This window comes from Equus quagga, chromosome 2 (assembly GCF_021613505.1).
Source record: "Equus quagga isolate Etosha38 chromosome 2, UCLA_HA_Equagga_1.0, whole genome shotgun sequence".
In the NCBI taxonomy this organism is placed as follows: Eukaryota; Metazoa; Chordata; class Mammalia; order Perissodactyla; family Equidae; genus Equus; species Equus quagga.
In genome coordinates, this window is record NC_060268.1 from 97,142,424 (window position 1) to 97,284,681 (window position 142,258).

Sequence of the window (142,258 nt, forward strand, 5' to 3'; positions counted from 1 at the left end):
GCAGTGGTTCAGCGCCCCTGGCTGCACCAGGTGAGTGCGGAACCATATGACCTCAGGAGTGGGCCTCCGGGTCCAGCGCAGTGTGTGGTGTCTGTGGCCACAGGGCCGCAGGGCGTCCAGGTTGTCAGCCTCCAAACCGTGGTCCCCTGTCCCCAGTGGTGGGTCTTGGTGAAGTGCTCGCTGTGCTTGTCTGTCACCCAGGAGGATGCTGCGTGCCTCCCAGGACAGGCTGGCTGGCTGTACGCTGTCCTCTTTCACCGGGGCGTTCTCCAAAAATCCAGAGACCCACACAGCTTTAGGGCCTTCTCGCTCCTTGTAAAGTCAGCCCCACCTGGCTTTTCCCCCTCAAAGGCTTCAGTAAAGGTCTGTTCATTCTCTCATCGCTTTTGGGGTCTCCAGGGTGCCTCAGGAAGACCCGAAGCAGCCACTGAAGAACCAGGCTGCAGCACAACTTTGGGAGGAAGGAAGGTCATGGCCCCTTAAGGGGCTCTTGTTCTGACCGAGGCACCAGCATTAGAGACCCGGCCTTGGAGGAGGCAGTCAGCGTTCCCTACAAGGTCCGGGTGGGTGGTTCCGCTCTGAGTTTTGCCCCTGTGCTCCGCACCTGTGTTCCAGCAGGGCTTTCGGGAACACAGTTCATAACTTCCAAAATAAATTATCACCTGAGACTGTAGCTTTGCCACCTTGAATCACTTTGAAACTAGTTTTTTTTTAATGTATGAGTAAAGCAATCCAAACATGGGACAGTGTGAAACGACACTGTCTTGTCCCCGGAGGCAGCCACCAGTGAGCTCCAGTCCGGAAGGGCCTGCATATGTTCAGAGGCCTTCTTCACACAAATGAGAAGTATGTTTTACACTACAGTTGATTCTACTTAATCCGTCTCAGAAGCCTGTCTCTCTCCACCAGTGCATCACCGCCTGCGGTGCGTTCCGACGGTCATGCCCCAGTGAAGGAAATTGCTCTGCACGGGGTGTGTCTACAGGCGCAGGTAACAGAAACCCGATTTAGCTGAAACCACGAGGGGAGGGTTTTGGCTCCTGGGACTGGAAAGTCCGGAGGTGGGTGAGTTTCAGGGCTGGTTTGACTCTTGTGGCTCCATGATGCCCGCAGGATCTGGTTTCTTCACCTCCCTCTGCTCTGCCTTCCAGAGTCCCCATCCCCCGAGGTGGAGGGAGGGAAGACCCCACCCGGAAACCTCAAGCCTGGTGATGGGGACAGCACGGCAGGGAAGCCATTGAGGGAAGGGCCCCCCAGGACCTCCTGTGCTTGTCGGTCCCACTGAGACCGAGTGGTGGGAAACAGCCCCCATGGAAGGGCGTGAGCATTAGGGAGGCCGCCAACAACCCACATTCCACGTCTGTGGGTGGGCGTGTCAGTCGGTGCCGTGTTTTGCTCTTACGAGGGCTTATAAGACCCTGCGGTGTTTTGTTGTTGGAATTACTTCCTAGAAGTGTTTGTAAGGGCTAGGGCCAGCCTGTCGCTGCCAGGCTATGGCTGATGTGTGGCGAGGGTGCCCTGAGCATCCGCCATGGAAGGGCTGGTTCTGGGCCGAGGAGGGTGATTGGGAGGGAGTGATGTCTCTCCAAGGACTCCCCCCAGTAGCCTCTGGCCTATGACAGCACAGATTCCACAGGGAGGCTGTGCAAGAGGGGCAAGGTGGCCCATGCTGTCCGCCTTGGCCTTCAGAGGTAGCTGGTCCTCTGGGACTGGAGGAATTTGGGCAGTGTCTTCCAGCGGAGGTCAGGACCCGTGCTGAGATTCTGTGCCACCCCCGAGGTTGCACCGGGAGGGAGCCCAGGACTGGGCAGACACCAGCCTGGCATCTGCCAGGTGTCTGGAGCTCCAGGATGTGGTGTTGTGATGTCACGTCGCAGCCTCATCTCTGCGAACGCCCTGGTGCCCTGCGATGGGGCCTGGGGGTTTGGACAGCTCACCGCCCATTGCTGCCCCGACGGCCGGGTGGGTCCTGCTCCCGGAGGAAGGCAGCCCCCTCCCAGAGAGGCAGGTGCGCACACAGGCACAGCTGGACGTGGAGCCAGGGCAGTGGGGAGGGGAGGAGAGGCGTTGACACTGGGAGGCTCTCATGGGATTGTCTGTTTCCTCGAGTGCCAGCAGGCCCCTTTGGATGGGAACAGTGCTGAGCCTGCGTCTGAGCTCGGGCTCAAAAAAAACCCCCCAAAACCCAAAATGCCTTAGTGCCCAGCTTCTTCACCTGTAAAGTGGAGATCACTGGTTTTATTTCACAAGATTTCAGAGTCTCAAGTGAGTGAGTGCGTGTTGATGTGAGAGCTTGGGATAATTGAGAGGTGCTGAGTCCTCAGTCACCTGCTTCTCACCAGCCCTGTGGCCTCTGGCAAGTTGCTTAACTTCTCTGAGCCTTTTTTATAAAATGAGGATAACCCCCCGATGTGGGGTGGTTCCAAGGACTGAATGAGGGGAGGCGGGTGAAGTAGCGGGCCCCCAAGTTACGGCTGCTTCGGTCACTGAGAGGTTCCAGGGGTGGCATCCCCACCTGTGAGCTTCCACCTGGACTGACATGGAAGGATCCACGCCTGTCCTTGTGGGATGGGCTTCAAGTCTTGGAGCCTCAGCAGAGCTCCTTGAGGTCTTTGCTTCCTGCATCACAGGGCCGGGGTGTGGGGAGGGGTTGCCTCGGACCTGGAGTGTGGGTCCTGCCAGAAACCAATACAACCAGAGACTTCGCCCCTGGAGCAAGCAGGTTGGCCCTCGCCTGCCAAGGGGTCCGGGCTGTCTGCAGAGGGGGCCCATCCACCTCTCGCCTGCCCCGGGGAGGACTCCATGTCTGTGGTGGGCAGGCTCAGCAGGACTGGAGCCCCTGGGGCGTGGCGTGTGTAAGACAGTGCCCGGACCCCACTGTGCTGGCCCGGCCCCCTCCCAGGAGAAAACCTTTGTGTCTAAAAACCTGTGAGTCCCCAGGGCTGGGAAAGGCAGCAGGTCAGGTGCCTCCATCACAGTTCTGTCCTCAGGCAGTGGGAGCCCGTCATGCACCCTGTGCTTCGCCTCCTGGTGGCACTGCCACCTGTGTCCTCCGGCATTTCAGCCCCACGCGCCTCTGAGGAGCCCAGGGCTGAGGCCGTGCACTGATGATTTGATTCCTTGGGCCCGAACCGTCATCCATCTGTCAGCAGGGGGCGCCGTTGTGTTTCCTTTTGGCTTTAGATCTGCTGTTTTGTTTTGTTCTGTTTTTTAAAATCAGCACAGCTGTGGTCCTATACGGAAAGAACTGGAGAGGCCTCTAGGATGGACTGAGCACCCCGTCCCTGGAGGTGTGCAAACCCAGACTAGACGCCTCCCTCCTGTTGGGGGTGACATGGAGGGGTTGGAGCCGGTTTCTGTGCTGCATGGACCCTGGCGAGTCTTCCCATTTCTGAGAGGCAGTGATCCTTCCTGTGCCCTTTGTTAGAAAGTAAAATAAAGCATCGCTCAGATAAATATTACATATGCACGTGTCCAAGATTTTATTCACTTACTGATCAAACGAGGGAGCTGGTAAAACTAACAACTGGTTCCAAGGAGAAGTCACAAGGTGCCATCGATCCACAGGGAGCACAGGAACGCTGAGACTTTCTTCCGGCGAGTGGGGTCAGGTGAGCCTCATTTGGGCATGCTGTTTGTGCGTCTGCAGATGGAGTATTTTGCGTTAACTCTGCGATGTACAGAGTTGTAAAGCAGCTGACAGGCCCGGCAAACCCGGAGCCAGGATCAGATGACTGGAAAGATATGCGCTGCACAGTGCACTTTTCCAGTGGAGACAACCAACATCTTTCTGCTTGTTCCACATTTCCTTCCACTCGGTCTCCCTTTGACAGAGCTCGCTTTTTAAAGTAGAGCCCAGGCAGGGAATCCGAGGAGCCAGTCTCACTGTGGGAAGGGTAGCCTGAGGGTTAGGGTACCCCCCGGGTGCCCTGGGGAAGGGTCAGCCACCTGGGAGGCGTCTGGGGGCACGGGCTGCTCTCTCAGTAGTAAATGGATGGCTTGGGCCGCGTCTGCGACCAGAGAGCCTGGTGTTGGCCAAGCTGCTTTAGGCCCAGCTCCCTGTCCACTCCTGCAGACACGTCAACTGCCACACTCAAAACCGAATTTGTCGTCTCTTCCCCCAGCCCCACGTCCCTCCCACACCCCACTCTGCTGCTCCTATTTCCTGCGTCTCAGCTGAGGGCACCAGCACGCCCACGGCCAAGTCCAGGAGTGTGGGTCTCACCTGAGCTCTGAGCATGAATCCGGCTCCGCCGCGGTCAACAAGATGTCAGTCACCTGGTCTGAAAGGGACTAAAAGTTCATCTTAGTGCCTCACTGCCTGGGAAACAGGATGGGTTTCAGTGTCGTTCCCTTCTTTTCTTCTGAACGATGCCTGGGACTCTTGTTGGCAATGCGTGCGTTTGAATCTCTTTCCCAATGTGGGGGATCAGAATTGGCCACCCCAACATGTGTCTCTTTGCCTTGCCTTCATTATTTTTAGGAACAAAAGACTCTGAAAGAAACTTTAAGATTCTCCCTATTGCCTGAAAGAAATTGAAGATAAAGGCCATCCTAGGACAGGCCATCACCATAGATAACTCTGGGTATCTGGTAGACTCAGAGGGTCCCTGCTGAGCCCATCTTACCTAAGTTCTTTTTACCAAACATTTGCTTTTCCATTTCCATGTGAATTGTCTTCCTCCCCTATGAAGCCCCAAATCACCAGCCCCAACATCCTCCTTTGTAACTGAAGATGGTATTTAAGATGGGAGCCTCTGCCATTTGGGCTACTTACTCAGTTTTCCTGAGTGTCTCCCATGCATACATGTTATAAAGCTTTGTTTGGTTTTCTCCTGTTATTCTGTCTCATGTCAATTTAATCTGCAGCCCAGCCAGAAGGGCCCAGAGGGTGTAGGATGTGCCTTCCTCCCCTACACCAGCACAGCTCCATTTTGAAGTGAGTTTATATCTCCTCTCGGTGGAGTCAAAGCAGCTCCTGGAGCTGCGGGCAGTGGGGTTCCCATGAAAAAGAGAATCTGTAATGGATGCACTGAGAAACCGGGGCGTGGGAGTCCCCACCCTGGCTGGCGAGCTCTTCCCTCCTTTCTGTCAGGGCTCAGAAGGCCTGGGTTTCAATGCTGTGTGCATTAGCAGCTGTGGGACGTGATAACAGAACCGCCCTGGATGGTAAATTGCCCGCCTCACGTCTGGTAGGAGTAAGTGAGATGGAGGAGAGCCCTGGGCCCAGTGCCTGCCACCACACCTGGGCATGTCGGATGCGTGAGCCTTGTCCTCTAGGAGGCGTGGGCACAGCTGGGGTTCCCCTGTAGCCTGGGGCTGCCCAGGGCGGCCTGCAGGGAAGGGCGCTCCTCTCGCCCGGTCAGGATGCTCCCGGGCCTGCTGGGGCCGGGCCTGTGTCTTGGATGCAACTTGTCTGCCGCTGGGAGGGGCAGCAGGCAGGGCTGGTGGACCGTGTGGTCCTTGGTAGGAGCCTGGAGGCCTGGGGGGCTCGGTGGGTGGCTGCCGCCTGGCGGAGCCTCAGCCTGTGTGCCGTCAGGGGCCTCAGAGTTGCCTCCTGCCCGTGGAGTTCGTAAGCGGCCCTCCTGGGCTGAGACTTGGTCACTCTGTTACACCTGTGCTGAGGGCCTCGGTCCAAGGGGCTGGGGGGAGTCGAGTGCTTTCGGATTAGCAGGACTGGGGCTCTGGTAGAGGTCGGGGCGGGGGCAGGCAAGTGCAGGCTGGTCCTGTGGGGAAGGGCAGCTGGCTCAGCATGCCCTCCGCCCCCAGGAGCTTCCTGCCCCACCAGCCATGTGCAGGCAGGAAGGACTGCACCTCCTGGGAGCCTGGACTCGCCTCCTCCAGAAACCGCCTCTTTTTCTGCTGTGTCACTGGCTTCCCGGAGGGAGGGAGAGGGGCTGGGCAGCAAGCGGGTGGAGTGGCTGCAGGCAGAGAGGACTTCCCGTGGGAACCGGGCCTTCAGGAAGGGCCTGAGGGATGCTCCGCCCAGGTCCCTCAGCTTCCTGGTGCCCCATCCTGGCCCCCTCTGCAGCAGCCTTGGCAAGACCAATGGAGAGCAAGCCAAGCCATGGGGGTGGTCAGGGCACACTGGCTGCAGTGACCTTAACTCACACAAGGTTCAGCAAAAGGGGCTGACGGGCTCCTGTGGCAGGGAGGGCCGGGGGACCTTCACAGACAGACAGAGGGACCGGGCCTGGCGCGCTAGGACAGACTGCACGCTGCACAAGGCGTCTCTCTCCATTGCAGCCTCCCCTTCACTGCATGTTGGCCTCGTTCCTCCTACGGCAGGCAGATCCTCTCCCAGTGGGAAACAGGGCCGCCAGCCACCAAGTTAGCAACCAAAGCAGAAAATTAGCCCACTTCACCCAGTGTGTGTTTATCAATCCTGGGCCTGAGTCACATGCCGGTCCAGGACTCAGTACTTTACTTTGAACCATGGGAGTCTGGGGGAGCTTGCTGCGTAGACAGAATTAGCTACAACAGCTCACCACCCCCAGCTAATATTTTGATTCACCAAGTGAGGAACCAGGTCCCAGATTAAGCAGCAGGGAAACAGACTCACATGGTCACCTACTATGTGCCTGGCTGACTCTCACGTAACTTCCCGCATCCATTTAATGCTGACAGAAGCCCTGTGCAGCTCAATGGTATACAGAAGAGGATGCTCACCTGTGTACAGAAGAGGATGCTCTCCCGTGTGCAGAAGAGGATGACCGCCCGTGTGCAGAAGAGGATGCTTGCCTGTGTACAGAAGAGGATGCTCACCCGTGTGCAGAAGAGGATGATCGCCCGTGTACAGAAGAGGATGCTTGCCCGTGTACAGAAAAGAATGATCGCCCATGTGCAGAAGAGGATGCTCACCCAGATACAGAAGAGGACAGCTCACCCATATACAGAAGAGAATGCTCGCCCATGTACAGAAGAGAGTGATCACCCGTGTGCAGAAGAGGATGCTCACCCAGATACAGAAGAGGATGGCTCACCCATATACAGAAGAGGATGCTTGCCCAGATACAGAAGAGGACGGCTTGCCTGGATACAGAAGAGGATGCTTGCCTGGATGCAGAAGAAGACGGCTCGTCCGTATGCAGAAGAGGATGCTCACCCAAATACAGAAGAGGATGTTCGCCCGGATACAGGAGTAAATGAGTCATGGAAACGAGGAGCACTGCCCATGGGTCTGGCCTGGCTGGCTGCAGCCCTGGGCACTGCGGCTGCGATCATAAATGATACTGTTGGGTTTTTGTGTACAAATGTCAGTGTGGGTATCCTTGCCCTTCAGAGGTACTAGGATCCCACAAGTTCCATGGTGGGGAAAGCCCCAAGTCCTCCCTGTGAATTCTGCTAATTCTGGGGACTCCTGTTCCTGTGGTCTAGTGGTTAAGATCCGGCACTGTCACCACCAAGGCCCAGGTTCGTTTCCGGGTCCGGGAACCACCCCCTGTCTGTAGGTCATCCTTTCACGGCCGCGTGTTGCTGTGATGCTGAAAGCTCTGCCACCGGGATTTCAAATACCAGCAGGGTGACCCATGGTCAACAGCCTTCAGCAGAGCTTCCAGACTAAGACAGACTAGGAAGAAGGAATTGGCTACACGTTTCTGAAAAAATTGGCCATGAAAACCTTGTGAGTAGCAGGGGCATTGTCTGATAGAGCGCCGGAAGGGGAGAGGACGGCACAAAAGACCAGGCAGGGTTCGCTCTGCTGGCCACAGGGCTCCAGGAGTCCAGCTGTGAGCACGGACAACAACGCGCTCCCAGCAGCCCATGCCTCTGACTCCTATGCCCCCCTGGCTGTCTCTGTTTTGTCCCTCCTCTGTCCTGGCAGAATTGGATGAACTTCACTTCTTTTTTTCTAAATAAAAAATCTACTCACAGCAAACATTTTGCGAGTTAAATCGTTTTGATGAAGATTTGGGGCAGGGTGGTCCACAGCCTCGTCTGCCTCTCTCCTTCCCCTGCCAGCTCTGCTGCTCAGGAACCCCGATTTCCAGCCCTGTGTATGTGGAGCACCCCAGCTCACCCCCGCTTGGCCTCCCAAATGTGCACCTGCAAACCTAGCAAGGTTTCCAGACACGGCCCTTCCTTCCAATAGCACCTGCTGACTCTCCTTAGAAGGCAGCGGGGGTTAAAATATTCTTTTTCCTGATACGTAAAACTGGGACCGTCCTACACATAAGATTTTACAACCTGCTTCCCCCTTAGCAATACGTCATGAGGACCCTTTCATGCCAGCAAATACCCTTCTCAATGTCAATTCTAACAGTCATATAGCATTTTATCCTAGTGATGTGCCACGATTTATTCCGCTAAACCCCATTACTGAATCCATCAGGTGTTTCGAAATTCGCACTATGATGACTAATGCTGCACTAGTTATTCTTGGCTGTGCCACAGAAGCCCCAGAGGTCAAGACCACCGAGGGACGCCCTGGCTGGGTCACAGGTCACAGGTGAGGATCTGGCTATTTATTCCCACTCTGATTACTGGACGAATATCCATCCTTTCCCCTCTGTTATTAACTGCCGTTTTTATCATCCACTAAATAATTACATACGTATTTGGAGCTGTGTCTAGGCTTTCTCACTTCTGTCTGCTTGTTCTCGTGTCAGGACTGAAATCTTTGATTTCATAAGTGTGAACTACGGGCAATCTAGAATTCAGTATTCCTCATTATTTTCTAGGCTGGTCACATCTTTCGTTTTTTTGGCTAATCGGGAATCATCTCGTCAATCCTCTCCCCACTTCCCAGTTAATTTTCAGGTTTGGCTTGAAATTGTATTAAATGTATAAATTAATTGGAGATCGTATTAGTTACGTATCGCTGCATAACAGGTTGCCCTGACGTTTGGTAGTTTTAAACAGCACGTCTATACACACACCTCCCACCCCTTCTGCGGGTCAGGGTCTCGGATCGGCTTTGCTGGGTGCCTCCGGCTCCCTCGGGAGGCTGCAGTGGAACACTGACAGGGCTGCCGTCTCCCCTGTCCAGATCCTCTGCTGCACTCACAGCCGCTGTTAGGAAGCTCCAGTTCCTCCCGTGTGGGGCTCACGACGTGGTTTCCCCAGAGTCAGGGATGCGAAAGAGCGAGGACCGGGGAGGGAAGGTGAAATGTCTCTCTAGTGATCTCTAAAGTGACAGGCCATCCCTTCTGGCTCAACCCTGACACGTGTGCGGGGCCACACAAGTGATGAACACCAGGAGGTGGGGACGGTCGGGAGCCATCTGAGGGCCGACTGACACAGACGAGAACTGAACACTTCACGGTACCGGGTCCTTCTCAGTGTGAACGTGCCGTGTTCCTGCACCGGCTTAAAGCCTGGGTGTGTCTCAGTGAGGGTTCTTGCTTTTCTTCATACAGAACCCCATGTTGTTCAAGTCGTTCCCGGGATTTCCTATCTGGTTCCTCTTGTGAACAGGATCTTCTTCACGTTGTGTTTTCTGAGTCGCGGTTGCATTCCTAAGGGACACATTGATTGTTATGGCCGTGATTTTTCAGCGGAGCTTAGCTGCTGACAAGGCAGAAATGACGCTAGACTTTCACTGAGCCCTTGGATTGCAAAGCTGAGCCCCGGGGAGCCCCTGAAGGTGCTGTGGGAGCTGCTGCCCCAGGTGACTGTGCCAGTGGAGGTGGGAGAGCCCTCCTGTGGCCCATCCTTGTGTGGTGGCCGCGCCCATGGTGCTCACGGCCGAGATGCGGGGTTCCCTGGCCACCGCTTGGCCTTGCCTTTGAGGGAGCCCTGCAGTCGGGGCCTGGGGGGCCAGCAGGGCCGGCATTCTGTGGCAGGGCCCTCAGTCACCTGATGCCCCCAGACTGAGTCCACCTGCCCACGCCTCTCAGGTTCCAGCGTCCAGCAGCCTCTCTCCAGAGTCCTGTTCTGGACGCCTCCCCAGCATCGCACGGCTCTGGCCAACTCCACTTGGAGAGTTCCTTCATTCTTCCTCTTCTCCAACAGCTATTGTCCAGCATCTCTGCATGCCAGGCAGTGTTCTAGGCCCCAGGGACACTAGGGAGGCACCGGCCCTCATGCTTGTTATCTTGTAGGGAGAGAGACAAAGCACAAACAAGCAAGTAAAATGATACTTTACAAAGTAAACGAGAAGGGAAAATCCAGCAGAATAAGGGAGGACCAGGAGCTCAGAGGAGTTAAAATTTGAGCAAAGACATGAAGGAGGTGATTGAGTCACATGGGTTCCAGGCGGAGGGGACAGCCTGTGAGGCCCTGGGGAGGGAGCTTGCCTGGTGTCTGCAGAACTGCAGGAAGCCAGCAGGGTGGAGCCTGGATGGAGGGAGAGCAGAGAGGGGCTTTGGGGGGGCGGGGGTGGGGCCCCTCCCCCGCCCAGGGGCCTCGGGGGATAGGGAGATAGGGACGATTCATCCTTCCCAACGTCACAACCTTCCAGGCCAGGAAGGGGTGGCCTTGCCTGCACTTCCCTCCCTGGAGGTGAGGGTGGGGGTGATGTGGACAGGGCTGTGCATGCCAGTCTCTGCCCCACCAGCACTGACCTCCATTCTCATTTTAGGACTTTTGAAATACATTTTATTTCAGTGCTATGGATTATGTAGGTATACCTTACTCGTATAAAATGATACCACGTTTTTAAAAGTGGTCTCTCTCCCCCTTCCAAGAAGGACGCAAGAAACCGCGTGTGTTCTTCCATTTTTTCCCTTTGTCTACATAAAAGTGATGAGACATATCGAGTTTAAAAAACGGATTACACTATGCACACAACTCCGCTTGCGGCCCTTTCATTTTCCCTGCCAGTGGACATCTTTGCTGCATGGCAGGCAGGTGGACCCCATTCTCTGTGACAAGTGTCGCGTCCTGTCCTGGCTGCCGCGCCCCACGGAGGCCGTCCAAGTGGTCTCCAGCCCCTTGTCCGAGGCTGCAGGCATCGCCTCTGGCCCAGGAGGAGCGCGTCAATGTGCAGTTAATGCAGAATTAAATGCATCTCGCCGGCCGGGGACAGAAAACAAGACCAAACCAGCGCAAAGGAGGCAGAAAACCGTGTCTGAATCCGGGGCTCACTCGTTTCTAGTCGGCAGCACCGCCGGGTTCTTTTGTCACGCTGGGGGCCCGGCCATTGAAGGGCTCGTGTCCCCTCCGCCTGGGTCCCATGCGTCCCTGGTCCCCACAGAGCCCAGACACTGCCAGGGGCACCCCCGGGCAGAGGGAGGGAGGTGGACCGGAGTGTGGACCCGGCGGAGGGAGGTGGACTGGCGGGTGGCTGGTAGGAGGGACACGAGTCCCTGCCCCAGCCAGGCTGCACCCCCTGGCTCAGATCCCTGACCACTCCCTGCCTGCTGCGCCGGGCTCCCGGAAGCACCCCACCCACCTCCGTGGCACAGAGTGGGGCGCTGGCCGGGTCGCTCCTGCCTGCCTCCCTACCCCCGTCGGTGTCACCACCCCGCGGGGACCCGGCCTCATGCCCGCTCCAGCCGCCCCCTCTCGCTGTTGGGTCTGGGCCCCGGGAAGTATGAGGCAGGGCAGCCCGGGTCTAAGAACCCCGGGGTGGGGGGCGCCGAGCAGGGGTCGCTACGCGGGCGGAGCAGGATGGCCCAGGCCGGGGGGCGTGCAGGTCCCAGTGCCAGCGGGGCTTCGGTGCTGAGGCCCCAAGGTCTGGGTGGCGCTGGGACAAGCCAGCTAGACTTGGGGAGGGGCAGCCTGGCCCCCACACTTCTTTTTGACCCTGCAGGCTTAGAGCTCACCTGGACCCACCCGATGGTGCTCCTGTTGTGTGAACTTGCAGAGGGAGAGTAGGGCCCGCCCACCCCTGCGGCCACCCGCCATAGGCGCCTGACCCACCTTTGGTCTCATGGCCGGGGAGGGGACTCGCGGATCACCAGTCCCGCCAGGCCACACAGCCAAACGCGTTTGTTTTCTCCCGGTCGGTAGGTTTTCCAACCGTCGCAAGATTCAGTTGCCAGGGGATGTAGTTTGGAAATGGAGTAGGGCCCCAATGCAACAGCTTGTCTAGTGGGTAGCATAGGCTGGTCACTTACCTCCTCTGGACCCCGACATCCTTGTCCGAGTACAAGGGCAGCAGTGAGTAGCTCTGAGCACACATCGACCAAGCTTTGGTCCCAGCGACAGCGGCTCCCACCCACCCTAAAAGAACACGGCTCTGTCCAGAGCACGGCAGATTCAGGGCACAGAGAAGACTCGGTTTCACTCTTTCTCATGATCTGCAGACACACGCAACAAACAAGAAAACCATCAGCAGCCAGCGCTGAGCCCCGGAGGGTTGACGTGTCAGCCCCTGCAGAGCTTTCGAACCTCCTTCCAGAAACGGGAGAGGACGCCCCCCTCCCTCGTGTCTTCGAATTCTGTGATGAAGCCCCTTCAGGGTCCCTCCTGGTTCCACTTGGTTTTCTGTTTGGCTATAACACAGTCAGAAGGAAAGGAAAGGTCTTTCCTCTCCCCAGGCAGAGTTTTAAAAGTTTTACCTGAGGGTGCCAGACGTCCTGGAAAAGAATAAGCTTGGCGAGGTGGAGCAGGGACCGAGAGGGGCTGAGAGCCGAGCCGCTCCTGGCTGGCTCCTCTGGCCTGTTCGAAATTGGCTCAAAGGATGTGGAATCAGCAGGCGAGGCTGCCCGTTCCTCCTCCTCTTACCTGCCGGGGAGAGATCGGTTCCTGGCTGGCCCGGGCACTGTCATTGATACAACTGGTGTCATCGTTACCTTCCACTGACAGATCACTCGACACCTGCCAGCCCAGGCAGGGCTGGGCCCGGGCATCGCCCTGCGAAGCTGGAGGCTCTGACCCTCCCCGTTGTCCTGGAACTGAGGGGGAGGCCAAGACGCTGGCGCTGCTGGGATGCGCAGCTTGGTGACCCAACACAAAGACTAGGTTGCTTGTGGTGCCTGCTCCCCTTGTGGGGTCTGGCTGCCTCCCGTTTCCTGCAGCCTGGCCTCCGTTGCCGTCCTGGGCAGAGGAGAGGAATTTGTTGCTGGCTGGGAGTGAGGCCGAGTGACGGAGGATGCTGCACCCAGAAGGGGCTCTGGGCGTGAGGACCTGGGGGTGAGAGTCCTACCCAGCCCGGCCCTCCCGGTGTGTGCGTCCCGGGCGGCGTCATGCTGCAGCAGATCCTGCACGACATGTACATCGACCCCGAGCTCCTCGCCGAGCTCAGCGATGTGCAGAAGCACATCCTCTTCTACAAAATGCGGGAGGAGCAGCTGAGGCGCTGGAGGGAACGCGAGGCTTGGGAGGCCCTGGCCCAGGCCGAGGGCCTCAGGCCCCCGACGGTCAAGCGAGGTAGGTGGCTGGGGTCACCGAGGGGCTGACCCCTGGCGTCCCAGGAGGTGGAAGAATTATTGATGCCGGGCTCTGTTGTCCGGTCACATGGGCACTGGTGTGATGAGGGCTGGCGGCGTTAAACCCTTGTTCTGTGGACGTCCGGTCCCGTTAGTCCTGGCCTCTGACTTTTGACCCGGTCTGTAGGGTTCCAAGGCTGCAGAGGGGACTACCCAGGGACCCCGATGGGGTTGGGGAAGGGGGACTTGCTTTGTCTTGTTGTGGGAGGTCCAAGTTCTGGGAAGATACATTTGGGGTCTCAGATTGTGCTCAGACACAGTTGGTGGTGGCCTGGGGAGGGAGTGGGCGTATTCTTGACCCTCATCCGTGGTCCTGGGACAGAGGGACGGGGTGCAACAAGATGTGCTATTCCTGCCTCCCTTGTGTGTGCGGCCCAGTGGACCTCAGCTAGCCAGCCCAGTGCCCAATGCCCTGTCCCCCCTCTCCCCGTGTACGAGGCTGTGAGAGGTTGCTTTGGGTTGTGCCTGGAGCCCCACTGGGCATGCGGAGAGAGGGTGTCAAGGGACGTCCTGCTCAATGAGTGACCAGCCCCAAATGGCAGCAGCAACTGCAGACAAGAAGCAAGGGCCCCAAGCCATGTTTCCGGTGGGTCATGTGCGGTCAGGTGCCGGTCACGCCCAGGGCCTGGTGCATCTGCGGGTAAAGGCGCAGCTGAGTGGTCAGGCTGTGGTGACCTGGTACCCGACTCAAGACCCTGCTGGTAGCGGGGGTGGGTGCTTTATGTGGATGCCACACCTTCTGGGTTGCAAAGCCCTTTCATCTCTCTCTTTCACTCCCCGCAGCAGCGCTCCTCATGGCCTCCATACCGTTCACCAGAGCAAAGTATAGACCTGGTCTGTTTGCAGTTTTCAATCCAGGACAAAGTCCTGTTTCTGGCCTGAGCATCCAGGCCCCTCGGTGACCTGGCTCGGGCTCTCCACGCCAGGCTCCCTGAGGGACAGCCCCTGCCATGTGCCACAGGCTGCGCTCACCCATCCGTGGTTGCGCCAGCCCCTGCCTTTGCGTGTATAGTTCTTCCTGCTGTGAAGGTGCGCCTGCGTCCATCCCCTGACCAGCTCCTCCACGACCAGCCCTTGCCCCCCGGAGTATTCGGGGATGTTCCCAGCACGGGGAAGTCCTTGCTTCTCTGCGGCTGCTTGGCATGTAGGACCCGCCGTGCCCTACCACACGCCATGCTGTCATTGTCGTTCGTCACCTGCTTGCCTAGCTCTCCCAGGGGACTCAAAGCCACTGGAGTGTGAGACCGTCCTCCATCTGTCTTCCATCTTTGGGTCTGGCACAGAGTTGGCACATACTGTTAAATCCCTGTTTTGAAAAAGAGACAGCAGGACCCCAAGGAGGGAGAGCTCTGCCTTGGCGGCGTGTGGCTGGTGCTGAGGCGGGGGCCTTCCGGGCGGGGCTGTGCTGGCGGCTGCAGCGCTAGCTGGTGAACATGACAGGTTGCCTCTCCAGCCCCACCCGGCCTGGGCCCCGGGGCCTCCCGTCGTCTGTCCAGTGGCTCTTCTGGGAGGAAGACAGATGCCTCGAAATTTAACTGCAAAAATATTTTTACGGCCATTTGTCACACGTTGACATCTACATTCGTGTATAAATTATGCATTAAACTCGTTTGGGTTTCTGGTGCAGAAGACTCTTTTCTGGGTAATTAGTTTTCTGATTTATAAAGAATGGAAAAGAGGAGGAAACACAGTGAGGGATGTGTGGATTCCAGGGTGGGATCCTGCCAGACCTCAGCCCTTTGCTTCAGTCCTGTCCCTGGAGCTGTCTGGGGAGACCCCGGGGAGCCTTCAGCTGCAGGTCCGGGACACACAGTGCCTGCCCCCCATCCTAGGATCATGATGCCACCGCCCTGACCTGGTCTGTGGGCTTTACGCTTACCAGGGGCCTGCCCTCACTGGATGCCCCCGTAGCCTTGTGACCCATTTCAGACGAGGAAGCCACGGCTTGCAGAAGTGACACAATCCATCCAAAGTCACCTGGATGCCCAGAAATGGAGTCGGCATGTGCGTCCCGTGACTTTGACCTTGGGTCCCGTGACTGATGTTTCTCCATTCGTTCCCTTCTGAGCTCGGACTTCATTCAACGGATGATCTGTGCACGCGTTCATTGTTCATTCATTCATTCCTTTGTCCCCTTGTTCGATGTCACTCAATGCTGCCTTTGGTGAGCTGAGCAGCTCAGGGGGACACAGCCAGGTGGAGCGCCAGGGGCCAGGCCCGGAGCAGAGCGGCTGCTTGAGGCTCGGGCAGGAGTGTGTGGGGACGGGCTCCAGTGGCTGGGCCTCTTCTCTTCCTTACTTTCGCAGGCGCCCCCTTCCCAATTTTGCACCCCCACTACCCCCTGCAGCTTGTCCAGGAGGAAGCATCTGTGTGGCCCGTTGAGCTGTGTACCAGCCCCTTGCATCCCTGAGCCCAGCTGACTCGGGCCTGGTCGGCCAGAATGCTGCTTGGCCTCCTCCTGCCCACCCCCCATCCTGCTCGTCCTCTGTGGCCTCCTGCCACCCTCTCTTTCCTGGGCACATTTCCCGGCTCCCAGTGGGCCTAGGGCTCAGGCCTGGAGGACGGGCAGGGCAGGGGGCACCCTGTCCCCAAGAGTGTCCCTTCTCTCCACTTGTGCCTGAGAGGGTAGGAGGAAACAGTGGTGACACGGATTGTTCTAGTTTACACAGCTCGGGGCTTTGTTGCTGCTGGGACACACAGCTGGGGTCCACACAGAAACAGGTGGGGGTGAGATGGTGGTCACAGCTGGCGCACGTTGCTGCCCTGAAGGTGTGGGCCTGTCTCTGTTTTCACGTTATGCTTTGGGGAGGATGCTCTGCTCTGATGGGGAAGAGGCAGACCTTCTGCTGGGGATGTTTTCTCATCTCCCGTAGCATTTGCTGTTTTGCCGCATTTCTGGCAAAATCGGACGTTTGGCGGGAATTTGCGCTCCTCCCTTGAGACCCCGGGGAGGAGCGTTACAGTGTCCTGTTCCTGCTAGACTGGAGCCGAGCCCTCCAGTGTCGTTCTGACCTTTGCAATCTCTTCCCTCTCAGCCCTTTTGCCCCCACGAGATCGCACGCCCGTGTTAGGAGTCACAGCCTTCACAGCCCCGCAGGACCCTCTGCATTTGCTCCTCTCCCAGTTTCTTGGCCCGGAGCTGGGTGTTGCCTGGGACACAGGACGCAGGTGACGTGTGTTCGCACTGCTGCTGTGAGCCGGGAGGCCTCCTCACCTGGACCTGTCCGTTCTGCCGTGACTGACAGTTTCCATCAGTGTCGAACCAGTTCCTCTGTGACCACCTCCTTATGTGCCTGGACATCCTTTGCTTGGAGACCAGACATCTTTCCCCACCCTCCTTCACGCTTTCTCCTTTCATGTGGCCGACACCAGCCACGCTGTGAACCAAGCCTGCACACTCGGGGAGGGGGGCTTCCTCTCCTCTCTGTCTCTCACCCACACAGCCAGCCCCGGGTCAGAACCCCCGCACGCCTCCAGCGCTGGCTCCCTGGTCTGCCCCCTGTTCCAGCCTGTGGGGTCCTGCTGGGCTCCAGTCCCTGCTGCCTCCGTTCCCCACAGCTAGGATCAGGAGGCGGCTGCCATCCTAGGCCTGCCTTTCCCTGCAGGCTCCGCCTGGCAGCTCCCAGCCGCAGTCCTGACTCAGAGGTGGGGGGAGACACCCTCCTTAGCATCCTCTCTGTGTCTCAGCATCAAGCCGCTGCTGCTGCCTATCGGCCCCAGGTGGGCCTGGTCCATGCCCTCATGGAAGCCATGGGATGTGGTCTTTCTCGACCATCCAGTAACCACGGCAGCCTCGCTTGCTGGTCCTGAGCCGTCAGCCTCATCATGTTCCCTTTCACAGCGTAGATGTCCTGGCCTTGAACACCAGCCCCGCTGTGGAGACACAGTGCACGGCCTGGGACTGCCCCGGTTGTGATTGTGTGGCTGGTGTGGGGCCCCTCCTGGGCAAGGCGGTGGAACAAAGAATCTAGGGTCTCTGAGAGCTCTGTGTGTGTATATGAATAGTGTGGGTTCTCCCAGTAGTTTGGGGCACGGAGAGAGGGGCTGGGGGTCATGTCCTTCTGCTCCACCCGCCTAGATTGTGAGACCCAGTGTGAGCCTTCCTCGCAGCAGGTGCTCCCCCCAGGTTTGTGGACTTGACCCTGATGGGCCCCCACTTTCTGGCTTCCCAGCCCTACGTCCTGGCTCCATGTGGTGAACAGAAAGGTGGACAGCAGTGCTGGTGGGTGGAGCCCTCTCACCTGCTTCCTGCAGCTCTGTTCCTTCATCTGTCACGGGCGGGGGGCTCCGGGGGCTGTGAGGGTGAAGGAGGCCATGTGCGACGTTCCTGCGTGGCACCTGCCTTGGGCCTCCGGTTCCTTTCAGCCCCGCATCACACTCCCTTTTCCTCCCTGCCTCCCTGAGACCAGTGGTGGGCTCCTGACTGAGGTGGCTCCAACTGGCCGAGGGTCCACGGCTCCCCTTCTCCCACTCCAGCACCTTCAGGAGCTGGAAAGGCCCTGACTTGCCCGGCAGAGGCTGCTGGGAGGGGACGTGGGGCGCCTGCCGTGATGGCTCTTGGTGCCTGGCAGCCTGGGTGTCCCCAGGGGTGACGGGCAGTTTCCTTGGCTGTGGGGAGATCAACCTTATGTGGCGCCCTTAACTGTCAGCTTTCTATATCTAGAAGGAGAGAACTGAGGCGAGGCCTTGTCCAGCTGAAGGCTTTTGTTAGGGGAGTCTGAGGGTGTCCTGGAGAGGGGGCCTGGGTGCTGGAAGCTGAGAAGGGTCAGGTGGCCAGCAGGGCAAGGCCTGAGAACCCACCCAGAGGGAGCGCCTCCTCTGTGTCTGGCCCGTCCTGGGCCCTTCACGTGCCCCTATTTATCTCACCCGCTTAGGGACCTGGGAGCCGGGCCCTTGAAAGACGCTATTATTTATATACTAGGAAGAAAGCTGTAAATTAAACATGGGAGGCTGTGGTTTGTGAGACACATCCTGATTTCAGAAATGTGAAAATATGTGTCTTCAGATCAATGAAGTAAGTTGTTGTCCCCATTGGAGCTGAGCAAACTGAATCTCAGGAAGGAGGCACCCTGCTCCAGGAGCCGCGTGGCGCTGGGGCTTGAATCTGAGTCTGGGCTGCCGGGCTCAGGTTCCCTGTTCTTCCCACAGCATGCAATGCTCCTCTGCACAGCAGCTCCCTCGGTGGAAACAAGATATTGCAGGCGGTTACAGAGCAAAACAAAATTATAAAAGCAATGAAAGAAAACATGGGACAATATGGGGAGGGTAAGGCTTTCTTAAATAAGACATGACAAAGAAGATAAAGATGAATATGACTGTCTTAAAAAAACTCTGTGATAAAAGATACCAAACTGAGTTTAAAAAAAGAACACAATGAGATAAAAGAGAGAAAAATATTTGCAACATATAACAGGCAGACGCTTAGTGTCCACGGAACATAACAACGTTCTCCAAACCAACCCGTGCAAGACAAACAGTAGAAACATGAGGCAAAGACGTGCACAAGCCATTCACAGCAGTGACATTTCAGGCCACAGTGACTGCATGGACCGGTGTTCAACCTCATGGTAAACCACAGTGATGCGAACTGAACAAGATGCCAAGAGTCAAAGAGGTTCGAGGGTGGTGGTGTGGTGAGGGCCTGGGAAGGGAGCTGTTTGCTCTCCTGCATGGCCAGCCGGCGGAGGGGAGGATGCAAAGAGAACAGAGAGCACGTCCTCTTCCATTGTTTCTGCAGGTTTTGGAAGAGCTTGGGCCCATGGGGTGGGGCATGGGATGAAGGCCGGAGCCCATGGCCTCACATCGGTCAGTGGTCGGTGGCCCAGCAGAAGACTCGAGTTCCAGTGAAGTTCACCTCCGTCTCCTGTCTGCTTCTCCCAGCGGCTGCCAGAAGCCCCAGGACTGTTTGAACAGACGGACTGACGGAGCTTTGCTGGGCTCTGGGGGGAAGCACCTCCCCTGCCTGCTGCAGGGCTGGGGGGATACTGGGCTGAGCCGCCCGCCTGCGGGGGGCTGACTTCTGTCCCCTTGCCTCGGGGGTGATCGCCTCTGTCACCTCCCAGCTCCCCCTTCCAGCCTGGGGTCAGCAGGGGCCATTTCCGCCCTCGCAAGGCCACCAGCTGGTTATCTCCTGACTCCCTGAAACACGAGCAGCCGGCTGAGCTCCAGCTCAGAGGAGCTGGGCTGAAGCACAGGTGTGGGCAGCCGCCTGGCCCTTGGCTCACTCTCGCGGTGGCTGGCTGGCGTTACTGCTTTCCAGGTTTTTCTCATGTAAACGTTAGCAGAGCTTCTGAGGGTTTTCCCGTTGGGACCCAGGTTTTGCATCAGACTTTGGGGTCTAGATTTCTTGGGCAGCTGGCCTTAGAGGCGGGGGCCTGTGGATTCCCAGGGATGACCACACCGAGGCCAACACACATGCAAGATCTGGGGTTGCTCTCTTGTTCTTCTCGTAAGGGAGCAGGGCTTCCGTGAGAGACGTGGCCTGGATCTTAGGGACCACTGTGCAGGCCCAAGGCTGGAGGGAGTGATGGATGGTTTGGTGCACCTGACCCCGTGTCTGTGCTGCCGACCCGCAGCAAAGACAGTTCTGAATGCAACATAAAGGAACCTGGCTTTACTGACGAGGGACCTTTCGCCCACACTGCTGGCCTTCACGTCGCCTGTGCCCGAGGCAGTCTGCCCAGTGGTCAGGGTGTCTGCGTTCGGGTTTCGGCTCTGCCCACTCCCTAACTAAGGGTAGCTACTTTCCACTTATAATTTGACCGCAGCAAGTTGCTCAAGCCTGCCTGAGCCTCAGTTTCCTCTTACGTAAACTGGGCATGTTGACGATAGGACCTATGTCCCAGATCTGTGGGGAGATGAAGTGGGATGGTCTCGTAAAGCCCCCTTTGTTGTAAGTACCTGGTAAACATTACCATGAGCACATTTCTCACATTCACAATGAGTTCTTTTCTGGTTTTTCTGGAAGGTTAAAGTTCACAGCTTAGAACAAAAGGCACCTATGTTCACACATCATGACACACCCGTGTCACCTGTCAGGGCAGCCGCCTCCCTGCGGGATTCACTGGAAGGGACCATGTCATCAGAAGTGCCCTTCCCTTAGGAGTATCTACCTGTCTATCATCTATCGTGTCATCTATCTATTTTATCATCTGTCATCTCTCTCTCTATCTATCATCTATCTTTCTATTATCTGTCATCTATCTAACTATCTATCTATCTATCCATTTATTTTAAGGAATTGGGTCACACGATTGTGGGGCTGGCAGGTTCGAGATCCGTAGGGCAGGCCAGAATGCTGGAAACTCAGGCAGGATTTCTATGTTACAGTCTTGAGGCAGAATTCCTTTTTCCTGGGGAAATCTCAGTTATTTGCTCCTAAGGCATTTAACTGATTCGATGAGGCCCACCCACATCATCTAGAATAGTGTTTGACCAAACAGCGGGGCACCGTAGCCTGGCCACGTTGGCACATAAAATGAACCATCACAGTCTGTGATCGATCTGCTTACCTGTAGTGAGCACCTCCTGTGTGCGGCGTGCATCTCCTGCGAGAGATGCTGAGTCTGCGCACTAGACTCCTTCCACCTGGCTGGAGTGCCCAACATTTTGGTAAAGCTGTGCTGGGGAAAGGGGCATTCTTCCAGGGTACCTCCCAGAATCCAAGAACGGCAAACACAGCCCCACTAACGCTATCCCGGATCTGAGTCCATGTGGCTTCCACCTCCAAGATCCGTTATCACCAAGTGACGCCCACACTTTCCGTGTCTCAGTCTAGATTCCGTTCAGCGGGCGTCACCTCTGTGAGCAGAGGTGGGGGTCACAGGGAAGGCGGCCATGCTGCCGTTCAGGGTGATGAGCTGTGGCCGGCAGAGCTGGGAGGGAAGCTGGGTGTGATGGGGAAGCTGATAATGTCTCCGCTTAGGGTGGACCATCTTGTTTTTCTTGACCCAGACTTTCCTCGTTTTAAAGCTGAAAGGTCTGCATCTGGGGAATGCCCTTGGTTCCAGGCAAACTGGGACTGTTGGGCACCCTCTCTCTGGCACATTAGACACACTTACATGAAAACTACCCAAAAAAGTGGGTTTAAGGAATAGGAAAATTGCTGCCATGTAAGTGCGGAGGAGTCAAAGAGAAGGGACGTCTTCCTGGGCCACTTCTGGAGGCAGTGACCACGCAGCTGGGCCCTGAAGGAAACTGGGTAAGACAATGCGGTGGATATTGATGGCTCTGGCTCCGGGCACCGGAGCACTCTTTCTCTTTGGAGGGAAAATGGAAGATGAAGGGGGATCTTGTTACCTTTCCCACTCATTGGCTGCTGGAATGTGGGCATATATGGTGCAAAGATAGGGTCAAGGTTCTTTTTAGTTTCTTTATGAATGTCTATTTTTTCCAGTACTCTTTGGTGGGATAAAACATTCTTTCTCCACTGAATTACCTTGGTACTGTTGTTGAAAAGCAATTGATGAGGCCAGCCCGGTGGCACAGTGGTTAAGTTCGCACGTTCTACTTCAGCGCCCCAGGGTTCACTGGTTCGGATCCCGGGTGCGGATGTGGAACCACTCATCAAGCCATGCTGTGGCAGGCATCCCACGTAAAATGGAGGAAGATGGGCATGGATGTTAGCTCAGGGCCAGTCTTCCTCAGCGAAAAAAAAAAAAAAAAGAGGAGGCTTGGCAGCAGATGTTAGCTCAGGGCTAATCTTCATTAAAAAAAAAGGAAAGCAATTGACTGTATGTGTGGGTCTATTTCTGGACTCCATTCTGTTTCATTGATGTATGTATCTACCCTTACACAAACACCACATATCCTGTAGCTTTATAGTAAATCTTGATACTAAATTGTATGAGTCATTCAACTTTGTTCTTTTTCAACATCGTTTTGCTATTCCAGGGTCTTTGCTTTTCCAGATATATTTTAGAATCAGCCTGTCAATTGCCATAAGAAGCCTGCTAGAAATTTGAGATTGCGTTGAATCTGTAGACCAATTTGGGGTGAGTTGACATTAATACAGTTGAGTTTTCCAATCTGTGAAAAAGGCGTATTGTTCCATTTATTTAGGTCTTTGATTTCTCTCAGCAATGTTTTGTGGATTAGAGAACACATTTTGTTAAATTGGTCTCCTTCTATGTTTTATGATGCTATTGTAAATGGTATCTTAAAATTTAATTTTCACTTTGTTGATAAACTACAGAAATACAATTGATTTTTGTATATTGATCACCTTGTCTCCTGTGACCTTGCTAAAATCACCTACTGGTGCAAATCGCCATTTTTGTAGATTCTTTGAAATTTTATAGGTAGATGATTGTGCCATATGCAAAAGAGACACTCTTATTCCTTCCTTTCCGGTATGTGTATACCTTTTATTTCTTTTTCTTTCATTATTGCACTGGTTAGGATGTTCCGTACAATGTTGAATAGATATGGTGAGGGGAGACGGCCTTGCTTTGTTCCCAATCTTAGGGGGAAGTATTTTGATCATTAATTTTAATGTTAACCAAAGATTTCTCATACCTGCATTTTATCAGGGTGAGGAACTTCCCCTCTATTCCTAGTTTGCTGAGAATTTTTATTAGGAACGACTGTTAGATGTGTCAAATGTTTCTCTGCATTGAGATAATCACAGTTGTTTCTTTTTTAGTCTGCTGATAGAACAGGTTGCTTTGATTCATTTTCAAATGTTGAATCAACCTTGAATTCCTGGGATAAACCCTATATGGTTATGATATGTTATTTAAAAAATATATTTCTGAATTCAGCTTGCTAATACTTTATAAAGAATTTTTAAAACCTGGGTTTGTGAGAGATCCTGGTCTGTAGTTTTCTTGAAATGTCTTTAGTTAAAAGTCAGGATGATGTTGACCTCATAAAAATGAGTTGGAAAATAGTCTTTCCTCTTCCATTTTCTGGAAGAGTTAGTGTAGAATTGGTATTATTTCCTCCTTAAGTATTTGGTAGAATTCACCAGTGATGTCTTCTGGGCCCAGGCTTTTGTTATGAGCAGGTTTTTTTTTAAAAGATATTTTGTTTATTTCCTTTTTCTCCCCAAAGCCCCCGGGTACGTAGTCCCACATGCCGCAACTAGAAGGACCCACAACTAAAAATACACAACTACATGCCTGTACCTATATCTATATTTTCAAATTTATTAAGACAGAATAGCACATGATATTCTCATGTAATCATTTCTTATTTTACACTGTCTTTATCACTCCTAATGCTATATATTTTTGTTTTATTTCTTTTTTTACTTAATTAGGCATTCCAGGTGGTTTCTCATTTTATTGCATTTTTCAAATAACATATGTTTTGGTTGTATTTATAACATATAAGCTTTGCATTTCACTAATATTAGCTGTTTTTCTTCATTAATTTTTTCTTACTTTTACCTTATTTTATTGTTCTTTTTAATGTCAGATTGAAAACTTAGTTTATTCATGTTCCATCTTTTTTAAATAAAGCTTTTAAAATTTCTCATTATAAAATATTTGAACATATGGGCAAAATAGGAAATAATATAATAAATACTCATGGCCCCATAATGTCTTTATTAAATGTTAACATTAGTGCTTTCTTTGTTTTTATTTAAACACTTCATACATACATTTGAGACCCACTTTAATGCCTTTCTAAAATTTCATTCCCCATCTCTAACCCTTATTATAAATTCAATGTGGATCATGCTTATATATTTCTGTACTGTAATATAGATTTTGTAAGCAATAATGCAACCCGATTTTAATGTAATTTTGTGGTTCTTTATTTTTCTTTCTTTCTTTCTTTTTATTTTTTTATTGAGGTAACTGATATATAACATGATAGAAATTTCAGGTGTACATGATTATATTTTGATTTCTGTGTCGATTACATCATGTTCACCACCCAGAGACTAATTACCATCCATCACCACACACATGACTAATCACCCCTCTCACCCTCTTCCCTTCCCCCTTCCACTCTGGTACCCACCAATCCAGTCTCTGTTGCTATGTGTGTGTTTGTTTGTTGTTTTTATCTTCTACTTATGAGTGAGATCCTATGGTATTTGACTTTCTTCCTCTGACTTATTTCACTTAGCTTAATACCCTCAAATTCCGCCCGTGTTGTCACAAATGGCCACATTTCATCATTTCTTATGGCTGAGTAGCATTCCATTGTGTATGTATACTGCATCTTCTTTATCCATTCGTCCCTTGATGGGCACCTAGGTGGCTTCCAAGTCTTGGCTATTGTGGATAATACTGCAATGAACATAGGGGTGCATGTATCTTTACAGATTTGTGTTTTCAAGTTCTTTGGATAAATACCCAGCAGTGGGATAGCTGGATCATATGGTAGATCTATCCTTAATTTTCTGAGGATACTCCATACTGCTTTCCATTGTGGCTGCACCAGTTTGCACTGCCACCAGCAGTGAACAAGTGTTCCCTTCTCTCCACACCCTCTCCAACATTTGTTGTTTCCTGTCTTGTTAATTATAGCCATTCTGACTGGAGTGAGGTGATATCTCATTGTAGTTTTGATTTGCATTTCCCTGATAGCTAATGATGTTGAGCGTCTTTTCATCTGCTTGTTGGCCATCCATATATCTTCTTTGGAGAAATCTCTGTTCAGACCTTTTGCCCATTTTCTAATTGGATTGTTGGGTTTTTTTTGTTGAGCTGTATGAGTTCTTTGTATATTTTGGATATTAACCCCTTATCTGATATATGGTTTGCAAATATCTTCTCCCAATTGTTAGGTTGTCTTTTCGTTTTGTTGACGGTTTCCTTTGCTGTCCAGAAGCTTTTTAGTTTGATGTAGTCCCATTTGTTAATTTTTCTTTGTTTCCCTTGCCTGGTCAGACACAGGACTTGAAAATATGCTGCTCAGACTGATGTCAAAGAGCGTACTGCTTATGTTTTCTTCTAGAAGTCTCATGGTTTCAGGTCTTATATTCAAGTCTTTAATCCACGTTGAGTTGATTTGTGTGTATGGTGTCAGGTAATGTTCTATTTTCATTCTTTTGCGTGTGGCTGTCCAGCTTTCCCAACACCATTTACTGAAGAGACTTTCCTTTCTCCATTGTATGTTCTTGGCTGCTTTGTCAAAGATTAGCTGTCCATAGACGTGTGGGTTTATTTCTGGGCTCTTGATTCTGTTCCATTGATCTGTGTGTCTACTTTTGCGCCAGTACCATGCTGTTTTAGTTACTATGGCTTTTTAGTACATTTTGAAATCAGGGAGTGTGACACCTCCAGCTTTATTCTTTTTTCTCAGGATACCTTTGGGTATTTGGGGTTTTTTTGTTGTTCCCTATAAATTTTTTTGATTCTTTGTTTTGTTTCTGTGAACAATGTTGGAACTTTGATAGGGATTGCTTTGAATCTATAGATTGCTTTAGGAAGTATGGACATTTTAACTATGTTAATTCTTCCAATCCAAAGAAATACGGAATATCTTTCCATTTCTTTGTGTGTTTTTCAATTTCTTTCAACAATGTCTTATAGTTTTCAGTGTACAGATTTTTCACTTCTTTGGTAAAGCTTATTTCTAGATATTTTATTCTTTTTTGTTGCAATTGTAAATGGGACTGTATTCTTAATTTCTCTCTCTGCTACTTCATTGTTATTGTGTAAAAATGCAACTGATTTTTGTTTTTGTTTTTTTTCTTGTTTTGAGGAAGATTGGCTCTGAGCTAACATCTGTTGCCAATCCTCCTCTTTTTGCTGAGGAAGATTGGCCCAGAGCTAACCTCTGTGTCCATCTTCGTCTATTTTATATGTGGGATGCCTGCCACAGCATGGCTTGAGAAGCAGTGCATAGGTCTGCATCTGGAATCCAGACTGGAGAACCCCAGGCCCCTGAAGCATAGCATGCGAACTTAACTAGTATGCCACTGGGCTGGCCTGCAACTGAGCTTTGTACGTTGATTTCTATCCTGCGACTTGACTGTATTCATTTACTATTTATAAACAGTTTTTGGTGGTTTCTTTAGGGTTTTCTATATATAAAATCATGTTGTCTGCGAAGAGTGACAGTTTAACTTCTTCTTTTCCAATATGGACCCCTCTTATTTCTTTTTCTTGCCTGATTGCTCTGGCTAGGACTTCCAACACTATGTTAAATAAGAGTGGTGACAGTGGGCATCCTTGTCTGGTGCCTGTTCTCAGAGGGATAGCTTTCAGTTTTTCTCCCTTGTGGCTTTGTCATATATGGCCTTTATTATGTTGAAGTACTTTCCTTCTGTTCCCATTTTATTCAGAGTATTTATCATAAATGGATACTGTATATTGTCAAATGCTCTCTCTGCATCTATTGAGATGATCATGTGATTTTTATTCTTCATGTTGATAATGTGGTGTATCACGTTGATTGATTTGAGGATGATGAACCATCCCTGCCTCTCTGGAATGAAGCCCACTTGATCATGGTGTATGATCTTTTTAATGTATTGTTGTGTTCAATTTGCTGGTATCTTGTTGAGGATTTTTGCATCGATGTTCATCAGTGATATTGGCCTGTAATTTTCTTTTTTTGTGTTGTCCTTGTCTGGTTTCGGTATCAGGGTAAAGTTGGCTTCATGGAATGAGTTAGGAAGCTTCCCCTCCTCTTCAGTTTTTTGGAAGAGTTTGAGAAGAATGGATATTAAGTCTTCTTTGAATGTTTGGTAGAATTCACCAGGGAAGCCGTCTGGTCCTGGACTTTTATTTTTGGGGAGGTTTTGATTACTGTTTCAATCTCCTTACTGGTGATTAGTCTGTTTAGATTCTCTACTTCTTCTTGGCCCAGTTTTGGAAGGTTGTATGTTTCTAAGAATTTATCCATTTCTTCTAGACTATCCAATTTGTTGGCATATAGATTTTCATAGTATTCTCTTATTATCTTTTGTATTTCTGAGGTGTCCGTTGTGATCTCTCCTCTTTCAATTCTGATCTTATTTATTTGAGCCATCTCTCTTTTTTTCTAGGTGAGTCTAACTAGGGGTTTGTCAAGTTTGTTTATCTTTTCAAAGAACCAGATCTTGGTTTCATTAATTTTTTGTATTGTTTTATTTTAGTGTCTGTTTCATTTACTTCTGCTCTGATTTTTTATTATTTCCTTCTTTCTTCTCATTTGGGGCTTTGTCTATTCTTCTTTTTCCAGTTCCTTTAGGTGCACTGTTAGATCGTCTATTTGGGAGTTTTTCTTGTTTGTTGAGGTAGGCCTGAATTGCTATAAACTTCCTTGTTAGAACCACTTTTGCTGTATCCTGCAGATTTTGGCATGTCATATTTTCATTTACATTTGTCTCCAGGTATTTTTTTAATTCTCCTTTTATTTATTCGTTGACCCAGTCATTGTTCAGTAGCATTTTGTTTAATCCCAACATATTTGTGGCTTTTCTGATTTTCTTCCTGTAGTAGATTTCTAGTTTCATACCTTTGTGGTCAGAAAAGATGCATGGTATTATTTCAATTTTCTTAAATGTATGGAGACTTGTTTCGTGGCCTAGTATATGATCAATCCTGGAGAATGTTCCATGGGCATTCGAAAACAATGTGTATTCTGTGGTTTTTGGATGGAATGTTCTGTATGTATCTACTAAGTCCATCTGGTCTAATGTGTTGTTTAAGGCCAGTGTTTCCTTATTGGTCTTCTGTTTGGCTGATCTATCCACTGGTGTAAGTGGAATGTTAAAGTCCCCTACTATTATTGTGTTACTGTCTGTTTCTCCTCTTATGTCTGTTAAGAATTGCTCTCTATATTTAGGTGCTCCTGTGTTGGGTGCATAGATGTTTACAAGTGTTATATCTTCTTGTTGGATTGTTCCCTTTATCATTATGTAGTGTCCTTCTTTGTCTCTGTTATAGCTTTTGTTTTAAAGTCCATTTTGTCTGATATAAGTACTGCCTCCCCAGTTTTTTTTTCATTGCCATTTTAATGGAGTATCTTTTTCCGTCCCTTCACTTTCAGTCTGTGAGTGTCTTTAGGTCTGGTGTGTCTCTTGTATGCAGCATATATATGGGTCTTGGTTTTTCATCCAAGCAGTCACCCTATGCCTTTTTTTCTTTTTTTTAAGGAAGATTAGTCCTGAGCTAACTACTGCCAATCCTCCTCTTTTTGCTGAGGAAGACTGGCCCTGAGCTAACATCCATGCCCATCTTCCTCTACTTTATATGTGGGACACCTACCCCAGCATGGCTTTTGCCAAGCAGTGCCATGTCTGCACCCAGGATCTGAACCAGTGAACCCTGGCCACCAAGAAGCAGAACATGCGAACTTAACTGCTTTGCCACCAGGCCTGCCCCTTACCCTATGCCTTTTGATTGGAGCATTTAGTCCATTGGCACTTAAAGTAGCTATTGATAAGACTGTACTTATTACCATCTTGTTCCTTTTTCTCTGGATATTTTAGTAGTTCTTCTCTATTCCTTTCTTCTTCTATTGGTCTCTTTCCTTGTGGCTTTCTTTAGTATTATGTTTGGGCTCCTTTCTCTTAATTATTTGTGTAGTTATTATAGGTTTATTGCTTGTGATTACCATGAGATTCATACATAATATTCTATATAATGATCTACATGTATAGCAGTCTATATTGAGTTGATGGTTTCTTTACTCTGACCCCTTTCTAAAAGCTCTACTTTTTTACTCCCCTCCTCCCACATTTTATGTTTTTGATATCATATCTAACCTCTTTTTGTGTGTGTGTGGATCTGTTACCCTCTTATCATTGAAATAGGTAATTTTAGTACTTTTGTCTTTTGACCTCCATCTTATCTTCATAGGTGGTTGATTGGGTACCTTTACTGTATTTTTACCTTTATCAGTGATTTCATTGCCTTTTTTGGGGGAAAATTTTCTAATTCCTATTTGTGGTCTTCTCTTTCCCACTTTCTCAGCATTTCTTGTAGGGCTGTCTTCTTGATGACAAACTCCTTTAGTTTTTGCTTGCTTGGGAAACTCTTTATCTCTCCTTCCATTCTGAATGATAACCTTGCTGGGTAGAGTATTCTTGGCTGTAGGTTTTTTCCTTTCAACACTGTAAATATATCATGCTACTCCCTTCTAGCCTGTAAGGTGTCTGCTGAGAAGTCAGCTGATAGCATTATGGGGTTTCCTTTGTATGTAAATTGTTGCCTTCCCTTGTAGCTTTTAGGATTCTGTCTTTATCTTTAATTTTGGACATTTTAATTACAATCTGCCTTGGTGTGGGCCCCTTTGGGTTTATCTTGTTTGGTGCTCTCTGTGCTTGCTGTACCTGGATGTCTGTTTCCTTCCTTAGGTTAGGAAAGTTTTCAGCTTAGCATTTTGGGTCTTCAGGTGGTGGTTGTGCTCCTTAGCATCACGTGTTTGTTCCAGCCATGAAGAACACGGGGAAGAAAGCGTGGATGGTGTCTCTATCAGGACAGAAAAATTTCTCACAACTTTCTACTTACATTCACTGGCCAGAACTTTGTCACAAAGCTGCCCTTCCCTGGAGTGGAGGCAGAAAATGAAAATATTAAGCAAGTATATTGCTGTCTTGATTGAACTCAGAGTATTAAGAGGAAGGAAGCAGTGGGAGGATGGAAGGATAATTGGTGGGTAAATAATAGCATTTGTAGTAGTCATCGTATCTTTTCACTGTCACACACTCACAGTAAAATTAATGATGGTTTCACTCCTTGATGAAAGGGTAAAGCTTATTCACTTTATTGTAGGACAAAATGGGGAGTGTGCATAAAGCATTCTGCTGTGTGTTGAAGCATGATGAATTTCCTCAGGAAAAGCACTGTGTGACTTTTTGAGTTACTTGCTGAACTAGCCTCTTTATTCATGGAATACCATTTTTCCTTGAAAGAAGACTGATGACCAAACTATATCTTTTTTCAGACTTGGGTATTTGAAAGAGAATAAAATGAATCTGTCACTTCAAGGAAAACAACTGACAGAATTTATGCCCATGATCAAAATCCAGCTTTCAAGAAAAAATTAGAAATTTTTGGAAAACTTGTGTCTGCCACAATGAGCTTATTAGATTCTCGATACATAAAGGCTTTTCTTATGAGATTCATAATGATATTAATGAAGATGATTTTCTAACATTGTAAAATAAAATGGGTCCACATTCGGAAGACCTGCTAGACTTAGTGAGCCAATATTTTCCAAAGGACCAATGAATAATGTTGCAAAATTGCACGTGAGTAAAAGATCCATTCCAAGTGCTAAATAAATCAATGGATTTTTATTTTATTTTGCTTTTCAAAATTTTAAACTTTTAGTTTTGAGGTAATTTTAGACTTATGGAAGAGTTGCAAAGTTGTTCAGAGAATTCCCATATAAGCTTCCCCTAGCTTCCCCTAATGTTAACATCTTACATCACTGTGGTGCATTGATCAAAACTAAGAAATTACCATGACCAAAGAATTTTAGTATAATAAAGTACAGTAAAATCATTGATATTGTTTCAAGTTCCACATCACGAATAACCTACTACCCCTCGTTTGAGTTTTGGTACAGTGTCAAACAAGATTATCGATACATATCTGAAAAACTATTAATTTTTCTCTTTTCTTCTCTTTTCCAACTATATATCATGTGACATCAAAACTACTTTTATATACTTCAACTAAAATTATGTACTGCAACAGAGGGAATGCAGAAGCAGGTATGAGAATCCAGCTGCTTTCTATTACCCGGACATTATAAATAGACTTGAAAAAATATGACACAAGGCCACTCTTTGAATGAAATATTTTTTGTTTTAGAATATATAACTGTTTCATAAAAACGTTATATAAGTTAGTATGTAATGGATTCACCATTATTTTAGATAAATACATATTAAAATTTTTCTCAGTTTTAATTTTGAATATGGTGATATTGACAGATATCACCCACATAAACAAAAACTCTTTGAGATACTCAATATTTTTAAAGAATGTAAAGGGGATGCTGAGAGCTAATTATCTGATTAGCTAAACGATGCATTGAATGTAGTGCATTAACTTTCCTACATTGCGTCTAGACTAATACTGTCTGTACAGTATTAGTACTCTCTCCCATCCTTGGGAGAACTGAGAAAAATCATCATTCCAATTATGTCTTGTAGAGCTTATTTGTCTCAGAGGACCCCAGTAGAGAAAGACTGTTCTAGACACTAATAAATTAATAGATGTAAAATACGTTGAACCGTGACTAGTGGATCAGCCCTCTGTGCTTGTTAGCTGATATTGCTGCTGTTATTAATTGTTGCAATCACTTGACAGTTATGCGTCTTCAAGTATCTTCTCTCAGTTGGTGGCTTGATTTTAATTGTTTTTATGGTGTGTTTCATTGTGTAGAAATTTTAAGCTTTTCTCTGTATTCAAATTTATCAACATTGTCTCTTTTATGTTATTGTCCTTTTTTCTTATGTCTCGGAGAAGAAACTCTTCCCTTCCCCAAAGTTATAACGATCTGCTTTTATATTTTCCTCTGCAAGTTTCTAACTTTCCAAGTCTTTGTTTTCACAAACTCTGAAACCACTGTTGTCAACCCCACCGGTGCCCACGTTGCGGAAGCCAGTGGTCCGTCCTCAGCCTTCATCCCATCGACTCATCGGCAGCCTTGACACAGTCGCTCTCTCCTTGACTCCCGAAGTTCTTTCTCCCGTGGGCTCTGCAACATTGCTGTCTTTTGTTTTTTCCGCCTCACAGGCTGCTTTGTCCTTGTCTCCTCTGGGGGCCGTCCTCCTCTCTGCATGTGGGGGTGTCCTGAGCCTTCCTCCTTGGACCTCTCCTCTTTTCTGTCTATTCTCACTCTGCGCCTGCTCTGACCCAGTGTTGTGCCTTTAAATAGCTACACACTGACGACTCCAAACACTTCCATCTGAGTTCCGGCCTCTCCTCTCAACTCTGTTTTTTTCAGCTGCCTGTTGGATGTCTAAGAAGCACGTCAAACTCAATTTGGCCAAAACAGAAACGTTGATTTCTCCAAGCTGTTTCTTCCATTTACCCATTTCGGTAGCGTGACCATTCATTCAGTTGCTTAAGCGGAACCCTTGGCGTTTTCTTGTTCTCTTCCTTTCACAATTCATATTTAAAAATTTAGGCAAATATTGCTTTTTCCTTCAGAATGAATCCTAGATCTTAACCACTTTGTACCTCCGCCACCAGTACCACCTGTGTCCAAGAAATGGTTGTCTTTCACCTGCACTATGACAAATGCTAACTTGCCTGCGGGTTTGCTTGTCCCCCCGTCTGCTCTCCACACGACGGGGAGAGCAAGCATTTTGAAATACACATGACATTACATCACCTGCCCCACCCTCCACTTCTAGAGGCTTCTCATCTCACTCAGAATAAAATCCGACGTCCGTACCATGGCCGAAGGTGTCCACAGAGTGGGACCACTGCCGCTTCTCCACCTTCGTTTCCAGTTCTCCTTCTTGCTTCTCTGCTGCAGCCATGATGGGCTGCTGGCTGCTTCTGGGACTTGCTGAGCTCGTTACCAGCACCTGGCTTCAGTACTGATCCTATCCAGGCCCTGTCTCACTCGGAGAACTTTCATTCCTCTTTTCCCTGCAGGAGTCACATTCCTGGTGACCACTGTTTGCTTCCAGACCCACATGGAAGCCTGGAGTTTCACACTTCTGTTTGGTATAGATTCCATACAAGATACATATTTGTATTTCTGTGCATTTTTTTCTTGTTATTTTGTATCTATTATTGTTACATCTTTGGAGAAGAGAGGTATATCTTCATGGGGACATCAAAAAGAAAAGCCATTAAGCCTTTAATTATAAATATAAAATATATTATATTTTTGTTTTAAGCTCACGGTTACCTGTGCATGTATATTTTTTGCTACATTTTCCCTCCCTACATAATGTGTCATTTCAATTTGATTTCCTCTAGATTCATGGGTTATCTAGGAGATATTTTCTTGATTATACATCAGTTAGGATTTTTTTTCTTTTTGATGAGGAAGATTGGCCCTGAGCTAACATCGTGCCAATCTTCCTCTACTTTATGTGGGACACCGCCACAGTGTGACCTGATGAGCAGTGCTAGGTCCACACCTGGGATGCGAACTCATGAACCCCAGGCCGCCAAAACAGAGCATGTGAACTTAACCACTACGCCACTGGGCTGGCCCCAATACATCAATCAGGATTTTTAAAGGGTATTATCCCCCACTGAGTTCTAATTTTTGTATTATTATTAAAGAATATGGCCTATATAATTTTTTTCCAAATTGCAAGATCAAACGTGAAATATATGTTCTCAGTGTTTAAGGAATAAAGTTCTCTAGTTGTTAAATAAAACTTATTGACTATATCGTTCAAATCCTCTATATTATTAATTTTTAAAGTCTATTTTAAAACCAACTTCTGAAAGAAATGTAGGAAAACTCCCCATCATGGGCACGTATGTATTTTCAAATCCTCCCTGCTTGTTAGGAGTTTTTGTTTTATGCAGTTGTCTGCCATGCTGTGTGTTGTATAGAGTCTCATGACTGTTATAGCCTCTTTGTGGGCTGCATCTTTTATTCTCTCGTAAGACTCTTCTTTGTCTTCTGTTGAACACGTTTGTCCTTGAATTTGCTTTGTCTGAGATTGCTGCTTCTGCTTTCTTTTTGCTTTTGGCACTGTCTGTTGTTGCCCAGCTCTTTGTTTTTAACCTTTTTCTTTTTTTAAACGTGTGTTTTATTTAGATAATACACAGTTGCATTTTATTTTTTAGTCACATCTGACAGTCTCAGATTTTTAATAGGGGGATTGATTCTGTTCACATTTTTGTGGTAACAAGTATACTTTGGGCTTCGGTGTTATTTCGTTTGTTATCTGTATCAGTTAGGGATGCGCTTGACCATACGTAACAGAATACAAGGCTAATAATTGCTTAGTTAAATAAAACCCACATTTTTATATTATCATAGGTCATTTAATAGTTACAGAGCTTTATTCCTTGAAGTTCTGTATTTTTCTCAAATGACGAGAAATCTGGAGGATACTGCGATGGGCACTGTTGGCTTAGCTGCTAGACAAAATCCTTGAGGATCCATCTCCTTCTGTCCTTCCGCTTACTCATCCTGAGCTTGTGACTTTCTTCCTCACGGTTGCAAAAGTCTCTCCACAACTCCAGCGATCACTTCATCCCAGGGAGGAAGAGGGCGGCGAGGGAAAAGAGCAAAGGCTCAAGGGGTTTCTCCTAAGGAGTTTTCACCTTTTGTTTGGAGAAGGGAAGCCCCTTGCTGGGAATTCTGCCCATGTCTGCTTTGTCAGAAACGGGGACATCCGGTCACTCCTAGGCTGGTCACTTGCCAACGAGAATAATATTACAAGACGGCTTCGACCAATTTTATGTGTCCTTCAAGGCTGGAGTGGAAACTTGCCTCTCCCGAAACTGAGGGGTTTCTGTTACTCTCTAAACAAATCAGATTTTCTGATCAGGGAGGAAGGTGGGCAGGAAGGGGTGGTGGGCAGGTGACTGCCGAGTCTGCTGTGACAGCTACGCGTTTTTGTTGTTTTTTCTCTTCCTTTTACACATTTCTCCCTGTTGGTAAGCCTTTTAGCATTTAATTCCCCCACTATTAATTTGCAAGTTTTATAATTCTAATCGCGGTTGCCTCCCTGTTTCCATCAGTAACAATTAAACCCGTTTCTCTGTAACTATATTGCTTTCAACATGCTAAAAAATAGCAATGCCCTCCTATATTAGTCGGGGGGATCAATTTTGATTTGCGATGGGTATCTGCAATTCCGATATTTGCAGTTCTGCAGTGGATAACGCCTGGCATGTCAGTGGACTGACACCAGGAGGGGCTGCTTCCTGGTTAATCACAGCGTGATGCGGGTTGGGTAGCCCTTCTGTGCCTCCCTTTCTAACATCAACTCACAGATCTGAATGATTTTCTCTTGCAATTCCACCATCTTGGAGTTGTCTGTTTCCAGCTGGGTGGACAAGACGCAGAATGTGGAGAAGGCGCACTGGCTGCAACAGCCTCAGCCTGCAGGGACGGGGGCGGAGGAGGCTGAGGAAAGGAGGCGTCTGTGGGCTCAGGAGAGGAAGCAGGCGCTGGCATGGCGTGGTCCCTGACAGATTGTCATTCTGGTCCCTCCCACATTTGGTTCTTCTCCTCCATATGAATACACCCATCATCTCCCTGAGGGGGATGCCCTCGAGTCTCCTTCTGCCCCAGCATCCAGCCTTGAGTCCACAGTCTGTGGGGGCGTTTGTCTTTGTCAGGTCTGGATGTGGCTAAAGAGACATAACATCTGGACACCCCCACGTTTAAGACACGACACGCAGTGGAGGCTCCAGGTCAGCACGCCCACCATGGGAAAGAGGGAGTGTGCGTGCTCAGGCCCTGTCTGCGATGCCCTGCAGTCCCACAGGTCGAGCTCTGTGGTGCGCCCCCCACAACAGGCAGTGAAGGGCCGGCCTTGACGGTGCCCCCGAGGGCCCCCTCCTGTTCCTTGTTCCGTGGCCTCGTCTGAACCGAACGCTGAGGATCACCCTTTCCTTGGGCCAGTACAGCCTTTGAGACCAGCCTCCTGCTTATCGAGGTCGGGGACCCAAAGGTTAAGTCTTGAGCATCCAAAGGCTTTCTTAGTCCAGAGTCAAAAACTTAGGAGGCTCCTGATCTGTTTGCGTCCGCGTCCTGAGAAACCACGGCTAAGGGTCTTTTCTGGATGTATTCCACCGACTGACTGCACCTCGTTGCCTCCTTACCCCATGACGCCTCCCTCAGCCTCTTTGAAAGTGAGTGCGAGGGGTTGCACTCTGTGTGTTTGTGGCGGCCTGGCTTCTCTGAGGAGCAGAGACGGGAGTGGGATTAGACCCCTAGAGTTTTGCTAAGGAAACCCTGTGAAAGAAAGAGGGCAGAGGGCCGGCGGAGTCTGGGAGGGCTCTCACACCGCCACGCAGCTCTGACCTTGGGGCAAGGAGGTGGGGAGCAAGTGGACAGAGGGGTTCCAGCAGCCATGACGTCCACGGAAGGCCTGCCGGGAGGAGTCCGGCATCTCCCAGGAAGGAGCCTGCCCTGCTTGGGCAAAGGCAGGAGCCACCTGTGGGAAGCGTGGCCTTGGGCAATGCCGGGAGGGCGGGAGCTGGAGAGCTCAGGTTGCTTATGTCCCTGCAGCTCCATGTCTGTGGAGCACGTTCTCACGGCCACCGCGGCGCTCTGTGCCCAAGGTCACTCTATCCACCTTGCAAGTCTCGCTGGGCTCTGCCATGCAAAACCTTTAAATAGCCCATCCCTTGCACCTGGACCCTAGAAACAGGAGGTTTTTCTGATCCTACAAAGTTGCAAGTTTCTGCATTCTCTCTATCCCCTTTCATTTCTTCTTGCAAAGCCCTCTGTTCTTTTCTTGAACTCTCTTCTCTTAACACCTTGCCTGACACAGCTGCTGGCAACCAACACACCCCACCTGCCTTCTGTTTTCCAGCCACCTCCCTCAGAGCCACAAGCTCAGAAGGCAGGAGCGGCTGCCTCTTAAGCTAGTGTCCGACAAGTTTACCAGATGTTTGCTCCTGCGTCCCACGGATCTCCAGCCATTCGTCCACCTCCACCTCACTCGCCGCCCAGCTGCCACGGCAGTGACATGCAGGGTCCGTTTCTGTCTCCACAGCACCCCGCTTTGGGGAGAGGCCTCCGTTTTAGGTGTGGGCTCACAGGATCTCTTATAACAGGCAAACTGGAAAGCTCAGTGGCTTCCTGCAATGCAGGTTTATTTCTTGCTCACGTCACAGGCTGACGTGGGTCAGGGAGACTCAGGGACCTTGCTGCTTCGTTTGCAACTCCAGTGTCTCCAGTTGTGTTTCTAGAGGTGGGCAGGAGAGAGCATCTCTGCTACGGATCTTGGAGGTGCCGGGCCTGGACACCTGCTGTGGCGGCTGACTCTGCTGCTGTGTTGCTGCCCAGAAAGAGTCGGAGGGAGAGAGCTGGGGCTGCTGTCTCTCTGGGATCCTTTCCATAGATGACAGCCTTCGGAGGGGGGTGTGACAGGCGGGTGTGCTCCATCAGCCAACTGGGTTGTCCTTACCAATGAGAATGCGGCCTGTTTCTTCTCCCTTGTTCCTCCTTCTGTCCCGATACAGAGAGCGACAAGCACATCCAGTGGCTCCTGGGGGCGGACGGCGAGGTCTGGGTCTGGATCATGGGCGACGGCCCCGGTGACAAGCCCTACGAGGAGATCTCTGAGGAGCTGATGGCTCAGCGGGCGCGGCTGCAGGCGCAGAGGGAGGCCGAGGAGCTCTGGTGAGTGGGCCGGGGGTGGGGGCCGCCCGTCTGTGTCTACGGGGTCTTTTCCCCTGGGTTCTGTAAGGTCCAAGCATCTTGGCTGTAAGCATTTTTGCCACAAGCATTTTCACCCTGTAACTAATTGGCCGTCAGGCAATTTAGATGTAAAAGACTCAATAACTGGTTGGCTGTTTCTACTTTGGTCATTTCGTTTCTCCATCGAGGAACTTCTCGCAGTTACTCCATTTTTCAAAATTTTATTTTATTTTGTTTTTTATATTTTTGGGGAAGATTAGCCCTGAGCTAACATCTGCTGCCAATCCTCCTCTTTTGCTGAGGAAGACTGGCCCTGAGCTAAGATCCGTGCCCATCTTCCTCTACTTTATATGTGGGACGCCTACCACAGCGTGGCTTGACAACCGCTGCCATGTCCACACCTGGGATCCGGGCCGGCAACCCCTGGGGTGCCAAAGCGGAATGTGCGCACTTAACCGCTGCACCACCGGGCCAGCCCCTCACAGTTACTCCGTTTTTATAGGATTTTAATCTTAGCCTCATAGCAGTCCATACAGTGAGGGGTGGACGTGCTGGTGGTGGTCTTAAAAGGATTCGCATTTCTTCCCATTGGCCACGTTATTGATGCTTCATCAAGCTGATGGATGAGGACAATGAGCCCCAAGAGTTGGCTTCTTATTTGAAACATGCTGCGTTGGAGGGGGCGGCCTAGGCCTCGCGAGGGCACAGCGTTGACCCCTGTTTCCCACACAACAGGACAAGCGCTTGGTTAGGTACCGTCCGCACACGAAACAGAGTTGTTGGCACAGCATCACCGTGCATCTGCATACTAACGTTTTAAATGTCCTCAAATATTTTGTATTTCGCCATAAAGTCTTTTTAATTTTGTTGTCCGTTTTTTCACATTTCATTACATCCTCTTTAATTCGTGTCCTTCTTTTATTTTTCGCGATTTTATTTTTCCCAACCAGTTGCCTTATGGCAACTAGCTATGAGGCAAAAATGCTTCCTGCAAAGATGCGCGAGAGGAAACTACCCAGATCCGCTGGTGGGTCCAGGCCGCAGGAGGACGGGCGGGTGGAGGGGCAGGTCCCCAGCGGCCGCTGGCTGGTCAGAGCCCGGCTGAGACCGGTGACCCGGCATCATCTGGGTCTTGCCTCAGGAGGACCTTGTGGTTCGAATCCCGCGTCCACCTGTTAGAGGTGAGCTAGCCTGGGGCCTCAGTCTTCACATCTGTGCCGTGGGCGTCACAAGGCCCTTCCACCTAGACGGAGTGCCACTTCACGACATAATACAACAGTGCCCTCGCTTTCCCCTCCTGGGGTTGACCCGGGACAGGGGAGCAGTTTGGGTTCACTTCATTGTCCACTTGTCCTCCTCGTGTTGCCCCTGTTTCTCACGCAAGATGGACGGCGGAGCCCCAGAGAGATTCGGAGTCAGACTTCTTGCATAACCACTTTCAACATTCTTTTGCCAAACTTGGAAATCCGTGTGAAGTTGACTCCAACACTTTCCACCCAATTTTTAACGACAGCGTTTTAACTGTAAAATTGTAGCAACAACCCACACTCACCACCTGAAATGACCTCAACGAGCATTGAAGGCAAGGCGTGCTTCATAATCGGCTTTATCCACACCTTGATAAGCTGATTAATATCGACCCATGACGTCATTTAAGATTCTGCCTGGTCTTCCTTTACTTGAGAAACCCAGCTTACTGGTCCTGTTAATGGACTTTCAGGTTGTTGGCAGTTTTTTGCGTTATTGAAGCCCTCTGATGAACACCTCCCACCCACACCTTTGTAAACTTGAGTGAGAAATGGGCTTTCTGAGTCTTTTTTCCTATACAGGTGAGCACCTATTTCTCCCCACCTTTGCCCACGTTGAGTTTTTCGACCTTAGACGTTTGCCATTCTGATGGACAAAGAACGGCGGCTCATAGTTTTTATGAGAAGTTCTGTCGTTCTGTGGTCCTTTGGTCTCCCACGCGAGCTCATACCGCTGGTTCTCTCGGAAGGAGACAGAAGGAGGCGGAGATCACCAAGAAGTTCCGGGATGCTCTGGCCAATGAGAAAGCCCGGATCCTGGCGGAGAAGTGGAAGGTGGAGATGGAAGACCGCAAGGCAGCTAAGGTTCTGGAGGAGGAGCGCATTCACGAAGAGTTCAAGGTGAGCCTTCTACGGGGCGTCTGTGTGCGGCCGCATCCTCCGACGCCCGGGCCACTGGGCCGATTTCTGGTTTGCACCAGCCTTTGGCCATTGGTTGGTTCTGAGCGCTTTATGAGAACAGAAATCCGGCAATGTCTGAGCAGGGAGGAATTTGACATCTGGGCTAATCCACTTCTCATTGTACGGATAAGGAAACTGAAGCTCAGACAGGGGAAGAGACTTGCCAAGGCTGTTTGTAGTTGGGCACAGATGCAGGATCAGGACTCAGGCCTTTGCCTCCCAAACCAAGCATCCTGAAAGGAGGCCTGGAAGTTCTGAGTCTGTGGTCAGACCAGCCTAGGATGCAGTTCCAACTCTATGCTTACTGCTGTGTGACCTTGGGAAGCTTGCTGAACTTCTCTGAGCCTTCACTTTTTTGTTTGTAATGTTAGTGTAATAACAACACCCACCTTGAGGTTTTTGGAGGTTTCAAGGAGATGAAAAATGCACATGGTCTCTATTTTGAGATTTTTTTTTTTTGCTACAGGAATAAATACATTTTTGGGGGGGTAGAAAATTCAGAAAATACATGTGAGCAAAAAGAAGAAAATAATCATCATGCTGAATCCCAACAATTGTATATTAATGGCATTTGCCCATTTTTGAGTTTTGAAAACCTTTTTTCCCCCAAAATGATTAGATAGTGAGGATATTGGCCCCTTAAGATCATTTCTGTTGCAAATGTTTTTCTCAGTGTTGTTGTTTTTTCCTAATTTTAGTTGTAGTGCTTTTGGGTGTGCAGAAGATTGAAATTTTTATTAGCCAACGATGTCAATCTTTATTATTTGTTTCATGCTTAGAAAGATCTGTGCCACTACAAGCTTATAGAAATACGAATCTACAGTTTTTTGTCTGTCTCTCGTGATTTTATTTCTTTGCACTTAATTTTCCTTCTCTTGGGGTTGTGGTGTGATAATCGGGCTCCGACTCTGTTTTCTTCCAGATGGTTGACTGGTGGTCCCAACACTGTTTACTATGAGGTCTGTCCTCTCCTCTCATTGGACTTGCTGGCTTCATTCTTACTTCTCACTTACTTATGAATCTCTTCGTGGATTTTTCTTCTTTGCCTGATTATTTCTGAGCCAGATTGACTTATTATTGTCTTTAAAATAAATCTTAACATGTGTTAAGGTAGGAACCTCTCATTGCTCTTCATTCCTAAAATGTCCATTTTCTTCTAATAGAGACACATATGAATTATTTTGTTGCTATCCTCCTCTCCCCAACAACAAAAAAACCACACGGTGGTTTTCATTGGAATTGCACCACATAGAGCTGTTTTTGTGGAAGTTGGACATTTTTGCGATATTCAGTCGATGAACCTTCTTGTTCAGGAATGTGTATGTTCTTCCTGTTATGCAAATCTTCTTTTTGTCTTTGATAAAGTTTGTTTTTTCAACACCTGTAAATGCACTGGTCACCCAGTCACAAACATCCACAATAACTTATACAAACCTACGTGCATCTATCTTTTGGACTTTCGTAAACTTATTGTTTTATTTAAGTGCTCCACATTTCTTTTTTAGTTAAACCTTAGGTTTAATATTTTTTGTTGCTGTTGTGAATGTATTTGTTCTCATTACTTTAAAACCTCTTGCAGTTGCTAGTTATATACTTATATATAGTGATTTTATTTATTGATCTCCTTATTTAACTTTCTCTGTTATATATTCTTTAGGAGATTCCCTTGCATTTTAAATGAAGCAATACTTACTGTCAAAACATTATGTTTAAAAAGAATTTCAAACTTGCAGAAAAGTTGAGAGAAAAATAAAATGAATGCTCATATATTCTCCACTTAAATGCACCAATTATTAATATTTTGCCACATTTGCATTCTCTCTTTCTTCCTCTCTCTCTCTCTCTCTATATGTATATACATACATATATATATGTGCACTTTTTTTGTTGCTGCTGTTTTGCTAAACAATTGGAAAGGAGGATGCAGACATCTTACACTCTAACCCAGAGGTTAGCCAACTGTTTTCTGTAGAGGGCTGGGCAGTAAATGCTTCAGGCTCTGTGGGCCCCACTGTCTCCGTCACAATTACTGTGCTGGGCCTTGGTAGCGAGTAAGCAGCTGTGACAGCATGGAAACAAATGCAAGCAGCTGTGCACCAATGAGACTCTATTTTAAATAGCAGACGGAGGCCAGCTTCGTCCAGGGAGGCTTGCTCTGCGGCCTCCTGGTCAAGTCCTTCAGGCGCATCTCGCACGAATACGGACATCTCCCTGCACAGCCACAGTAATCACCACCACACCTGCTGACATTAACAATGATTCCATGATAGTATCTAAAACCCCATCCACGGAGGAGAGAGATTTAGTTTATCTTGTTAGATTTTGCACGGGATGGATTAAGTCTGCTGGGGAAGAAAGCCAGTACCTTTTCTGTGTCTCTAACAGCGGGCCCCTGTTCCAATGTCTGGCCTCGCTCTTCCCGATGTGGGCTGAGTGCAGAGGCTGGGAAGGCAGCTCAGTGGAACCCGGGTCCTAGGGCTTAGTTCGCAGGGAGGTGATGGAGGGACTGAGCTCCCAGTGGGGGTTTCCTGGCTGGTGGTCTCGTGGAGAAGCTCGGTGATCGACTGTGGGGTGCTCTGTGTTGGGGCTCACGGAGGGTTCAGTGAGGTCATCTGGCCAGGCCTTCAGGGTCACTGAGGACCCCAAATGCGGGCTTCGGGCATCATTTCCAAAGAAGGTTATGGTTGTTTTGTGTTTGTTTCTGTTTTAAAAATTAATTTGCTCAATGTGAATGTTTAAACTTTAAAACCCATAGTAATCCTGATTTGGTATCAGAGACGCAAGCCGTGTCTGCAGGCCCGGAGGCTCGTTAGGCAGCGTCTGCAGGGGCCTCAGAGCGTGGACTCCAGCTGCAGGCCAGGTTGCAGCTGGAATGTTGTCTGTCAGAGCGTCTGTCAGTGAGCTTCTCCTCATCACAGGGAACGGTGGCGCGCAGGCTGGAACAGTCTCTGAAAAGCTCTCTGTGGTGGATTAGTGGGGCTGCCGGTGGGTCCTTCACTGCCCCCTTTGAGAGGTGGGCTCAGTTTCCCCTCCCCTGAGTCCCGCGGCCTTGCGTCCAGCTGTGATCTGTGGAGGGCAGTGGAATGACTGTGTGTGATGTTCGAGGACAGGCTGCAAGAGACGTGCAGCTTCCACGTCCACCCCTCCTGCACTGCCCCCTTCCAGAAGCTGCCCCGTGGGAAGCCCTGTTGGCCTGGATGGCGGTGCTGGGAGGAAACTGGCCGGCCCGCCAGAGAGGAGGGGCCGGTGGAGGAGCACCGGGCACCAGACAGCCCTCACTGGGCTTCTTGTTCTTCCAGCGTCGCGTCTCGACCAAGTGACGGACTTCCGCGGACACCACGTGGGGCAGAAGGGCCACCAGCCAAGCCCTGTCGGAATTAATCATCTACAGAAGCACAAGCCAATAACGGCCGTTGTTCAAGCCACTACATTTTCTGGAAGTTTGTTTTTACTCACATAACAAACGGCTTCACCGAAGGGATTTATGCATCAGATTAGAGATTGACTTAGATGATTTTTATTGCATCTTTTAACACCAAGATTCTAACATAATGTGAGTCTTGCATGCAGCAATGTGCCAAGAGCATCATCTGATTTAACCCTGTTTTTCCCTGAGAACCTATATGCAGGTTATTTGGGGGGAGGAGGGAGGTGGTAGCAATACACGCCCTGCTCTCAAAAAGCTGACTAGAATGCGAACTGGTGCGGCTACTGTGGAAACCAGCATGGAGATTCCTCAAAAAAATTAAAAATAGAAATACTGTATCACCCAGCCATCCCACTACTGGGTATTTATCCAAAGAACATAAAATCAACAATTCAAAGAGACTTATGCACCCCTATGTTCATTGCAGCATTATTCACAATAGCCAAGATGTGGAAGCAACCCAAGTGCCCATGAACTGATGAGTGGATGAAGAAGCAGTGGTATTTATATAGAGTAGAATACTACTCAGCCATAAAAAAGACAAAATCATGCCATTTGTGACAAGATGGATGGACCTTGAGGGTATGATAAGCAAAATAAGTCAGACAGAGAAAGACACACACTGTATGATTTCCGTCATATGTGGAAGATAAACAGACGGAGAAAGAGAACAGATTAGTGGTTCCCAGAGGGGAAGGGGGTGGGGGGAGGGCAAAAGGGGTAAAGGAGCACATATATATGGTGATGGATGACAACTAGACTGTTGGTGGTGAACACAATGCAGTCTATTCAGAAACAGAACTATAATAATGTACACTGGAAATTTACACAATGTTATAAGCCAATACGATCTCAAAAAAAAAAAAGGGCTTACCGGGTGCTGGGGAGAGAAGATAACTCCATGAGCGACCCTCAGCCCACCCACGCCATAGGGACTACAGTGGAGGACATAGGAGTTCCTCCAGGAATCTGGGCGCGAGCAAAGACAGGAGACGGAAGGCAGATAAGTGGACTGATGAATGGTCTGCTGGGGGAGAGCAAAAAGCATGTGATGGGTGGAGCCAGACGTAAGCCTGGAGGGGCAGGCTGTGGACCCTGGAGCGAAGCTGCCTGAAGGAGGTGGGCTGGTCTCTGTGGGCAGAGCAGAGCTGTGAGGATCCAAATGCAGAGGGACGTGGTTGGATCAAGTTTCGTGAGGAGAACTGGTGGTGATGGTGCAGGTCCAGTGGCGGAAGTTTGGGGAGGGAGAGGCCAGTTAGGAGATTTTTCACTGGTCTCCATGGGAAATGATGTCTGTGGCTATGGAGAGAGAGAGACGGGGATGGACACAGAGAAAGGGCAGTGGTCAGGGCAGCAAGGCGTAGCATCAATTTGATGTTGGGACGAGGGAAAGCAAAGAGCGGGGGCATCTGAGCCCCAGGCGGAGGGATGAGTGGACGGCACCACCCTTCTGGCTGTGGAGAGCTGGAAGGAGGTGTGGTCTTGGAGGAGAGAATGAGCTTGGCCTGGCTGTGCGGAGGTTTTTTTTTCCCCTTGCCCAGAACTGGGAGAAGGGCTAGGGGCTGGGGTGGAGGAGGGAACCTGAGTGGAGGCTGGTGGTGGAGGGAGGTTGGCTGGGCTGGCTTTGGGCAGCCTCTGGTGAGCATGTAGGCAGCTTCTGCAGATTCTCCCGGTCATCGGAATGATGACAGTCAAAGTTCCTTTTAGAAAATGGGGGGGAAATCCCAGAATCTTATGTGGTGTTAAAGAGGGAACTTGAAAATAGAAGATACAGCTGGAAACTGGTTTGTAAAAACGGCTTTGTTGTGGCTGGCGCCGTTTGAAGGCAATTCACATGCACATTAAAGGTTTCCTTTAGCAAAAAGGACATCACGAGGCCGGATAAAACTTGTATTTTTTTCTGCTTTCCTTACTCATAAGCCTGCTTTGGGTGCTTCGTCCTCTGCTTAAGACCAAAGAACAGGGACAGTAAGGACCCTGCTGTCTCCCTCTGCCTCAGGTCCCGGGACCCTCCTTCTTGCTCTCCTGCTCCGACCTCCTCCCAGTTTCCCCATAAGGCACAGACACAGCTGACACAGTGAAGGTGTCCTTTGATTTTTCTCCATTTTCTATTCAAGGCTGCTCTCCTTTAGGTTTTTCTCTTTTAAGGTTGGAGTTCATTTTGGCCTCATAGTGACATCCTCTTCACCAATAGAAACTATCGTTACCTTATTCCCAATAAAGTTATAAGTCGGGGGAAAACCTTCCACTTTTCAATTTTCTCTTGAAAATTGTAGACTTTTCCTGTGTCTCTTGGACAAGGCTGGCGTCAACAAGACGACATGGTGTCCTTTACCCTTTTCCTGTCATGGGTCGTCACAAACCCTGTCTTGTCTTCATCCATTCAATAATTCACCCACTCCTACCATCAGCGTTTATGGAATACCTACTGTATGCTGGGCCTTTGCTGGGAACCGGTGATGGAGGAAGGAGAGACAGGGGCCTGACCCTTTTGGAGGGCATCATCCCACAAAGGCAGCGGTGTTATTGGGGCCAGGCTAACAACAGTAACGACCAGAAAAGAGTGTCTGTCCCAGTGACATTTTCCCTCAGAGTGAGGTGGACCCCACGGGCCTTGGAGACTCCTCCGGTGCTGGTACTGATGGGTTTTCAGGAGAAAGAGACTGAGTCAGCAGGACAGCTCAGAGCTGGGCTTGTCGGAAAAAGGCAGTCGATCCCAGAGGGGGAAGGGAGTGTCTGCCTTTTGGCTGTGCTGGCTCTTGGGTGCCAAACACAAGAAAAGTGGACTTTTCTTCAATGATCACAGACGGGCCAAAGGATGCGGGTAGTAGCAACGACAATGAGTTTCCGCCAAGGGTGGAGCATTTTAGCAAAACCGAAGAGAGAAAGATCCAATACTCTTTATTTGCAGTCACAAAATGCTTTCTTTTGTCATCCCCATCCCTGTGGAGAGCTTCCTTTGTCACAGGAAGTGGCCGGTTATTTTCCTTTGCGACGGAGGAAACATCAGGCTCCCTGGGCATTGTCCTCCACTCTCTCAGACGAAGAGGATCTAGTGAGCAGAGGGGCTGCCATTTATTTATTTATTTGGGGGTGGTAATTTTTTTCCCCACTTCATTGAGATGTGATTGACAAATAAAAATCGTATCTATTTAAGGTGCACCATGTGATATTTTGATACATGTACACGTCATGAAATGATCACCACAATCAAGCTAATTAACATATCCATTGCTTTACCTAATTACCTCTTTTTTGTGGTGTGAATGCTGATGATTTACCCTTAGCAAATTTCAAGTATCCGATACAGTATTAACTACAGTCATCGCGCTGTACGTTAGATCTCCAGAGTTTATTCATCTCGCATAACTGAAACTTCACGCCTTCTCACCAAACACGAGCTAAGTGTGTATCAGCAGATAAATGGATAAAGAAAATGCAGTGTATATATATATACAGTGGAATATAATTCAGTCTTAAAAAGGAAGGCCAAATCCTGCCATTTGGGCCAGCATGGATGAACCTGGAGGACGTTATGCTACAGTGAAATAAGCCAGACACAGAAAGACAAGCACTGCGTGATGCCACTTATATGTGGAATGGAAACAGTTGTAGAGAAGAGAGAGTGGTGGTTGCTAGAGGTTCGGGGGGTGGGGGTGTGGGCGCTGCCATTCCATTTGCTGCTTCCTGCACCCACAGCTGGTTGGAGTAGGAACACCGCATGGTTCTTTGAGGCGGGCCGTCAGATGCCCCTTGTCCCCTGTACGCCTGTCATGACCCTTGTCTGGGGTTGCAGTCTCCTTGTTATGAGCTGAATTGTGTCCCCCTACAATACGTGTGTCGAAATCCTAACCCCTAGCATCTCAGGATGTAACTGTGTTTGGAGATAAGGCTTTTAAAGAGGAAATTAAGTTAAAATGAGGTGTTTAGGGTGGGCCCTAATTCAATATGGCAGGTGTCCTTATAGTTAGAGGAAATCTGGACACAGACATGTGTGAACATGGAGGAAAGACCACGTGAAGACACAGGGAGAAGATGGCCGTTTACAAGCCAAGGAGAGAGGCCTCAGAGGAGACCAACCCTGCCGACTCCTTGAGCTTAGACTTCTGGGTTCTAGAGTGTGGGACAACACATGTCTGCTGTTGAAGTGCCCTGGTCTGTGGTGCTTTGTCATGGCAGCCTGAGCAAGCTAGTACACTCCTTATCGGGACCAGGAGCAGGAGCAGGGGATGGAGCCCTGTGGCTCTGGCAGCCTTGTCTGTATCTTTATTGATACCTTCTCACGCCTGGAAGGCTCCCGTGGGCGGTGGGTAGGTCCGAAGCACCTGGGTGGCAGCTGTCTTGGTTGGTGCCCTGTGTACCGAGCGATGTGGTGACCACAGTCAGATTAGGGAGGCCTGGAGGAGGAATGGGAAACCTACAGTGTAAACTGTGAAGTGCTGTGCCAGTGGGAGAAGTGACTTTTTTGTGCTGCTGAGACGCTAGTGACCGATGAAAGTAAGATCCGACTTTGAAGTGAAACTCGACTTATTCTGCTTTACAGTCAGACAGACTTCGGTTCCAATTTTGCATCCATCACTAACTCTCTGTTCTAGTATTTCCCATCTTAAAACTCACTCACCCTCCCCATTTCCCTCTTAACCCCACCTTCCCCTCCAGCTGCTGCTCCCTGGAAGGGTTGTCTGCAGTCACTTCCACCTCCTCCCCATGTAGCCTGGACCCTCCACTCCCCCAGGGCTGCTGGTGACAAGATCTCCCATCATGCCTCGTGGCTTCTCTGTCCTTATCTTTTGCGATGCCTCAGCCACCTGCAGCTCAGCTGACCACTCCCTTTCACTTGAAATGCTTCCTTCTCTTGGCTTCCCCAATGCACATCGCCCCTTCTGGGTTTTCCTCTCACCCCTTGGCCTCCTTCTCAGTCTCTTTTTCTACTTCCAACTCTTTCTCTCAACCTTTAAATGGTGGTGTGTCCCAAGGCCCTGTGGTTGTTTCCTCTTGATCTACATTCTTTCTCTCAGTGACAGCATTAAGTCCCACGGCTGAGAAACATCCTCCCAACTCAGACGATCTCTCGGTCAAGATCTTCAGCCTCACCTCGGCTGTAAGCCCCAGGCTCACGCGCCCCACTGCTAACGGCCTCTCGGATGTTGGACGGCATCTCAAACTCATCAAAAATAGAATTTTGATTTTTTTTTTCCCTCTGGCCACAGTGGATAATTCTGTTCTCAAACACACCCAACCCAGTCACAATGCTGGGGACATTGCATTGTGGCTCCTTCCGCCTGGAAATTTCTTCTCTCTGATGCTCACTTATCAGCCTCCTTCTTATTGTTTGGGTCTCAGATCGTACATCACCCCTTCAGAGAGGACTTCTGGTCATGAGGACTCAAGGAGCCTCCGAGATTCTCTCTACCACTTACCCTGTCTTAATTCTTTGCACACTGTTTATTATTTTCTGATACTTCTTGATTTTTATTTGTTGAGTGTTTTTTGCCCATTGGAAGGCGAGCTCCAAGAGATGGGGACGGTGTCTGCCTTGCTCTGTGCTGTATCCCCAAGCCTAGAACAGGCTGAGCCTCCTAGAGTCTGAAGAAGTATTTGGTGAATGACTAGATGAAGCCACTTACCTTCTTCAGTCCTTAATTCCCAACTCTTAGAGAGTGGATCATTAGGAAGTTGGAATTTTGTCTACTTTTTAGAATTAAAAAATCGATCGTTGAGGTGGAGAAAAGTCCTCAATCTATGCCATTTCAGAGGCAACAAAACCTTGTGTCTTTTAAAACAAGGGATGAAAAACTCACAGTTGTCTGCCTTTTTTTCTTGTTGATCCATTAAAATAGAAGCAAAGGATGGGAAAAGTTATAAAACACCAGGAGAGAGATGAGAGGAGAGAATGGCTGAGAAGATGTCCACACAAGTCTGGGAGCTGCAGGAGAGAGACAGTGCTGGGGGCTCAGTGGGGTGACTGTCAGAAGGGGACCCAGCCCAGAACCCCCACAGGCCAGGGCCTGCAGGCACGAGAGACAGTGAGGGGTGGGGCTGAGAATGTGGGACTGGCGACCAGTCAATGTGTGGCTGGCTGGACCCTCGTGTCCCCGTTTTCGCCTGTTTCTGCCAGGCTGCTGTGTCCCCCCGCTGACCAGAAGGAGATGGGGAGCTGGAAGGGACCGAGCAGGTGAGGGGCAGGTGGGAAACAGGAGGACTGAGCAAAGGTCTGAACCCTGAACAGTGGGACCTACAGCCAGGGTTGCCCCTAGCGGGTATGGGGCTGATAAAAACATTTTTGTGGGGTCTTTGTCTATATTAACAATTTGAGCCACATAAAATCAGCCGGTTAGGTCTATTCTGGTGACTTGATCTCATGTGATCTTGTGATCAAATTCTGTGCTGGCCATAAGGATCCATCTTCTGGCCAGGCCACCTTCCTGGAACTGTGGTGTGGCCACCAGGCCCCAGGATGACTCCAGAAGTACGAATCCTGGGACTCCTTGGGGCATGTGATCAACCGCTCGCCTGGAGGAGAGGGTCAGAGAGCCCCTGGAGGGGAGAAACAGGGACGAGGGCTCCTCGGGGACCTGCTGTGGGCTTGGGACACCTCAGATGCACTGCACTTCTGCCCCAGCCCGTCCTGGGGGGACCTGAGGGGGAAATTCACAAAGAAGGCATTCAAAGCGTGGGGTTCCCATGAAGTGTGGGGCCCTGCTTGCTTGGGTGTAAGGGCCGTCCTGCCTCCCCCATTGACCTCTGGAACGCTGGGGGTCAGACAACACCCAGGTAGGACAGAGAAGACATGGAATCGTCTCAGAGAAAGGACCCGTAGAGCCTTACACTTGAGGGCTCCCCCGTGAAATGGCTGATGCAGTCATCCCAGAGTGAAGGCTGGCTCTCGAGGACGCCCTGTCCACACACGCCGAGTGTCCGTCCAGATCCTTCCTTCTTCTCTCCTGTATGTGAACAGTCAGGGAACATCAGCCGTCTGAGGAGAGCCTCAACACGAACCACAGGCACCAGATAAAGCAAACTTTAAAGAAAACAAAAAGCAAAAAAAATGGAGGAAATAGACCTAAATCAGAATGTGGGGGAGAAAGAGCTCGGAGCTCCTCAGCGATGAGCTATCGCACCCGTGAAACGAGTGGAGCGGGCAATGAAGCGAAAAGGGACACCCACAGAACGGGAACCAGGGCCTGGGAACGGCACAGGCAGCAGCCGAAATGAAAAAGTCAGCAGAAGGTTTGGAAGATAAAGTCAGTGGAATCAACCAGGAAGCAGAGCAAAAAAGACAAGAGACAGAAAATGAGAGAGAAGCTAGGGCACTTGCAGGATCTGCTCAGGAAGTCCCGCAGTTGACAAACGGGAGTTCAAGAAAGAGAAGGAGAACGGAGAGGAGAGGGATGGTCAGAGGAATCCTAAGCATGGATGTGTTGGGCTGGAGAGGTCGAGACTCCGGATTGAAAGCACCCAGGGCTGAGGACAATCAGTGAGAGGAAATCTACACCAAGGTGCGGCGCGTAAAAAGTTCATGAAATCAGTGACAAAGAGAGAAATTAACCTCCTCCAGAAGAAGGAGGATCCCAGGGGCAGCAGCGGATGCCAGAAGACGGGGAGGTAAGGTCTTCCGTATTGGGCAGGAAAATGATTTTGAATCAAATGTTATGCTCAGCTCAATCAGCAGTTACATCTGAGGGTGGCGTGTAGATGTCTTCAGCCAAGACTCGGGAAGTGACTCTCTGTGCGTCTTTCCCTGAAAAGCACTGTAAGGCGTGTCTCTGCAGAATGAGGACACGGCCGAGAAAGAAAACGTGGAAGAAACTGGGGCTTCAGCTCGGGGAAGCTGAGATGTGAGTTCTGGGCGGGTGGAGGGACGGGAGGCCTGGATAGCAACCAGCTGAGACTGGAGAAGGAGGAAAGACGGCACCTGGGGGTGGGGATGTCCTGTGGAAAAAGGTAATTTCTGTGTTATTTCTTATAATAAAAAGCACTTGGTTAAACACAGAGAAAGATTTGCTACAGATCTTAGAGCAGTTTGGGAAAATTCAATACTCAACTTCAAGATAAAACAATAAGTAACTCAGGAAAAAAAATTATTTGAAAGGAAAAGCCATCATCCAGCCAACTTTTACTGAATGTAAGACACCCTCAACTGTAAAACTTATCATTCTTTTAAGAAGAAAGAAAAAGCTGTTGCCTATTAAAAAGGCAACTTGTAAGTTGTGGGACCCGTCCATGTTTCAGAGGTTGTGTTAGAAAGTTAAAAAATGTGCTCCTTAGAATTGGTGGAATTAGCGCCCTAGTTGGCTTAGCAGTGAACTGTATTTATGTAAGTACTGATTTAGCCACAAATCATGATATAAATTTATTGTGAGGACGAGGAGAGGAGAAGTGTGATGTGTACCTGTGTGGGACATCTAAGGGTTAAATACTTATGGACCAAAAAAGAAAGGCGGTCAATGTCTAGACTCGATGTCAAGAATCAGCAGCGTTACTGAGACACAGAGGTAACCACATGAAAGAAGGGCTGCCGTAGCTGACAATGGTGGGCTCGGCCCTGGGCGGGGTGGGGTAGGGTGGGGAGCAGTGGTTTGGGGAATTGCTGTTTTTTCTAACAAGCCTGTGCGTATCTGATGCGTGATTGACAGGTGCATGTTACTTTGATGTGAACAAAGTTAGAATAAAACACACACACACACACACACTTGATCTTTTGGGAGCTTAAAAATGGGACAAAAATTGGAGATTTGGGGCACCCAAACCTACTTTCTCTTTGAAGTACCTTATCTGGACGTAAGGTCAGGCCATGACCATATCCTGCTTGATTGGCCTCCAGAAAGACTGGGTACCCTCCCCGTACCTCCCCTCCGTTGTCCCCCAGAATGGAAGGGTGGTCACAGATGGCCCGGAGTCCTCTTATCCTTGCAGAAGGCTGCACAGTTTACAAACTGTTCCAGGCATTTCACCCGTTTGGTCCTTGCCAAAGCCTTGACGAGCTGCAACCACCTGCATTTCATGTGCGTAGAGGCCTGGACGGGAGCGGCCGCAGGGGCCGACCCCACCGGAGATGGCTCAGCCCTGCCCGCCGCAGACTCACAGTGTGGCTGTCGCCTGACCCCATTCTGTCCCTGTGATGTTTTAGAGGAAAGAGGAAGAGGAGAGGAAGCGAGGAGAAGAGCAGATTCGCCTCCAGGAGGAGCAGAGGGCAAAGGAGCTCTACTGGAGCCTGAAGCGGGCGCAGCTGCAGAGCCCGGCCAGCGAGAGTGAGGAGCGCGCGTGGAAGGAGCAGCGTGAGTACAGCCCGGCCTGCCTGCCCCCTGCTCCCCCAACTCACTGAGTTGCTGAGTCTTCGTTCCAGCTTACTCACTCAGCCCGGGGCCAGCCACGTGCGTGGTCCTGCTGAGGAGTCAGAGGGTAAAGGCTGTAGGGCATATTCCTAACACCAAAAACAAAACCCCACTGAGTAACCAGTAATTTCCTGGCTCTGCGCTAAGCCCTGGGGATCTAGAGATGAGGGACCATGGGGCTCGTCTAGGAGGGCCTCTCCGGCCGGGCAGGAGATGGACACACAGGCTAAGGGCTGTGAGGGAGAGTGAACCACCTACCGATGGAGCACAGTGCCTGTTGTGGGGGGTTCCAGATGAGGTGCTGTCACATGAGGCTTGAGGGTGGCCCGGGAGCCACTGAGACCGAGAGGCTGGAGAGGATGCTCTGGAGGGAGCACTCGACGTGTGTAAGTCACGGCCACAGAGCGTGTGCTGTGCTTAGGAAGCTGGAGAGGGGTGGGCAGCCGTAAAGCTCGGAGAGTGTCCTGGGTGGTGGGAAGTTGGGTGGGAAGTTAGGTGGGATGGGGTTGGAGGGTGGTGTTTGAATACATCCCCGGGATTTGCTTTCATCAGGATGGTAAGACATGCAGACACAGAAACGACTGTGGCTCAGGAAGAGGGTTTTCCTCGCAGGGTCCCAGAAGCAGGAGGCAGGGCACGCCACACAGGGCCCCACAGGGAAGCACCAGGGTCGGTCAGGAGCAGGGAGCCAGCGTGAGATGTGGGCAGGAGCCTTTATCGTGGTTTCTTTGGGAAGGGGAAGGCGAGGAGGGGAGAGCAGGTTAGGACGGGCTGGTGTGAGTGACTTCAGCAGGCTCCGGGGTAGACGGCTGCTCTGGCTGTCTGATCCTGGCCCTCGGGTGATGAGGCAGGTGGCCAGCGACCCCGAGTGTGAGGGCTCCACAAAGGAGGTGGCTGGGATACGGGGTTTGGACTGGGTGGTTTGTGTGTGACGGGCTCGCTTGCAGGTGAGTCCTGTACTGTCTTTAGGGATCGGCCAGCCCTCTTTAGGGTCACCAAGGCCCCAGATGTGAAAACGTCAAAAAATACAGAAAATAGAAAGGTGTGATTAACATGAGTGGACAGTGGGAATCTCTGAAGGTGAGAGCATGATTCAGGCTGGGTTTGGGTGTGAGCGAGAGGAGGCTGTTGCCATGGTGCACGTTAGGGACGACTGGACCTAGGGCCACAGCGGGGAGAGCAGGGGGGCGAGGTGCCTCCTCCTGGCCAGTCCCCTGTCCTCAGCACTTCTTAACCACATGCCAGCTTCCTTAAACAGACTTTAAAAGAAACTAAGATATAATTCACATACCATAAAATTCATCCTTTTAAAGTGTACAGTTCAGTGGTTTCTGGTGTACTCACAAAGTTGTGCAACCATCGCCACTAGACAATTCCAGAACATTTTCCTCTGCATGAAAAGGAGCTTGGTGCCCATCGGCAGTTACTCCTCCCCCCACCGCACCCCTGGAAAGGGCAAATCTAATTTCTGTCTCTCTGGATTTGTCCGTTATGGACATTTCATATAAATAGAATCAAACAGTATGTGGCCCTTTGTGTCTGGCTTCTTGCACTGAGCATCATGTTTTCAAGGTCCATCCACGCTGCAGCCTGTGTCATGACTTCATTCCTTTTTATGGCTGAATAAAATTTTAATGTGTGCATATTCCACGTTTTTGTTTATCCATTCGTCAGTTGATGGACGTTTGGGTTGTTTCCACTTTTTGGCTGTTATGGATAATGTTGCTCTGAACCTTCATGTATGTTTTTGTGGGAACATGTGTTTTCAGTTCTCTTGGGTATGTATCTAGGAGTAGCATTTCTGGGTCATGGGAACTTTATGTTTGCTGTGTTGAGGAACTGCCCGTACCATTTTGCAGAGCAGCGGCATCATTTTACGTTCCCACAGCAGTGGGTGAGGGCTCCCGTTTCTCCACATCCCTGTCAGCGCTTGTTTTGAGTCTCGCCACCCCAGCAGATGTGAAGTGATAACTCATGGTTCTGATTTGAATTTCCTTAATGACTAATGGTATTGAGCATGCTTTTATGTGTGATTTGGCCATTTGTATAACTTCTTTGGAGAATTATGCATTCAAGTTCCCTGCTCAGTTTTGAAAATTATGTCTTTCGTGGACCTGAAGGAGTTCTTTATACATTCTGGATGGCATTCGTTATAGATATATGATTTGCAAATATTTTCTCCCATTCTGTGGGTTGTCTTTTCAGTTTCTTGGTAGTGTCCTTTGAAGCACAAATTTTCCATTTCGATGAAGTTGAATTTATCTATTTTTTCTCTCTTTGCTTGTGCTTTGTGCTGTGGCTAAGAAACCACTGCCGACCCCAAGGTCACAAGATTTACACCCATGTTGCTTGTAAGAGTTTTATAGTTTCAGCTCTTACACTTAGGTGTCCAATGCACTTTGAGTTAAGGTTTGTGGGAGGAGGGTTCCCACTTAATTCACTTGCATGTGGCTACCAGTTGTCCGAGCGCCATTTTATTGAAAACATTCTTTGGATGGCCTTGGTACCCTGAGTTGAAAATCAGTTGACCCAAGATGTGTTCGTTTGTGGACTCTTGTTCTAGTTCATTGATCTCTATACCTATTCTTATGCCAGTACCACACAATCTTGATTACTGTAGCCTTGTGGCAAGTTTTGAAATTGGGTAGTATGAGACCTCCGAGGTTGCTCTTCTTTTCCTGGGTTGTTTTGGCTGTTCTGGGTCCCTGGCATTTCCATATGAATTTTAGGATTACCTTGTCGATGTCTGCAATAAAGCCAGCTTGGATTTTGATAGTCATTGCATTGATTCTATAGATTAATTTGGGGAGTATTGCTCTTTTTTTTTTTAGGTGATGAATTGTTAACTAACTTTATTGCGTTAATAATTTCACAATATATACATATAGCAAATCATTGCATTGTACATCTTAAATTTACACAGTGTTATATGTCAGTTATATCTCAATAAGGCTGGGAAAAAAAGTTACAGGAAAAGTTCCAGACTGTGGGTAGGGATGATGTGTTTGGTTTTATTGTTGTGGTTGTTTTATTTGAGGGGACATATTTTTAAGTTGAAAAATAAACAAAGTCAAAGTGAAAAAAAAGAAATGTAACGTGCAGGGACTGGGGTGTGTTAGAGGACGAGCGAGGAGGCCAGTGTGGCTGGAGCGGAGTGTGGTTGAGAAGGAGGTAGGAAGTGAGTCAGAGGAGCAGCCAGGGGTATGTCAGGACTTCGAGTCTTATTCCAAGTGTGACAGCAAGCTGCAGAGCCCGGAGTGTCCTGATCTGAGTTATATTTTCAAGGGGCACTTGCCTGCTGTGTGGGGCAAGGGGGAAAGCGAGCAGACAGTTAGGAGGATGTTGCATAATCCAGGCGAGAGAGGATGGTTGGGCAAGAAGGTTAGCAGTGGGGGTGGAGAGAACTGTTCAGAATCAGGATCTATTACACAGGCAGAGCAACCAGAAATTTATTTTTTTTTTCAATTATCTTATTGAGGTCATAATGGTTTATAACACTGTGTAATTTCAGGTGCACATTATTGTTTGTTAGTTTGTGTATAGACTGCATTGTGCTCACCACTAATAGTCTCATTTTTGTCCATCACCATATATATGTGCCCCTTTACCCATTTCGTCCACCCCTAGCCCCTTTCCCCTCTGGTAACCACTAATCTGTTATCCTTATCTATGTGTTTGTTTATCTTCCACATGTGAGTGAAATCATGTAGTATTGATCTTTCTCTGTCTGGCTTATTTTACTTAACATCTTACCCTCAAGCTCCATCCATGTTGTTGCAAATGGGATGATTTTGTCTTTTTCATGACTCAGTAGTATTCCATTGTGTATATACCACATCTTCTTTATCCATTCATCTGTAGAAGGGCACATGGGTTGCATCCATGGCTTGGCTATTGTGAATAATGCTGCCATGAACATAGGGATGCAGAAATCTCTTTGAATAGTTGATTTCAAGTTCTTTGGATAAATGCCCAGTAGTGGAATAGCTGGGTCATGTGCTATTTCTATTTTCAACTTTTTGAGGAATCTCCATACTGATTTCCATAGTGGTTGCACCAGTTTGCACTCCCACCAGCCGTGGATGAGGGTTCCCTTCTTTCTACACCCTCTCTAACATTTGTTATTTTTTGATTTGGTGATTATAGCCATTCTGACAGGTGTGAGGTGATATCTCATTGTAGTTTTTAAAAATAAATTTTATTGGGGTCATCATAGTTTATAACATTGTGAAATTTCAGGTGTACCTTACTATTTGTCAGTGACCATATAAATGGGCCCCTTTACCCCTTATGCCCACCCCCCCAACCCCCTTCCCCCCTGGTAACCACTAAAGTGTTCTCTTTGTCCATGTGTTTGTTTATCTTCCACATATGAGTGAAATCATACGGTGCTTGTCTTTCTCTGTGTGTCTTATTTCACTTAACGTAATACCCTCAAGGTCCATCCATGTTGTTGCAAATGGGGTGATTTTGTCTTTTTTATGGCTGAGTAGTATTCCATTGTATTTATATATGTTACATCTTTATCCATTCATCAGTTGATGGGAAGTTGGTTTACATCCATGTCTTGGCTATTGTGAATAATGCTGCAATGAACATAGGGGTGCATAAGTCTCTTTGAATTGTTGCTTTCAAGTTCTTTGGATAAATGCCCAGTAGTGGGATAGCTGGGTCATATGGTATTTCTATTTTTAGTTTTTTGAAAAATCTCCATACTGTTTTCCGTAGTCACTACACCATTTTGCATTCCCACCAGCAGTGTTTGAGGGATCCCTTTTCTCCACATCCTCTCCAACATTTGCCATTTTTAGTCTTAGTGATTATAGCCATTCTAATGGGTGTAAGATGATATCTAAGTGGAGTTTTGATTTACATGTCCCTGATGATTAGTGATGTTGAACATCTTTTCATGTGCCTATCGGCCGTCTGTATATCTTCTTTGGAAAAATGTCTGTTCATATCCTCTCCCCATTTTTTTCTTCTTTTTGCTTGAGGAAGATTGGTCCTGAGCTAACATCTCTGCCAATCTTCCTCCATTTTGTACGTGGGATGCTGCCACAGCACGACTTGATGAGTGATGTGTAGGTCTGTGCCCGGGGTCTGAAACTGCGAACCCCAGGCCACCCAAGCAGAGTGTGCAAACTTAACTACTACACCACCGGGCTGGCCCCACTTCTGCCCAGTTTTTGATAGGGTTGTTTGCTTTGTTGTTGTTGAGTGTGTGAGTTCTTTATATATTTTGGAGATTAGTCCCTTGTCAGATATACAGTTTGCAAATATTTTCTCCTGGTTGGTAGGTTGTTTTATTGTTTTGTTCCTGGTTTTCTTTGCCTTCACAGAAGATTTTTAGTCTGATTTAGTCCTATTTGTTTATTTTTTCTTCTGTTTCCCTTGTCCAAGTAGACGTGGTATTTAAAAAGACCCTTCTAAGACTGATGTCAAAGAGTGTGCTGCCTATATTTTCTTCCAGAAGTTGTATGGTTTCAGGTCTTACCTTCAAGTCTTTAATCCATTTTGAGTTAATTTTTGTGCATGGTATAAGACAATGGTCTACTTTCCTTCTTTTGCATGTGGCTGTCCAGTTTTCCCAGCACCATTTATTGAAGAGACTTTCTTTTCTCCATTGTATGTTCTTGGCTCGTTTGTCGAAGATTAGCTGTCCATAGATGTGTGGTTTTATTTCTAGGCTTTCAGTTCTGTTCCATTGAACTGTGTGACTATTTTTGTAACAGTTCCATGCTGTTTTGATTAATAAAGGTTTGTAGTATATTTCGAAGTCAGGGATTGTAATGCCTCCAGCTGTGTTCTTCTTTCTCAGGATTGGTTTAGCAATTCGGGGTCTTTTGTTGCCCCACATGAATTTTAAGATTCTTTGTTCTATTTCTATGAAGAATGTCATTGGGATTCTGATTAGGATAGTGTTGAATCTGTAATTGCTTTAGGTAGAATGGACATTTAAACTGTGTTTATTCTTCCAATCCATGTGCATGGAATATCTTTCCATTTCTTTATATCACCAGTGATTTCTTTCAATAATGTCTTAGAGTTTTCATTGTGTAGGTCCTACAGCTTCTTTGTTAAATTTATTCCCAGACAGTTGATTCTTTTTTTGTGATTGTAAATTGGATTGCATTCTTGCGTCCTCTTTCTGCTAGTCATTATTAGAATATAGAAATGCAACTGATTTTTGTAAGTTGATTTTGTACCCTCCACCTTTGCTGTATTTGTTGATTATTTCTAATAGTTACTCTGATGGATTCTTTAGGGTTTTCTATGCATAGAACCATGTCGGCTACAAACTGTCAGAGTTTTCCTTCTTCTTTTCCAATTTGGACTCCTTTTCTTTCTTTTCCTGCCTAATTTCTCTGGCCGAACCCTCCAGTCGAATAAGAGTGCTGAGAGTGGGCATCCTTGTCTTGTTCCTGTTCTCAGTGGGATGGCTTTCAGTTTTTCCTCATTGTTTTCTCATGTTGGCTGTGGGTTTCTCATATATGGCCTTTGTTATGTTGAGGTACTTTCCCTCTATCCCCATTTTATCGTAAGTGGGTGTTAGATCTTGTCAAATGTTTCTCTGCATCTATTGGGATGATCATGTGGTTTTTATTTCTCATTTTGTTGATGTGGTGTATCACATTGATTGATTTGTGGATGTTGAACCCTCCCTGTGTCCCTGGTATGAATCCCACTTTATCATGGTGCATGATCCTTTTAATGTATTGCTGTATTCGGTTTGCCAATATTTTGTTGAGGATTTTTGCATCTATGATCATGGCGATATTGGCCTGTAATTTTCCTTCTTTGTGTTGTCATTATCTGGTTTTGGTAGCAGGATACTGTTGGTCTCATAAAATGTGTTAGGAAGTGTTCTGTCACCTTCAATTTTTTGGAATAGTTTGAGAAGGATAGGTACTAAATCTTCTTTGAATGTTTGGTAGAATTCTCCAGAGAAGCCATCTGGTCCTGGACTTTTATTTTTTGGGAGGTTTTTGATTACTGTTTCAATCTCTTTACTTGTGATTGGCCTATTCAGATTCTCTATTTCTTCTTGATTCAGTTTTGGGAAGTTGTAAGAGTCTAGGAATTTATCTATTTCTTCTAGGTTGTCCAATTTGTTGATATATGGTTTTTCATAGTATTCTCTTATAATCCTTTGTCTTTCTATAGCATCCATTGTAATTTCTCCTCTTTTGTTTCTAATTTTATTTATTTGAGCCTTCTTTCTTTTTTCTTTGTGAGTCTGGCTGGTGGTTTGTCAATTTTGTTTATCTACTCAAAGAACCGGCTCTTATCTTCGTTGATCTTTTCTACTGTGATTTTGGTTTCAATTTCATTTATTTTTGCTCGTGTTTTTCTTATTTCCCTCCTTCTGTTGACTTTGGGCTTTATTTGTTCTTCTTTTTCTACTTTTGTTATGTGTAGTTGAAGATTACTTATTTGAGATTTTTCTTGTTGAGGATGGCTGGTGTTGCTATGAATTTCCCTCTAAGGACCACTTTTGCTGCATGCCATAAAAGTTGGTATGCTGTATTTTCGTTTTCACTTGTCTCTAGGTATTTCGTGATTTCTACTTTGATTTCTTCATTGATCCAATGGTTGTCCAGTAGCATGTTGCTTAGTCTCAACAAATTTGTGACTTTCCCAGATTTGTTCTTGTAGTTGATTTCTAGTTTCATAGCGTTGTGGTTGGAGAAGATATGTGATATGATTTCCATCTTCTTAAATGTATTGAGGCTTGCCTTGTTTCCCAATATATTGTTTATCTTGTCTTGATAATATTCCATGTGCACTTGAGAAGAATGTGTATTCTGCTCTTTTGGATGTAATGTTCTATATATATCGATTAAGTCCATCTGATCTAGTGTTTTGTTTAAATCCACTGTTTCCTTGTTGACTTTCTGTCTGGATGATCTATCCATTGATATAAGTGGGGTGTTGAGGTCCCCTACTATTATTCTGTTGTGGTTAATTTCTCCCTTTAGAACTGTTAGCAGTTGCTTTTTATACTTTGCTGCTCCCATGTTAGGTGCATCTGTATTTATAAGTATTATGTCCTCTTGGTGGAGTGTCCTTTTTATCATTATATACTGACCCTCTTTGTCTCTCACTGTCTTTTTTTATATTGAAGTCCAGTTTGTCTGACATAAGCATGGCTACACCTGCTTTCTTTTGCTTGGAGTATCATCTTCCATCCCTTTACTCTGAGCCTGTGTTTGTCTCTAGAGCTGAGATGTGTTTCCTAGAGGCAGCATATTGTTGGTCTTGTTTTATAATCCATCCTGCTATTCTGTATCTTTTGATTGGAGAATTCAATCCATTTGCATTTAGAGTGGTTATCAATATATGAGGGCTTAATACTGCCATTTTATTTCTTGTTTTCCAGTTGTTCTATATTTCCATTGTTTCTCTTCCCTTGTATTTCTGACTGCCCTCTCAGTTTGGTGGTTTTCTGTGATAGTTTTCTCATTATTTATTAATTGTGGCTCTGCTCTGATTTTTTGTTTAGTATTTACCATGAGGTTTGTATAAAAGATCTCATAGATGAGATAGTCCATTTTCTGACAGCCTTTTATCTCCATTAGCCTAAGCAGGTTCCATCCTTTTCCTCTTCCCCTTCTGAGTTAATGTTGTCAACAAAATCTTCTGTTTTGTGTTGTGAGTTTGTGACTAAATGGAGTTATTTTTGATGCTTTCTTTCCCTTTATCTTTTGTTTTAATTTAAAGTTTGGCACCTGAGCTAACATCTGTTGCCAATCTTCTTTTTTTCTTCTTCTTATTCTCCCCAAAGCCCCCCAGTACATAGCTGTATATTCTAGTTGTGGGTCCTTCTGGTTGTGGCATGTGGGATGCTGCCTCAGCATGGCTTGATGACAGTGCTATGTCCAGGCCCAGGATCTGAACCAGCGAAACACTGGGCTGACAAAGCGGAGCACTTAAACTTAATCACTCAGCCATGGGGCCAGGTGTAACTTTTATTTTATAATTAAGCATTTGCTAACTTGTTTTGATAGAGAACTGGAACTTTCTGATTTTGTCTGACTATTTATCTCCTTGCTCAAAGTTTTGTAAATCTTTGCCTTTTTCTTTAAGGTTGGAGGGCTTCCTTCATCATTTCTTGTAAGGGAAGTCTAGTGGCGATGAACTCCCTCAACTTTTGTTTATCTGGGAAAGCTTGTATTTCTCCATCATATCTGAAGGATAGTTTTGTTGGATAGAGTGTTTGTGGCTCAAAGTTTTGGTCTTTCAGTATTTTGAATATATCATTCCAATCTCTCTTAGACTGTAACATTTCCTTTTTTGTTTTTAAAGATTTTTTTTGGTGAGGAAGATTGGCCTTGAGCTAACATCTGTTGCCAATTTTCCTCTTTTTTTTCTTCCCAAAGCCCCAGTACATAGTTGTATATCCTAGTTGTAAGTCCTTCTAGTTCTTCTATGTGGGATGCTGCCACAGCATGGCCTGATGAGTGGTGTGTAGGTCCACACCCAGGATCTGAACCAGCAAACCCCAAGCTGCTGAAGTGGAGCCCATGAACTTAAACACTGTGCCACTGGGCCAGCCCCACCTGTAATGTTTCTGCTGAGAAATCCACTGAAAACCTGGTAGGGGTTCCTTTGTAAGTTACTTTCTTCTGCCTTGCTGCCCTTAGTATTCTTTGTCATTGACTTTTGCCAGTTTTACTATTGTATGCCTTGGAGAAGGTCTTTTTGCATTGATGTAAATAGGAGTTGTATTGGCTTCATGTACTTGTAAATCCAGTTCTTTCCCCACATTTGGGAAGTTCTCAGCTATTATTTCTTTGAAGAAACTTTGTGCTCCTTTCTCCTTCTCTCCTCCCTCTGGAATACCTATAATTCTTATGTTGCTTTTCCTAATTGAGTCAGATATTTCTTGAAGAATTTCTTCATTTTTAAAAAATGTTACTTTTCTCTCCTCCTCTACCTGAAACATTTCTATATTTCTGTCCTCTAAATCACTAATTCTGTCTTCCATAACATCAGCTTTATTATTTAAGGATTCTAGATTATTTTTTATCTCATTAATTGTGTTCTTCATCTCTAGAATTTCTGCTTGATTTTCTTGTTAGAGCTTCGATCTCTTTGGTGAAGTACTCCTTCTATTCATTAATTTTATTCCTGAGCTCATTGAACTGTCTTTCTGAGTTTTCTTATAACTCATTGAGTTTCTTTATGACAACTATTTTGAAATCTCTGTCATTTAGATTGTACATTTCTGTGAGTTCAGCATTGGTTTCTGAAGACTCATCATTTTCCTTCTGCTCTGAAGGGTTATTGTAGTTTTCATCGTGTCTGATGAACTGATCCTTTGCTGAGGCATTTGTAGTAGTTTCAGGTGGCAGATTCCACCTGCCACCTCTGGGTATGGGGGGTGGGGACAGGAGCTGTGTTTTCTGAACCCACTGTGTCTGCTGAAAGTTGTGCCGATAGGGCTCCTCTGCATTTTCCCACTGGCTGCAGGCTCTTAGTGGGTCACACACTCATGTGCAGGTGCTCTGGTGAGGGACCCCTGCCTTGGTAGAGGACGAGCTGAAATGGTGTGCTAGGTAGGAGTGGAGGGGCACTTCATTTTGTGTGCATGGCCGGCTCTGCACTCACAGCTGCTTTTCCTGAGCTGCTGCACTTGTTGGAGGCTCCCTCTTGGGAGCTGAGCCACACCACCTGGTGGGGAGCATTCCCATGGATGGGGCCATCATGGCATGGTGGGTGCTTCCGCGGCTGGGCTGCAACTCTGAAAGTGAAAGCTTTCTGGTGTGGTCCTGGCTGCCCCCCGCTTCCTCTTACAGTCATGCACCAGCTGCTGTGTGAGGACCCACCACCTAGATCGCTGCCACCATGGAGGGGGAGAGATCCACTCACCTCCTTCTACTGCTTCCTGGGGATCTGTCCCCCTAACCTTCAGATGTATGGCTGTGTGGATCTCTCAGATGTCCTATTGTGCTTTGTATGCAATCCTCTGCTGGTTAATGACTGTCTGTTCAGTTGTAACTTGGGGGGAGAGACTAAGGGAACAGCTCACTACACCATGATGCTGATGTTACTTGGGAGTATTGCTATCTTAACAATATTTTTTCTTCTAATCCATGAGCATGGGATGTCTTTCCATTCATTTGTCTTATTTAATTTCTTTCAGTAATGTTTTCTGGTTTGCAGTGTAGAAAGTCCTGTACTTGCTTTGATGAATTTATTACTAATTATTTATTCTTTTTAATGCTACTGTAAATGGAATTGTTTTCTTAATTTCATTTTTGGATCATTCATTGCTAGAATATAGAAATACAATTGACTTGTATATTGATCTTGTATCCTATAACCTTACTAAACTTGTTTATTAGCTCTAATAGATTTTTTGTGTATTTCTTATGATTTTTTTTTATCTACAAGATAATTTCATGTGCAAGCAGAGACAGTTTTACGTCTTCCTTTCCAATCTAGATTTTTAAAATTTCTTTTTCTTGCCCTAACTGCACTGGCTAGATCATCCAATACTTTGTTGAATAGAAATGGTGAAAGCAGGCATCCTTGTTTTGTTCCTGATCTTAGGGGGAAAGCTTTCAGTTTTTCATACTTAAGTACCAATTAACCACTCAAGTGTGATCTTAGCTGTGGGTTTTCTGTAGATAACCTTTGTAGGTTGAGCAAGTTCTGTTCTTTCATAGACTGTTGAATATTTTTAACTTGAAAAGGTGTTAGATTTAGTCAAATGCTTTTCCTGCATCTATTAAGATGATCATGTGCTTTTTGTTCTTTATTCTATTAATATGGTATAATATTTCATTGAATTTCATACATTGAACCAATCTTGCATTCCTGGCATAAATCCTACTTGTTCATAATGTATAACCCTTTTTATATGTTGCTAAATTCAGTTTTCTAATATTTTGTTGAAGACTTGCATCTGTATTCATAAGAGATATTGGTCTTCAGTTTTCTTTTCTTGTGATTTTTTTCTGGTTGCGGTGGCAGGGTAATATTGGCCTCAAAGAATGGGTTGGGAAGTGTTGCTTCCTCTTGTATTTTTTGGGGAAGTGTTTGTGAAGGATTGGAATTAATTCACCTTTAAACACACGGTAGAATTCACTAGTGAAGCCATCTAGTCCTGGAATTTCTTTGTGGGAAGTTTATTTTTAATTAATAATTTAAGCTCTTCACTCATTTTGAGACATTTTTCTCGAATAAATGTTCCCCATATTGCTTCAAGCCTTTGGTTAATTTCTAGCATTCTGAGAAAGTTGATTCTGACAATTTTTGCCAGTGTTGTCATTGCTTTTATGGAGGAGAGCATTTTCAGAGATCTTTAATTCACCTTTTCCACCAATACCCTCTTAAATCTATACTTAATTAATTCAAGGCCCATCCTAAAACACCCAGAACTTCTCAGAGCAGATTCAGAGACATCACTGGTCTGCTGGTGAAGGGGATGAGTGGGAAGTATTTGTTTTTGTGTTAGATTTTTAAAAATTCCATGTGACCTAATATATAATCAAGTTCTTGAAAAGAAACAAGCAAAATAGAAATTGAAAAAGTGAGAAATTTATTAAAAATTTTTATTTAATTTTAATTTCATGTTTTACATTTTTTTGCACCATGAGGCCATTGCAATTATTTTTTAAAGATTGGCCCTGAGCCAACATCTGTTGCCAATCTTTTTTTGTCTTCTCTCCAAAGCCTCCCAGTACATAGTTGTAGGTCCTTCTAGTTGTGCTATGTGGGATGCTGCCTCAGCATGGCCTGATGAGTGGTGCTAGGTCCATGCCCAAGATCCGGACCAGTGAAACCCTGGGCCACTGAAGTGGAGCATGTGAATTTCACCACTTGGCCATGGGGCCAGCCCCGAGGCCATTGCAATTTTTAAGATCCTAGTGTCCTCCCTACTTCTCAGCAATGAGGTAGGATGACCAGATGATCGCAGGCCCTTGAGCCATGGCAGCCTGAGGGGTATGTGCCTGGGCCCTGAGTGGACATCATCCTGAAGGCAGAAGCCTTAGAGCACCAAGGCTAGCATGGTTCACGCCTCATCTCTCAACCAGGCCTTCTGTCTTCCTTTCCCAGGGACTTGATGTCATAGTCATAAGAAAGTTTGAAAACCAGGCTCTCCAAAGGCCCCTTAGGGCTGTTGTTCTCATACTTGTTTCTGCTGAAGCCCACAGGTAAAGCGGGTGTGAACAAATGGCCTGGTGAAGAGGATGTGGGGGCCCTTGGTCCCTTAGCCCCGTGTATTCTCCCATCGCCTGTGGCTTCAGGAGCACTTCCATGAAACTCTTTGTTTCTCTGTGATACATTCTGAACACTACTGGCTTGACTGAGTGGCTTCCCTTAAGTTAAAGTCTTCTTTTCTTAGGGAAAATTCCTTTCTTCCCTAGTGATCTCTGTACTAGGCACTTTGAATCACTGAGAGCACAAGAGATTGTATCATACAGATAGAACTGAATCTTGGGCCCACCCAGCAGTGTAAGCAGGGGCAAACTCTCCTGGTCCACCTGCTGGAGCACCAGAGAAGTGAGTCCATCCAGCTCTTCAGCTCGTCCTTACCAGGGCATGAAGGGAGGGGCCCCTGTCAGGATTTGTTGGAGACAGCAAAATGACTGGTTCAGAAGGATCCTCGATTTGGAATAGGAATGGAATTACTCTCTGGAATGCGTGTGTATGTCATTGAAATTACAATGGGATTTTGCTTTTAAGTCTCCACTTCTTGTTGCTTGGGTGCTGGTGTGCCCTTAGTGCTGGGGAGGAAAATACAGGTGGAGTCCCTGACCAGAACCATGTCCTCTTTCCCCTGTTGACCACTTCTGGCTGTGGCATCTGTGTCTCTCTGTAACAGCCACTTCCTCCTTTCAGACCTAACATTACAAATGCAAACTTTGGGTTCAAAGCTCATGTTTCTTCAAGGGCAAATGCATGGGAGGGAGAATGTTCCACCTACTCGTTGATAACTGCTCTTTAAGTGTTTCATGCCCATTCTCATAAGGGTTAGAATTGTTTCAAGAATTGCCAAATATTACCGATAACTATGTCCTCATTAAATTCAACTGAGTGCCCCAAACTCTGAGTGTTCACAAGCCTTAGGACGTCATTACTCATCTGCTTAGAACAGCTGTGGAGCAGAGTGGAGTCATTTCTGCTTTACTGATAAGGAAACTGAAGCTCAGACTCAGGAGGCAGGTTGGGGGATCCTGTGCAATGAAGGTCTCATTTTTCCTTACTCCTGGCCTAGTGTCTGGCCTGTGGATTAAGTGTCCTCCAAAACCAGGATGGAGGAGGGACGTCTTTGGCCATCAGCCTCACGGGGCCTCCTGAGATCTGTGCCCATGACTGTCACAGAGAGGCGATGAATGCTCATTGATTCCTGCCTGTGATGCATCCATTCCTGCATTTCAGGATTCCTTCCTGAAATGCACTTATTGATGCTGTTCCTTCTGCTAAGATGCCCTTCCCACTTTCTTTACCCCCACTTTTCCCAAACTGAATGCCATTTCCTCCTTGGGGTCTCTCTGAATACTCTCCCTTCTTGGATGGAAAAAGGTATTCCATGTATGTGGAAACCAAAAGAGAGCAGATGTAGCTGTAGCTATATCAGACAAAATAGACTTTAAGCCAAAACAGTAACAAGAGTAAAAGAAGGTCATCGTATAATGATAAAGGGTGAATTCATTAAGAAGATATAACAATCATAAATACATCTGGACTCAACATTGGAGCAACTAAATATACAGAGAAAATATTAACAGATCTGCAGGGAGAAATAGACAGCAATACAATAATAGCAGGGGATGTCAATAACCTACTTTCAATAATGGGTAGATCATCCAGTCTGGAAAGCAATAAGGAAATATTGCATATGACTGTACTTTAGATCAAGTGGACCTAACAGACGTGTAGAGAACATTCTATGTAACAGCAGCTGAATGCACATCCTTCTCAAACACACATGAACATTCTCCAGGATAGATCACGTGTGAGGCCACAAAGCAAGTCTTAACAAGTTGAAGAAGATTGTAGTCAGAAAAGACACTTGATATGATTTCAATGGGATGAAACTAGAAATTAATAAGAGGAAGAAAACTAGATAATCCACGAATATGTGGAAATTGAACAACACACTCCTGAACATCCAATGGGTCAAAGAAGAAATCAAAATGGAAATAAAAAAATATCTTGAGATGAATGAAGTGGAAACATAGCGTACCAAAACTTATGGGATGCAGCAAAAGCCCTTCTGAGAGGGAAGTTCATAGCAATTATGCCTACATAAGGAAAACAAAGATCTCAAATAAACAACCTAACTTTACACCTCAAAGAACAAGAAGAAGAACAAACAAAGCCCAAAGTTAGCAGAAGGAGGAAAATAACAAAGATCAGAGCAGAAATGAATGAAACAGAGATTAGAAAAACAATAGAAAAGATCAATGAAACTGAGAGTTGTTTTTTTGAAATGATGAACAAAATGAAGAAACCTTCTGCCAGACTAAGAAAAAAAGGGAGAAGACACAAAGAAATAAAATCAGAAACGAAAGAGGAGACATTGAAACTTATCTCACAAAAGTACTAAGGATCATAAGAAACCACTATGAACAATTATACTCCAACAAATTAGATCACCTGGAAGAAATGGGTAAATTTCTAGAAACATACAACCTACTGAGACTGAATCATGAAGAAAGAGAAAAATCTAAACAGACTAATTGGTAAGGATATTGAATCAGTGATCAGAAACTTCCCAACAAAGAAAAGTCCAGGACCAGACGGCTTCACTGGTGAAGCCTACTGAACATTTGAAGAAGAATTGATATGAATCCTTCTCAAAGTCTTGCAAAAAAAATGAAGAGAGGGAATACTTCCAAACTCATTTTATGAGGCCAGCATTATCCTCACACCAAAGCCAGATCGAGACAATACAAGAGAAGAAAATGACAAGCCAGTCTTGATATGCACAGATGCAAAAATCCTGTGATGTTTTGCTACAAAATCTTAGAGCATTTGGAGAGGCCCTGTGGAGGAAATGGCATTTGGTTTGGGAAAAGCAGGGCGGAGGGCGTAAAGAAGGTGGGGAAGGGCATGATAGCAGGGGGAACAGCGTTGCACAAAGGCAAGGCCAACTGTGTGCGGCAGGACATGGCGTGCGTTTTGCTGTGGCTGCAGCCTGGGGTTGATGGTGGGAAATGATGAAAATGAGGCTAGAAGATAAGATGGGCCAGAACTAAAGACGAATTTATTCATTTAAATTCAGAACAGATGAAGAGAGAGGTGGAAAAAGAAGTCAGAGCAAAGGTTATACTGAAAAAAACAGCAGTAAACAATTACAACGTGAAGTCACACGAGGCTGGCTACTGTCGTGTGGGGGAAGGAGCACTGGGCTGGGAGTCCTGTCCTAGCTCTGCCACCTACTGATGGGACCTTGAGCAAGCTCTAAGATGCTCCGTTTCTGCATTTGTAAAAAGAGGGTGATGACGCCGAGCTGAGGCTTGTCTGGAAGGTGAAATGAGAGGAGGAAGCTGAAGAGCTTTCTAAGTTGTAAGGGGCTGTCACTCACCAAGCGATCCTCTTTTAGGCGATGAGATGGAAAGTTATGGGCTGGGCTGGTGTTTTGTGGGAGATGGAAATCGTTTGGCCCAGGTCCTGCCTGTTTGCTAACTAATGTTCTGTGTGGCCACCGAAAATGGAAAAACCTTTGAAAGAACAGAGAAAAGACGGGATAATTCGGGCGCTGTGATTTTGGTTCCTCATTTTATGCTTTCTTAAAGAAGGATGAGCTCCATTCCGGAGCCTGTCATTCAAACCCTGCAAAACCATTCTGCAGTCAATTAATTTAATAGGAGAGATATCGCGGGCCATTAATCTACCGGGAGCAGCGGTTTCGGATAAAACACCCAAATTAAATCCCACAAATTGGAAGAAGAGGGAATTGCTCCCTTCGCTATCTCATGAAGGCGGAGTAGTTACTCGTTTCAAACAGCACATCAGGCTCTGGATTCGGGCTTCTGAGAAGCTCCGAGTGTATCAGGCAGAAATTCATTTCATAATTTCTCAACTGTGAGCTTGCAGGGGTAACATCTCGTTTCCCCGAGATTTAGAGACGAGCCAGCATGATGTAGTAAATGAGATTATTTACAAAAACTGGAACTTCATTGTTGTTGTTGTTTGATTAAAGTGTGAACAGTGTTTTGCAGCCGCCGGCCAGGCCTGTGTTCACCCCCCGGCTCCCTGCACTGTGTGATTCTGGTCGGGGCCCTGACCTGCTGTCGGTGCTCCAGCAGCCTCACTCCTTGCTGAGCTGTCGTCAGAGCCGGGCGAGCAAATGTGTGCTTATGCCCGGGCTGCAGTCTAGTTATGTTGCTATACGCTGTCAGGAAGGAGCGTGCCCCGGGGTCTGGGTTTAACGTCGGTGATTCTGAAATGCTGTGTGATGGAGACAGGCTGTGGAGACGGGGCGTGGTCTGGAGACTGGGGTGGGGCAGAGTGGAATTCAGGGCTGGAAGGAGAGCTGAAGGATGACGTGAAAGAAGGGCCTTTTCTGTCCACTGAAGGGATGGGCGATTGTGGATTCGAACTGCTCCTCAAACTCCACTTATTTTTGGTTTTAGAACTCGAATAATGCCAGCCTGAGCCCCACATGCCCCATTCGTGTCCTGCTTAGGGTTCTCTCTCCGCTCTTGAACTGCTCAGGAATGCCTCGGGGCTGTATGTCAGCTGAAGTGAAGTCACTACATTTCCCACTGGTGTGGGGAGCCCTCTGGCCTTAGGAGTCCCTTCGGTTGCTGTGGTGGCCACAGGGCTCATGGCTGGCAGCCGTCACATGGCAAGCAGGGCGAGGATGGGTGGAGCCACCCTCAGAAGCCTTGGGGTCAGGATGGAGAGAGCCCTCGCCTGGCCTCGCTCGCCTGCGGGTGGGCCTCCTTGGTTCCCTGAGGCTCATCTCTCAGGGTCCATCGTCATGGTGCCAAACCCTTCATTCCTCAGGGGACGGCTGCCCCAGCCGGCTGAGTCACCAGGGGCCGTGCGTATATCCTTCAACATCTGGGCCCCCGTGTCCCTTCCTTGGGCGTCAGGAAGCATCGCCGTTTCCCAGACAGGAGCTCCCAGCCCTGCACCACTCCCCACCTCCACCCCGTGAGCCTAAACGGGGTGGGCCCTTTCTACCAGGGCGTTCTGTTCCCTTAGCTCATGGCGCACACAATGGTAACAACCACAGTAAATGCATTTAGTGACCCTTGACCCCGTGCCAGGAACCGTCCAAGCCCATCTACATACCATCTCATCTACGTCTATGAGGCCCCCATCCTTCAGATGAGGAGAAAAAGTACAGACATGGGAATTCAAGTTGCCCCAGGTCACGTGGAGCAGGAAATGGAGCAGAACTTAAACGCATCTGCACACTTGCACAATTTAGATCTTTCTTGGTGCCTTTTCCTGTATACAGGATTATTCCCTAATTTTCCGGGACGTGATACTATTCGCCCAAAGGTTACTGCAAACTGATACTAGTTTGAAGAGTTCGGCTTCTCCATAGGATGTCGCTGGATTGTCTGAATTCCATAAAGCACTGGGCCCAGCGGGGAGGGGGCCCCGGGAACCAGGGCAAGCTCACCAGAGGGGTCTCGTGAAGAGCAGCAACTAAAGATCTTGCAGACCCTCGTGCCCTGTGGGTCCTTCCTCCTGGAACCCCACGGCACCTCTGCCTCCACACGTCCAACCCCATCCTCCTCTCCCCTGCAGCGTCCTTTGTCGCCTGGCTGTCAGATGCAGAGACCCTGCTGTCCTTCAGGTCTGTCGCTTTTGCTCCCTACCAATCCCCAAACTCAGGAAATTGTACGGATCCTACTTCCTGAGTATTTGAGCTTACGCCCCGCCTGCCCATTCTCCAGGCCCTGTCTTCACTTCGGCCCCCCTTGCTCTTTGCCCAGATTTCTGTTTTCCAAGTCTTCCTCCTTGTTCTTGTTAGATTCGTTCCCAACGCAGCAGCCCAATCAAGCTTGGAAAAGTGCATACGGCATCCGCTCTTCTCGTTAAAGCCTTTTGGTGGCTCCCCATCGCCCTTTAGTAAAGCATTAAAATTCCTTAGCCAGTGTCTGTGGCTCTCCTAAATGGCCTTTTCTGTTTCTTCATCCAGCCTCCTGCACCCACCCTACAGGGGCCGCCCTTCCCCCACGCTGACCCATTCGAAGAGGGATGCCCCAGCACCCTCCTGCCTCTGAGCCTCTGGCCCTGAGCCTCTTCTGCCTGGAATGCCTTCTCTTCTCTTGGTTGAATCCTGGGGTCCACCAGGTGTCAGCTCAGCTGCCCTTCTCCACAGGGTTTCTCTGCCTGGATCAGGGTCCCTCCTCCGGGCCCCACAGCACCGTGCACACAACCGGCTGCTCCCCTCACCCTTTGCTCCCATGCTCCCCCTGCCAGATAGTCAGCTCTAGGGGAGGCAGCGACTGGGCCTTGCTCCTGGCGGCATCTGCATTCCTGGCACCAGCCGGCAGCTGGCTGATGTAGTGACCTTGTGAGGTTGAGAAAAAGTCACCTGTTCCTCCAGACGCTGCAGTGCCACCTGCCAGAAGGCTGTTCCAGGACTTGTGCCAACTGGTGACGATCGTGCGGTGCCCTCACCCCTGGAGTTGTGTGCGGCACAGAGCTGGCACAGAGAGGGCGCTAAACACACACATACTCAATAAACGTCCACAGGCCGCCCAACGATGGTGTACAGAAACCCTGTCTCTTGCCGCCACCAGCCTGGCTGTGTTTCCGGAGCGAAGAGGAAAACCAACTCCTGGTGTCTCTCTTCAGTGTCGAGACTGAGCTGGAGCCTTGAGCCCGGATGAGGACATGATCCCAGAACAGCCTAGCAGTTTGGGCAGCCCTGGACGAAGGATGGCACTGCCCTTATTTTCCACGGAGGGAAAACGCAGACCCAGGGAGGTGAAGACTTGCCGTAGGCTAGACAGAGAGCTAGGAGCAGAGCGAGGCAGAATGCTCAGCGCCCCCACCCCCACGCCCGCGGCGGCTGGCTCCCAGGTCTGTCTGCGTGAGGTTGGGCTGCAGACACTGGGAGACCCCCGGCTTCTTACTGAGCAGGAGGGACCCAGGCTGGGCAGGTGGGAGCGTCCTTGTGGTGGGAGGGCAGAGCTGGAAGGGACCGTCCCCTCGGATCTACAGACGGGTGGACTGAGGGGTGGATGTGGGCACACACATAGCTGACGGCGACACCTCGCAGGTCTTTGATTCCCAGCGCAGTGCTCATGACGCCAGAATGTTACAGAATGCCCATTTTTTTATTGTGGTAAAAAGTACAACATAAAATTGACCCTTTTAACCATCTTCAAGTGTGTGGTTCAGTGGTGTGGAGCACGTTCACATTGTTGTTCTACCATCACCACCGTCCATCTCCAGAACTTTTTCATCTTCCCAAACTGAAACCGTCCCCACTCAATGACAAATCCCCATCCTCCCAGCCCAGCCCCGGAGACCTCTGCCCTCTGCTCTGTGAACACAGCGACTCAAAGTAGATGTGGGACAGACGCAGAATCATGCAGTGTTGTCCTTTTGTGTCTGGCGTGTTCACTCCGCACCATGTCTTTAAGGTCCATCCGTGTGGTAGCAGGTGTCACACTTTCCCTCCTTTTCAAGGCTGAATAATATTCCACTGTTTATCTATTCCTCCGTAGATGGACATTTGCTTGCTTCTGTCTTTTGGCCACTGTGAATAATGCTGCTGTGCACATGGGTGGACAAATATTTGTTTGAACCCCTGCTTTCATTTCTTTTGGGTGTATCCCCAGAACTGGAATTTCTGGATCACATGGTAATGGTGTGTTTAGTTTTTATGGAACTGCTGTGTCGTCTTCCACAGCAGCTGCACTGTTTTGCATTCCCACCAGCACGGCACAGGGGTTCCAATTTCTCCATATTCTCGCCCACACTTATTTTCTGTTTTTTTTTTTAATTAAAATTGTCTATAGCAGCCGTCCTAATGGGTGGGAGGTGGCGTCTCCTTGCGGGTGGTCCATGTTTACTGTCTAACTCCAGGCTCTCATGGGAGGCCCTCAGCGTTTTCGTGCTGTCTCAGTCGTCCTCACAGTGTTTCTGTGAGATGAAGCTCACGCTCCCTATAACAGACGGAGAAAGGAGACCGGGGACCTACCTTAGAAACGGGAATGGCCACGTGCCCCTTTATTCTGCGTGCAGTGCGGGCCCTTGCACCTGCTGGACAGGTCTGCGTGGCGTCAGAACGTGGCCGTGGGAGGAAGCAGGGGGCTCCGTCTGGCCCTCACCTCTGTGGTGGGTCCTCCGGGGCACAAGGACAGTCCCGTATGTGCTGGCTCGGGGCACAGGATGCTTGTGGCAGCTCCTAACGTGGCTCCGGATGTCCGTCTTGGTTGTTTTCCCTCCATGAGTTCTGGCAGATCCATGGGACGCAGCCCGAATCGTCCCCTGATTCTGAGAAGGAGCTAAAGCAACCTTTTAAGATTTTGAAGCATCATTTAGGGTGAGCTGCTTGAAAACTGACCCAGAGCAGATGCCAGGTTATTGATAATCACGGTGCCTCCCGACCCTGGACAGCCAAGAGCTGCTCATGGCTCCCTGTCACCCGTGGCGATCCCAGGGCTGACGAAAATAAAAATTTCAGCTAACACTTCCTGTGGTGCTTAATAGGCACCTGACATGGTTCTACATGGTTTATATTATCTGCTCTCTTAATCTCCGTAACAACTTTATGAGGACTATTACTATCTCCATATTTCTCATGAGGAAACAAAGGCCCAGAGTGATTAAGTAACTTGTCCAGTGTCACACAGCTGGTGAATGCAGTTGGGGTCTGAACCCAGGCAGCCTGGCCTCAGACTCAGGCTCTGGCAGATTTGGAGACAGGATCAAGGTCAGAGCCCGGACTTAATAAGACATTACTTTTCCAAAGCACTTCATAGTTTGCAGTGTTTTTATATGTTTTATTTAATCTTGCTAATAACTCGTTGAGGAAGCCATTCGCATCGTTCTTATTTGCAGATGTGCAGACTGAGGCCTGGGGACATTCGGGGTTTTCTGAGGAAAGCAGGTATAGAGTGCTAGCGAGGCTGTGCAGAAAGGGGATCCCTGGTGCACTGTTGGGGGGAACGTAAACTGGCGCGGCCACTGTGGAAGACAGTGTGGAGGTGCCTCAAAACGTTAAAAACAAAACTAGCACGTCCTCCTGCAATCCCAGGTCTGGGTACACATCCAAAGGGAATGACAACAGGCGACTGGAGACACGTCTGCCCTCCCGTGTTCATGCAGAATATTCATAGGAGCCAAAAGACGGAAACTAAGTGCCCATCAGCGGATGAAGGGATGACGAGGATGTGGCGTGAACACCGTGGGATGTTACTCACCACGAGAAAGGAGGACATCCTGCCGTTGGCGCCAGCATACATGGACCTTGAGGGCACTACGCCAAGTGGGATAGATCAGAGCGAGAAGGACGAATACTACATGATGTAACATATGCGTAGAATCTGAAAAAGCAGATCTTGCAGACACAGAGCAGGATGGGGGTCGCCAGGGGCTAAGATGGGAGCTGGCGAGGAACGGGGTTGGGGGGCAGCGGTCACAGGGCATGGACTTGAGTTGAAAGATGAGTGCATTCTGGGGATCTGATGCCCAGCGTGGTGACTGTTGCCAATACTGCTGTAGTACGTGCTGCAAGGTTGCTGAGTGACTATATGTTAAATGTTCTCACCGTGAAAAAGCAATGAGGATTATGTGACGGGTTAGGTGTCAGTTATGGTGGCAATTGTCACAGTATAGAAACGTATCAAATCAACACATTGAATGCCTTAAACTTACACAAGGTTATATGTCACTTATATCAAAGAAAAACGATGCGGGGGGCCGGCCCGGTGGTGCAGTGGTTAAGTACGCGCATTCTGCTTCGGTGGCCCGGGGTTCGCCTGTTCAGATCCCAGATGCAGACATGGCACCACTCATCAAGCCATGCTGTGGTAGGCGTCCCACATATAAAGTAGAGGAAGATGGGCACAGATGTTAGCTCAGGGCCAGGCTTCCTCAGCAAAAAGAGGAGGATTGGCGGTGGAAGTTAGCTCAGGGCTAATCTTCCTCAAGAAAAAAAAAAAAAGGTGCAGGGAGAGGAAAAGAACAAGACAGCTGTTCTGGAGATGCCCGTGCCCTGTCTGACTGCACGTCAGTCCTTGTCCACAGCCAGGCCAGCAGCAGGGTTGGCTTGCCGAGGCCTGGTGGAGGTCTGGTCCTCACTGGGTGCCTGCAGGGTGGCTGGACTGCGACATGGACGCGGCTGCTCAGAGGAGGGTTTACAGAGCAGCGAGGACTTTGTGGAGCCAGGTGCAGAGTGGGAGTGGTGCAGAGGCGCCGGGGGTGGGAAAGCAGGTGGGTGGAAGAGCTTGCCCTCTGTCCCGGGTGCCGTAGAGCCCTGCAGGTTTCGGGGAGAGAACAGCGGGCTGAGGGCAGGGCTGGGGGAGGCTGGGCTCCGTCTCTGAGTGATGGCGGCTAGGGGCCTCACCTGGCTGAGTTGCGAGAACCTATAAGTGACTTCCTGGTTGCACGTGACTTCCTTCTGCAACCTGTCTGCCTGGTGTCCGTGAGCGTCGCTGTCTCTCGGGTCACCAGCAAGGTCGCCAGCCTCAGTAGGGCACAGGCCTCTGTGTTTAGTTTGCAATCTTGTGACACAAAGTCCGTGCCCGGTGTCCTGGCCTTGCTGGGCCTCTTACCACTGTGCAGGGCGGGCGTGGCGTTCGCAGGATCCGGAACTTACAGACAGGCCACGGGGCACTGGACCCAGGTTTTCTCCCTGGGGTGGCTTTTTCTCTCTCTTCCTTCTCTGGGAAACTCCTGTTGGCCTGTCCAGACCCAGTCAGATGCCCGTCTTCAGCCATGGCTCCCACTTCCTCACAGAACAGGAGTGTTGCTGCCCCTGAACCCTGAGATTCTCTGCCGGTCGCCGTCTTCACTGCGTTAGGGGTATTGATGCATCTTATTTCCCCAGCGCAGCTCTGAGTGCCTTGAGGTAAAGGGCTGTTCTTGTCGTCTCTGTACCCAGCTAGGACCCGGCACAGTCGTCCTAGAATGTGGACCGCCTGCCGACTGTGCTCGAGGAACCAGAATACAGCAACGAGTGGGCCAAGGAGAGTTGCCTGCCTGCCCCCGGGGAGCCTGCAGCCACTGGAGTCTCTGTGTGTGACCTTGTGACCTCTGTTCCACAAATGCCTTCTGAGGGTCAGGCTCCACGTGGCCTCCCTCAGACCTGGGGGACGTTATGTTTCAAGGAAGGGTCTCGGACATCTTGAGCAGTAGATCAGGGCTGTTTACCCGGTGGCCCCTCCAAACACAGCAGAGCCCAGTCCTCTGGCTGGGGAGGTTGTAGGTGTCACTGCGTGGGTGTGGATGGGGTTAGAGCTGAAATAGACCATGGGTTTACTCGGGGCAGGGAAGGTGACCTGCTTGGCTAGTGCAATCACGGGTCACACACAATCAGGGGGACGTGGCCAGCTTCAGAGTCCTCCACAGAAGGGCTGGATTTTCGAGGCAGACGGGGGCCTGACAAGATGCAATCAGACTACAAAATAATTGGCTTTAATTCTAGACCTTGCCTCCTGTGCCCTCCCATGGCCGTCTCCCAGGTCTAGGACTCCCTTTTGAGTTTTAGAAGCAGTGACAGATGCACAGGTGTCTTTCCAAGGCCACTTGGCTGAGGCGGGGCCCGGCCTCAAGAAAGACAAAGAGCCGGGAGGCTGGAGAGAAGGGCGTCTTGGGGTCTGGAAACCTGTGGAGTGACAGCTATCAGAGGATCCTCTCCCCGCTCCCTCCAACACACTCGCTCCCCAGATGCCAAGGCCGGTGGAAACCGCAGAAAAAGGGTGTCAGAAGGGGGACACCAGTGTCTCCAACAGCTCATCCTGTGATCACCGAAAGGATTGTTCCTGGCCTGGCTTGGCCACTGACCCTGCTGGCAAATCACTGCCCTTTCTTGGGCCTCAGTTTCCCCATGAGGAACATGAGAGGCTTGGACTGGATCGTCTTAAATGATCTTTCGGGTTTTGTAGGAAAGAGCAGGGGCTCTGGTGTCAGACACGTGATTTTACAACAAAGGAAGCTTGAGAGGTGGGGTCTGTGTGGTGGGAAGAGATGTGGGGGTTTCAGAGCCACATGCTCCTGCGTTCCCAGCCTGGCCCTACCCCTGATCAGCTCTTTAACGTTGGGCGAGTTACTGACCTCCCTGAGGCTGGGCTTCTGTGCAGAAAGAGTGGTGTGCCCTCCTCCCTCGGGAAGAGGCTACAACGAGATATGGCAGGGGAAGCCCAGAACCCAGGCCTGAGGGGAGAGAGCCTACAGTGATGTGGGCGATGGGGTGGTGTCTGGACATGCCGACACTTTGACAGGTGCCCTTGAGCCCAGGTGGAGGGGCACCAGGTTGGAGAGGCCACTCTGAGCAGGGCACTCCCAGGAAGGAAGATACATGGAGATGGATCCGTCCAGAGGTTGCTGGCTCATCCTGGAACAGGGTGGCAGGAACAGCCAGATAACCCTAAAGTGCCATGGGGTCAGCTGGCTAGGGCTTTGCCTGCCCTGCTATTCTGGGGCTCTGAGCCTCCATGCAGCCCATGTGGGTGGATCCAGGTGGGTCCTGGGACTGTGGGTGAGTCCCGGGGCTCCCAGCCTGCGCCCAGCCCCTGCTTGCACAGTGTACAGCCCGGGTGGCGGGGCTGGGCGAACATGCTCTCCATCCCTTTCCAGTGCGTCGGTCCAAGGCGGCGGACGAGGAGCGGAGCCGCCGTGCCCAGCGCGCCCGGGACGAATACCGGCGCCACTCGCTGCGCGCCATCCAGAAGGGCACGGTCGCCGGCCTCAGCTCCATGTTCCGAGAGCTCGGCCAGAGCCACGAGCAGGAGACCAGACTCTGCCACCACCTGCCAGGGCCTGGTCCGCCGGGACCCCTCGCCGTGCCTGCCAGGTGGGTTGGGGGCTCCGTGTCGGGGGCGGGGGCGCGCAACGCGGAAATCCTGTTCGACTCTGCCACCGAATTACGGTGCAATTTGGGGCTAGTCGTCCGCTCTGCGGGCCCCAGCATCCCAGTCTGTGTAACCGGCAGCAGCGGGAGGGGAGGAGTCCGGATGGGAGGTCTCTGACTCTGGAGTGGGGCGTCCTAACCTTTTTGGGGTCTAGGATTCCTTTGAAAATCTAAACAAAGCTTTGCGCGCTCTTCCCTCCAAAGTGCGCGTACATAAATACTCCAAGATGTTTGCGTATACTTTCAAGCGCTTAAAGGTCCGCAAGACCCCAGGTGAAGAGCTTGTGATGTAAGACCTCAGGGGGGTTAAATAGGACCTGCAGCCTGGAAAGCAGGGCCGGCCGCGGTTTGTACCCACGGGGGTCTGGTGCGTCCCGGGTTCTGAGACCGGGTGTGCCGATGAGCGTGGGTCGGTGCAGGAGGGTCCCACACACAGCGAGTCTCCAGAGGGGTTTGGCGAGGGCGCTCAAGTGACCGCCCATTGTTGCGAGGACAGAGGTCAAGAGGTAGCCTGGAGCCTCTCCATCTTCCGCCTGGGCCCACCCTGGGCCAGCCCCAAGGTTGGTCCCCCGCTCCTACATGCACCATGGTTGTGAGCAGCTGCGGCCCCAGGGAGGGCTGGACCAAGAGCCGGGCCGGCTCCCTGGCCGTGGTTAATCCGCAGGAAGTCCCTCCATCCCCAGATGATGGAAGGCTGTCAGAGTTTTGTGGGATTTGGGATTATTCATAACCCCCTTCTCCTCCCCTTCTCCCTCCCCTGCCGTCTTGGGCATGCTGACTACATCTGCATTTCTTCCTTTCCTCCCGCCCTCCCTCCCTTGTCATTTATGCGACTCCCAAAACACATAAAGTGGTTGAAAAGACATATGGAGAAGAGGCTGACTGACATCCTTGCCTCCATCTACTCTGTTCCCCTCCACAACAGGAGCCGCCCTTCCTGGTCTGTGTACCCTCCTAGTGCCCTTTTGCAGTTGCCAATGCAAAAAGTTCTATGCCCCTGTTTTTTGTTTTATTTTAGTTTTTTTGCATGAAAGGTAGCATATTATGCACATGGTGCCGCATCTTGATTTTTTCCCATTTAACTGTATTTTGGAGGTCTTTTCATATCAATTCTTAGCTATTTATTTTTACTTGGTTTTCTCATTACAGCTGCATGGTATTTGCACTGCAGAGATCTGTCATAATTCATCTATCAAAGACGATACTAATGGACATTGTTGGTGTTTTAAATCTCTGGTTATTACCAATATTGCCCTTAATGAGTAACCTCGTAGACATTAATTTTACACACAGACAATTATCGTCTGTGGGGGAGATTCCCAAAGGTGGGGTCACTGGTCAAGGGTGTGCTAATGGTTATCGTCAACCTGTGGTCCGCAGGGTGGGCCCGGTGAACGCATCACCTTTTAGCCTCTCCCGCAGTGAGTTGTCAGATAATGTCTCAGTGGAGGTTTAAATTTGTTTTTCTACTTGTGAGTGGGCAAAGGGTTTGTGTGTATTTAGGAGCCATTGGTGCTTCCTTGTCTGTTCATGCCCCTCCCTGCTTTGTCACTGTGCCTTTGGTCTTTTCCTCATCCATTCCCAGGAAGTCCTGAGATATTAGGGACGAGGACCTTTTTGTTTGTGATAAGCTTTTTTCTCAGTTTCTCATTTGTCTTTTGACTTTTGCCGTGAAGGTTTCTGTCGCCTGGGAATTCTTGATTTCTGTGAGGTCGGATTCTATGTTTCCTGGATTTGAAGATTTAGAAAACCTTCCTCCCCTCCTGCTGTTTTTAAGGAAACAGATGGTTTGTCCTTCAGGCCCCGGGTGTGTGAACCATGGGACCCCCTGGCTCCAGGCTGCTGCATGCAGTGGTCAGAAGGGGAGCCGTGGCCGCCACCCTGAGCCTGGGGGACCCGGGGCCGTGAGATCCAGGCCCCGGGAGAGGCCGAGCCTCAGCCTCGCTCCTGTGGCTGCCCCGTGGGCCTGCCTTTAGCGCTGCGGACACGGCTTGTCGAAGGGACGGGCTTCCAGGCCCAGGAGCGAGGCTTCTGGCCCGGTGGCCCTGTGGAGCATCCCGTCCTGGCATTTATGTTCTGGTGAATCAGATTCTCTGCTTAGAAATGGAGAGAGAAGAGTGAACGAGTTTCCTTTGCTCTTATTTCTAACCTTCTCTTGCCTCCTAAGGAGAATGAGTCCTAGAAACTGGAAGATCCGCCCCCCCCACCCCCAGCACAGTTATTTATTGGGAAAGCGAGTAAGAAGGCAGAGGCCAGGCAGCTGTCATGTGCTGCCTGATAAAGAGGAACGGCATCTGGGGTTACTGAGAAGGGCCGGTCCCTCAGGGCGGACACGCAGGAGCAGGGCTGGAGGGAGGGCGTGAGGGGAGCCCAGAGGCGGCAGCAGGAAAGGGGACGTTTGAGAACCGACTCCCGCGATGATGGCTGTGAGCCATGTGATGGGACCTCACCTGCTGTCTTTCTCGTGACATCCTTTCTAAAATTCACACCTTCCACTGCTCTGTGTGTGTTGAGTGGGTTTGTTTTAAGGCAGTAGAAATATGAACTCGTTGTGTGGTTTGCAAGGAAGTGGCAGCTGAGGTTTATTTTATGGAAAACGGTGACAACAGTGGGGGTACTAAATGCCAGTGCTCCAGGGGCAGATACAGCAGCAAAGTGAGAGCTTACCAGATTTCTCTCACTCGGTGGGGAAGACGGAGAGGCTGTGGTTGTTGGAGCTGGGTCAAAGGCCCGTCCTCAGATGCTGTATTTTTTTGTAGTTTGACCATAAATGGACGCAGTGTGATCTCGTCGTTGTCGTTAGTGCCATCAAGTCAATTCCAGCTCCTGGAGGCCTGTGGACAGCAGAGTGGGGATCTCGCTGGTCTTTTGCGCCATCTGCTCCCCTTGTGTCGCTCTATCATGCAGGGCTCTCTGCTGTTCACAGGGTTTTCATGCCCATTTTCTTCGGAAGTGGGTGGCCAGGTCCTTCTTCCTGGTCTGTCTCAGGCTGGAAGCTCCACTGAAGCCCGTCCCCATGGGGGACCTGCTGGAATGTGAAATCCCGGTGGCAGAGCTTCCAGCATCACAGTGACATGCAGCCGCCACAGTGTGACAGCCGACAGACGGGGATAGTTCCTTGACCGGGAGGCCAGGCCGTGGTGTGAGAGCCAAGTCTTAACTGCTGGGCCCAGGGCTGGAGGCAGCATGCTCGCTGCATGTCAGCTCAACACGTGGTTGGTGTGTGCCTGGCGTGTCCTGTGCTGTGCTTCGTGCTAGTGTGCAAAGTGCCTTCAAGTTCCTGGACTCAGCGAATTCTCTCCACAGGAGCCAGTGTGGGCATCCTGGGCGTTCAATCTCACCGTGGCCTTCTCACTCCTCCCTGCTCCCTCCTCCTGCCTCCTCCTCCCCCTCTCCCCTCCTCTCCCTTCCTCCTCCTCCCCCTCCCTCCTCCCTCTTCCCACCTCTTTCTCCTCCTCCCCTCCCTCCTCCTCCCCCTCCCTCCTCCCCTCCTCCCTCCTCCCCCTGCCTCCTCTTCCCCCTCCCTCCTCCCCCTCCTCCCTCCTCCTCCCTCCTCCTCCTCCCTCCTCCTCCCCTTCCTTCTCCTCTTTCCTCCTCCACCCTTCTCCTCCCTCCTCCTCCCTCCTCCTCCCTCCTCCTCCCTCCTCCTCCCTTCTTTCTTCCTTCTTCCCTTCTTTCTACCTTCCTCCCTCCTCCTCCCTCCTCCTCCTTCCTCTCCTTCCTTCCTCCCCCTCCTTCCTCCCCTCCTCCTCCTCCTCTTCCTCCCTCCTCCTTCTCCCTCCTCCTTCCCCCTCCTCCTTCCCCCTCCTCCTCCTCCCTCCTCCCCTCCTTCTTCCTCCCCTCTCTCCCCCTCTTCCTCCCTCCTCTTCCCTCTTCCTACCCTCCTTCTTTCCTCCTCCCCTTCTCCACTCCTCCCTTCTTCCTCCTCATCCCCTCCCCCTCCCTCCTCCCTCCCCGATGCTCCCCCTCCCCTCTCTCTTCTCAGCAGGGCCTGGGAGCGCCCCCTGCGTCCTGTGTCCAGAGCGGCCATCGTCCGCTGGTTTAAGGAGGAGCAGCTGCCTCGCCGAGCCGGCTTCGAGAGGAGCACCAAAGCCATTGCCCCCTGGTTCCACGGTAGGACTGCCTTCAGGGCCACCAGGGCAGATAACTCCCACGTCTCTGCATCTCTCTGGGGCTGGGAGGAGGTCCTGAAGGCCTGCTGTCATTGGGGACTTGAGCCTCTGCTCAGTCCGCTCTGCCCCCAAGCCTGGCCTGTCCCCCAGCATTGGGACTCGGCTGTCCTGGCTCGCCTGGTGAGGGGAGTGGGGAGAGGTCCCGCGTCTGTCCTTTGTTTGCTGCTGAGGGTGCTGAGTTCTCGGCACAAGTGTGGATTTCTGGGGGGCACACGCTGAAACACCAAGTGACCTTTACTGAGGCCTAGAGACCGGGGCATGACGTCTCTGGGCAGAGTCTGGGAGTGGGCTCACTCCACATCCCGAATGGTGCTCCGCTCCCTCTGCTGGGTGGGACGAGCCTGCCTCTCGCCCCGCAGCCTCCTTGGCCACCTGGGGCTCCTCAGAGGCGTCTTCTCTGTGCTCACAAGACAGTGAGCTGTCGTGGACCCCGACCTCCCGGTGGGCAGGGCACCCCGTGGTCTGGGCCTGCGCCCCAGATGCTGGCCGTGGGCCGGCGCACAGCAGGCTCTGAGCAGATGCCTGTCGGTTAGGTGACAGAATGGCTGACCAAAGAGGCCGGGCGTCTACACAGAACCCTGGAGCCCGGAGGCTCCTGGAGTATCTGATCTCGTCATTTCACAGACAAGAGAACAGGCCTGGGAGGGGCGGGTGGTTCACAGAAGGTCACAGGAGACTCATAGGGTCGAGTTCAGGAGTACATCTCAAGCCTCAGGGCCCCAGTCCAGCCATCCGACCGCCTCGAGGCCTCAGACATGGAGGCAGGTTGCGGCTTCAGTTGAGACTTGCTCTGGAGAGAGAGGACTAGTTTCCCTCCTGCCCGCTGCCGCTCCCACCGTGGCGTGCACTTCCCCTGGCCGTGTTCGCTGCCCACCTGCTTCCTGGCCAGTGTGTTCGCACTTGTACCCGGATGGAGAGGTGAACCCGGTGTCGTGGTGGCTAGAGAGGGAGGCCTTCGCAGGCGAGCTCTGGGCACGACTCCAGCTCTGGGAGAGGCAGCTGGAAGGGTTAGAGGAAATTGTGCCACGGCGAGCACGGCTGTGTGCACCCGCATCCCCGCCTGCAGGAGCCCGGAGAGTTTGTCGGCTGTGAAGCACAGGCATATCCAGATGGGTGGCTGCGATGTGGCCCTGTGAAGGGACTGCCCGAGGCCCCAAAGGTGATGGCAGCACCCAGTCCAGGCTGCAGGAGTGTCCTCGTTGGTCTCTCTCTTTCACTGGCCCCTCTACGGTCCATCCACAGCTCTGGCTTTGCCCTGTTCCTCCAATGGGCCATTTCCTTCTCCACCCCAGGCCCTTTGCACTTGCTGTTGCTCTGCTCACTGTTTCCCTTGCTTTGTGCATGGCTGACACGTTCTCATTTCTCATCTCAAGTGTCCCCTCCTTGGAGAGGCCTTCCATGGACCCTTCACCTTCTCTCAGTTTCTCGCCCTGCTCATTTCCTTAAAGCTGCTCACCTAGTTGGTATTCATCTTGCAATTTGCTTATTGTCTATTCCCCTTCCTGCGTGTAAGCCTGCAAAGCTGAGGACCTGGTCCGTCTTCCCTGGTACCTGCCATTGTAAGCATCCCTGGGGACCACGGATGACGGTGGGAGTGCAGTGCAGTGTCAGAGGGGGACAGACGCCGGTCTCTCCAGTCTTGAAGAGCAGCCTCGCTTCTCTGCCCTGGGCCCTGGTGGTGTGTGAGTCCCCATGGGGCCTGATGGGGAGGTTAAGCTGGGAGCAGCCAGGAAGCCCAGTGCCCCAGGCGAGGTCAGGCTTGCGTTCGCGGTCGGCTCTGGGCTCCTCGGGGCTGAGGCTCAGGCATCCCGCATTCAGCCCTCCCGTCTGCTGCTGACCTGCCCGGGGTGGGGCGCAGAAGCACATCCGAGACCCTCGCCGTCTTTCTCCGTGGCCCCTGTTGCTGAGCTCTCCAGCTCAGTTACCCTCGCCGCCGACGTATCGGTCCGATTACGCCTGATTGTGCCGCGGTGACGAGTGACCCAAAGTCTCAGTGACTTCCGCCAGCCGAGCCTCATTTCTTACCCGTGTTGATGCCCACTGGGCGTTGGCTGTGGCCTTCTATCCGGCCCTCAGGCTGAAGGGCTGTTTCTGTTGGAAACTCTGATCGTCCCATGATGGACTGAAAGGTGGCCTGGCCAGTCATGTGTTGGCTCCTGAGGTTCTGTCTGGAGCCGGCACCTGCCGCTGTCGCTCCCGTCTCTTGGGCCGGCCTGGCATCTGGGGTGTTGACAGTTTCATTGATGACAGAGTCTGTTGTGACCACTGTCCACTTCTGGGGCCCTTCCCTCTCTCCGGCCTCCGAATATCTGACAGAAGGATGGGGTGGCCCTTTAGGGCTCAGAAGGAAGACAGGTGGCCTTTGCGGGTGACGGAGCCACGTGCCTGGAGCTGGTCTTGGGATCTCCTGTCCTGGAGCCCCTGGGAGCTTCCGTGGGAACTGCTGACTTCCTTTCCGTTTCACGTGTCCTCGTCGTGGGAGCACGGCGCCAGCATCTCCGGCGTCTGCGTGGCGGTGGGGGTAGCCGGGATGCTGGTCGCTCCACGGGGCTTGTGGCAGCCAGAGGAGAAGGCAGGACGGAGATGCTCAAACTCGTCTTTAGCTTTGTTTTCTACAATTTTGTGTTGTCACAGGACAGACAGAACAGTGATTTCATTCTCGCGGCTTATATAACTGACTTCGCATTCTTCTGACAGTTCTGCTGTAAAGCGGGCATGTTGCTCATCCCCAGCCTGGAGCTAGTCAGTGACAAAGTTTTCATTGATCTGTGACAGAATGAAAGAACAAAACTCACATCTGGAGGGTGGCCGAACTCTTCTTTGCTTGCAAAGGACTGCGTGGTTCTAAGATGATCTTCTTTCCTTGGTTTCAGTGTTAAAATGTCCTATCTTTTATGAATTGATGGTAATTGTAGGCAGTAGGTTTTTTTTTTTTTTTTTTTTTTTGGTGAGGAAGATTGGCCCCGAGCTAACTTCCATTGCCAATCCTCCTCTTTTTTTCCTTGAGGAAGATTGTCCCTGAGCTGACCTCTGTGCCCGTCTTCCTCTACTCTGTATGCGGGATGCCTCCACTGCATGGCCAACAAGTACAGTAGGTCCACACCCAGGATCTGAATCCACAAACCCAGGCTGCCAAAGTGGAGCGTGCAGAACTTTAACCACGGGCCACGGGGCTGGCTTCCAGCAGTGGTATTTTTGTATGTTGCCTTTGCTCAGAAAAGCAAAAAGGTGGCAGCCCCAAGTTGGTTTCCACACTCTTCAGAGTTAACTTCGCTCATATGTAAGGTCCCAAAGTCTGGACCAAAGACTGGTAGGGTCCAGCTTGTCTCCCAGTGTGGGAATTCCCGACAGAATCCCAGATAGGACGCCCCCGTCCTAGTACACAGAGGGAGGCTGCTGCCCCGCAGGCTGCCTGCACCATCTGAATGTCAGGGCAGCCCTGCTGTGGCCGGGCTGGGGGCCCTTCTCTCCGCTGGTCTTGCTGGGCGTCTCACTGGGGCAGCTCTGCCCCGTGTCTCTCTCAGGCTCCTCCTGGGACCCGTGGGCTGGCCCCGGCCTGCTCTTCTCCGGGACCAGAGAGCAAGCAGTGCATGCTGGGATCTTGACGTCTCGTCTTCGAACCAGCACACCGTCCCCTCACCTTGTGCCACTGACCACCATACATCCCCGAGCTGAGGGTGGGGAGCGGAGTCTGCTCCTGTCGTGTGAGGAACCACAAAGCCGTCTATCAGAGGGTGTGAGGAGAGGGCGGGAAGGAGAACTGGAGCCTGTAACGCCACCGATTACAACCCCAATATGAATCTTTTCTTTCCCAAGTAAGACGTTCCAAGTTGACTAAGCTGGATTTTAGTTGCGGGTTAAAAATGACACAGTACTGTGACTTGTGTTGACTTACCTGCCCGCAGACGCATTTGCGTGTGTTGTGCTATAATCCAAAGAGTGATGTGGACAAGGAGTCTGAAGATGTGGGGCCCCCCTAGGACCCAGCAGCTCTGTGACCTTGGGGGTGTCCTTTATATTCCCCGTCTGGGAGACAGGGGTTAGAACATTGAATTCACAGGATGCTTATGAAAATCATCCCACCAAGGTGCTCTGTCCACCATAACGAGCCACGTCGGTGTTGGTGATGATGTCCCCTGAGTCCATGGTGGGCCACCAGCGACCCCGCCTCCTCTGGGAAGCATTTGGGGAAATGGGCTCAGAGCACAGGGATGGGGGGAAATGGCTTCCCACGGGGACCACGGGCTTCTCCATAAAGTCTCCTCTGTTAAAAAGGGAGAGAAAGCAGTCAAGTCATCCCTCACTCCTCCTTTGTCCGTCGTCAGGTTCCAGGGGCCATAAGGGAGACTTCTGGTTATGCAGAAATTCTCCTGGGAAAAGTACTGCACATAAGCTTGGCTGAGGGAAAAAAGCCTATTTTGGGACTTCAACATGTATCTAAAATTGTTAAGAGCATCCTCTGTCTGAACACTGGCTCAGTCAGAACCCGTTCCTCTTCATGAGCTTTGCTTCCAGAAAACAGTCTCAGCATGGCCCCGGGGCTGACGGTCTTGGCCACAGCCCGCTGGCTGTCCTGTGTGCGTCCCTAGGGCTTGGTAGGGTCCAGAGCTGTGCAGCCGGTGGTGCGGTTGGTGTTGGTGACCTGTTCCCGTGGGATGCTGCACAGGTGCTGGGAGCGGCTCCCAGGCGTGGCCTCACCTGCGCCCGGGTGGGTGTCATCGTCCTGTTTCTCACGAGCACGAAGCGGGGTCTTTGCCGTGGAGGAGGTGCCCCCATCAGTGCAGACAGCACGGTCTACGGAGAGCGCAGCAGCTCGGGGGCTCTCTGTGTGAAGCGAGAGCTTCCACGTGGCATGGGCGCCGCCTCCTGGCTCCCCAGAGCCGTTTAGAGCAGAGGGATGGTGCTGGTCACAGAGTGGTGAGATTCTAGAAGTCACCCAGCCCTGCAGACTCCTTGCTCTTGACCGCAGTGTGTCCAGATGTGTCCAGAGGATGGGAAGGAAATAGAGGTCATACTGGTCGTTGTTAGCGGTTCCCTGGGGGAATGTCTGTCTGGGACAAGAGGAGCCTTGTGGTGGGATGGTGGGGGCAGAGCCACCTCTTCTCAGGCTCGGGAGTCCTGTCTTGAGGGACTTTATCTTGAGGGAGATTATCAGAGAGGATGGAGCAGGGGCTGGGCTGGGAGTTCTGAAGAAAGGACCTCTTGATGGCTACAGCTCACTGTGGGGCCTTGTAGACGGCCTGTGGGCCCCTGGCTTGGGGAGCGGGCGGCCTTGCTGCTTTCTGCCCTGGCGCCTGCTATGCGGTGTGATTCTGAGGGGGGGTTCTGCCGGCATCATTGCAAGATCCCTGGCCCTGCCCCTGCCGAGCCTCCTGTTTGCCCAGGGGGTCAGGAGCACCTGGAATGCTGGCCGGGGTGTGGGGCTGGCCATGGACTGGGTGCCTGGGAGCCTGTGGGCTGAGGGCCCAGGTGTTCTCTTTAGCCTTGCTCGTTGTTTCTCTGCTGCCGGTGGTGTTTCTGGGCCAGGAGCCAAGGTGCAGGCGGTGGTGAGCCCTCTGGATGGCCTGCCCAGAGTCCTGTGGGCGGGGGGCAGACCCCCCCCAGGCTGTCCTGCAAGGAGGCGGCCCCCGGCAAGGTGGGAAGATTGTGCCCCGGGAGGTGGAGGCTGAGTGGTTATGGCTTCTTGGCTCGGCCTGTCTCCTTGCTGCTCTGGGAGGCCGCCTCTTCTCAGAGCTGCACAGAGCAGGAAGGGCCTGGGGGCTGAGCAGGGCTGACCGTGCGTGGAACTTGGCACGATGCTGCTGTGTGGTCTGGCATGTCCGCCTGGCTGTCGCTGTTCAGAGCAGTTTGATGGACACCGTCTCATGGGTACTCTCAGCTGCCTTGAGCCGGGCATGGACAGCCCTTTACAGGAGACCACGTGGAGGCCCAGAGAGCTTGAGAAACCAACCCCTGTTTACACAGCAGTAAGCACGGAGCTGGGGCAAGATGAGGGCTCCTGGCTCCTGGTTTTTGACTCCATTCTGGCGGCTCCTTGAATACACTGCTCTCCAGGGATGGAGACTGGGGCAAAAACATGTCCCCTCTGGATTTACAATCCCCCCAGATGTTCATTTGAACTTCCTTTACACACAGCCTGAGATCTTTATTCTATGTCTCACCCCTCCTCCTCCTGTGACCTTGCAGAGTGGAGCTGCCGCCGTCCCCAGCTGGAGGGAAAGTCTGGGGATGCCCTGTTGCTCTTCGGGACCACTCTCAGGGGCTGGAGTCAGGGGCCAAGGTGCAGAGAGTGAGCCAGCTCAGCCCTGGGCCTTGGCTTCCAGGATCAGGGGGAGGATGCGAGCCCAGGGTGAGGCTTGAGGACCAGCTGAGAGGTGGCAGCCGGAGTGGGGACCTGGCGGTGTGGACTCAGGCACCGAATCCACGTTAAGCAAAGGATGCTGAAGAAAACGGAGGTGGAGAAATAGCAACAGCCACTGCATTGTGGTGCTATGAGGACTCAGTGCATGATGTTTGCAAAGTGTTTAGAACGTGCCTGGCAAGCGGCGAATGCTCCTGTTTGTCGTATGGAATAAGGAACCACGGCCGCCTTTGGGGAGGCACATCAGGCCTGGAAGTATGAAAGTGGCGGCTCCTGCCCTTGGGACACGCCAGTGACGTCAGTTGGAAGTAAAGAGAAAGGTGACATCAAATGACAGCGCACAAGAGGAAGGTGACACTTATTGAGGCTTCTGTAAAAAAGCACAAGCCTGAACTTTCTTTTGTTAGGAATACGATACTCATCTTGAACAGTGCTTTGAAAGCTGTGAGGGGTACATGTGGGTCATTAGGGGCATGACCAGCATCTCGTGATCCATCACGTCAAGACATCCGTGATGTCTGACTTTCCTCTCCTGGGCAGAATTCGGGAGGGAAAATTTCCACCAGGTCTGATCCCAGATGCAAAAATTCTAAAGAAGAAAAAAGTGGGTCACTTGACCTACTTTCCTCTTAAGTTCCAGCTTAAGCTGTTCCAACTGAGAAATAAAGGAATCTTCTTCCTTCTTTTTTTTAAAAATCGTGCACTGGCTGTAGAGTCTCAGAAAAGGATTGCAAAGAAGAGCGGAGCCATTTTTTGCTTTAGGAAGGCGTGGACTGCAGTGCATTCCCGAGATGTGAACTCTTTGCTTTCAGCCGTCCCTGGTTCTGCATTTCTGAGCTTAGACCCTCTGTGCCTGGTCTGCCTCCCGCCTGTGGTTGAGATGTTCTTCTGAGTGCTTCGTTTCTGATCCACAGATGTGGGTAGCAAAGATGTGTGGGAAGGTCAGAGGCTGAAGGACCTGGGGATGTGGATTTGATTTCGTAGAACTGATTTCTTATTTTCTATCTGGATTTAAAAAAGCACACAGAATAGCGATCAACAGTGATTTCTGGTGATGCAATGATTTGATATACTTCGGACGGTCCCGTTGTATTTCTGGTGGTTACAGAAGGTTCCTCCTGCCTCCCTAACTCGGGGAAGGTCCCCTCACAGGTTAGAACCTTCTTCAACTCCAGGAAGCTGCCTTTGGGTTTTCCTTGCTCCGGGCCCTGTGCTCTTGGTTTCCCCCGTCCAGCCCCAGGCTCATCCCAGCCCTGGCCCCTGGGGCTCCTGCTCAGACCACAGCCCTCGGCCTCATGTGTTCACAGGACTGAGAAGGGAGACTTGAGGCTGGGGGGCACAGCTCTGTCTTCAAACCACTACACGCCCGACCTGTAAGGGCCTCAGGGCCGGGACGCCGGGCAGCTGGTGCCGGCTTTGGTTCAGTCTGATGAACTTTCTAGCAGTTACTTTTCTGAGATGGAATAAAGGACGTCCAGGAGTCGTTAGCACCCGTGGCCGGGGCTGTAAACAGAGGCCAGACAGCCCCTTGTCAGGACAGTGAAGGCCTGGCTTGTCCCGTCTGATGAGGCTTCCATCAGATCACACACTTTCCTCCCCTCCGCTTCCCACCGTGAACCGTTCTTTCGCTGCTTCTCTGAGAAATGAATGTGGCGGCCTTGACGTTCACTGGAGGACAAAGTCCGGTCGTAGGAGTAGCTGAGAAGCCTCATCTGGAGATGAGGACTCACGTTAATATTCACGCTTAATTACTGAAAGTTTATCAGACTCAAAGCACCTTCTGTTTAGTAATTACATTCTTTACAGATTCGCCTGCCAGAGTCACTTGCTTACAGGTTTCATTTAAAATAATGATTCTGCTTTTGGCTGTTATGATTCACGCTCCCCCACCAGCCCCCCAGGTGCACACCAGGCGGAGCGCGTCCCCTACACAGGGATGCGACAGCCCCTGGCCACTTCCTGGAGGGGTCAGCCTGGCTTGCGTCTGTGGTCTTGATGTGTGGGACACTATCTGCCCCCTGCAGACAGCAGGGTGGGATCGACATTCCTGCAGCTGTGTTTCAAGCTTGTGTGCAAAGAAAACGTGAAAAAGCAAAGTTCCTTTACTTCTCCACAATTTCTCGGATCTCAAGAATTATCGCCGCCCCCTTCTTCCCCTCCAGGTAGTGGGGATAAAACTCTAGTCCATTTTGTTTAACGTCATCCTATTCGATGGTGCAGTTTTTTCTGTTGACTTGGTCCCTGTGGGGAGACCAGCCTCTAGGCTTTCCTCCCCTCCCTGCTTCTCCCCAAGAGGGCCTCTGAGCGTCTGGGGCTTCCCTTTGCTGTGGGAGGTGGTCGTGGGTGGGGCTGCCATATGGATGTGCACACTTTGTCCTGCACAAAGGTGTGTGGCTGAGATCCTGGTCCCCAGCTCTGCTTCCAGGCCTTCTGCTCTGTGTGGGGCTGTGTCCACTGGGAGGTGCACAGAGGCACCGCTGGGACGGTGGCATCCCTGGAGGGGGGCGCCTGACCTTGGACCGCTCCTCAGGGTGGCTGGCCTCACCTGTGGGCCATGCTGGCTTGTATGTTTTAACTGATAATTTATCGAATCTTTGCTTTGTGACAGCTTTGTGTTGAGTAAACGTTGAACTTCAGGGTTTCATTTGTGCCCCACATGGCTCTCTGGAGGGGTAATAGGTATGCAGGGCTCACAGATGCCCGCTCTCCTCCAAGCATCTCACGTACATTGACTTATTTAATTCTTCAACATCACTGTGCACTTGCCTCTGGCACCCGCCCCATTTCACAATGAGGAAGCGGAGCAGAGAAGCGAGGCCACCTGCCCGCGGCTCACTGTTAGTGCATGGGGCGGCAGGATCCCAACCCTGCTAGTCTGGCTGCATGGTCCACGCTCTCATCCGTGATGCAATGCAGCCATTTTCATCGCACAGGTGAGGAGCTAGAGGCTCCGAAGGTTGAGTGACTGTCCCGGGGCACATTGTACCCAGGGGGTCAGTGTCTTTCCAGAGGAGGAAGAGGCGGCTCTTCCTCTAGGAGACACCCAGCCATCTCTGGGGCCTTGCCAGCTGTTTCAGCCGCCATGTCTTAGTCCCAGCTGGGGAGGTGTCTGCTCCTCGAGGCTGGCATCAGCCCCCACAGAATTCCTGAAGGGGGCTGCTCAGGTCTCCGTACGGCCTGCAGAGTCCTCATGTAGTAAATGGCCTGAAACCGACTTGTCCACATTTGGGATCATTATGTTGCCTGGGCGGGGCCTCTCGGAGGCAGGATCCTGAGCGAGGCATTTAAATAATTGGTTTGTTGATTGTTGATGTTGAGCTCTTGTTGTGTGCTAGGCACACACAGGCATGTGGTGAATGAAACCGATAATTTCTCTGCCCTCGTGGAAGTTTGCAAGTAACTGAAAAAAATCAAACCTGTAGCATCAAAAAAGAGAATTTACTGGCTCAGTTGACGGAGAAACCCAAACGGAGGGGCAGCTTCAGGCTTTGCTTGATCCCAGGAGCTTAAGTTCTCGGCACCTCCTCTCTCCATCTCTCAGCTCTGCCGCTCACCTCGTTGTTTTCTTTCTCAAGCAGTGCATGGGCCTGTGCTCGAGTGCCCGCGTTCTCCTAGATTCAAATCCAGCAGAAGAGAGGGTACACTTTTCTCTCCAGTCCCAGGATTAGTCCCTGTATTCTCCCTTACTGGGTCTGGTTTGGTCACATGGCCAGAAGAAGGGCCAGTGGTCCTGGGCAGGCAGAACCAATCAATGTCCACCACAGAGAGGGAAGTCGCCTGTCCTCTGTCCTAGGGACACTGTGGGGCCTGTCGGCGAGACTGGCATGAGTCCCATAATAAATTTATATGCCCGGTTGGGGTCGTGCTGCACAGGATCCTTGCATAGCCAGTTTCAGAGGTCGTTTTGCTGAGTGGTTGCAACCCTCTGTCGTGATCGGCCGCATTAGTTATTCGAACCTGGCCTGTCATCTTGGAGCAGACGATCGCGGGCACGGGATGTTCCCTCTTGTGCGTGAATATATCTGGAACCAAGAAGCTTGTCCCGTGAAACCCTTGTCTCACCAGTTAGCCATGGTTGAATTTCATTTGGAGTTATAAAAAATGAAGGCGTTTGAACCCATTCATCACAATCTCTGCCGCTTTAGGATGCTTTGAGAAACTGAGAATGAAGAGCTTAATAATTCCAGCCTCCTTAATGCTATCATCTGGGAAGTATGGCAATAAAAGAGGAAAGTCACAAAAATGAATGAGAAAGAACTGAGCACTAATGGAGGAGCTGTGGACCGGCGAAAGCCTTAAGAAATATGCACGTCAGATGAATTGAGACCCATAAAACGTAAAACGTCGTGTCTGGCCCATCTGGGTCTCTTTCTTTCCCAGGAGAAGCCTTAACAGAGAACTAAAAGCAGCTCATTTGGTGACTGAGGTCCACTTCCAAGCTAATGGTTTCAGGGCCCTGGATGGAGTGGAGGAGGGGCTGGGAGGTGAGTCCCGGGCCAGCTTGAGGCTTTGCTGACAGGTGGGCTCACACTAATTTTTCTCTCGGCACACTGGAAATAGTGGCCCATTGTGCTCTGGCTTCTGTTGTTGTCACTGAGAAGTCGGCCACCAGCCCAGTTGTTTACTCTTTGTGTTTACTCTTTGCGGGTCATCTGCCTTTTGTCTGGTTGACAGAGTGAGACTCTGAGGAGCTTGGGGCTGCTTCACTGTGATGTGTCTTTGATTCTCAACCATTCGCTCTTTCAATATTGTCTCCTCCCCTCTGCTCTTCGGGATTCAGATTGTACGTGCTTTAGACCTTCAGCTCTGTCTCCATGTCTCTGAACCAGCTGACACTTAGATTCAGCGTCTCTTGTATCACATTATCTAAATGTCCGGGGATGTGTCATTCTTAGCCTTCACTGTGACTCTTCACTCATCTTGTCCCTTCTGCTCCCCTTTCATCCTTGCACCACCACTTACTGCTTACACAGAGTCTGCCCGGCCTTCCGGGCCCCCTTCACATCCCCCTTCCTTGCCTCTGCAGAGCCTGCTCTGACTTCTTCAGGCCCCGTTAGTCCCCTCCTTCTTGTGTCTTTCACTGCACTTACTGTCCTCTGCCTGAGATGTCACGGTGTAGGGCAAAGAGCACTGGACTTGGAGTCCAAGGACCTGAGTTCAAATTCTGGCTCCACCACTTAGTAGCTGTGTGGCCTTGGGTAAGTCACTTGTCTTGCGGACCCTCCGTTATGAACGGATGAGGACAGGGATGTTAGGAAGATGAAATGAGATGAGGGCCACAGAGTCCCCAGATGGTGCCCCGTGCTGACTCTGGCATGAGGCTTCTTCTGTCACCCTCAGTGTGTCCCGTTGCCTCTCTGCCTCAAGATGGAAGCCATTTCCAGCAGCCTGCTGGTCTGGGAGCTGGATTTCAATGCTACAACTGTGGAAACACAGCTCTGGAGCAATCCGTAGATGAGGAAGCCCTTTCGGAGCTCACATCCCTGGCTTGTCTGCCTCCAGTCCATGCGCCTTCGATCCATCTTCCACCCTCGAACATTCTCACATTCTTCTGTTTGGGAAACATCAGTAGCTCCCCGTTGCCCTTAGAATTAAGTCCATAATCTTTGTAACGGCGTGGAGAGCACTTTGAGGCCTGACCCCTTCCTACCACTGCATCTCACCACTGTCCAGCTCCTGCTTGAGCGACAAAGAACCGTGTGCTAATTCCTTCAGCCCACTGCGCTCCCTGCATTGTCCCTCTGTCCTGGCCTTTCTGCTCTCAGTCTAACTGACACTTCCATCCTGGGCTCATTGCTGGGGGGGGGGGGGGGGGGTGCCTCCCCTAGCTGCCACCACAGCAGCTGAGCCCACGCCCACCTGGCCTTTGTCTCCACCGGCTACTGTGAGCCTTGTTTTCAAGAGCAGAAACTGTGTGTCACTCATTGCTGACTCCCAGGTGCCCAGCATGGGGCCTGGCTCCCAGAGATTGCTTAATAAATGTTTATTAAAGAGAGGAAGGAAAAGGGAAGAAAGGAAGGGAGGAGAGAAAATCTCCCTGGAAACAACATGTCTCCGATTGTCCGGGGTGAGAAGTGGCTCAGAAAGAATCTGCAGTTGGCTTCTCCCATGATCATTCCGGAGCAGCCACCCCGGAGTGTAGGCTGGTTGGGCTGCATCCCTCAGCCAGCCCTGGTCGTCAGCAAGTTAGGAAGTTTCTGTGATCCCAACGGAGTGCTCACTTCCCAGCCAGAAGGGGTGAGGCGAGGCCCAGCCCTCTTTCCTCGGCCAAGAGGTAGAGTGTTTAGGAGGGGCCGAGGTGGGGTGGGGTGGGGTAAGATTGATGCCCAGTTCCCAGGACAGTTGGCTTAGAGGCAATCCAGGGCAGAGGCAGATGGGGAGGGCAGAGCGAATGGGGTGGGAAAACCTGACAGCTTCTCCTTGCAGGCTTCCTGCAGGGCTCCTGGCCACCAGCGGCATTTTGTTGGGGGTTGGGTTTTCTGTGAAATGGTCTTTGCCATCCTGAACCGTGAGGCTGTCTCACCTTTCTTCTTGGGCCAAATCACAGTTTGGATTTCCAGCTGAGTATGAAAGAGGAGGCAGAATCCACAGATGCTTATTATTCTCTCAGATGCCTGCAGACTCTCCTGGGAGGGGCCCGGCTGACTCTATGGCCCAGGTTGGGGCCCAGAGATCCCAGCAGTGCCCTTCAGAGGACGTCACCCTCAGCAGCCTCTGTTTGAGAGGATTGGCGTGGGGGCACAGCCTGGCACTGCTATGCCCATCGCTGCTACCAGCACAAAGTGACATCAGTGCTGGCACATGTGTAAGACACAGTGTATCCAATGCAAATGTGCTACAGTGTGTCACATAGTCGTTGTGTTACCAGGCTCCACGATAAGCACATTCATGGTTTCCTTTAACGAATTCTCAAACAGCCTCGTGATGCAGGTAGTATTATCAGTACCACTTAATAGATGAGGACACGGAACTGGGTCTCAGAGGGGCTTAAGTCACCTGCCCAAGGCGACCTGTTGATCAGGTCCCTGAGCTGTGATTTTAGTCCACACGCTTGGTCACTGCCCCAGACAAACCCCCCAACATCCCAGGCACTTGGGGTCTGTTCGGGTCTTCCAAGAAGCAGAAGGGCAAGAGGTTTATTGGAGGAAATGCCTGTAAGGATGAAGGGGAGAGGGCACAGGAGAAGGTGGGGGCCTCTGACCTGCTGCAGCCTGAGCTAGAAACGACTTCCTGTGAAGGTTGCGCAGGTTGGACACTGAATCAAGGGGCCCTGCCAAGGGGGGTGGTTGCAGGGACAAGGTTTGGAATGCAGAAGAGTAAGCTTTGCCGTTTTGGCCCAGAAAGCCGCCCTTTTCTATTTCAACCCCTCGGAGGAGGGATGTCTCTTTCTAAATTGCACGAACGTAGACTGTAGGCAGCCGGCGGCCTGTGCTTCCTGGAGAAGAGAGGAGTCCTTGGCTGAGGACTCAGGGTCAGCTGGGCCAGGGGGCCAGGAATGAGGAGGAGGCGCTGCACAAGGGGGCCTGTGGTGGGCAGCCGGGAGCGGTGCATGAGGCAAGCGGGCGATGGGCCTGGAGAGGCAGGCAGGGCCGGGGCCCGGAGCCCGGCATCCATTGTTCCTGAGCCCAGACTCTGCTGGAGGCCAGTGGGAGGCCTTCAAAGGTTTTAGATGACAGAGAGGTCATGGCCGGGGGTACTGGTCACAGTCGGATGTTAGTCATATTCCAAGTGGACTGTTTAGTCTCCCACCCAAAGTGACGCTCGGCCGGTCCAGCTCCAGTCTAGGCTGGGCTTCAGCTTGGGGTACATGGACTCGGGATGGGGTGACATCATCTGGTTCTTCTTCCCAGTCCTGACTCTCCCCCGTCTCCTCTTACTTACCTCTCCCCGACCCTCCAGCCCCCTTTAGGGTCTAGGTCTCCTGGTGTTGCGGGGGGGAGGGGCAGTGTTGGGTCTTTGGACAGCTCTGGGTGGGCCCTTTTGGCCCTCTGTTGGCTGTCACCACCCATCTGGCTGAAGGCACCAAGGCCTCCATGGGGCAGCCCCAGGAATCCTATGTTGATGCCTCAGGCGCCCTGGGTGGGAGAGCTCCCCACCTCCTTCCCTCTGTCTCTCCCCATGTAGGTTTTCTCCATGTGTAGCCTGGTTGGGGAGGGGGTAGCTGGCTTGATTGCCTCCTGATAAGTCCTGGGGAAGGAGTAAAGTGGTGGCCCCCAGTTGTGTTGGTTGTCGATAAAAGGGGGACAGGTGACAGTGTAGTTGCCTCTGTGTCCTCTGCTTTGGGCATGAGGAAAGCCCTGTCACTTATGTCAAGTCGGAGAGGAATGGGAGGGGAGTGGGTCTTCGGTGAATTGGGAGCAGCACTGAAGATGGGGAGAAGCCGCAGTATGTGGGGCCTCAGGGCCATGGGACGGGCAGCCAGCTACCTTCTGCCCTCTGCTGTGTCACTGACAGCAAATAATCCCCCTGAATGTGTGTAGAGGGTGAACAAGTGGGTGTGTGAACAGACAATGTTCAAGTCACCTCTTCCCGGAAGTAACGGATGATAACAAGAGCCAATGTTTCCACTGCTCTTCTCAGTTTTGAAATGATTTTAAATTCTTTATCTGACTTGAAAGTCATAATGTGCCTTTTAAAATTGTTATTATTTTTATTGATATCACATTGGTTTATAATATGTAAATTTCAGGTGTACATCATTATGTTTCAACTTCTGTAGAGACAGAAGTTGCTCGCCCACAATAGACTGTTTTTTCTCTGTCACCGTACACGTGCCCTTCACCCTTTGCACCTCCCTGACCCCCTCCCCCTCTGGTAACCACCAATCTGTTCTCCTTATCTGTGTGTTTGTTTATCTTCCACATACGAGTGAAATCATATGGCATCTGTCTTTCTCCTTCTGACGTATTTTGCTTAGCCTAATACCCTCGGGGTCCATCCATGTTGTTGAAAATGGCTGGATTTCATCATTTCTTATGGCTGAGTAGTATTCCATTGTGTATATGTACCACACCTTCTCTCTCCATTCATCCCTTGATGGGCACTTGGGTTGCTCCCAAGTCTTGGCTATTGTGAATAATGCTGCAATGAACATAGGGGTGCATGTATCCTTTCGAATTAGTGTTTTTGTGTTCTTTGGATAAATACCCAGCAGTGGAATAGTTGAATCGTATGGTATTTCTATTTTTAGTTTTTTGAGGAATCTCCATACTGTTTTCCATAGTGGCTGCACCAGTTTGCACTCCCACCAGCAGTGTATGAAGGTTCCCTTTTCTCCACATCCTCTCTAACACTTGTTATTTCTTGTCTTGTTAATTATAGCCATTCTGACAGGTGTAAGGTGATATTTCATTATGGTTTTGATTTGCATTTCCCTCATGATTAGTGACGTTGGACATCTTTCCATGTGCCTGTTGGCTATCTGTATATCTTCTTTGGAAAAATGTCTCTTCAGATCTTCTGCCCATTTTTTGATAGGGTTGTTTGTTTTGTTGTTGAGTTGTATGTGTTCTTTATATATTTTGGATATTAAACCCCTATCAGAAATATGGTTTGCAAGTATCTTCTCTCAGTTGGTGGGTTGTGTTTTTTTAAAAAAAAATTTTTTATTGTGGTCTAAATAGTTTATAACATTGTGAAATTTCAGTTGCACATTAATATTTGTCAAACACCATATAAATGTGCCCCTGCACCCCTTGTGCCCATCCTCCCCCTCATGCCCATCCTCCCCCCCGCTCCTGGTAACCACTAAATTGTTCTCTTTGTCTGTAAGTTTGTTTATTTTCCACATATGAGTAAAATAATACAATGCTTGTCTTTCTCTGTCTGGCTTATTTCACTTAACATGATGCCCTCAAAGACCATCCATGTGGTTGCGAATGAGATGATTATGTCTTTTTTATGGCTGAGTAGTATTCCATTGTGTATATATATATATATATATATATATATATATATATACACACACACATACACCACATCTTTTTTATCCAATCATCAGTCATTGGGAAGTTGGTTTACGTCCATGTCTTGGCTATTGTGAATAATGCTGCAATGAACATAGGGGTGCATATGTTACTTTGGATTTTTCATTTCAAGTTCTTTGGGTAGGTACCCAGTAGTGGAGTGGCTGGGTCATATGGTATTTCTATTTTAAGTTTTTTGAGAAATCTCCATACTGTTTTCCATAGTGGCTGCACCAGTTTGCATCCCCACCAGCAGTGGATGAGGGTTCCCTTTTCTCCACGACCTCCCCAAGATTTGTTCTTTTTTGTCTTGGTGATTATAGCCATTCTATTGGGCATAAGATGATATCTTAGTGTAATTTTGATTTGTATCTCCCTGATGATTAGTGATGTTGAACATCTTTTCATGTACCTATTGGCCATCCATATATCTCCTTTGGAAAAATGCCTGTTCATGTCTTCTTGTTTTGTTCCTGGTTTCCTTTGCCTGGCAGAAGCTCTTTAGTCTAATGTAGTCCCATTTGTTTATTTTTTCTTTTGTTTCCCTTGCCTGGTGTGACATAGTATTCAAAAAGATACTGCTAAGACAGATGTCAAATAGTGTGCTGCCCATGTTTTCTTCTAGGAGTTTTATGGTTTCAGGTCTTACATTCAAGTCTTTCATACATTTTGAGTTAATTTTTGTGGATGGTGTAAGATAATGGTCTACTTTCCTTCTTTTGCACATGGCTGTCCAGTTTTCCCCACACCATTTATTGAAGAGACTTTCCTTTCTCCATTGTATGTTCTTGGCTACCTTGTAGAATATTAGCTGTCCATAGATGTGTGGGTTTATTTCTGGGCTTTCAATTCTGTTCCATTGATCTGTGTGTCTGTTTTTGTGCCAGTCCCATGCTGTTTTGATTACTGTAGCTTTGTAGTATATTTTGAAGTCAGGGATTGTGATGCCTCCAGTTTTGTTCTTTTGTCTCAGGATTCCTTTGCACGATCATCTCAAGAGATGCAGAGAAAGCATTTGACAAGATTCAACATCCATTTATGATAAAAAAAATTCTCAGTAAAATGAATATAGAAGGAAAGTACCTCAATATAATCAAGGACACACATGACAAACCCACAGCCAATGTCATACTCAATGGAGAAAAACTGAAAGCTATCCAAGACCAGGAACCAGACGAGGATGCCCACTGTCACCACTCTTATTTAACATAGTGTTGGAAGTCCTAGCCAGAGCAATCAGGCAAGAAAAAAAAATAAAAGGGATCCAAATTGGAAAGGAAGAAGTGAAACTGTCACTTTTTGTGGATGACGTGATTCTATATATATAGAAAACCCTAAATCCACCAAAAAACTATTAGAAATAATTAACAAAGAGGGTCAATTTGCAGGGTACAAAATCGACATCCAAAAATCAGTTGCATTTCTATACACTAACAACGAACTAGCAGAAGGAGAAATCAAGAATACAATCCCATTTACCCTCGCAACCAAAAGAATAAAATACCTAGGAGTAAATTTAACCAAGGAGGTGAAAGACCTGTACACTGAAAACTATGAGACATTACTGAAGGAAATGGAAGAAGACATAAAGAAACGGCAAGATCTTCCATAATCATGGATTGGAAGAAGTAACATTGCTAAAATGTCCACACTACCTAAAGCAATCTACAGATTCAATGCAATGCCTATCAAAGGTCCAATGACATTTTTCATGGAAATAGAACAAAGAATCCTAAAATTTATATGGAACAACCAAAGACCCTGATTAGCCAAATGGTCACTTGCTTTTGAAGTAGAGGGTTGAGATGATCACTTAGATGTCAAAGGACGTTGGAGAAGTTGAGTGCTTGGCTGAAGATCAGAGAGCCAGGTGGGGGCAGAGTTGGCAGGTAGTCTGGGTCTTCCGACTGCCCGCATCTTCCCACGGTCCGGCCTCCAGACCTGATCCAGTAAACTGCCCTGCTCAGACGAGAGCAGCTCCTCCAAGCATTCGGGGGTTTGCCACTGACATACCGACAACTCCACGGCAGACCCGCCTTTCCTACTTGAAACCGCACCGTGAAGGACTGCAGAACCTGAGTGAGTTTCGTCCCTTGAGCTGGAGTGAAGCTCAGTTTTGTGCCCCTGTTAGGAAACTGTTTGCCCAGCGTCCACAGGTAGACGGAGGAAGTCTTTTTACTTCTTAAGAGGAAATACCGTTTTCAGGCGCTCATTCACGGGTATTGGAGAGACAACTGAGTCAGGAATCCAGAGTCGTCCTGGTCTCGTCATTAAAACAGAACTCCTAAAGCTGTCCACAGGGCAGTGTGTGTTGACTTGTATTTGTAATCGATAGGTGCTATAAGTCCACCTCATTACCGATTCTTTGCCTACCCGATTAATCCAAATTAGTGTGGCTTAATTTGGAGAAAAGCATGCTAACCTCGGGTCTTAGCAGAAACTGTGGTCCCCAGACTCACGCCTGGTTGCTCTGGGCCAAGATGCGCCCTCTGTGAAATGAGGCGAGAGCCAGACAGCCCCCAAAGCCCCTCCCTTCCCCAAACCCTCCACGGAGGATGAGGGGCTGGGTGAGTGGGGGAGGCTGAGGGTGCAGGGGTGGCAGAACCTGCTGACATTTTTTTTTTTCTGTTTTAAACCAGGAATTATTAGCCGAGAAGATGCAGAGCATCTCCTGGAGAACATGACTGAGGGAGCGTTTCTGGTTCGGGTCAGTGAGAAAATCTGGGGTTACACCCTCTCCTACCGCCTGCAGAATGGGTTCAAGCACTTTCTCGTGGACGCCTCTGGGGACTTTTACAGCTTCCTGGGGGTAGACCCCAGTCGCCACGCCACACTCACCGATCTTGTTGATTTCCACAAGGTATCCCTCTTCGGGGGGCTCGTGGGGAGACGACCTGGGCAGAAGCTTGAGCTGGACGGGGAGCCGGGCTGCAGGCATTCTAAGAGGTGGGGATGGAGAGTGAGCAGGAAGCCCCAGAAGGTCCTTAGGGTCCCAGGGATATGCAGTGTCGGGTAGAAGAGACCAGAGGTTGGCTAGACCAGGCTCTGGGACCCACTGTTCTGTCGGGCTTGCCCTCTGACGGTGCAGGCTCCCCAGGCGCCCTCTCACCTGGAGTACCTGGGTGCTCCTTGCTGTCAGCTCTCAGGAGCTGGTTGACCAGCCTTCTGTCCAACTTCATCCTCAGGGGTCCCTCCTGAGGACATTCTGGGCAGGCCCCTGGTGGCTTCGTAGATGAGCTGAAACCTAGAGAGCAACTCTGTGGATAGAGGAGCTTTTCTCATCGAGTTATGTCTCTTGTTCCAGCTACAGCTTTATCACTTAGGTGTGTGGCCTCAGGAGGGTCACTTCATCTCCCTGAGCTTCAGTTTCCTAATGGGGCAGGCGGGTGTGACTAATACTTAGCTCAGGGCCCATGAGCATTAAGTGAGGGAGTGTCCCTAACAGCACGCCAACCATAACGTGGTGTGGAAGTCCTTACTGCCCGGAACTGTTTTTGTTCTCTGTTCCTTTGTTCTCTGTTCCCTGCGTGGACCTCGCATCCAGAGGGATGTCACCTTCCAAACAGCGTGTGTAGAGAGAAGTGACTTCTGTGTTCAGGTGGCTGCTGGCATTGGGAGTAACTGGGAGGAAGCCAGAGGGGGAGCTCGGTGACCCAGAGGCAGGACCCAGGGATGCCAAGGGACTGAGTCGTGGTGGCTCAGGGACCCACCATCACCTGAGCTTTGCAGTTGTAAAAAGTTCACAGAGTTGCTTGCCTGTGTCACTGGGTTTTTGCAATAGTAATAGTGATAGTGTGGACTCTTGGATCTGCATTGCTTTTTCTTCACGGATGTCCCCAGGGCTCTGACCTTATAAGTTCATAGAAATTCACCCGTTTACCAATACTGGGTAATACTGGAAAACTAGACTGACCAGGTCAAGGCAGAATTCTGCTTGTGTTGGGAACAGGCTTGTGACAACTCCAGGAGAGAGAAGGGCAGGGGGTGTGGATATGGCACCTTCTCTGTGTCGAGCACTGTGCCTGTTGCTCCACATCCAGGTTCTCATTTAGTCATCATGATAGCTCTGAGGGTGGCATGTTAGTCCCATTTTGCAGATCAGGAAACTGAGGCAGGGAGGTTCAGGAGGTTGTCTAAGTTTTCAGGGCTGGTACCGGCCAGGTCCAGGAGTCAAGCCTCAGGTCGTGTGCCACTAAAGCTTGAGCTTTTTCCTCTATGCCACATTGCTTCCTCTGTCCAAAATAAGCTGGTTTGAGCAGTGATGAGCTCCTTGTCCCTGGAAGTATTCAAGCGAAGGGCAAACATCCATTTCTCAGAGATGCTGTGGACAGGTTCCCACAGAGGAACACTTGCCAAGATGTCTTGGAAGGTCTGTGTTCTCTCCCAGATCTAAGACTTGAGACGGCCGATTTAGTTCCTGACACTAAAGAGAGATCGCATTTATGCCCACCTGGAGATCTGGTGGCCAGCTTCTATAAATTAAAATTTTAATTACACGCTTAATTCATGATTACATTCTAAAAAAAATCAAACACAATATGAGGTGAGGGGCTCATCGGTTTCAAATCTCCGTTTTCATCCTCCACCTTGAATTATCAGTTTGCCTCGTAACATACTTGTTCAGGTGTTTCCTGGGCATTAATGTAGAAATTTACATCCGTGAGGAAATACATAGTTTTGTTATTTTTCACATAAATTGGATAATCCTTTACCAGTAGCTCAGAAATTTGATTTTTTTTTTAGCATCGTTAATGTATCATAGAGTGTATTTTTTGAAGGCATGGTCCCTGGAATTAGGCTGCCAAGTTTTAAATCTCAGCTTCATTTCTGTGTGTAACTTGGGGCAGCTGCTCAGACCTTTGTACCTTGGTCTCCTCTCCAGTAAGATGGGTTAGTAACAGTGCTGCCTCGTAGGGTCACTGTGAAGATTCGAGGAGCTTTCTCTGTGCAAAGTGCTGAAACAATACACCCACGTTTGTAAGTTATCAGGACATGCTGGCTGTTACTAGAATACATCCGTGAGGTCTTCCCGTGTCATACGTGTACCCCGTGCTTGTAAATGCTCTGTGGTATTCCACGGTTTGGACGCATGTTACACTTTAGTTGTCCGTCCTCCTTCTGAAGGCCACGTCTGCAGCTTTCAGGTCTCCGTGGTCACAAACCTCGCTGCCGAGACTTGCTTGTGTGTGTCACTTTGGGCACGTGTGCAAGTATTTCTCTAGGGTGGGTCCCTCGAACTGGAATTGCTGGATAGGAGTCTATGCGCGTTTTAATTTGAAAAGATCTGCCAGATTGCTTTCCAAAGATATAGCACCAATTCATGCTCTTGCCAAAAGTGGATGAGGCCATTTCCCTACGCTGCTGCCAACACTGGGATGATCAGTCATGTTAATTTTTTCCCATCAGATGGGCAGACACTGTCCATCACTGTTGTTAAGCTTCATTTCTCTGATTATCACTGATGCTGAGGATCTTTCGTATTTTAGTGGCCACTTGGATTTCCTCTGTGAATTGTCTGTTCATATCCTTCATCCATTTTTCTTCTTTGATGTCTCTCTTATTGATGTGTCAATTCTTCCGGCGACTAAATTGCTCTTTAGTTGTGTCTATTCTCCTCTTCAGTTCTTCTGTTGAAATTTTTCTTTTAATTTGAACGGGCATCTTTTACATTTCCAGCTCCTTTAATTGGTTCTTTTTTTTGAAATAGCCCATTCTTGTTTCACGGATGATGTATCTTCTCATTCCACCGAGGAGATTAAATACACGTCTCTTAGAGGCTCTTCCTGTTTGTTTTATAAGCTTGATATTTTCTTGGGAGTCGGCTCTGTTGTTGAGTTTGGCACTTTCCTTTATGGTTATGATTTTCCTTAAATGTTTATAAGTTTTGGGCTATAAGGGGGTCTTTGAACTGTGGATTTCCTGTTTCTCCATCAGTGGGTACAGCTGCTGTTTCCTAGATGCAGTCTCTTCGTGCTGTAAGGGTTGGGTTGATGGTGGGTAGCTCATCTTGGGCATGGGAGTGTGAATTTCTTGGATCTTTTCTGCCTCCCAAGGAACTGCGTGCCTCCCCTCGCTTCCTGACCTGCCTGAGGCAAGGAACTCTGCTCTCTGGGGTCCCCCAGTCTGCCCTGCTGACACTTCCTCTAGCCCCTGCCCCACCTTAACTCCTCTGACTATCTCATCCTGTATGCCTTTTGGTTTTTGAGGGTTCTTCAGCATTTTTGCTCTGTTGATGTCCTTCCTTCTGATTTTTCCATATTTTGTGGATTCATTTCTTTTTAAAAGCATATTTTTTTCCTGTCATTTCTATAAGTTAGAGTGAGGAGGAGGCAGATAGATATTCTTAGTCTTTCTCTTTTGAACTAATCTCTCTCGGGTGGATGTTTATTCCCCTTTCTGGATTATAAATGAATTTTTCTTTTTCTCTTTTTTCCTTTTAGGAGGAAATTATCACTGTTTCAGGGGGAGAGTTGCTGCAGGAGCCTTGTGGACAGAGGGACAGCCCACCAGACTACCACCTGTTGTTTGAATGATTTTTTCCTTCCCTATCAATTGGATTCCTTTGGGCATCCTATTTTGAACTCCACTTAAGAACTTCCCAGCTCGAATCCTTATGGCCTTTTGAAAGCTCCACCACCATCCAGAGGAACAAGTAGATTTATATATTTCAAGGGCTATGAAATATATGGCATAGGTGCTTGTGGTCCCCAACCCCATGCCTAGGACAGAAATTGCTAATAGCTGATGCAACTCTTTCATGAAGAGTTTAGATATGACCTCAGAAGATGAAGTCTCTTTGTCATGACTGCCCTAAACTGAGCTCGCAGAGGACATGGGTCATGTTTTAATAATCCAAGTAATTCCAGTGCCGAACTCTGAATTGAACACATGGTGGACGTTCAATAAACGTTTGTTGAATAAATGCACTTCTTCTGAAAGTTTTCCAACACCAGTCAGCCATGATTTCTAGTAAGTGATTTCCTATTTGTCACTGTGTATAAAGTCATGGAGGTTACGGAAGAAATATCGTAAAGGCTTTGTATGGAAGACATAGATGCTGCATCTTTAATGGTGTCTGTTACCATCCTCATTGATATTATCATTGGAATTACCCAAGGCTCCTGAGCCCCAGCTTCCAGAACTGATGACCGATCTGCCCCGCCTCCTTTTTCCTCGTCTTCTGCCAGCCCTCCTTGGTCTGGGAATCACCTCTTGGCTCTGTTCTGCAATGTTGAGGCAGTGGTTTCATGTCTTCCGACAGATGTGCCTAAGAGCTGGGGTGAATTATAAGTCCAAGAGTGGTTTGTAGACGTCTGGTAAGGCCTTTGGCCTCCAGGATGTGGCCCTCGTTGTGTGGGGTACTCAGATGGTTACCTCTGCCCCTGTAGTCTTTTAGATCGTAGTCTACTGTCCACTTAATCTGAGTATGTTCTTCTTATTAACAAGAAGACTCTCCCAAGAACTCCAGTAACTCTCAGGGATGGTGTCTGTGCATACTCATGTTTCATATTTATGGACATATACGTGGAGACAGCAGGTTATGATGGGACTATCACGGGCTCTAGAATCAAGCAGACCTGGTCCAAATTCCCACGCTGAAACTTACTAGTGTTGTAATGATCACAGGGTTGCATTTGCTGAGAGTCAGAGGACAAATGGACTCTGGATGTCGGTGAACTGGTCTACTTCACTTGATGGCTGCATCAAACATCTTATACTCGGCTTCCCCTCGGGCCTCCCCTGTTCCTCAGATCCTTGGCTGCTTGTTTCACCCCAGTCGTCCCCACTGCCATCAATTTTGCCTGGGCTGTGCTTTCCCCACTGTATTGATCAGCATCGTGTGAGCATAGGCAGTGGTGCCTTGTCCCATGTGGTGCTCTGGGCCTCTCACCTCCTGTTGCTGCAGAGGCATAAGATGCCGTGCAGCCAGGAAGAGGTCCACCTCTCAGTGAGCCTGTGCTCAGTGAGAGACAGAGGCTGCTAGATTTCTTGGTCTCCATTCCTCCTTCTCGGGGGGGCTCTTCTGAGCGGCACTTCTCTGTGGCCTCTTAGAAGACAGTTCAGGATCCAGCAACCAGCCATGAGGAAACCAAGCCATGGCCAGATCAGTACCTGATCTTGCCCCTTCTCTGCCTCGCTCGCCTCTCTCTCTCCCTCCGGCTCCCAGAGATCGCACTCCTGAGTAAGATTTATGCAGCACATCAGCATTTGCTGCAGGCTCTGCCTTTTGGGGAAGCCAGGTGAGGACGTATTGTACAAATGTGCTCAATAATACCAGCCTGGGTCCATGACATCCCTCCTGTCTGCCTGTCTCCCAGGGCCTCTGACCGGATAAAACAAAGTGATGGCAGGAACCTGCTTTCTGAACTCTAACACCCTTTAAAACCATAGCTGATGATTATTGTCATTACCTTCTTTCTGTTAGACCCAGAGGAACTGAATTTTAGTTTTGGCCAAGCTACTTACCGACTTTGTGACTTCGTTCAAGTCATTTAACGTCACTAAAGCTCCGTAGCACAGAAGAAAATTTTCTGTATGGGCCTCACTAGGTTTTTTGGCCGGTCAATTAAATGATGAACGTGGGAGCCCGTCTAGATGAAAGGTATTGCTGACGACGACACAGTGACAGCAGGAACGATGTCATGCTCAGCGGTGACGTGTCAGGGGGCTATAATGTGATGATTCTCAAGGTGTTAGAAGAAACCTTTTGTTCCAAAGCAGCTTTGAAAGCCAACCAAGACAGGTTGAGAACCTGAATCCCCGAGCTGTTGTTTCTGTCACCCCTAATTAAAATGTGGGGAGACAACAGCTGCATTTTCCATGCCTAACACATTTATTTCATTTTATTTGGGGCCTGCACTTTCTGCATGTCTCATATATTTTAGGTTTTACCTGGCCTTAAAATAAATTCCCTGTAGGTTGTCCTGAAAATGAAATTACTGTCTGGAAAACTGCAATTTCATCTCGAGAGTTTTATTATGCTAATAAATGTCAGGATTCTCAAATAAAGGAATTGCCTTTTTTTCCTTTTTTTTTTTCTCCCTGAGCCCTACAAATAGAATGAAAAACAGTCTGCTACAAGACCCAGCAGAGGGAGAATTTACAATCTATAACCAGAAAGAGAAGTTGTAAAAAGCACTCTGCAACTTAAGGGAAGATAAATTTTAAGGAACGGAAGGGTAGCTTGGGGTAGGGATTCAAGGAGATCTTGGCGTGGTGGGGCTGGGGAGCTGGGATGGGGGAGTGGGGGAGCTTCTGAGGGGCGTGGGCTGAAGGAGGCCACTGGGAGTGGGCATTAAGAGGGACATGCGGACATGGGACCTGGAGCTTGGGCAGTGTGTCCGCCTTTGGTACCCTTGAACTCTTCATTATCCTCAGAATTAAATCTGGATGCAGAAAGACCTTTGTTTTGTGACCCTGGACAAGCTTCTCCGGTTCCCTGGGCCATAGTTTCTTCTGTGAAATGGGGTAAACAATGCTTGTCTCAGAGGCTGGCCATGAAAAATAACATAATGTGAGGGTTTGTAAGAGTAATGACAAATACTGTTTTAAGCTGTGTGTGTGTGTGTGTGTGTGTGTAATTCTCACAACCGTGCTGAGAGAGGCAACTCTATCATTTCCATCTTACACATGGGGAAACTGAGGTACAGAGAGGTTGAGAACCTCCCAGGGCCGCTTTTCTGGTGGATCGATATTCTAAAAGCTCCTGGGCGCTGCTGATGCGCTGAACCATGGGCCACACTCTGAGAAGCGAGCATGAGAGCAGGTGTTTGCAGATTGCAGCCGCGGGCCAGATTCCGTTCCTACCAAACCCGCCTGTGTTTCTACAGCCTGAGGGCCCAGAGTGGTTTTTTACATTTTCAGATGGTTGGAAAAAATTAAAAAGAAGAATAATATTTTATGACCTGTGAAAATTACATTAAATTCAAATTTCAGCGTTCATAAAGAAAGTCGTCTTGGAATACAGCCCCGCTCCTTTGTTGATGCGGTGTCTTTGGCTGCGCGTGGCCTGCAAAGCCTTAAACATTCACTGCCCTGCCTCTACAGAAAACGTTTGCAGACCCTGGCTTTCAATTATGGTGCATATGCTGGGAATTATTTTACTCTCTTTCTCCGCTTTATCTAAATATACGCTCAGGAAAGATTCTCACATGGTCATTTATGCTTCCGAGGACCCTAAGGAACTCTTATGTTTTCCAATAGAGTTCCCGTCTTAAATGTGAATCTCATGTCTAGTAATCAAAAAGGAAGCTGATTTCTTTGTCAAAGCGTTTTCACCAAATGTAAGCAAGTTCTGTCGCAGCTGCAGAGATGCTTTCCATGGGCACAGGGTCGTTCGCTCTCTAGAATTCATCATCCTTTCCTACCGTTGACCGTGTAGCATCGTTTCGCCCTTCGAAAGTGAGGTCCTGGAGGTCGGGCAGTGCTGCATTGACCTGTGTGTTTTACGGTGCCTGGAACGGTCGACGCTGTTGAATTGCGTTTGTTATGGATTAGGGACAAACTGACTGTGCGGATTTCAAAGACCTTCTTTAGCCTTTAGGGGAACCTGCAGTCGAAAAGCCCAGGCTGGGCGTCACAGAGGCTTTGGGTTGGAATCTCGAATCTGCTACTTTCAGTTATTAAGAGGAATAAACAAACAAACCAATGAGATTGAAAAACTCAAAGACAGCTCTGCCGGCAGTGAGTCTGAGATGGGGGAACTGAGACGTGAAACAGAAATCGCCACTTGGCAAAACTGTCCAGGAACTTGCAAAATAGATAAACTGGACTCAGCCACAGCACGCGGGAGAAACTAAGCTCAGACTCTCGCAGCCAGCTGTGCAGACCCGAGTGTTTTAACAGGACGTCAGGCGAACTGATCCAACGGTAACTCTGCGTGACTCTCTTTTTCTTTAATTGTGGTAAAATATGCGTAACATAAAATCTACCATTTTAACTATTTTTAAGTGTCCAGTTCAGTGGTATTAAGTACGTTCACATCGTTGTAAAACCATCACCATCATCCATCCGCAGAATTCTTCACCTTTCGAAACTGGATCTCTGTATCTATTACACTACAACCCCCCTTTCTCCCCTCCCCCAGCCCCCGGAAACTAGCCGTCGACTTTCTGTCAGTATTAATTTGATGACTCTGGTCATCTCCTCTAAGTGAAATCATACACACTTGTCTTTTTATCACTGGCTTGTTTCCCTTGGCATAATTTCTTCAAGGTCCATCCATGTTGTAGCATGTGTCAGATATTCTTTTCCTTTTTAAGGCTGAATAGTATTCTATTGTGTCTACAGACATTTGGTTTATCCACTCATCTGTCAATGGACGTTTGGGTTGCTTCCACCTTTTGGCTGTTGTGGGTAATACCATTGTGAATATGGGTGTCTATCTGTATGACTCGTGTTCTAGAGAGTTCTGGGTGCTCCAGCCACTCCCCAGTTTGCAGATTCTGACCAATCCCTGCCAAGGCCATTCTCTGATCGACTCCAGCTCCCCCATCTCAATGAGTAGCCGTTTCTAACTCCCACCTTTTGAGCTCTTCACGGCCCCTCTGATATGTGTTCTCCCTTGTTGCACCCAGCTAATAAACCTAGCTGTGGTCACATATGTGTTCTGAGGGCCCTTTAGCTGGTGGGCTTTAGAAAGACAGCAGCTGTAAAGCGTGGGGTCCTTGATAGCCCTTAATAAGAGCTGAAAGTCTTCTCTCCGTCGACTGCACTCAGAGCAGCTGTGTCCATCCCTGTTGTGTGTCCGTTGACATCCTCATCTCAGAGGATGCGCTCATGGACTTGCTGGGCTTCTGAGCTCATCCCCTGGGAGATTGTGTAAATGAAGGATGGTGAGGTTGCAGAGCCAGAGGTGTGCCAGCTGATGCTCTGAAAGGAAATTTCTTACTCTGGGGGCAACCAATGTCAGAAGCCCGGGAATCAAAGGGACCCCCTAGATGGGGGCTGACAAGAGGAGGCCTGAGGAGCAGAACGAGGCAGCCAGCAGACTCATCAATGGGGGACCCTTAACCCATTCCCCAAGGGCTTCTCCCCTCCGTAGACACCCCTCCTTGCTCTGCCCCCCAGGCAGGAGGAGACAGCAGAGTATAGTGGGAACAGTAATTCTTCGGGGGTCATCAATATAAATCTGAACTTAAAAGGCAGAAGAAGAATAAAAGAGGCTTCCAGAAAGAAGCAGCAACTGGCACAAGCTCGGTACGGAGCACGAAGCTGCGTAAGAGTCTACGTGTGTGTGTTCCAGGGCAAAAAGCCTTGACTGTGATGCACGGGTCATTCAGACCCAAAGGCGGGCTGTGCACCTGCGTGTGTGTTCGTGTGAATGAAGCCCTGATATAGCTTTTTAGCATAATTTACCCTTCCCTTATCATACAAACTAAACATTTGCACAACCAGATTCATCACCAGGGACACATTCTGCCCAGATTCTCAGTCATCTTCTTCAAGCCCTTGGGGCAACAGCAATTTGTGCCAATAACTTGGGTGTTGACCAAAAATTCAGCCTAGACCTGCCATAACTTGGTTACTCCTCCTGTATCTTTTCCCGACTCCTTTAATCAATATTGTACTCTGCCGATTACCTTTTGTGTCTTATGCTGGCATGTCCCTGGTTAGTTTGCTGTTTATTCTCACATCTTCACAGGTTTTTGGTGGGTTTTCCATTTGGCTTGACCAGATTGGCTGTAATTATTGCTTCATTTGCCTTTTCATTCTTTAATGATTCTTTTTTCCCTGGGCAGTTGCTGAGCAGTTTGATAAGAGGGGGGACCCACCCTCTTACGTGTGGAATGTGTATTCTTTGCAGCCTCATGTTTCTACTGGTAGGTGGATGTTGAACAGAACTACAGAAAGCTCTTTGGGATAATCAAGTCTCTCCCCTCATTTCCAGTTTCTAAGGATTTATGGAAGGTAAGAAGCATTTGTAAAGCTTATAAGCAAACAAAACAGCTAAAATATTACACGGAGATACGAAAATTAGTATTCAGTAAATAACTAAATCTGTAGAAACATCTGTGAGCTGGGAGCCCAGGGTCTGACTCTAGCATGTTGTTTCAGGAACAGTCACCTCCCCAAGTCTGCCTAACAAACAGGGTTTTCCATTAACGACTTTGCCATTTGTTGGGGAGGCCGATGATCTCTGAACAAATGGGCCCTGGAGGAACTAATGAGTGATGCTCAGCCTTAGAAACATCCTTCAGACGCAGACTCCCAGCTGAAACAGCAACGCAGCATCATTTTAGGAACAACTTCACTTTTATTACTCAGCGCACACCCAGGGAGGAGTATGTTGTGTTCAGAGCACTTACTGACACGTCTATAAAACAGCGGGGCCCCGGCTGGTCGGCGTAGCACACAGCCGCATAAGAGAAACCGTCAGAGTTCACAATAGAGATTTATGTTCTCAATTAAGGAATTCAGTGATTGGTTTAAGGGAGGTACCATTTCTCTGAGAAATTTTTAAAAGCCCCTGAACACTAATTTTTAACCAATTGTACTCAAAATTACAATGGTGACTCAAAAAGGAGAAAAAGTTAGAGACACATTTCATAGGCTCTTATAGGCTTTTTCTCTTGTCTCTGTTTCTTACTTCTTGAGATGGAACCATTTTTGTGTTCTATTGAATGCGTACTCTGTCTTTTTCCAGACACCCAGGATGGCCAGGAAAGGCAGACCTAGGGGCTGTTGGTGTCTGTTAGTCAGGGCCCTAATAGGAAGGAGGAGGGAGCCTTGGGAAAGGGTCCTCTGACGAGGTTTCACTCACGAGGGCGGGGTGTCGGGGAGCCATGATGGAAAGCACAGTGGCCTGTGGCCTAGCTGCGTCCCAGCTGTTACCCCCAGGCCCTAATGACAGGGGAGACACACCTGCAGTGGGCCTTTGCGAGAGCATCAGCGCTGCGTCCAGGGCCAGAGCCAGCCGTGCAATAAATAGACACCTGCCCTCCCCAAGCCTCCTCCTCCTCCTCATCTCTGCTAGGTGCCCCCGGGACTGGACCAGCCGAGGCCGGAGGGTCTGAAACTCTTGCTGTAATCTGCGATGGAGGGGGCCACGGGTGCCTCTGGCCACGGGGGCAGGGCCAGTCTCACAGCGTCCCAGCTCTTCCTGCCAACCTCAGTCCTCTCACATGTGCAGAGACAGCGACCCCGTCTGCTCTCCTGCTCCATCCAGCACAATCCCCTTTCCAGTCCCCTTGCGAAGTCTGTTAACGGGCCTCTTCATCTTGCTTTGAAGGCAGAAGCCACATCTCGTTACCCAACCTCCGGCTTTTAAACTTGGCTGTAGTGTTTCGGCACCCCCACCACGAGGTGACCCTCACGGTTGGTTCCCTCGGTGCCTGAGAAGAGAGACGGCTCGGCCGTGGTCACCGGACCCCAGGATGGCGGGTGCCTCATCCTTTACGCCCTGACGTTCCTTGGTTACGCCGCTTTTGATGGTTTTCCAGGATCCCAGTCATTTCATTTTTAGCAATGAGCCCATTCTTGGTACATCTCTGGCCTGGTTGTGACCATTTGAACAGTCTCTGTTTAAAAGTTTAATCCACTTCTAACTTTCTCCACTTTCCCCATGGAGCAGATTCTCTCCTTTTTTGGGTCTCCAAAGACAAAGTCACAGTAAGGGCTTGGGAAATTTGTCAGGAAAGCTCACAGTTGGAGTCAGTACACTCTGAGCATCCCACAGGCTTCTCCACTTGGCCCTGTGGCTCAGGGTCCCTGCAGGGTCCTCCTGGGGCCAGGAACCAGGGCTCTGCTGCTGGGCAAACACGGGGACCTCGGTCCCCCCCCCCCCAGGCACCTCTGTCCAGTCTCTCCACGTAGTTGTTTCTCGGTTTCAGCAGAATGAGGGGATGGCCGTCCAAAATGGCTGTCATTTCCTCACTGGTTAACCTGAGCACGGGAGGACATTAATGGTGTGACTTCTGGCAAATTAGAAGAAGCGAAATTAACATAGCTGGACTTGAGTCCGATATGGCCGTATTTGAAACTTTGCTGTCACAGAAAGACAGAAAACAAACCAGCAAGGAGGGGAGGGTCCTCAATCGTCTGCTTATGTCTGTCCAGCCAGTAAATCGTCTATACACGGGATTCCGTGCCAGGCAGGCAAGGGAGATCCAAAGTAGTTTCCAGCTGTGCTCACTTGAGAATAATCCAGGGATCTCAAAAACAAACAACCAACCAATTTTTTTCCTCTAGAGATGCCGATACCGTTGGTCTGAGCTGGGGCCTCTGCATCAGGACATTTTAAGGAAATGGTTTCTGAGGGTAAGTATCCCCTCGGTGGGGCAGGATAGTGTGGACACACAGTCTCTGGAGGATGATGACATTTACAATCTTCATAACTCAGGCAGCTGTGTAAGAAATGCAACTTCAGTTTTCCGTAATGGGACCTAATGTATATCAAGTTCCCATTCTGCTGAGTAGAACTTGGTTACTTCGGGTTAAAGTCAGTCAGTTCACAATCCCATCTTCTTCTCAGGACGGACCTACAGCAGTGGGGGACTGTGACTTATCCTGTTGGGTGATGGGGCTGCCTTTCAGCAGATGTTCCATTCCAGTCAACATCTGCTGCTGCGTGTGGACCCATCTGATCTTTGGGTCCGTCCTGCTCTCCTGCTGGACCCCGACAGGACCCATCTAGTTCCCAGCCGTGAGATTCACATGGTCCCAGCTGGGAGTCTTGACCTGGCTCCAAAGCCACATAGGAAAGGGTTTGCCTGCTTTCTGAGCGCTCTCTATCCAGACATGTGGGGACTCTGTGACACCACCTGGTTCCATCCTTCTGGGCACCTCCATGTGGCCTTCCCCATATACATATAAATCTGCAGGGTGGGCCATCCGGCTGGAGACCCAGGAAGGACCCAGTGTTGCAGTTCAGGTCCGAAGACTGTTGCAGAATTCCCTTTTGGTCAGGGGAGGTCAGTCTTTTTTTCCATCCTGGCCTCCAATGGATTGGATGAGGCCTACCTATATTATGGAGGGCAATTTGCTTTATTCAAAGTCCACCAGAGAGTTTAAATGTTACTCTCATCCAAAAACACCCTCACAGAAAGATCCAGGATAATGTTTGACCACAGATGTGCGCACAGGGGCCCAACCAAGTTGACATATGAAGTTAACCTTCACAGTGGCCCTTAAAATCCAGAGGCCAATGGTGCTGTTAAACATTGACCTGCTGATGACGTGATCTGGGCTGTGTGACCTATGGAGGGCCTTACTGGGTGGTCCCCTCTCTTGGTGGCCTGCCACATTCCTGGGGCTGCCATCTATGCCTCAGACTAGAAGGACCCAGCTCTCTCTAGCATCCCAAATCAAGCCTTGGCTGAGTCACTCCGCCCTGCTTCTTCATCCTACAGTAGGGGAGGCAGGTTGCCTGCAGGCTCTGCTCTCTCTCCGAGGTTGGCCAGTTCAAAGGCTTGGATTAAAAATAGCCCTCTCTCCAGAGTCAGCCTGGATGGATTCTCGGGGGGCTCTCCTGTGAAAGCACGTCCATCAGGGGACTATGAGCCTGTCCGGTCCTGCCTTCCACTTGCTGGTAGGTGAAGAGGAGTGAGTGGCCGTAACAACTCACCCGTGTCCTTTGGGTATTGTATGTGACTTCTGGAAGCCACCTAGATTAGCTCCAGCTCTGTCCTCTTCCCAAGGGGACGGGTGGTTGTGAGCCAGCTGAGTCTGGGGACTCAAAGGGTGTTCGCCTCTAGACAAGTGTTCCCTCCACACTGGATCCCTCCTAACGACGGGGCTCCCCAAACCCCGGAAACTCTGTGAAATTCTTTCTTTTGACAGAGACAGTGTGGCCGGGGTTTTCACGATGACGAAGGGCCTGTGAATCCGGGTTGGAGCTCCCTGACCCTCGCCTGCCCGCCTCCCATCTGGGTCTGCACTTGGCCCTGTTGCTTCCTTTCGCCCGGAAGCAATATGCCCCCTCTAGCCAGCGTTTATGCACTTTGTGGACATTTTCTGGACAGCCACTCAGCTCCTCCCTGTGTGGGGTGCTGGGAACAGAGGGACAAGTCAGCCACAGGCACGTTTTTGGGGGGGCTCCCAGGCTAGTGGGGTCACGGGAGCAGACAGTGTCAGCTGTGTTCCTCTCCCGCCCCAGACTGTGTTTTACCAGCGCTGCTGTCAGTGTCGGGCTTTCAATATCTTGCCCCTGCCACCCTCCTTGTGCTGGGGCACCTGGAGCGGCTTTGCAGGTACGTGCCTTGGAGTTCACGTGTCCACCTTCCTTCTCCAGCCCCAGCTGCCATTGATCAACGCCTGTTGGGCATGGAGTGTGGGCACAGCCCCCTGCCTTGGGGTGGGACAATCCTGACAAAGAGCTTGCCGTCCTGAGTTCAGCTCTGGGATCAGCCTGAAGCCAGCCTCTGCTTCACAGCTGTCCGAGGTCCCCTGCTTCCTCGGTCAGCTTCCTCCTCTTCCTGCCCTGCTTCCCCGTCCTCACTGATCATCCCTGGAGAACTGTCTTTACAAATGGCTGTGTGTGTTTGTTCCTCAAGGCCTCCTTTTGTGGGGCCTGTCCTACGACGGTCACAGGCAGTCACAAAAACCTAGGCAGAAAAATACAAAACCGTATGATCAAGTTCAAGGGGTGCTGGGAGCACAGTTCAGGGATGGTGTGTATGTGTGTGGGACACACACAGAGAAAAGTGTATCAGAGGAGTTTGGGCACCACCATGATGCTGGTGAGGAGCTGCAGTGTCGGTCTTCTTTCCGGCTGCCTGGCAGCTGAGCCCGTCCCCTGAGTGGGTCTTGCTGGAATGCATGCCCTGCATCCCACCACAGCAGTTGGAAAGCCCACTTTCCCACTCTCCACCTCCCTCGCAAGGAGGGCAAAGTCCCCAGACTCGCCAACTGGACACATCTGTCTGGGGCTTGGCCTTGCAGTTGACAAGCTCATTTCCTGGATCGGCAATGGTGGCAGTGGGGGGCGGAGTCAGCCTAGAAGGTGGCAGTGTCGGTCCACACACCGATGGCATCCGGGGCTTGGCGGTGGTCCCGGGCGGTTCTGCACCGCGATCTTGGCTGTGCTTCGCACTGTGCTCTCTCCATTCCCACCCACCTGCCCAGCGGCTTCCTCCAGCCTCCTTGGTGACTCTGGGAGCTCCCTGATATCCTCAGATACACTGTTTTACTGCCTACGTCGCCCAGACAGATTCTGCTGCAACCAAGAGGCTGACTGGCCTTTGAGGCAGAAGTTTGGGGAGGATTGAGCAAAAGGACAAGGGAGGGGCATGAGAAAAGGCGTGGAGGTGTAAAAGGGCACCAGGAGCCAGGGAGCAGCAGGAGTTTGGCGTTATTGCAGACGGAGTGAGGGAGGAGCCAGTGGGGCCCAGTGCAGAAAGGTCTTATGGGCTTTGCTACAGAGATGGGACTTGCCTCGTGTCAGTCACTCTGCTTCAAAATGTAACCCAGATGGGAAGATGGGCCTTCAACACTTGGTGAGTTAATTTTTTTGGGGGGTGAAGAAAATTGGCCCTAAGTTAACATCTGTGGCCAATCTTTCTCTTTTTGCTTGAGGAAGATTGTCTCTGAGCTAACATCTGTGCCCATCTTCTCCATTTTATGTGGGACGCTGATACAGCATGGCTTGACGAGTGGCACTAGGTCCATGCCCAGATCCTAATCAGTGAAACCTCGGGCTGCTGAAGCAGAGCGTGTGAACTTAACCACTGCGCTACCGGCTGGCCCCTAGTGACCTAAATTTTTTGACCATAAAATAAACTGCAGTGTATTTTATTTACAAATGAACATTTCTTTAATGTCTGCTGCCTCTAACTTCCTGGATCCTTGGGTCCAGAACTAGCTGTGGAGAAAGGGTCCTGATTTATCTTACATTCCAACCCTCTCGCACAAGAGGGACCCAGGCAAGGGGGCTGACCATTTTCAAAGCAGGTCACGTTCCACGTCTAATTCGAAGGCATTATTTTCATCATCTCATTGTACAGATGTGGAAAGTGAGGCTCATAACTTAGGAGGTTTTCTGAAGCAGCCCCAGGACAGAACACTGATGCTGGAATGTGGACCCGGACCCTCCACTCCACAGCATCCCTCTGGCTCTGTGCCCTCTGCAGATCCTATTTTCAGGTCACGTTCCAGTGTCTGCCTGGAGCGCCTGTGAAATGCAGCTCACCTCCAGCGTGGCGAGGAGGCATCTATCTTGTTTCTTTGGTGTCTTTCCCATTTGGATGAGAGCGGAGATATGCATTCATCAGGGGCTCCTGAGACCACTGCTTGGGATTCGGCTCCTACTGACCAAGAGCCTTGGGGTTCACACTTACATGTGGATCCACCCTTGGCAGTGAGGGGCTGAGAAATGAAACTGTGATGTTCGTAAGTTTGAGATGCTGTCATTCACATGGTTGTGTAAATCAAGCCTTTTACTGGCCTCTATGAGCAGTCAGCTACCAAGGACGTGAACCTATCGGGAGAAAATTCACAGAATGGTAATAGTCACCGTTTACCAAATGCCCATTACACGTCGGACTCCAGCCTAGGTATTTGTATATGGTGCTGACACAATCTCTACACAAGATGCAGAGATGCAGGTGTGGACACGTGAGTCTCACAGACGTGGAATTCAAGGGCCAAGATGGGTAAGTCTTTAGTCTGCGACCACAGAGCTGGTAAGTGGAAAACTCGGGGTTCAGACCATCCCGTCTGAGTCCAGAAGCCAGGCCTTCCATCTACAATCTTGCCACTCAGCATTCGGTCCTCGAACCAGCAGCATCAGCATCCCCTGGGACCTTGTTAGTGATGCGGGATCCCAGGCTCCATCCTAGACCAGCTAAGCAGCATGTGCCTTTGAACATGGTCCCCAGTGATGTCTGTTCACGTTGAATTTCAAGGCACTGCTCTGGGCTGCACAACCTGGGCTCCATCCTTCTGGGACCTTGCGGATGGAATTCTGGTTGCCGTGGTCCAGTCAAGCATGCACAGGACAGGGCCTCGTGGAACATTTCCTTCCTCCTGTATGTGGAGAATCGTTCCACTGTAGCCCCATACCTTATGTCCAGGTACTAAGTCTGTAAAAGGGAGGGCGGCCAGGCCTGTGATGCTCGGTTGGGTCTGCAGCACCTGCCGCGGCAGCCTCTCCAGCAGAGGAAGGAGAGGTAGGGAGCTCAGACCCTGGCAGAACGGAGGGTGCGACGTGTGGGGTAAATTATGCTCTGGTGGAAAAGCTTGCTGCCTGCTTGGCCCCGGGGACCCGGCTCTGAGCGTGTGGCACAGACGAGAGGGGCATTTGTCAATGTGTGTTTTGGAGTAAGTGCTGGGACCAGCTTCCCAGAAAAGCCCAGGCAGCCTTGTGCAGGGGGGCGGGTGGGGCTGGGCTCTAGTTCTGCCCTTGCCTTGAGCTAACTCAGTGTGACCTGGGGACTGGGTTCCTTTGCTCGGCCTTATTCCTCCTGGCTCTCTGAGGAATGAGGTACGAAGATCACCTGGAAAGTCTTGTCAAACCGTAACGTTCTGTGAAGTCATAATTAAAATGCCCTGGGAGAACACTCTATTTAAAAGAATTTTTTGTTAAATCAAACTGTGCAAAGCTAATTATCACTCTTTAATTCATCTATTTTATAAATTTCACTTCTTTATCCCTTTTTTTTAGGTACAAAAGGGAATGTTTAAAGTATGAAAAGAAATGACAACCAAACACAAATTTGAATAAGCTGCCCAATACCACAAGCATCCTCAAACCTGGAAAGATGGCACATCTACTCAGTAACTACCCTGCACACCTCTGTAGTACCTTCATCTGCCTACTTTTGTTGGCTTCATACTCTTTGATCATCTCTGCATATAACCGTCATTTCAGAATATTTTCCATTCAAAGGATTAAAAAGATAAGCTATTGTTTCCTCTAACAGAGTTGATCAAAATTTATGTTTTATTCGTGATATTTGGGATGTGTAAACCGTATGACTTCAGACACAGACTCATGTTTTCTAGTATTGTACAGGATTGCGCTTTTCAAACAGGAAATCTGAAAAAGTCGTATTTCGCCCAATTGCCATCCACACAGCAAATACATGGTGCATTTATAGCTTTACACACTGCATTCTTGAGTATGTTCTTGAGAGGAGAGAACTTCCTTTTTGGCTAAATGTCGGTGAGAATTCCGGCTTCCGCCATCAACTGTAGACGTCTGATGATTTGAAGACTTTTTCGTAATTGACTTCCGGCTCAGCACATTTTAAACCCTTTGTCCTCCATTCTCCATTTGCTCCTGGTGTCAGGTGCAGTAGGATGTGTTCCCCGGGTGACAGAACCGGTGGTCCATGCATTCACCTGAGGATGTCCAATGAGTCAGCATGTAGCTGAGATTCCATCTCTGCTGGAGGATTTTCGCCTGAGGGGGCATGCCGGCCATTGGCTACGGCTGAGCAAGGCTCTCCTCTTCCCCAGGAGAGGTTTCAGTGAGGACAGGACCACTGGAAACACTTCTTCACTCCTTTGATTTTTCTTCACCTCTTCTGAGCTGGCTCACACCTCAGCGTCATTTCCCTCCTCTCTGATGTGTCCTTTCTTTTCATTAGTTATTTTTCTCACCACATTCCCGAAGTCTGGAACTATGAATGGGCTTGGGATGGGAATCATTGCATCCTACTCTTCCCTCTCACTTCAAACCACACACTGAAGGATGGGTACCTAAGGAAGCTGGTGTTGGGGTTATTCTATTTCTTCACCTAGAGAGTATTTCTGTCACTTGTCCTGGCGATTCTTTGTCCTTTTTCTTTTTTTAATTAAACCTGATATGAGGATTTATGAGCCAAATTCAGAATAAGGGTAAGTGTAGAGGACAAAGGACCAGACTTCTTCAAAACAGAAACGGCTTTAAAAAATAGGGGTGGGGATGTGACTTTTAGACGAAAAGAAACTTAAGAGACAGGTCAACCAAATGCAACATGTGGATGCTGGATCTGGATTTGAACAAATGGCCTATAAAAAGGACGTTTGGGAAACATAGGTGGCGGGCATTTGAACCTGGTCTGGAGATCACTGATACTAAGGAATTTTTGTGAACTTGGCCAGGTGTGACGTGGTGATGGTTGGGTTAGGGTTCAGCAGTTGGGCGTCCTTCTGCCACCCATGTCCCCCAGCTGAAAGGGATGCACGGGGACGGAGGAGGAAGATGCAGAACTCCAGAGGGGAGGTGACCACAGCCTCAGTCAACGGCAGCAAGGGTTAGGGGAAGGGATGAACCGCAGAACGGTTTTGTCTCGTCATCTCTCTCACCGTCTCCTGCTCGAACAGTGGCTCCTTCTCTTGCCCTCGGCTTTCCTGACCCTGTTGCCTCTTCTTAGGAGCACTCGCTCGGCCTTCCCCTTGTCTACTTTCCATCCTTCCTTTGGCCTGCCTCCTCCAGGAAGCCGTCTCTGCTGTAGCACACGCTGTTGTCCCCTTCTCCAAAAGCCCGTGTGACATCCTGAGTTTGCAGGCACTGGGTGCAGGTCAGCCCATGGGCAGCGGCTCATCTCCACAGCTGGATGGGGGCTCTCTGAGGAAGAACTAGGGCTGGGTCTGTACGCGTGTTGCATGTCTTACCCTGTGTGCTCAGAAAAGGTTTGCTGACTGAAAAGTACACCAGGCAAAGATAATTTATCCCGGGACCTGCATTTGCATAGAGATGGGACAGCCCCTGCAGTGCCTGAACCAGCTGGAGGTGTGTCTGGAGGCAGACAGAGCACCAGGGGGGAACCTGCAGACCTCCTGGAGGATAATAAATGATGTGGCTTTATTTCATCATGTCCCACCCCATCATGGCCCTTCAGAGATGCTCTCCTGAATGACAAGGCAGGAAGGATGCTGGTCTGCTCCACCGCAGTGGTCCTCACCCTGGTCACACATTAGAATCACCTGGGGGCGCTTAAAAGTCAGTCTTCACACACCACCCTCCCCACCCCTTGCAGACTAATTGAAACAAAATCTCTATGGAGTGGGAACCCAGGCATCTTAGTTTAAAAATATCCATCCAGATGATTCCAACAGCGGCTAAGGCTGAGCAGCACGGGGCCGTGGGAATCTTTGCCCCACTGCAGAGCTGGGATTTAGTTGTTTACAAAGCTGCCAGCCATTCCCTGTTGGCTGTGCCAACAGAGACCAAGTCTACAGTTTCTTATTTCTATAAAATAGTCAGTAGTAAGCAGGGGAAGGTTCTGAAAGCCATAGGCTTCGGGGGAAAATTGGGGTCTGGGCTTAGCGGCCATGAGGAGACATGCAGAGGGATGGGGTAGAGGCCTCTTTGCAGGAGAAAAAGTGGCTGGGCCACCATTTTGGATGCTTTAACACTGGAAAGAGGCTGGAGTGTGGGGTGGGAGAAGAGGGGACAAGAGGGCGGGAGGAGGGGAGCCTGGGGGGGGGCATCTACCCTTGGGGCTCGGAGTCAAGGAGCAGTCCAAAGACTCCGTGGCCTGGAGCCCTGGGTCCCACCTACCTCTTCCCTCCACCTTGGGGTTCAAGCGTTGCTCTCGCTGGGGGCCCTGACGAAGGCTCTGAACCACGGCCAGCCTTGCCCAGAGGCTGTGACCTGGCGGGGCAGGTGTGGATGGCTGACAGGTGCGGTAAAGGGAGGGAAGGACTCGCCTGCTCGGTGACCCTCTCTCAGGGCCTCTCCCTCCCAGCACTTGTCACCCTGTAAGATGAGTTACTTATGTGGCGCTCGAGGCATGAAAGTGACCATCTCCTGACTTTTCTCAATAACACAAAGGCCGGCTCTGAGATTCAGCTCATGAGGAAGCCAGGTCCAGCCACTTCTGGGCTGTCCTTACAGAAGCGCCGTGAGGCCATCACAATCCATGGTGGCCACCCTGCCCTTTCCCTTGCTGAGTCACCAGCATGTCCCTGCTTCCCTGGGGAGGCCTCTGCGATGAGGTCCTGGTTCCCAGCAGGGACAGAAACCCAAACCGTCACCTCCTGCAGCTGATCCCGAGGGGCTGGGGCCTCACTCCTCCAGTCCCCCACATTCAACACCGCAAAGCACTCAGATCAGCTGTTCTCATCGGATTCACCTGCAGAGATTTAAAAACTACTGACCACCGGCTCTCACCTCAGATTTCCCGGTTTAATCACCTGGATGTAGTCTGGGCATGGGGACTTTTGAAAGTTCCAAGTGATTCTAACCTGCAGCCAAGATTGAAGCGACTGCCAGCCCAGTTCCTCTTCACTGGGCACAGACAACAGGCACCTCCCCAGCTACCTGCAGAGCAGGAGCAGTTAACGTCAACATGGGACGCCAGCCTCCTGCCTGCCCAGATGCTGTGTCTTTAAAAGCCTTGCTAGGCTGAGGACAGGGGCTGCAGGGCGGCCTGAAGTGGGCAGCGTGGTACCGCTTGCCCAGAGTTTTGAAAACAAAAGCTTCTTCCTGTCCTCACCCAGCAGGTAAAGGAAGACCCAGCCTTATCTCTTTGGGGGAATAAGACGCTTATTTCTAAACCAGGTTGTAGCAACATCCCTGAAAAATTATCCTGCTATGCTGGTTTACTTGTCTCTACCCGCCCCGGATGCCTGTTCCACGGGACCGGGGACCTCGTCTGTGCTTCTACTGCTGTCTCCCTACTTTCCAGGACAGAGCCTGGCCCTCAGCCCATCGCTGTTGTGGGAATAGAGGAGCGTCCGAGTGGATGGATGGATGGGTGGGTGGATACACCATGAGCATACGGATGGATGAACAAGGATCACCGCCTCTCGGGTGGCTGCAGAAAACCAGCCTTGCACTCAGGGTTTATGGCCCCTTTCAAAAGCCAGAATCGGCAAGGGGCATCTGAAAGCAGAGCGGCCAATAAATTCAATTTCTAAAAAGGCCAGAACCTCAGAGCCCCAGGAAGTTGTATTATAGCAATTCACGTGGTTGCAATTTAAGATTTTATAGGAGCAGCCACCGCGTCAGCCTCTCTGTCTTGTGACAAGCAGACCCCATGACTGAGGAGCAGAAAGAAAGTGTGTTCCTCAGAAAGCCGTCGACCGCGAAGAGTGACCTTTCAGATACAATTTACAGGAGAAGAAAAAAAATGCTGCAATGAAAAGAAGATTTTCGTCTTGCATTCTTTCCCAGCTACCTTTGTTCCTGGAGGAAGCATCTTTGAGCCATCGTTGTGAAGGCCTTCTCTCTGCAGCTGTCCGGAAGGCAGCTCCCCAGGGCAGGGACGCCTCTGAGCGGGTGGGAGATGGGAGGATGGGAGGTGGCCGCTGTCAGCTCCTGTCCTGACCTGGCTTCATTCGAGCTGTGCCTGATGGGCGCGCAGGTCTGGAAGCCGCTCGCCTCTCTTCGTGGTGAGCGAATGGAAGCATCCGTGTCCTGCAGCATGGTCCACTGTCTGCCGGGGACGCTGTGTCCAGGCCTGTCTGCAGGGCCACGTCTTGGGTGGCTGGCACGTTCTCTTGCTTGCCCCATGGAAGCTTTTGGAACCTGATGTTGGTCCTGTAGGACAGAGGGGTGAAGAGTTCAGTAAGAACTCCTGGGTGGGCAGTCTGTTACACACCCTGGTTGGCTCTCACCTCTGACCCCTGACCCTTGTGCAGGCAGAGAGCTCACAGAACCTAATTTTTAGCCGTTTTCATAAACCATAAGCCCATCCCTGGAGGGCGTGAGGGCTCTGCTCCCGTTTGAGGTGGTGAGTGCACGATACGATGGTTGAGACGTGCCCAACACTGAACCTCTCTGGGAGAGGCAGTCAACTCTCCATCCTCAGCACACACAGTGCCGGATGCTGGCACCATGAATGACCTGGCAAACCCACGAAGGGTGTGCCATTTGAGGCTGTGAACTTGCCTCGTTGGAGTCCTGCTCCGTGCCAGGCTCTGTGAGTGACACATCTTATTTTCTTTAACCCTCACAGCAGCCCTGCGAATGAGGTGATGTCCATCTCACAGAAGAGGAAACTGAGGCCCTGCGTCACACAGCTGGCAGGTGAAAGAGCCGTGTGTTTGAGGCAAAGCCCAGTGACTGGCACCAGTAGAAAAGGTGGAGGAGGAGCCTGTGGTGGGGCACCGGCCTTGCCAGGCAGCATCCAGGAGAACAAGTGCCCTAGGAATCTGAGACTCGCCATGGATGCCAAGAACAGGTGGGCTCAGGGCCTGTTCAGGTCTCTCTGGAGTTACTTGAACAAGGACAGGGTCTGCCTGTTGTGTGGGGCAAGGCTGACAGAAGGAGCTGAAAGAACAGGATTTTGCTTCCCATTCTCTGTGTGGGGTGGGGAGGACCAATTCATGGACTGACCCAATTTGGGTGGGAGGACCAATAGAGTAGGTCATTGAATAGACCCTCAGAGAGAAACTGTGTCATTTAGATAAAATTAAGTCTTAACAGGAAGGACTCCCGGGTTCGCCAGCAGGTCCAGAACAGCAACTAGACAAGGAGAGTCAGAGAAGGAAGAGCTTTAGGCCCTGCCTGAAAGAGGCTGGAGGGTCTCAGTCTCAATGCGCAGGCGAGCATGGGCTCTCCCAGGAAAAACAGACCCAGAGAAAAGATGGGCGTGTTTGCTCCATGGAGATCTCATCCAGAGGGTTGGCTGGCACTGTTCAGACGACGTTTGGTCAATCAGAGCGTCTATAGAAAAGCATTCATTCAAAAGTGTTAGTGAGGATCTGCCAGTGTCAGGCACTCAGAGATTTCCTAACCTAACCTAGAGGCTGGTGATAAATAAGTGCAGAAACAACAAGGCAGGTTCAGATGCTGACGTAATGGCACGAGGAAATTGAACCAGGGTATGTCAGAAAGTAACTGGGGAGCGGAGGCTGCTGAGATTGGGCAGCCAGGAAAGCCCTCTTTGAGGAGGTGACAGTTGAGCTGAGGGCTGAATGATGAGAAGCCAGCCATGCAGAGATCCAGGCAAAGCGAACAGCAGTGGAAAACCTGAGGCAGGAATAAACAGAAATAAGGAATCGAGCTTTAGGCCTAGATGGATGGGAAGCACGGCAGGGGTGGCTATCTATTCACCAAGACCTTTCTACTTCTGGGCACCCAAGTCTTATATATTTTCTAGCCACCGTTGCTGTTAGGTGTGACTATCCGATTAAGTTTCAGCCAATGGAATGTGAGTGCAAGGAATTCATGCCACTTCCAGTCCCCGCCTGTAAAAATCCCCCATGCCTATTTTCCTTCCACTGGTTTGATGGAAGTGAGCAAGGAGAAACCATGTTTTGAAGATATAAAAAATACTGTTAGTTTATTTTTTTGGAAGGGCTGATCAAGATTCCTGTTTCGGAGACTTTAGGTTTGAGATGCCTTTTAGATATCCACAAGAGTTTGCCCACCGCCAAGTTAGAAGGCACACAGTCGGGAGGACCACCTTCACTTCTGACAACAACTGCAAGTTTGGGGACTTTTAAAACCATCTTCATGCTTGCTAATTCACTAGAAGGACTCGCAGAAACACTGAAAGTTGTTACACTCATGTTTTTGGTTTATTACAAGGAAAGAGTACAGATTAAAATAAGCTAACAGAAGAGGCCACAGTAGAGTCCAGAAGTACCCAAGAGGGAGCTTCCATCGTCCTCTCCCTGTGGAGCCAGGACAGCGTTACTCTCCTGGGATCAAGCTGTGATGATATGCATGGAGTGTCGCCAACCAGGGCAGCTCAGCCGAGCCTCGGTGTTGAGAGTTTTTATTGGGACTCCATCCCGTAGGCATGGCTCATTGCTCACGGGGCTGACCTTAGTTTCCAGTCTCTCTGGTTGTGCTGGTGGCACGTAACTCAAACCCCCCACCCTCAATCGCATTGTTAGACTGTTTGGGGTCACCCAAGGCTCTCCGGCAAACAAAGACACTCCTATGAGGCATGGCATTCCGAGGGCTCAGAGACCACCTCCCAGAAGCCAAGGGCAAGTACTAGGTCTGGGGTGCAGGTGAATTCTTTACTGCACAAGATCCAAGCGGAAATGTGAAGCGAACAGTTGGATGTACGAGTCTGGAGGTCAGTGGAAGTATCCCAGCCAGAGCTAAAATGCTTGGAGGGCTCAGGCATCGGGATGTTACTAAAAGCCAGGAGTGTACAGAGGAGGTTTGAGGGCCTAGGACAAAGCTTGGGGCCCACCATTTGGAGGCATCTGAAGAGCCTGAATTAACAAAGGATGGTGAGCGGTGTCAGCCAGTGACGTAGGAGGAAACGAGACTGTTTCAGAGAGCCTCTGAGATACATATACACATGCCAGAATAGTTAAGGGTGTCAGAATCATAAATACAAGTGTTTGAAGCAAGAATAATGACTAATAATTACTAGTATTTAAAGGAATGCTTAATGTGCATTAAGACGTGCTTGCATTGTACACAAAACTCTATGAGCTATCTTCTGTAAATTCTCCATTTTATAAAAATCACTAACATTTAGTAAGTGCTTAATATGAGTTAAGACTGGTGGTCACATGACCCACAAGACCCTACTAGGTGTCTTCATTAAATTCTCCATATTACAGAACAGGCATTCAGTCTTAAGAGGGTGAAGTAACTGGACCAGGTCCAAACCAGATTCACTCTACGTGTGTCCTACTCAGAGCCTTTGCAGTTAGCACAAGGCGACACGGCTTCAGTGTGGACACTGGGGATGGAGGGAGCAATGAGGGGTCCTCAGTGGAGACGAGGTGTCTTCTCCAGGGCTGCCGTGTGGAAGCAGATGCAGAATTGAGCTAGGCAGCGGCAAGGGCAGACCGAGGGCCTCCCCTGGTCTCAGAGAAGATTTCGTTGAGACAGGGAGGGCCTCCCAGGGGCCAGGGCTCTCCAGTCAGGCACAGGTGGTGGAGGAGGTCTTCAGGCTGGTGAGCCATGGTGAGGAGGGTCATGTGTGTCCCTGTTCCAGTTCACCCTGCTGCCCCTCATAGTGAGAGGCTCCCATGGGGGTCCAAGCCTCATTTCCTTCTATGCTTTTGGGGCCATTAAGTGTAATCCACATCCTGCAATCCCCCAGTCCTGTCACGTTTTCCTTCCTGTGTCTTCAGTTTTCTTAAATGGATGTCAGCCCGTCAATAAGCTGCAGTTGGGTCCACAGCATGCGGTCGCCATATAGTGCCATATCGGGCATTAACGACATGCTAGGAGCTGCCTTAGGGGCATCTCAACAACCCAATGAGGTGGATATTATCATTCCCACTTCAAGGGGGAGAAACTTCAGAAGGGTGAAGCTGCAGAGACTCCACTTGTGTCTGACTCAGAGCCTTTGCAGTTAAGCATGAAGCACCACAGTTTCACTGTGGACGCTGGGGACGGAGGGAGCAGTGAGGGGTCCTCAGTGGAGACAAGGTTCAAACTCCAGCCGGCCTGGCCCCGAAGCTCGTCTGCTTCACCCCTGTGTACATCTCTGACCAGATCCTGGGGTTGCTCTGAGCTGATTCCTTGAGGCTGTCCAGGCGAATGTGCGAGTTGTCTTGTCAGCCTCATTGGTTAATTATGGGATTACTGTGTTTCTTCCCTTAAGCCACTGGAGATAAACTACATACTGATGTTTTGCTGAAGGCCCAACAGCAGACACATTAACTGTTTTGGAGGAATAACGGGGCGGGGCCTTCCTTGAACATCAGCTGTGAGCAATTGGGGAGAAACCCCCCCACCCACGTCGGTGGCCACCAGCCGCGTCTCAGGCTGGGAGGCGCCCGTGCAGCATGGGTGGGCCAGTGCTGATGCATAAACAGCTGAGTCTCCAGTTTCCTGCTGTTTTCTGGCTAATGATCCTCTGTGACCAGAGCACTGTCCAGTTAGCAAAGTGTAAATAATACTCCATAATCTGGTCTGATTCTCCTCTCAGGCCTGGGGGCACCCAGGGCTGTGCTATTGCTCTTCTGTTTTACAGGACAGGAAACTGAGACCCAGAGAGGTGGAGCAAAAATGCCCGAAATTACGTAGTTGGTTAAGAGCAGAATGGGGACTCGCACGTGGTTTCTGCTCTACGGTGCCACCTTCTCAAAGGAGGAAATTTACCTGCCAGCCTTGCCCACAGGCCCAGACGGAGGAGTTCAACTTCTTCCCAGAGCTGGGGAGGTGAGTGTGGGAGGAGGAAAATATGCAGACAGCAGCTATTGTGTTTCTCTATGAGAAACATTCTACAAAATTTGATTATCCCCAGATCCAAAGCAAGGAGGGCAGCTGGGCTCGTACCTAATTCTTAGGCTTGCCCATGCACGGACGAAAATGGGATATTGAATGCTTATGCGGCAACATTGTCCCGTTAATGTAGGAGCTCCAAGTGAGTACGCTGTGAAATTGACCTGGCAGCTCAGCGTTGAGATTGAAGCTAATTAATTTTGCCTGACTTGATGGAATCCTCTTCATTTTCAATCCTCTCTCTGCTCTTGGACAAAAGATGAGTGAGGGGGATGTGGAGGGAAATGTAACTGGCAAAGTAGCTTCTCTGTGTGGCCACCTGGAGTTTCCCGTGTAGCCCACACTGGGTTTTCAAGCACAGACATTCTCTTCTCAGGGGGTCTGGGTGGAAAGAAAGCTGGAGGCTTGTAGGGGATTTCATCTGTTTCCAGCAGGACTGCAGAGGAATTGAAAATAAGGAGTGTGGAGGAAGAAGCAGAGGGGGATTTACGAGTCTAGCTGTGCAGATTTTTGGAGAAATTCAGAGAGGTTTTTAAAGCTGGAAACGTTCTCAGAAGTCGTCTATTCCATTCTAGCCCTCCCTTATAAAATTGTGGCAATCTTTGAGTCAGTTTGGACTGAAGTCTGGGAACTTGACCTGAAAGGAGAAAGCTCGGGCAAGGACCCATGGGGCCGTTGTCCTGTGCTTGGTCAAGTCCACGGGATGAGGGTGACATCTGAGAATGATCTGTGGCTACAGCGGTGGGGAACAGCGTCTGATCCAGGTGGGCCATTAACATCTGACTCAACCACGAGTAACCATATCTCGATGCTCTTGTTGGCGGGGGGACCCCTATTAGGCCAATGTTGGGGCTCCTGCCTGGGCTGCTGTGCCTCCCTAGGTCTCAAGCTTAGGGAGCAGAGCAGCAGGGCTCCCTCCATCTGTGACTACATGTCCCCAAGGCATGCCAAGGCTCCTTTTGGGAAGGCTTGGAGAATATTTTGCCCATCAAAACCATGGCCGTTCCCAAGCCTGAGCCATTTCTCAGAATAGGGTTCCACCAGAAATTCTGTTCTGTCGCCCGGGTAAGTGAAAGGAAGTGGGGTTCCCATGTGTCTCCATTCTTGCTGCCCTGGTCACTGGGTTCTGCCTCCCCAGGAAGGCCTGATCACCAAGGGCTGCGGTTTCAAGATAAGGGGCTTGGATTTAGAAGTGTTAGGCAACCCCCAAAGACTTTTTTTCTTCATTAGATTCTTTTTCGTTTTTAATTAATTCTCTTTTTTTTCTGAGGAAGATTAGCCCTGAGCTAACATCTGCCGCCAATCCCCCTCTTTTTGCTGAGGAAGACTGGCCCTGAGCTAACATCTGTGCCCATCTTCCTCTACTTTATATGTGGGACACCCACCACAGCATGGCGTGCCAAACGGTGCCATGTCTGCACCTGGGATCTGAACTGGTGAACCCTGGGCCGCTGAAGCAGAACGTGAGAACTTAACTGCTGTGCCACCAGGCCGGGCCCCCATTAGATTCTTTTTAATGTAATAACTTTTTATTTTAAAATAGTTTTTAGATTTACAGAAAAATTGCCAAGATAGAACAGAGAATTCCTGTGTACCCCACACCCAGTTTCCCCTATTATTAACATCTTACACCAGTACGGTATGTATGTCACAATGAATGCACCCATGGTGATACATTGTTATTAACTAAAGTCCATACTTTATTCAGGCTCCCTGAGTTTTTACCTAACGTTGTTTTTCTGTTGCAGGGTCCCATCGGAGATGCCATATTACATTTAGTTGTCGTGTAGCCTTAGGCTCCCCTTGGCTGTGACAGTTTCTCAGACCCACCGAAGGGGTGCTGTCTGGTCAGATCTGAGTTTTGGAAAACTCTGGGACTAGAGTGATGGAAGGAGGGTGCCTTCTCAGAGTGGGTCTCAGGGGATGGAGGATGACAGGTGGACTTGCTGGTGTCTGGGTTCAGACCCAGCTTTGCTCTCTAAAATGACCCATAATGATTCTATTCTCCTTTTCACATTATTTTTCAGCAATTTGGGGTCAGATGCAGTATGCGTTGAGTCTTCTCTTCTGTAAACTAAGCTTCTCCTGGGCTTTGAAACACAGCTCCTCACATTGTTATTTTGAGTTAGCTTGACTTCTTGGGTGCTTTTCTTGGAGAATGCTCTAGTTTGTCAGCTTTCCTCTTAAAGTGAATACAACTCACTGCATGGGGTCTGGTCAGGAAGGACGGACATCTCCCTTACTCTGGCATCAAAAGTTTATTAAGCCTGGGGCTGGCCCTGTGGCCGAGTGGTTAAATTCGTGCGCTCGGCTGCAGGCGGCCCAGTGTTTTGTTGGTTGGAATCCTGGGCGCGGACATGGCACTGCTCATCAAACCACGCTGGGGCAGCATCCCACATGCCACAACTAGAAGGACCCACAACGAAGAATATACAACTATGTACTGGGGGGTGTTGGGGAGAAAAAGGAAAAAATAAAGTCTTTAAAAAAAAAAGTTTATTAAGCTAAATGTACAAGTGTGTGTGTGTGTGTGACACACACATGTGACATACATGTGTCACATTAGCTAGTGGGTGAACCCTTGGCTGCCACATTTGTTGAGTGACTTTGTAGCAGGTAAATCACAGGGTGGACTCAGACCCTTCCAGTCAACCAAGACCCCGACCCTTTTCACAAGTACTCTTGACAAACCAGGTCTACCAGCTGACCCTCTCCATTTCCACAGGCGTCTCCCGTCTATAGAGCAACATCAGGATGTTGAGGGTGTGTCAGCTGACCCTCTCCCTTTCCACAGGCGTCTCCCATCTACAGAGGGACATCAGGATGTTGAGCTTTCTTTTGCCTGAGTCTGGATTTTTCATAGCACCGGCCTAGCAGTGTGGATCCTGGGTCTGGTCTCTGCTCTGCTGTTGACTCACACTGGGACCTCGGACTCCACTTTCCTCTCATTAGGGCCTTAGTATTTCCCTTTTGTAATACAAGAGACCAGGATCATAATGTTGGCTCTGGACCAGCCTCTGGTTTTGGAGAGGGTCTGTGGAAAAGGCAGAGGTGTGCTCAGAAAAATGTATCCACAGCCCCAATCCCAGGCCTGATGGGGAGGGGCTATAAAGGGGAGGCTCAGGGAGAGACAGAATTCATAGTGACACCCCCACCCCCCACCGGCAACTGCTGGGAAGAGGCAGCGTCTTACTCTGCCAGAAGTTGCTCTAACATCAGAGCCTCAGCAGCTGCTCGGGAGGCTTTTGCTGCCTCTTGCACCCTTGTCTCCCACCTGGACTCCTGGGGACCTGAGAGCAGGTGGAGGGATGGCCAGCGAGCAAGGCTGGGCGGGACCTAATTTCTCCCAGGGGATGTACTGGGCGGGACTGCAATGACCATGTGGATCAGCTTTTGTAGAGTGGATCTATCTTGCAGGTATAGCAGGAGCTCGCAGGGCAGAGGACGAGGCCCACTGGAAAGGCCTGGACCCCAGCCCCTAAGCTTCTGTCCCATTTCCCCACCACTGGACAGATCGGTTATCCCCGTCAGCCAGTTACAGAAATCCTCCATCCCCCAACCCTCCAGGGAAACGTGATGTCCGAGGAGAACTTCCCTGAGCTCGGAGGCAGAGCCCTCGGCCCCAGTGGAGAGAGAAAGCTGGAGGCAGGGAGCCAGGCAGACAATCCTGACCTGTTTGTTTTTCTCTGCTTTGAGGTCCTAATGTTGTCAAGCACGGCTGGGCTTTGATTTCCCATCCTGGGACCTGGGTAATCCTGGAAGCGGCAGGGCCAGACTGGATGGGCTCGGGGTCCCTCCAGGCAGACAGAGGCTGAGGCCAGCCTGCTCCCCGCTCCCTGTGTGCGGCTGGAAGACAAGGTCAGTCCTGTGATCCAAAGTGAGCTGATGGGACCAGAGACGAGGTCAAAGTTAGGGGCCAGAAATGCAGGACGCTGGGAAGGGTGAACGTGCAAGCATCAGGTGTGGCCCTCACCTGCTGCAAGTGCCCGTGGAGCACAGTTCTGTGGATGGGCGAGGCCAGCTGGTTAAGGCTGCAGTCTCTTGCTGGAGAAATAGGGCTACAGGCAGGGCCTCTATGGGGTCTCCATGGCCACAGACAGGGCCTCCGAGCTTCCACCAGCTTCAGAAATCCTTGGTAACTCAGGGCATACACCTGCTGAGGCTGTTGGTAGATTGTCAGGTGTTTGCAGGCAGGGGTGCTAGGGAGGGGGCCTCGGGAATGTGGGGTCTCTCTTGGCACCCCTGTGGCTCCTCCCTTCCCCATCCTGCCCAGCTCCTCCCACCCCTGCCAGGACCAGTGATCTGCAGAATCTGTGGTGTGTGCCGCCATCCCAAGGGAGGCACAGATTGGGGGCGGGGTAGTGAAGCAGCACCATTTGTTTTTTGGAAGCAAAAACCCGGAAAACCTGTGTCATTTTCACAGAGAAGAAATGAAGCAGCAGGCAATTAGGCAGGACTGTATCAATTAGTGAGCCAGAAAAATGCTTTACAATATTTCGATGATTCAACACTGTCAACCAAAAAACAAAATAAAAAACAAAACAAAACAAACACAAATCCCAAAACAAATACCAGGAAACCCACAAAAATCGTTAAATAATGGCTTCATTTAAATGCATTTAAAATACACGGAAACAGAAAAAAGAGAGAGAGAGAGACCTGTTTGGCAGGGAACAGAGTTCCTATGATGTGACTCAGTTGCCCATTTGTGGGAGGAACACGGTTGCCCCAATCCCCCTCTCGTGTTCCTCTCTCCACACGGTGCCCTTGACCCACAGAGCACTGTGTCCCCCTGTCCACTCCCCAGCCTGGAAACTGGCCGGGTCTTCACAGGGACATGGGCACCAGAGGGCACCTAACATCCCTCCTGGGGTCTGACAGCGCCTGTCCCTCCTCGGCCAGGTCAACAACTGGGTGAAGTAACTTTCATGCAAGTCGGTCCACAAGGAAGAAGGATGCACTTTTCTGTGACCTGGTCTTTGGGTTGAATCCCCATCTTCGACCCTCACTAGCCAGGTGACCTCAGGGAAGAAAAAGGAGCTTTGCGAGGTTTCATGTCCTCATTTGTAAACCAGCGTAACCGTTCCCACTTCACAGGGTCATTGTCAGGATGGAAAGAGAGAATACCTGAGAAGCTGGTCTGGAAGATAACCAGCATCTGCAGGATGCCAACACCTGCCAGCACTTCCCATCCCTCCTGCCTTGTGAAAGATGGAGAGGGCCAGTGGCCACGTGGCTGCAGGCGGCCTCGCTGGGTACCAGGCCCCAGAACATCTCCAGGGAGACCTATAGAAAGGTTCTCCGCATGGGGAGCACTTCCCTCATTGTCCCACGATAGTTTTGTTTCTAGAGGAAGCCTATGCAAGGAAGTCGGTGTTCTTTTCACCCTTATTTTTAAGCCTTGTTCTCTCTGAGTGGAGCCTGCATGATGGTTTCCACCTGCTTTGTGGCTCTTCATTGTCCTAATTCCTTCAATCCTGGAGTCCAGGAAAGACGTTTGGCGAACAGGCAGCTAACTGATGTGGAATTCGTCCGTTCAACATGTATGTGCGTGTCCTGTTCACAAGATGGGGTCTAATGAGGCCTGTTTGTGGGGGTGGAACTCGGGGTCTGGGGTGGAGGAGGTTGAAGAGGGTGCTGGGACGGCAGAGGTAGAGATGTCCCCCACTGGGATGGTTGGCTGTGTCTGTGACAAAGAGCAGCGTCTGCATGCGCCCAGCGTGTTCCGCGGCTCCAGCAGTGACTGTGATGTCACTTCCTGTGGCCTGGGAGCAGGTGGGCAGAGCTTTCTCTGGCCGAGTCGGGGAAGGGCTGAGGCTGCCCTGGGATGACCACACACCTGTGGGCGTTTGAGCACCATGTTGAGATGTGTGCTGGTGCTGGGATGGCCTGATTCTGTGTGATGCTCAGCGTATTATGATCATGAAAAATACATTGGTTCTCACGCCTAATACCCACCATGTGTCCATCCACATAAACTCTCATGCCTAGAGCCCCACACCGCAGGGCTGGACAGACACTTAGATGGCACCATCATGATCCAAAGAGGGAAACTGAGTCCCAGAGTGCAGAGTTCGTGCGTCCAAGATCACTGAGAGAGCAGGAGGCAGGACAGCAGGCCCCTGCTCCCCTCTCTCCCATCCCACCCAGGGCCACTCCCTAGACAAAACCCCTCTCAATTCTTTAGCTTCTCTTTCTCGTATTTATCTTTATTTTTCTGAATTACAAGGTTAGACTGCTGTTTCCCAACCTGTCAGTTTCAGGCAATTATCTCCTGAGTTCATGTCAGTAGATGTGAAATCGGATCCCTGTTTCCTGCCCCCCACCCTCCTTTTAGTCTCTTCATCCATCCAAGTTATCTCAACTTAATGGTCCTACGATGACATTTTCTGTCTTGTACAACTTTTCCTTTTCCCGGAATTAAAATTTGCACGTTACTTTTCCATTTGCATGGTGTGTGATGTCCCTGTGACATTCTTTTCCCCGTCAAATATGTCATACCCTTGGTAGACAGGTCACCCCAGATGGGGAGCTGCGTTTTCAGCCATGTCTTGGGTCAGCTCCTTTCCTGGGGTGCCCAGGTCCTCACAGTGTGGTTGGGGGCACGAATGGGGCTACACTAATGGGAGCCACCTGCATTTCAGGGTCCCTGTCCTACCTGCTCACCCGGGCCTGGGCCCTCCCTCCCTGATCTAGGCACTCCCAGAATTCCAGGGTGCTCAAAGACTGCTTTGCTTCTGGCCATTTTTCTGCTGCCCGGCTGCTTCTGCCAGAACTTTCTGCCTCCCTGCTCCCTCCAGCTCTCACGATGAACTGGCATGTCCTACTGGGGGCTGCAGATTTCCGCCCGGTACCACGCTTAGTGCTCTGGCGGCCTCAAGATGCCAGCCAGCACTCAGTACCTCGTGGCAAGATGGGATGGATGCTTCCGTCTCCTCTTGGCTGTTGGCGGTATACAGTTGTAACACTGGCTGGGCCCTCCATTGCCCTGGATCGTAGGACCACTCCATCCCCATCCTCATCTCCCATCCCCACCAACAGTATCCAAGGCCCCACCATCTGTTGGCAGGGCTTTACAAGAGTCCAGGGCTGTTGTCCGTGGGATGGGCTGGGGATGGAGTCACCTTTGAGGACAGCTCGTGTCTGGGCCTCCAGTCGGCTCCCCATCCTTCGCTTGCTGGTCTTTCTTCTCCTTCCCACCACAAGGCCTTTGCTTCTTCCTCACTTTTCTCTACGGTCCCTGTGACCATCAGCCACTCCCTGCCTCCACTCCAGCCTTAGTCTTAAATAAATTCAGGGAGCAAAATCAAAGCTCTTGCTTTGTCAAAAACACATTGGAGAGCAGCTGACTTTTACCAAGATCAGTGTCTGAATCTGGGAGTCTCTGTTGCAGCTTGGGGGGCCCCAGGGTAGCAGGGGAGGGAAGGGATGTACATGGAGGACAAACCCACGGAGGGTCTGGTCTAACCTGCCTCGGACCAGAGCAGGTGCTGACCGTCAGCGCTGTTAACGGAAACAATGCTTTAGGTTCCCCTTAGGAATCAGCTAGTGCCTGGGACTGGTCTGGGGGCAGATCCTGCCATGTCTGGATGACAGTTCCTCCCGGGTCCGTGTCTCTGTTCCTGGGTCAAGATTTACCCTGCTGAGCAGGAATCCTGCAGCCTTTCTGTTCCCCAGTCTCTTTCGAATGCATCCAGATCCAGCTTAGGCTCAAGCTGAGACCCAGCACTCGATTTAAATGATAGAAGTTTTTGAATGATTCCGGTACGTTTTCATGAAATTATACTATTTTCAATATAAAATGTTTTGAATGTGTAATTAACTATGAGTGATTTGATAGATGTTTGTAAAACTTTTCTTATAAATAAATTAAAAAATCAGAGCCATTTGTTTAAAATTTTTATTTTTCTCCCCTATATTCTGGTTAAAAATACAGCCGCTTCGTCTGTGGAGGGACATCCTCCAGTCGTGGTGTGGCTGGCTGACCCCCGCCCCCCCCACCCCAGCCTGACCCCCGTCGTCCAGCTGCCCGGGTCTCTGCTCTCTCTGCCTCGCCTGTCGCCATCAAGCAGACGGATGGGCACTTTCCAGCCTTAGCGGAAACTCTCTTCAGTGACCGAGAGCAGTTTGAGAAACAAATGTTTCTGCTGTGAACATTTCACACAGCCGTAAACTTCAGCCTCTGTCTAGAGCCCCACGGAGGGCGGCCCACCCTGCTGTGACACCGCGGCTGGCGCTGTGGTTTATGCATCCTTCCTCTGCAGGGCGCTGGCGTGCCCTCCCAAGGATGGAGAGAAGCAGGAGTTCAGGCGGGCGTCCTCCGGCCCTCAGCAGGTCCTGCCCCACCGCCCAGCGTGTCCACTCAGTTCAGGGCCCCACACTGGGCCTGGGAGGGTGGTGGGAAACCAGGCATGTCCGGTCTCTGCCAGGCCCTGCCCTTGTGCCGGGCGAGTCCTGCCTCCGTCTGCCCTCCGTGTGGATGGAGCCCCTCTCCCTGGACAGCATCTGTCTTCACTGTACTGAGGTGGTGTATTCGTTTGCTGGGGCCGTCACGGCAAAACACCACAGCCTGGGGGCTTCGTCAGCAGAAACTGATTTCCCCACAGTTCTGGAGTCTGGAAGTCCCGGATCTTGGTGTCGCAGGTGTAGCTTCTCCTGAGGCTTCTCTTCTCGGCCCACAGATGGCTGCCTTCTCGCTGTGTCCCCTGTGGTCTTTCGTCTCTGCCTGCACAACCCCGGTGTCTCTGCATGGGTCCAAATTTCCTTTTCTTATGAGGACACTAGTCAGATTGGCGTGGGACCCACCTTCACTGCCTCCTTTTAGGTTAATTACCGTCAAGGCCCTTCTGCGGTCCCCGGGGTTGGGGCCTCAGCCTATAAAAGTGTATGGGGGGGCAACGGGACTGTTCAGTCCTTAACTGATGGGAAAGAACACGTCTGGGGGGGACCAAGAAGTGAAAGAGAAAAGGGAAAGAGTAATGTTCACTGAGTGAAACAGCATCGAGCTTGGTGTTGCAGGTGCCGCCTCCCTGGCTGGGCTCAGACAGAGGCTGCCAGGCAGGAACTTATCACTCACTGGGGCTTGTGTCTGAGCCCCACACCTGCCAGTCCCAAGGGCAGTGAGGTTAGGAACTGCCCAGAAGCTTGTCTCAAGAGGGCCCTGTCCCTCCGTCCACCCTTTGTGGAAGAGACGAAACATCCCCCAGCAGGAAGCTGAGGGCCTGAGAGTGTGTGTGGTCACCGGGCTGCCACCACGTGGTCCGCACAGGGCTCCTGGGGGCTGGCCTGGGATGTCGCTGGCCCACAGCCCACCTCTCCGAGCCCCCAGACAGGCATCCTCTTGTCCACAAGGTCCAGTAAGAGGAGGAGACGAGGCTCGAGAGCGGAAGGACTCAGGATCCCTAACCAAGGGGTGACCCCGAGGACGGCCCAGGAAGGGGCGAGCCCGGGAAGCAGAAAGAAGGAAGGCTGTGCAGGTGACTGCGAGAGCGACATCGCCGAGCGCCCCGGGATCCAGATGCGCGGCTGCTGCCCACCGCGAGGGCCCCTCTCCGGCCGCGGTGGCGGAGAGGGACAGGGGACGCGGCCACAGGGACAGGGTCGCGGCGCTGCGGCCGGAGGACGGTCTCCGTTGTCCGGCAGGTGGCGCCGTCCGGCCGGTTATGGGAGGGAGGGGACGAGGCCGCGCATCCCGGAGGCCGCAGGTCCTTCCTCCGGCGGGTCGCCCTGGAACGCGCGCCTGCGCCCGGTTCTCGGAGGAGGACGGCGTCTACGCTGCCCGGGCTTGCAGGCGGGCGGCGCGGGGCGCGGCTCGGGGCCATCAGACACCCTGGTCTCCCCGCAGCCCCGAGCTCTCCCCGCGACAGGGGGCGACCCCAGGGACCCGAGGAGGGAGGTTCGCCCTGAGCACCGCGGCTCCTCCCACGGCAGCTGCCCTGGAGACGCGGGAATCCTTGGGGCAAACCAATCACTCGGAAGCATTTTCCCAAATAGCCCATTTGGACTTAAATTCCTGTGTCTCAAGGGCTGGAGAGAACTCTAGGGCTTTCCCCTCCTGGTACTCTTCCCTAGCTTGGCAGTTGTGGCAGGTAAAGATGCTGGATTCGAATCCAGACACTTCCACGACTTGCTGTGTGGCCTGGGGAGGTTTCTCAACCTCTCTGTGCCTCAGAGTCCTCCTCTGTAAAACGCAGGTGGTAACCACTCTCGCCTCATGAGTTTGCTGTGAGGATTAAGTTTAACAAATGTTAAGCACTTGGGACGCTGTCTGATGCCCCGTGATGTCCTTACCTTCCAGGGTGGGGCTGGAAGAAGCTGTGCCACCCGGGAAAATGGCCCACCAGCCTGGGCCAGGGAAACAGGAACAGAGACCAAAGCTGGCCCGGAGTCAGGCCGTGTGGCCAGGGCAGGAAGGAGGCTCAGCCGGACACTGGGGAGGCCACTGGGGTCCCCTCTGTCACCCCGACATCTGGCGTGGGAAGAGCAGTGACGGATGCAGGGCTGGTGGAAGACACTGTGGCACCCTCTCTGGGCCCCGCTGGCCAGATCTGTGGTCCCCTCTGGAGGCCCCACACCAGGCCGGGGTGACCCCTTCACTGCTGGATCTCCAGTCGGGGTTCAGGGGAGCGCTTCCTAGGGAGGGGCTGGGGGTGACTTCTTGTCAGCTTGGAAGTATTTTAAAAATGTGACAAAGCGGCACATCTGTGCCTCTGTGAGCGCTGGGCCAGCCCTAGCCCCTGCTTCTCCGTCCCTGTAGCCGCCTGACTTTCAGTGGCCCACCAAGGGTGCCAGGGGTGGGGCAGGCAGCTGGGTGGGCCTGGGACAAGATAGGGGCCTGGTGGTGAAGCTTGATGGTGAAAAGCGAGGGGCCCTGTCCTCAGACTGCCTGCGTCTGAGTCCCGGCTCCACCAGTTGCAAACTGTGTGACGTTGGACCAGTTACTTGCCCTCTCTGTGTCTCCACTTCCTTCTTTCTAAAATGAGAACGATGATCGTGCCTCCTTCGCGGGATGCTGTGAGGATTAGCTGACGATGCGTGCAATGCTTTTGGAACAGTTGTAATTATTTATACTTAGAATACTCAGACCTATCCGGTGAGCACTAACTCTTATCACCAAGCACACAGTGAATTTGCGTCAGATCCCAAGCTGCGTCGTTTCTGGGCTTAAGGACACGTATGTATTTGGGAAGGAGCTGTGAACTCTGAGGGTCCTCTGCTCCTGTGGGCTCTGAGCTGGTGGATCTGGGATCAGAGAGGGAAAGGGTTGGCCCAGGCCGCAAGAAGGATTAGTGCCAGGGCACCAGGGAGCATCCAGGCCTCCTGACTCGTGTAAGAGTCTCCTGTGGGTACAATGCTTTGATGTATGACCCAGTTTCTCTTCTCCCCTTGGTCCATCCAGGCTGATTCGGATCCAGGCTGACTCGGATCCAGGCTCGGGCTCGGATCTCCAAGGGTGAGTGACAACTGAAAGCAGAAATAGCCAGCAAGTCTTCATGGTTTTATTTCCAAAGGTCTTAGCCTCAAAGGGGAGGGGAGATTGGAGGCAGACAAACAAGAGAGCATCTTGAACAAAACCCACAGGGAGAAGGATTTACCCTGAGACCCGAGGGACCTGAGGAGAGAGGCGAAAGGCTGATCGGAACTTGGTTGTGGGCCAGTGCTGGCAGCCATGGAGAACCCACAGTGACGCATGGCTGCACGCGGCTGCCTGTCACTGACACCTTCTCTGTGCACTGCATGCGTGTGCAGGGTTTCGGAGATGACCCTGCTTCGGGCAGGGAGAGCAGCTATGAACTTGCAGCCTGTGACCCAGAAGTCACTTCCTGTCAAGTTATCCCCTCGTGGCACTGTCAGCCGTGTGCTCCAGCAGTAGCCAGGGGCTTTGCTGGTAACCATGTCGTGCTCACACGCCAGCGGGTTTGTGAGCTCCGCGGCTTGTCCCTGGGTGCGCCGGCCTCGGTGTGTGCTGTCCTCATGACTGGAGCTGTCATCAGCCTGCGGGCGGTGTGACAGTGGGGTCCCGGCTCGGTCGCCCTGGGACCCGGAGCTGCCGTGACCTGGACTTAACGCTTTCCTCCCCCCAAGCCCATAGGTTGCTGTTGTCACAATCCGATTCTTCCCGGGACCCTTAAGAGGGACAGAAATGATGGCACCGGGCTAAGCAGGAGGCAGGGTCCCTGGCAGATGGAGTCGGGGCACGCCAGGGCCCTGAGGAGCCTGGAGGGGAAGGGGCCAGGCCCCCATAGTCAGATCTCGCCCCCACAGTCAGATCTCCCTGACTTCACTGCTGGGGCTGCTGAGGTGTCTCTGGCCCCTCAGGGGGCATGGGGAAGCCCGAGTTGTAAAGCAGCTTCTTCTTGAGAATGTTGCAGGTCACTTTCCTCTTTTCCTTTGTGTGATTCCAACAGCATAGACGGCACTCAGATTATTGCTTGGCCTCCCTTATGTGTCCTCTGAGGTCCAAGCCAGGCTGGGGGTCAGTTAATGGGCCGCGTGGATGGAGCCGCTTGCCTGGCTCCGGCCCTGGGTAGCTCCACCCTGCAGAGCCCGGGGCAGTGCCTCGAGAGGGGCACGGTATGGAGGTCGTCCCGATGGTCCTGGTCCTGGGCCACACAGTGAGGGGTGGGTGTGGGGAGGAAGGAGAGGTGTTGACTGCCAAGCCCCCCTTGGTTGCCGTAGCGATGTTCAGAAATGCCTGCAGATCAAGAGCAGCAGCCCGGATTTTATTTGCTTTCATTTTCTCGTCGGGAACAGCATTAGGCTTAGAAATAAGGGGGATGGACCCCACCACTGGCCTGGGGACCTCGGCTGCCATGGCTTCCAGATCTGGAAGGTCCATGGGGAGGAGGGTGGAACAGGGGTCTTGCTAGCGGCGGTGGTGGGAGGTGGGGATCCGGGAGAGCCCTGTGGGGGGACCCCTGCCAAGTCATTTAGCCTCCTTTGTGGCCATAGGATTGGGCAGCCTGGTCCCTCCAAGGAGGGAAAAACCAACAATGCGTCTCTCAGCTTCCAACCACTTTAACTTTCACTAAGAGGCATCAAGGACTAGAAATAGAGCTTAGAGATGGGGGTCCAATTTCTGCTGCTGGGGAGAGCTGATGGGACCAGAAGGGGCATTGGAGCCCATCCATCAGGATGCTGGACAAAAATGATGACGGCCAGGGGCTGGCCCCATGGCCCAGTGGTTAAGTGTTTGCGCTCTGCTTTGGCGGCCCAGGTTCATGGGTTCGTTTCCTGGG

General features: G+C 50.2%; 1 protein-coding gene across 1 annotated transcript; it reads left to right on the plus strand.

Annotated features, from left to right (window-relative positions):
* Nucleotides 1–13,073: 13,073 nt before the first annotated feature.
* On the plus strand, nt 13,074–105,867 carry SH2D4B (SH2 domain containing 4B). The gene is made up of 9 exons (XM_046652788.1): nt 13,074–13,257; nt 13,922–14,017; nt 37,346–37,505; nt 39,520–39,670; nt 52,288–52,435; nt 78,230–78,446; nt 82,489–82,616; nt 101,641–101,861; nt 105,442–105,867. Exons 1-9 carry the CDS (start codon nt 13,074–13,076, stop codon nt 105,532–105,534), a joined length of 1,398 nt encoding a protein of 465 aa, XP_046508744.1. The 3' UTR covers nt 105,535–105,867.
* The last annotated feature ends 36,391 nt before the right edge of the window (nt 105,868–142,258 follow it).

Bases quoted from the DNA above. Each gene is read 5' to 3' on its own strand.
- SH2D4B (XM_046652788.1), top strand. From the start codon at position 13,074: ATGCTGCAGCAGATCCTGCACGACATGTACATCGACCCCGAGCTCCTC. The intron at 13,258-13,921 runs GTAGGTGGCTGG...ATGTGCGGTCAG, and splicing joins GCCCCCGACGGTCAAGCGAG to GTGCCGGTCACGCCCAGGGC. The intron at 52,436-78,229 runs GTGAGTACAGCC...ATCCCTTTCCAG, and splicing joins GCGCGCGTGGAAGGAGCAGC to TGCGTCGGTCCAAGGCGGCG.